Here is a 144,179-nt window from a genome sequence, read left to right on the forward strand (position 1 = left end):
GCACTGGGACCCAATCAGAGACGAGGGTCCCAGAGCCTGGGCTCCAACCTGAGCCCAAACATCTACACAGCAATTTTTAGCCCCACAGCCTTGAGCTCTATGAGCCACTGAGGAACTTTTATTCCAGTGTAGAAGTACCCTAAATGTACCTACAAAACTTGAAACAAACCCTGTTTTACTGATTGTTAAAGCATCAGACAGCTGAGGCTCTCTGTTAGTTAAAAATCCAAGTCATAATGATATGTGACATCACTATCATCTCCAAGGCAACCAATGGTGAGATCATAGACAGCATGAGAAATCAGGGACAAATGAACTAGATTCTTTTTTTAATGTAAAGGCTGTAGTAATAAGGGAAGGGAAAATAAATATAAGATATGGTATAAAAACAGAATTGCTTCTAATTTCATTTTTTAAAAGTTCAGCTGTCCCATAGGGATCATTTGCTTCTTAAAGGTAAACTTGCATTTTTATATATATTAAATACGTTTTTAAATTCCCAAGCCCTTAGTAGAATACACATATGCTTACAAATCAATCCCTTGTAAAGGTTAACTGGAAGACATTTCATGGTACTCAGAGTTCAGCATTTCATTGACAAGTATTGGTGCTGATCACAACAAACATCATGTAAAAAATGCAGCTTTCTGCAAGGTTTAGGTTCCTATAGTGTCAACTTCTACATGAGAAACAAAGGACTCCAATCTCAGGACTGAACAGGTAAAAAGCTTTTCAATTCACTTTGAAACTATAGGTTTTCTTGTCATTGTTAATCTACCTATGATCTATTAATAGTTTGAGATTTCCAACTGCTGTGATACTTTATGAAAAAGCATTTAATTTCTCCTTTAAATATGTGCGTGATTTGGGAGGAGGTGGGGGGGGGGGAGACACCTTCCCTCAGAGGAACACTCAGAAGGGTATCATGTTTACTAGCTGTCAGACTCTATTCACTTCTCGGAAGCTCTCATTTCTAACAAAGAACCCACTGTACTGTTTGACTTGAAATGTTTTAAAGGAAAAAAAATCTATATTATTTGCATTTCAGCTGAAACATGTTATTCAAACTGTATTAAACTGAAGTATTCTGCAATTTTGGGAGCTCGATGGACAGGAGGCAATTACCCTTTTCATAAAAGTGCATTTGTGTTGAAATAAAAACACTGATATTTTTCTGGCACCTTGCTGCCAGGCAGAATTTTAGTGTAAGACTACTGTGTAAAGGTGCTGCTCTTTAGAGGGACAGCAGAGTAGGAAGCATTTTAATAAATAAGCGATAAAATTTTCCTACAGATTATAAATTTCTCTTACCCTAAATGTAATTATACAGGCACACTTTTTAAAGGTAAACTACCAGCATATGCCTGGAAGCAGCATGAAATATAGCACAAAGTCAACATATCATACATTCCAGTTGTTCCTTATCCTTCCTCTCCCCTGAAAATTAGTATATACATTAACTTGGGATTTTTTTTTTTTAAATTTCATTATAAAATAAGAGAAAAATTCTGTTCAGGAATAGGTCTATGTGCTGAAGAATTTTATTTTCTTTAACACATTTGAAGTCTGAAGAGCGGCATCAAGATGTATAGTGCATAAGTTTCAGTATCCAAGAGATAACTTACCGTGTTTACCATGCATCCCTGAGCTTGATCTCGTAAGATGCTGAAATATAGGATTAGGTTGCTTTCGAGTCATTGTAATATACACCCTGTTTAGTTACTTTTTAACAGAATGTTTTTATACTTACTTTTCAGATCAGCAAAAATATTCCCAAGTTTGATGCCGTTTGAGGTCTGATCTGAAGCCCACTAAAATCAGTAGAAAGATTCTCACTGACTTCAATGGGCTTTGGATCAGGCCTTAAGAGCTGCATGACCTTGCATGACAAAGAAATACTATCCAGTTGCTATGAATGAGATAATGAATAGGAAAGTTTACACAGAAAGTACATTTCATACTACTTTGCTTCATTCAAGTGAGAGAGTGCCATATACTGCTAGGCTATGTCTACACTACACACTACTTTTGGCTCTGGAAGGGAGCACTGGCTCTCCAAAGTGTTTAACCACATAGCTTCCATGCCGTCAGATGCAGCGATTGCAGATCGGGGTGGAGAAGCTGCCCTCCGTCCTGCATAATGAGGTTCCAGCAGGAGTTCACGGCCCTGTAAGGGCAGGGTTATCGGGGCCTCCACCGACAGCTCCAGGAGCATGGTGAACCAGAGCTGGCAGGCCCAGACCGGAGTGATGAGAATGATCGACGCCCTGTCCCTGCGCACCTTGAGCAGTACCTTGTGCACCAGGGGAATCGGGGGAAAGGCATATTTCAATTCCTTTCCCCACGGGATCGCAAATGCGTCGGCTATTGAGCCCGGGCTGTGACCCTGGAACGAGCAGAATTGTGGGCACTGAGCGTTGCCCTCAGTAGCAAACAGGTCCTCCTGGGGAAACCCCCACTTTCGGAAGAGCGAAAGCACAACGTCTGCTCTGAGCGTCCACTCGTGCATGCAGTAAGACCTGCTGAGGTGGTCCGCCAGCCTGTTTTGCTCCCCTGGGAGATACACCGCCTGTATCCAGGACCGCCCCTATGAACTCCACTCTCTGCATTAGCATGAGAGTGGACTTGGGAATGTTGACCAGGAGCCCGAGCTTGTGGAATAGACTCAGGGCTGTCTGCACGTGGGACCAAACCTCTTCTTTGGACCAACCCGCCAGGAGCCAGTTGTCGAGGTACAGATGAACTCGAATCCTCTGCCTCCGCAAGAATGCCACCACTACCGCCATGCATTTTGTGAATACCCGTGGAGCCGCAGCTAGGTCAAATGGTAAAACCACGAACTGTAATGTTCTTGGTTCATGAAGCACAGAAATCGGCGATGTGCTGGGTGGATGGCAATATGAAAATGTGTCCTTCATGTCGAGGGCAGCATACCAGTCTCCTGGATCCAGAGAAGGGATGATGGTGCCCAGAGAGACCATGCAGAACTGGGCCTTGACTAGGAACTTGTTGAGCCTGCACAGGTCTAGAATGGGATGAAGGCCCCCTTTGGCCTTGGGGATGAGGAAATAGTGGGAGTAGAACCCTTTCCCCCTTAGGTCTAAGGGCACTCGCTGTTCCGCCCCCGCCTCTAGGAGTGAGTGAACCTCCTTTTCTAGGAGATGCTCATGAGAAGGGTCCCTGAAGAGGGATGGGGAAGGGGGTGGGCGGTAGGCAGAGAGGAAAACTGTAGCGTGTACCCGCTTCACACCGTGCGTAACACCCAACGGTCTGATGTAATGCTGGACCACGCACGGGAGAAGTGGGACAGGCGACTGAGGAAACAAGGGAATGGATCCGGTAACTGATCTGGTATGCTGTCCTCGACCGCACCTTCAAAAGTCTGGCTTAGAGCCCGGCTGAGATTTAAGTTGGCCTTGGCTCTGGCCTGGCCTATTGGAGTTGTTGTTGTTGCACTGTCTCCTGTTGTCTCAGCCCTGTCTGTGGTAAGGAGGTTTTCGCTATGGCCTTGCCTTCCTCCACCAGGGCTGTGAACTCCTGCTGGGAGCCCTGTGGGAGGTTGTCCCTACACTTCCCCACTGCCGCCCAGGAGTTGAAGTTATGCCTGTTGAGGACGGCCTGCTGGTTAGCAATCCTCAACTGAAGGCCCCCTGACGAATACACTTTCCTGCCAAAAGTCTAGGTCTAGGTGTTTGGTCTCCTTGGCCTTGGGGGCCAGGGCCTGTTGCCTATGGCGCTCTCTCATTTACCGCCAAGACTACCGGGGAACATGGGCTTGGGTGGCAGAACAAGAAGTCATATCCTTTTGATGGGGCAAAGTACTTGCGCTCCACACCCTTGGCTGTTGGTGTGCTGGATGCCGGGTTCTGCCATATAGTCGTGTAATTAGACTGAATGGTCTTAATGAGTGGGAGCGCTATTCTGGATGGACCTTCTGGGCTCAGAATGTCCACCATGGGGTCCTCCTGCTCAACCACCTCCTCGGCTTGCAACCCCAAGTTATGGGCCACCTTACGCAGCAGCTCTTGGTGGGCTTTATGTTCTATTGGCAGAGGTCCTGTTACCACTGTGCCTGCTACCGCTTTATCCGGGGATGACGAGGAAGTTAGCAGTTGCTCAGCTTTCTCCGGCTGGTCACCCTTGTCCCCCTCCCTCAAGGGAAGGGGTTCTGGCTTGGGCTGGGGCTGGTGGCCATGGAGCAGCACCGGGCACGGTGCCGGTCTCTCCGATCTCTCGCTCAGCGAGGCTGCAGGTGGCTTGGACACCGTAGCTTCCCTTACGGAAGAACGTCAGTGCAGGGACCGGGACCGCTGTACCGAGTAGCTGGCCCTGGAGGGAGTACCTTAATGCTGGTGGTAGGCCCAAAGGGTCCAGAAGGGCCATTGCCCTGGTGGTCCCCATTGTGGTTGCCACACAGTTTGTTGATCCTTGCTGTCCAGAGCCCGGTGCGGGTAGCTGTATCGGCCCGAGTCGGTGCTGGACTCCAGCGACACTGAGCACGAGGGCTACGGCGGTGCTGTCGATCTGTGTCGGTGGGAGGCTGACGATCGGCTTCTTGATGATTGGGAGCGGGACCGGTACCACTGCTCTCTGGACCAGGACCAATGATCCCGAGACTGGGACTGGTGCTTTCTGAGAGCCCTCGGTGACTCCCGGCTTATCTCCTCCTGGTGCCAGTCCTGGGGGGGCGCCGGGGAGTGCCGTGTGTCCCGCACTAACCCCGCGCGTTGACTCGCCTCCAGCACTGAGACTTCCCTCGGAGTCAAGGGTAACTGGGAGTCTACCGACTCTGAGCTCGACCGGGACCAACGCCGGGAGCGGTGCCGGGACGGTGACCTCGAGGGGCGCACCGTTGCCGGCTTTCCCTTCGACAGCACCCTGGGTCTGGGTGCCGGAGGCTTCTCCCTGGCCAGGAGGGGGCTCACCTTCGACAATTCGATAATGTCTTTTGCTGCCTCAAAGGTGTCAGGCGTGGAGGGCTGATCTATTACGTCCTTGAGCCCTTCGTCTGCACTGAGTTCACTTCTGGCTGGACTCGGTGAGACTTGTGGTGCCGGTGCCACCAGTGCCAAAGTCGGTGCAGTATCCATCCCGCTCTTCCCGGTACCTGGGGCCTGATATGGCACTGGTCTCCTTTGCGGAGAGCGTCCACGCCCCTCCTTTGATTTTGCCTTGGGCCACATCAGGGAAGATGAGTGGTGCTGGGACTGCTATGGTGTCCCAAGGCCGACGGCTTATGGTGCTTGGCCAGTACCAGGTCTCTTAATGACTCTGAGACACTCCGCACCGAGGAGGCTGGGGCCAGTGTTGGGCTTTCCGGGCCCAATGGCTGCAGCGCGGCCTCCATCAACAACTGCTTTAAGCGAAAGTTGCTCTCTTTCTTTCTTTGTTCTAGGCTTAAAGGCCTTGCAGATCTTACACTTCTCTGCATGGTGAGCTTCCCCCAGGCAACGTAGACAGGAGACATAGGGGTCACTAACCAGCATAGGCTTGCGGCACATGGCGTAAGCCTTAAATCCTTGGGCCTGCAGCATGCCCCGAGGCGGGTGCTGGAATCCTCCAAGCACCTAATCTATTAGTGTCCAACAACAATGAAATGCTAACTAACTGGTAACAGCTATGAAATTCTAAGGCTAAGGGACTGCTTCTCCTACGAGAGCAAGAGGTTGTTCCAATGCCACCACGGACAGTAAGAAGGAACTGGAGAGGGTCGGGCCAGTGGGGGTATATATACACGGCGCAGTGGTGCCACTCTGGCGGGGGCCCCGCCGGGAGCCGCGAAGGGGAAAAGTTTCCAACGCTCTTGCACACTGCACGTGCACACCTAATGTGGAATGGACGTGAAAAAGCACTCAAAGAAGAACCAGTGGATATAGTGTACTTAGATTTTCAGAAAGCCTTTGACAAGGTCCCTCACCAAAGGCTCTTAGGCAAAGTAAGCTGTCATGGGATAAGAGACAAGATCCTCTCATAGATCGGTAACTGGTTAAAAGATAAGAAACAAAGGGTAGGAATAAATGGTCAGTTTTCAGAATGGAGAGAGGTAAATCATGATGTCCCCCAGAGGTCAGTACTGGGACCAGCACTGTTCAATATAATAATAAACAATCTGGAAAAAGGGGTGTGATAAGTGAAGGGGGGGTAACTCCATTTTATGGACATTCAGCCAGCCAGTTAGTAGCTGTTCCTCTTAGTAGCTGTTCGCTACTTGCTTTACCTGTAAATGGTTAACTAGCCCATAGCTAAAAAGAAAGGAGTGGGCACCTATCCAAAAGAGCCAATGGGAGTGCTAGAACTTTTTAAAATTGGGAAATAACTTCCCTTTGTCTGTGTTTTGTGGTTCTCCAGGGAAGAGGGGAACAGGGCAGCAGTTATGCTGTGAGAAGCTTTAAGCCAGGTATGAAAACCCATCAGATCATACCTAGAGATTGCTTATCTGAAACCCCAGATAAGTAAGTAAATTAGGGAATGTCTAGGAAGACATGATAAGGTTTATTTCTGTTTATTTCTTAGTGGCTTGTGGACTCCTCTGTGCTAACCCCAGATACTTTTATTTTGCTTGTAACCTTTAAGCTGAACCTCAAGAGAGCTATCTCGATGCTTAATTTTTGTAACTGTTTCTTTTAACATCTAGCAAAAAGCCTAAGTTCCAGATGTATTTTCTTTTTTGTTTTTAATAAAATTTACCTTTTTAAAGAACAGGATTGGATTTTTGGTGTCCTAAGAGGTTTGTGCATATGTTTAATTAGCTGGAGCAACAGCTAATTTCCTTTGTTTTCTTTCTCAACTCTTCCCCGGAGGGCTTGAGGGTACCCCACAGGAAGGAATTCCCAAGTGCGCCTTCCTGGGTCCTAAGGGGTTTTGCATTTGCGTAGTGGCAGCATTCCAAGCCAAGGTCAGAGAGAAGCTGTAATCTTGGGAGTTTAATACAAGCCTGGAGTGGCCAGCGAAATGCCTTGACAGGGGTAAACAGTGAGGTGGCAGAATTTGCAAATGATACAAAACTACTCAAGATAGTTAAGTCCACAGCAGACTGAAGAGTTAAAAATGGATCTGAGTGACTGGGCAACAAAATGGCAGATGAAATTCAATGTTGATAAGTGCAAAGTAATGTACATTGGAAAACATAATCGCAATTACACATATACAATGATGGGGTCTAAATTAACTATTACCACTCAAGAAAGAGATCTTGAAGTCATTGTGGATAGTTCTCTGAAAACATCCACTCAGGGCTTGTCTACATTACCTGCAGCGCAGGTGGAGTCGATGGGAGAGCGTCAGCCGTCGGCTTACCGCAGTGAAGGCACCACGATAAGTAGATCGAAGTACGTTGACTTCAGCTACATTATTCACGTAGCTGAAGTTGTGTAATTTAGATCAACCCCCTCCCCCCGCCCCCTTCCAGTGTAGACCAGTCAGTCAAAGCTAACAGAATGTTGGGAATCATTAAAGGGATAGATAACGAGACAGAAAATATCATATTGCCCCTATATAAATCCATGGTACGCCCACATCTTGAATACTGCATGCAAATGTGGTCACCCCAATTCAAAAAAGATAAATTGGAATTGGAAAAGGTTCAGAAAAGTGCAACAAATTATTAGGGTTATTGAACAGCTTCTATATGAGGAGAGATTAATAAGATTTTTCAGCTTGGGAAAGAGACGACTAAAGGGGGCATATGATAGAGGTCTATAAAATCACAACTGGTGTGGAGAAAGTAAATAAGGAAGTGTTATTTACTCTGTCTCATAACACAAACTAGGGGTCACCAAATGAAATTAATAGACAACAGGTTTAAAACAAAGAAAAGGAAGTATTTATTCACACAGTGCACAGTCAACCTGTGGAACTCTTTGCCAGAGGATGTTGTGAAAGCCAAGACTATAAAAGGGTTAAAAAAGAACTAGATAAGTTCATGGAGGATAGGTCCATCAATGGCTATTAGCCAGGATGGGCAGGGATAGTGTCCCTAGCCTCTGTTTGCCAGAAGCTGGGAATGGGTGACAGGGGATGGATCATTTGATGATTACCTGTTCTGTTCATTCCTTCTGAAACACCTGGCATTGGCCACTGTTGGAAGACAAGATTCCGGGGTGAATGGACCATTGGTCTGACCCAGTATGGTCATTCTTATGAGTGCATAAATTCCACACATCTATTAGTTTAGCCCATGTCTACACTACCACTTATGTCGGCAAAACGTATGTTGTTCAAGGGTGTGGAAAAAACCCAGCCCTTAGCGACAAATGTTTAACCAGCATATCTGGTAGTGTGCACAGCGCTATGCTGGCAGAAGGTGGAGAGTGTGCGGGGTGTTATTAGCATGATTATGACAAGGGAGCATGGTGAAACATGTGCTAATGTTAAAAATCCCTGTCAGGAGAAACGCTGATAGTAGAAAGAAACCACAAAAATGCTGGGAGAGGAAAGAATTACAGCCTGAAATGGAATTCATAAAGTATTGTCTTTTATCTGGTTTTAAACTGTAGAAAAAAAACACCCTAGTTAATATTTTAGAATTTCACAAGATGGTGTGATAGGGTTTTGTAACCCAAAGCATCCTTGTATTCACACCCTACACACCATTGTAATAATCTTTGTTCAAAATATGCCTTGTGCGGTATCATTTGAAAACTATTAACTCACTGGTCAATAATATGGTGAAAGTATATAGCAACATTATATCTAAAGTTATGAATTCCCCCCGTGTGATATTACTTGTTCAAAACCAGACAGCCTTGCCTAGGCAAAAGTTGTTAAACAGGCCTCTCCTAAACAAAGGAATGAGTGTTTACCTCAGTTTGTACATAAGTAGTAAAGAGCATCCTCAAAATAGCAGAGGGAGGAGATGGCAGGAAAACAGAACAATTGGCATTTCAGCAAACACAAGTGGGGAAAGAAAGAGCATTGAGTCTCCTTCTCCACCAGACTCCATGTCACCTTCCTCACTTCTTGAATGAACTTTACTTTGAGGGGTAAACTTCAGAAGAATCCACTTCCAAGGTTCACTGGACCACAAAAGAAAGTGGCAGAAAACTCCAAGTTACCCTTTTCACCTAAGAAGACAAAGGCACCTGCACCTTTGGGCTTCTGGGAGAAATCCTGACTGAGGAGCGGATCAGTCACTGTCTTGGTGGAAGACTGTGGTTGAGAGAGAGCATCTGGAACAAAGCGTTGAACCAAAATTTGTGCGATTAAGTTTTATACTTTTAGATGCTTTTTCACTTTTATTTGCTTATAACAATTTCTAACTTTCTCTCTCAGACTTGAGCTCATTTAAAATTCTATTTTCTTGTTTTGTTTTAATCTAAACCAACAGTGCTGTGGTCATACTAAAGCAAATGTCAATTCCAGTTAATCTGTCAAACTGCTGTGTTTTGTCTCCTTAAAGGAGCAAGTGAACACGTTATTTCTCTGAACTGTCCAGGAGAGGGCTGGACATTGCAGAGCACACAGTTTTGGGAAAATTCAGGACTGGGAGTGTGTTGGAGTCACCCTGCAAGCCATAACCAAGGCTGGTGGAAGCCAGAGTGCAGCTGTCGACAGGCTGCTGGGGTCAGAGCTGCTGACCCAGCACTGGCTAACACACAGACATTGAGGGTGTGGACCTGCATACTGGTTCTAAGCAGCCCAAGTTGAGCACTACAACAGCAAATCATTGTGAGGCACCCAAGGTAACAGGGTGGATGGCCACACAACCCCTCACTGGTTTGGGTTGCAACCCAGAATGTGATAGTTTTGTAATAATGTTATCAGGAGAGACCCTTAGACTATCATGTAAACAAGCTCAAAAGAAACAAGAAAGAGATAGCTGAAAAGGAAAATGCTCTAGCATCAACAGCTTACTAGGTTGAACTCCAGTAAATACATTTAAATGATTTGTTTTGTCATTTAACAGATTTTGTTTTCAAGCAAATACATAGGCATGTGTGCATTTTAGTAAGAAAGATGTTATATCCTTGGGGGCAGCCGGTTTAGGAAGAAATCACTTGAGGCCAGGCAGCAGACAGCTAACAAAACTACCATTTTATTTACAGACACAGAGCTCACCCAACTGGCCGAAGCTGGCTAGGCTATCCCCTAATAATCTAACTCAGCTGTCATAGGAACAAAAACCATGACAACCAAATACACAACGTATTCCCCCCCCCATAAGAAATCCCCTAAATAAAACACACACTAGACTAGAGAAGGAGGGTAGACTGCCTCCATTCCTGGCTAAACCCTGGGGATTATTTTGCCCCATAACCGTGGGTTCGCCCTAGCTAAAGATCCAGCCGATGAGGAGGCCTTCTGTCTCTAGGTGGATTACGGCGAACTTCTGGTGTTGTTGCACCCGAAAGTACCATGGGCTCAGGGTCCGCAGCACGAACAGGTGAGGAGGTGGTATCAGCTCGTGCTGGGCAAAGGGGTATCTCAGCCGCCGACAGTAATGGAAGAGAACAGTCAGGAACAGGTGATTCGTGATTCGATGTCTCACCAGAAGAGGTGAAGTCAGACCACTCAACTGCAGATGTGTCCTGAGGACTGGCATGACCTGGCAACAGCTGATCTACATGTCGCTGCCAGGTAAGATTCTCTGCAGTCCGGACTGTGTAGGAAACAGGCCTGTTTGAGTGATGATTGTGGCAGGGACCCATTTAGCTCTGGAAGTATAATTTCCGAGCCAAAACTGGCTGTCCCGGGCTAAAGGTTCGGTCTTTTGCTCTGAGTGCCCGTCTGATGACTTGATATTGCTGCTGATGTTGCACAATTTGTTGGGGTTCAGAAGGTTTCAGCAGATCAAAGCAAGTGCGCAGCTATCGTCCCATCATTACAAAGGCCGGGGATGCCTGGGTCGTAGCATAAGGTGTGTTTCTGTAGGTAAGTAAGAAGGTATCCAGACGCTTTTGAATGGAGTGTTGTCCCCTTGCTGATTTCAAAGCGTGTTTCATTGTCTGCACAAATCTTTCAGCTAATCCGTTGGTGGATGGATGATATGGTGCTGACGTGATGTGGTGTATCCCATTTGCCTTCATAAAATTTTAAAACTCCTGAGAGACGAACTGCGGTCCATTGTTGCTCACAAGTTGTTCTGGCAGACCAAAACGACTAAAGAGTCCTCATAGTTTTTGGATAGTACTCTCTGCAGTAGTGGACTGCATTATAGAGACTTCTGGCCATTTAGAATGGGCATCTACTCCCACCAAGAACATGCTTCCTTCAAGGGGGCCAGAGAAGTCAATGTGAATACGTTGCCACAGGTTTTCAGGCCAGTCACATGGGTGTAGGGGTGCCCACTGGGGTGCATTCCTCACACCCTGACCTGACATACAAGCTTTTGCCTTCTCTTCAATAGCACTGTCCAATCCAGGCCACCAAAAATAGCTTTGTGCAATTTCCTTCATGCGCACTATTCCACAGTGACTGGAATGTAGCTGTTCTAACATCTGTGATCTCAGTGGTGGTGGAATAATGACACGTCTCCCCCACAACAACCAACCACATTGGACCGATAACTCTGTCCTCTTGGACATGTAGGTAACAAGGTCGGGTGAGACCGGAGAGGTTTGTCGAGATTTTCCATGCATCGCCAGGTCCATAACTTGGGACAATACTGGGTCAACGTGAGTTGCCTTCTTTATCTGAGTAGCAGTGATGGGTGTATTCTCTACCTGTTCAAAGTAGAAGATTTCCTTTTGGGCACTATCTTGATGTTTGACCGGCAAAGGCAACCTTGAGAGGCCATCTGCATTGCCATGCAGAGTGGATTTCCGATATTTGATTTCATATGTGTGTGCTGAAAGTAACAATGCCCAACGTTGCATACGACTAGCAGCTAATGGGGGAATGCCTGTGTAGGGTCCAAAAATTGACATCAGAGGTCGATGGTCTGTGAGAAGAGTAAACTTTCGCCCAAACAGGTACTGATGAAACTTCCGAATTCCAAAAACAATTCCTAATGCCTCACGTTCGATTTGGGCGTAGTTAGTTTCTGCTTTGCTTAGAGTGCGTGAAGCAAAAGCAATAGGTCTCTCTTCTCCCGAAGGCATAATGTGTGACACGACTGCTCCCACTCCATAAGGGGAGGCATCGCAGGCCAACTGTAGGGGTAAGGATGGATCAAAGTGTGTTAGAACTTCAGAATTTAGCAATGCATCCTTAGCTTTGTTAAATACAACATCACAGGCTTCAGTCCACTTCCAGGCCTTGTTCTGCCCAAGGAGCTCATGAAGTGGTTTTAGCAGTGTGGCTAACTGTGAGATGAACTTTCCATAATAGTTCAGTAGTCCTAGAAACGAGCGCAGCTGGCTTACATTTCGAGGTGGGGGAGCCTCCACAATAGCTTTAACTTTTGCAGGGGCCTTATGAAGACCTGCAGAATCAATGATGTGTCCCAAATATTCAACAGAGGGCTTGAAGAATCCACACTTGTCTTTGCGAACTCGTAGGCCATACTCTTCCAGTCTTTGTAGGGTAGCCTCTAAATTCTTTAAGTGATCCTCTTCATTTCTTCCAGTGACCAGGATGTCATCCAGATAGCACTGAACTCCTGAGAAGCCATACAAGATCTGGTCCATAGCCCTCTGGAACAGGGCGGCAGCAGACGTTATTCCGAAGAGTAGGCGACAGTATCGATAAAGCCCCTTATGAGTCACAATAGTCAACAGCTCTTGGGACTTTTCATTGACGTGCATCTGTAAATACGCTTGACTCAGATCAATCTTACTGAACTTTTGTCCCCCAGCCAGGCCTGCGAAGAGGTCATCGATGCGGGGAAGCGGGTATTGCTCTGCACACAACACTGGGTTGACAGTGACTTTAAAATCACCGCAAATCCGGAGAGAGCCATCTTTCTACACTATTGGAATGATAGGAGTGGCCCATGAGCTATGGGTAACTGGTATTAGGACTCCATTGGCGACCAGGCGCTCCAGGTCTGCTTCAACTTTTGGCCTGATGGCATATGGCACAGTTCGGGCTTTCAGATATTTTGGTGGACTGTCAGGTTTAACGTTCAATGTCACAGTGATTCCCTTCATACTTCCCAAATCATCTCCAAAAACAGCAGCATGTTTCCTTAGTATAGGGGTTAGACTGGTTTCTTCTTTAGTCATCCGGTGCACTTCTGCCCAGTTCAGTTGAATCTTCCCAAGCCAAGACCTACCCATTAAGGCTGGGTAGTTACCCCTCACCACAAACAGTGGCAGTTTAGTAGCCTGTCCATTGAGCTCCACCTTAATATCAATAGTGCCCAACATGGGCACAGCTTCTCCCGTATACATCTTCAGAACAGTTTTTGTTGCCTTAAGTGGAAGATGCTGTAGCTTTTCTTTATACACCGTCTCGGAGACCAGCGAGACGGCTGCACCGGTGTCCAGTTCCATGCGTATAGGTTTGCCATCCAACAACGGGGTTACCCAGTATTCATGTGAGCCCACTGCCAAAGACAAAACATGCAGTGGCACTTCCTCTTGTGATGAGGTGTCACCTTGATCATCCTGGATCTGCTCTAGGGTATGCAGGGTTCCTCTTTTTGTTGGTCAGACCACAGGCCTCTTTTTCTTTTGTTTACAGACACACTCAATGTGTCCCTTTTTGCCACAGTGTTGACACACCAAGCCCTTACACCAGCATTCTGATGCCTGGTGACCCGGCTTACCACAGCGGTAACATTCTCGACTATTCACAGTTTTGTGGGTCGGTTCTTGTGACACTTTTTTCACCCTAGGGGATGCACCAATGTATTGCGCCTCCCTTGTAGCCAGTTCCATGGAGACAGCAATATCAACAGCCTTCTGTAATGTAAGATGAGCCTCTGTCAGTAGGCGCTTCCGTATAGCTTCACTGTAGAGGCCACACACTAACCTGTCACGCAGGACATCATTTAACATCTCTTTAAATTCACCGTGTTCTGCTAGCTTTTTTGAAATTGCTACAAATTGTACAACTGTTTCATCTTCCTTTTGGTCTCTTTTTGTGGAACCTATATCTTTCAGCAATTACCAGTGGTTTTGGGGAAAAATGGGACCCCAGGATTTCCACAATGTCACTGTAAGATTTAGTCTCAGGCTTAACAGGGTGTAGTAAGCTGCGTAGCAGGGAGTAGGTTTTAGCCCCTACAACACTTAAGAATATTGGCACCTTCTTCGCTTCTGTAATGTCATTTGCAATAACAAAACGCTCAGTATACACATGCCACTGCTCTATATTCTCATCAAAAGGTTCCAGTGGCCTGGTCAGAGTAGCCATGATTTTTGTTGTGGAAAAACAACATCGCTTGCCTCACAACCTAAGTCGTGCAGAACGCAATGCCATCCACAGCCTCAGAAACCACCCTGACATTATAATCAAAGAGGCTGATAAAGGAGGTGCTGTTGTCATCATGAACAGGTCTGACTACCAAAAGGAGGCCGCCAGACAACTCTCCAATACCAAATTTTACAGGCTACTTCCCTCAGATCCCACTGAGGAATACACTAAGAAACTGCACCATCTACTCAGGACACTCCCTACACTAACACCGGAACAAATCAACATACCCTTAGAACCCCGACCAGGGTAAGATCCACAAACCCGGAAATCCTGGACGCCCCATCATCTCTGGCATTGGAACTCTCACTGAAGGACTGTCTGGATATGTGGACTCTCTACTCAGACCCTATGTTACCAGCACTCCCAGCTATCTCCGTGACACCACTGATTTCCTGAGGAAACTACAATGCATTGGTGACCTTCCAGAAAACACCATCCTAGCCACCATGGATGTAGAGGCTCTCTACATAAACATCCCACACACTGATGGAATACAAGCTGTCAGGAACAGTATCCCTGATGATGCCACAGCACAACTGGTTGCTGAGCTCTGTGCCTTTATCCTCACACACAACTATTTCAAATGTAATGACAATATATATCTCCAGATCAGTGGCACCGCTATGGGCACCCGCATGGCCCCACAATATGCCAATATTTTTATGGCCGACCTGGAACAACGCTTCCTCAGCTCCCGTCCACTCACGCCCCTTCTCTACCTACGCTACATTGATGACATCTTCATCATCTGGACCCATGGGAAGGAGACTCTGAAAAAATTCCACCATGATTTCAACAGCTTCCACCCCTCCAGCAACCTCAGCCTGGACCTATCTACACGGGAGGTCCACTTCCTAGACACCACGGTGCAAATAAGTGGTGGTCACATTAACACCACCCTATACCGAAAACCTACCGACCGCTATGCCTACCTTCATGCCTCCAGCTTCCATCCTGGGCACACCACAAGATCCATTGTCTACAGCCAAGCACTGAGGTACAACCGTATCTGCTCTAACCCCGCAGACAGAGACCAACACCTAGAAAATCTCCACCAAGCATTCTCAAGACTACAGTACCCACACGAGGAAATAAGGAAACAGATCAGCAGAGCCAGATGTGTACCCAGAAGCCTCCTACTGCAAGACAAACCCAAGAAAGAAACCAACAGGACTCCACTGGCCATCACATACAGTCCCCAGCTCAAACCCCTCCAACGCATCATCAGGGATCTACAACCCATCCTGGACAATGATCCCACACTTTCACAGGCCTTGGGTGGCAGGCCAGTCCTCACCCACAGACAACCTGCCAACCTGAAGCATATTCTCACCAGCAACTGCACACCGCACCATAGCAACTCTAGCTCAGGAACCAACCCATGCAACAAACCTCGATGCCAACTCTGCCCACATATCTACACCAGCAACACCATCACAGGACCTAACCAGATCAGCCACACCATCACCGGTTCATTCACCTGCACATCCACCAATGTAATATATGCCATCATATGCCAGCAATGCCCCTCTGCTATGTACATCGGCCAAACTGGACAGTCTCTAAGGAAAAGGATAAATGGACACAAATCAGACATTAGGAATGGCAATATACAAAAACCTGTAGGAGAACACTTCAACCTCCCTGGCCACACAATAGCAGATTTTAAGATGGCCATCCTACAGCAAAAAAACTTTAGGACCAGACTTCAAAGAGAAACTGCTGAGCTTCAGTTCATCTGCAAATTTAACACCATCAGCTCAGGACTAAACAAAGACTGTGAATGGCTTGCCAATTACAGAACCAGTTTCTCCTCCCTTGGTTTTCACACCTCAGCTGCTGGAACAGGGCCTCATCCTCCCTAATTGATCTAACCTCGTTATCTCTAGCTTGCTTCTTGCTTGCTTATATATACACCTGCCCCTGGAAATTTCCACTGCTTGCATCCGAAGAAGTGGGTATTCACCCACGAAAGCTCATGCTGCAAAATGTCTGTTAGTCTATAAGGTGCCACAGGATTCTTTGCTGCTTCTACATTATTTTTAGTTTCACTTTCACAGTCAGTGCAAACAAGCAGTTTTTTGTTTGTTTGTTTGTTCTTTACCTTGACTTCTACTTCCTTCTGTTACTGGAGCAGCACCGGAATCCCATCCCTCATCGCCAGTGTTATATCCTTGGGGGCAGCCAGTTTAGGAAGAAATCACTTGAGGCCAGACAGCAGACAGCTAACAAAACTACCATTTTATTTACAGACACAGAGCTCACCCAACCGGCCGAAGCTGGCTGGGCTATCCCCTAATAATCTAACTCAGTTGCCATAGGAACAAAAACTATGACAATCAAATACAGAACAAAAGAGAAATTATAACAACAATGCCACCACGAAGCAGCAGAAGAGCACAGGCAAAGCATCAAGACAGTCAATGCTCAGATACATCAAGCTAAAAGACAAAACAAAAAACAGTGATAACAAGCAACAATGCAAACAAACCTCCAGTTCCTCAGTGGTCAACACCCCACTAAGCCCTGAGAAAACTGAGTGAACACACAAAGATTCACAAACCCAGAGAATGTGCTTTAGAGATTGTGGATAAAAAAAACAGACTGAAAGTTTACACTACAAAAATGTTTTCATGTGAAATGTTTGAGACTGTTGGTGAAATCTGGTCTTTCTTTAGAAACAGTGACAGATTTGTTAAAGCTCTTTGTGGATATTATCATTCTTTGAAGAGAGGGGTGATAGATGGTTTTGTCTTGGTAGTTGCAACACCGGATCTCCAGAGGACAAAAGGCATACATAAAACATTAAAAATATGTGTAAGTTTTTCAAGGGTTAACCTGTAGCCTAAACAAATATGACTAGGCATGGGTAGCAAGATTGCACAGACAAAGGGGTGTAAAAGGGGAATGTGCAGGGTTTGAGAGAGGGTTATGTTGGGGTAAGAACAGGGTTGCACAACAGTTGCTAGGGAAACAAAAGGAAGTTAACATTTGTGGAATAAACAGATTGCTGACAAAAAGTTATGGGCCAGGGTCATTGTAAAAAATGTTTTAAAAGGCTAAAAAGGTGATGGGGAGGGAAGAGGCTCTCAGACTGACATGTCTGAGAATGAGGATGGGGGATCTGGCCCTGGAGTGGAGTACTAAGGGTGGTGACTCTTACACAGTATGATTTAGAAAATTCCCTAGAAGGTTCTGTAGAGAGGCTCTCAGCCACTCCTGATGTGTCATGTGATAGTGATGGCCCGTTGGAGGATGACTTTTGATGATTCTGTAGAGGAACCCCCAAATAACCCTGAAAATGCAGATGTAAACCCCCAAACATCTATGTATAGGAAGTGAGTGAGAAGTTGGCATTGAGAATCACCTAGATTTAGGGGATTGTTGTATTGTGAAGAATTTTTGTTTTGTTAATCTGGAGCAAATAATTTCAAGCCAGCGGGTTGTAGAACCCATACACAGGGGGGGTCAAGCTAGTTCTTGATGACATTAATGATAGGCTATCCCCAGATGATTTTATTCAGTTACATTCAGGAACATGCCATTTAAACAACCCTTTGTTTTCAGTAGGAAGAAGAGGAAGTTACTCACCTTGTGGAGTAACAATGGTTCTTCGAGATGTGCCTCTCTATGGGTGCATCACCGTAAGTGTGTTTTGCATCTCTGCGCCTCTAATCGGAGATTTTTGGTAGCAGTGTCCGTTGAGCCCACACATGCGCTTTCCCTCCCTCATGGTCTGACTCAGTGCTACTAGCACTGCGTGGTGAACTCCCCCCCTCTCTCCTCCCTGCTCAGTTCCTTCTCTACCGCAGAGACCTATGGAGAATTCCAAAGCAGAGGGGAGAAGGGCAGGTTGTGGAGCACCCATGGGGGGACACATCTCGAAGAATCATCATTACTGCACAAGGTGAGTAACTTCTTCTTCTTCTTTGAGTAGTGTCCCTACGGGTGCTCCACTGTAGGTGACTCCCGAGCAGTATCCACCACCAGAGGCTGGGACTTCAGAGTGGAGTCTGTTACTATAGAGAATACTGTGGAGCCAAAGATGGCGTCGGAGGGCGAATCTCCAGTAATTGCATAATGTTCTGTAAAAGTGCGGGCAGAGGCCCAAGTTGCTCCTCTACAGATTTCTGAAATCCCTATCTCAGGAGTGTGACCGAGGTAGAAATTTACCTCATGGAGTGCATATGGACTCTGAAGGGAGGCAGCAGGTTGTGCCCTTGATAACAGAGATTAATGCAACCAGAGATCCATTTGGATAGTCTTTGAGCCAATATCACAGAGCCTTTGGATCTTTCTGTGAAAGAAAGGAAGATCTTAGGGGATTTCTTAGTCTTAGTCCTGTCCAAGTAGAATCATAGAATCATAGAATCTCAGGGTTGGAAGGGACCTCAGGAGGTCATCTAGTCCAACCCCCTGCTCAAAGCAGGACCAAACCCAACTAAATCATCCCAGCCAGGGCTTTGTCAAGCCTGACCTTAAAAACCACTAGAATGCTAGTGTCTTATTATCTATTATATGCAGAATCGTCTCCCAGTTGTCACAATGTGATTTTGGGGAAAAAACAAGGAAATGGATCTGTTGATTCATATGGAAAGTGCAGAGAAAATAAGGAAAAAAACTTAGGATATGGCCTTAGAGTTACCTTGTCTTTTAAAAAGACCATGAATGCTGGGTGTGCCATCAGGGCTGCTATTTCTCCTATGAGCCTAGCTGAAGTGATGGCAATTAGAAATGCTGCCTTCATGGACAGATGTAAGAGAAAGCAAGTTGCCATGGATACGCCTTTATGTCATCATCTGCCGTCATCTTTGGCAGACAACCGGTGTCCCTCAGGGTTCGCGTCCCATTGGACCCCCAGGCCTGGGTGGTGAGGATCTTCAGCTGGTCCACAACCTCACACAGGAGGGCTCGATCTTGGGTCGCCTGGCTCATTAATAATTGGTTGGTTTCCTGCTGTAACCTCATGGACTCCTGTTGTGCCATCGCCTGAGCCCGGGATGCCTCCTGCTGGGCCGCTGTGTAATTAACCTGTAAAGAGTCAGGTGAGGCCATTCAGTTAATGTGACCACCTGACTCTAATTAAGGCCCTGCTGATACTATAAAAAGGGCTCACTCCAGTCAGGCAGGGGAGTCAGGGAGCCAGAGGAGAGGAGAGGAAGTGTGGCTGAAGGGCTGGTTACTGAAGACACCCTCAAACCATCATTAAAGGAGCCCTAAGGTAAGGGTGAAGAAGGGAGAAGCAGGAGAGCTGTGGGGAAGTGGCCCATGGAAATGTAGCAACTCTGGCAGTGAAAGGTTGGCTGCCAACAACAGCTACCATTAGGGTCCCTGGGCTGGAACCCGGAGTAGAGGGCGGGCTCGGGTTCCCCCCAACCCACCACTAGAGGAACATCTCCTGGAAGGGGAAGTCAGGTCCCTATCAGGAGAGGAGGCTGAACAGAGACTGTGGGAGTTCTCTCACCAACCTCCTTGCAGGCCTATGATGAAAAGGGCTCAGTAGACTGTAACCCTGGCCCTAGAGAGAGAAGGGCTACATGGAGGGTCACAGTGAGCCACTGAGGCTAGCATAAACCGCCTAGAAGCGCAGGACCCACGGGAGCAAGATCAGAGCTCTGCCACACAGAGTTTATGTTATACTGTGGGCTCACTTGGTACCGCAGAGGAGTGTCATACGTTGTCAATACCGATGGTTAAGAAGGTGCAGAGCACTCCCTAGATGGGAGTTTTGCCACACCTGGTACCAAACGTTTTCTCTGTGCTGTTCTTTTAGAGATGGTACGGTAATTGTCTTTCTCCTTAGGGGGTGGTACTGTTGCCTCAGAGCCTGAGCCCCTGGCTTCCCTAGGTGGTGCGGCAGAGATTTTGGCGGAGGCTCCCTTCTGGGTACCATGCTTCAGGGCTGCTGGCGCAGTCAGTACTGAGCAATGGGGAACCCCTCTGGCTGGCCAATGACTAGGAGCCCTTTTTTTTACAAACAGGGGGAGTCTGCTGGTTTTTTTTCACAAGTTTATCCCCTTTGAAGTTAAAGGCTCCAGGGATGATCCGGGGTCAGCCCTGGAGTCCCCTGGAGACTGAAGTGCCTTCTCCATAAGGAGGAGTTTTAACTTCAGCTCCCAGTTTCTGCAAGACTGTCGCTTTAGCTGTGACAGAGGAAGCACTTCTATGGGACTCTCCCAGGCACCAGACACAATGAGAGTGTCTGGCCCTAACAAGACTTGACTCCTTGCAGGAGAGACACCTCTTGGAGCGGGGCATGCCACTGGGCGGGGGCTATCATCCTCTAGCTGTGAGGAACACAGAAGAAAGGTCTTCTTTCCTCATCTTCTTTTCCTCTTTTTTTAAAATTGAAAATACTTTGTGTCTTCTAAATGTTGGGGTTGGGAGGCAGGAAATGTAAACTGAAGTTTGTTCGTTCATTCTTTCTTTCTTTAATATGGACAGAGTAAAAAGGAAACACTAACTATTAAGAAGAAAAAAAGAAACAAAAAACACTATTATTAGCGGTAAATATGCCCAATGGTCTGTGATGGGATGTTAGATGGGGTGGGATCTGAGTTACTACAGAGAATTCTTTCCTGGGTGCTGGCTGGTGAGTGTTGCCCACATGCTCAGGGTTTAACTGAATGTCATATTTGGGGTCGAGAAGGAATTTTCCTCCAGGGCAGATTGGCAGAGGCCCTGGCGGTTTTTTGCCTTCCTCTGCAGCGTGGGGCATGGGTCACTTGCTGGAGGATTCTCTGCACCTTGAGGTCTTTAAACCACAATTTGAGGACTTCAATAACTCAGACAGAGGTTAGGGGTTTGTTACAGGAGTGGGTGGGTGAGATTCTGTGGCCTGCACTGTGCAGGAGGTCAGACTAGATGATCATAATGGTCCCTTCTGACCTTAAAGTCTATGATTCTAACTACTACTTATGCTAATGATGCAGCTAGGGAAGGGAGGACTGCTTGCTCCCTTGGAGGTCAAAGGCCTGTTGAGGAGGAACTGAATGAGGGTTCGCCCACACTGTAGTAGCCTCAAGGCAGACCATGAGGGAGGGAGAGTGCACTCTGAAGTCCCAGCCTCCGGTGGTGGATACTGCTCAGGAGTCACCTACAGTGGAGCACCCGTAGGGTGCTCAAAGAAGAAGAAGTTACTCACTTTGTGCAGTAATGATGATTCTTCGAGATGTGTCCCCCCGTAGGTGCTCCACAACCTGCCCTTCTCCCCTCTACTTTGGAATTCTCCATAGGGCTCTGCGGTAGAGAAGGAACTGAGCGGGGAGGAGAGAGGAGGAGTTCTCCAACACAGTGCTAGTAGCACTGAGGCAGACCACGAGGAAGGGAGAGTACACTTGTGGGCTCAACCAACACTGCTCCCAAACATCTCTGATTAGAGGCATAGGGGTGCACATAGAACTATAGTAACTCCTCGCTGCAATGATGATTGTGGAGCTTGGTTAAGGTGGTGGAAGAGGGTGGGATATTTCCCAGGGAATGCCTTACTGCTAAATGATGAACTAGCACTCAGCTGACACATTGCTCAAGGGTTAACATATTGCTGTTAATGTAGCCTCACACTCTACAAGGCAGCATGAATGGAGAAAGGAGACACAGCATGGCAGAGAGAGACACAGACACACACTGTGTGCATGTGTGTGAGTGAGAGAGAGACAGACAAAGAGAGGGAGAGACAGACACATACACCATGTGTGTGAAATGCGCATTGCCCCTTTAAGTACATTGACTCCACTCTAAGTACACTGACTTTTTAAATAGATCAGCAAGCTGAGACAGCAGCTTCTGCCAGCAAGCTCCCTCCAGCCTGAGACCTGTCGTGTCCCGTTCCCCCTGACCCCCACTCTTTGGAGATGGAATACAGGAGAAGGGGGACACCCTGACATTAGCACCCCTGTTCTCCCCTGCTCTGCACAGCAAGCAGGAGGCTCCTGAGAGCAGCGTCAAGGCAGATGGCAGGAGCAGCACAAAACAGTGTGGGGAGGGACAGCTGAACTGCCCACCAAGGAACTTAGGGGAGCTGATGGGGGGGGGGCTGCCAGTCCACCATAGTTCCAAGCCCCCACCAGCTAGCTCCAATGGGCTGCTCTTTCTGCAAGAAGTGGACAAAGCAGGCGGCTGCCAAACAACATTGAGGGGGCTCTTACCCTTCTTCATTCCCCGATCCTTCCTACCAGCCAAAAGTCTTTCCCCAGAGATGGAGGAGGCAGAGGTCATAGTGGCAGCGGAGTCCCTGGAGTCCCTACCTGTGCCTGTCACAGCTGGGGCCTCAATGGCAGAGATGGTGGGTGACCTGGCAGCGGTGGTCGAGACAGCCATCATAGAGGTGGATGGGGGACAGGCTGGGGGAGGACAACAGGAGGACCCAGGGAGGTCCCACCCTCAAAAACACCTGCCATGCAGGAGGAGGGACAGGAACAACCACTGGGGAGATGATGTGGAAAAAGCTGAAGTACTCAAATGATTTTTTTGCCTCTGTCTTCACAGACGAGGTCAGCTCCCAGACTGCTGCACTAGGCAACACACTATGGGGAGGAGGTGGGCAACCCTCAGTGGTAAAAGAACAGGTTAAGGACTATTTAGAAAAGCTGGACATACACAAGTCCATGAGTCCAGATCTAATGTATCCAAGGGTGCTGAGGGAATTGGCTGATGTGATTGCAGAGCCATTATCTTTGAAAATTCATGGCGATCGCGGGTGGTCCCAGACAATTGCAAAAAGGCAAATATAGTGCCCATATTTAAAAAAGGGAAGAAAGAGAACCTGAGGAACCACAGACCGGTCAGCCTCACTTCAGTCCCTGGCAAAATCATGAAGCAGGTCCTCAAGAAATCCATTTTGAAGCACCTGGAGGAGAGGGAGTTGATCAGGAATAGTCAACATGGATTCACCAAGGGCAAGTCATGCCTGACCAACCTGATTGCCTTCCATGATGAGATAACTGGCTCTGTGGATATGGGGAAAGCCGTGGATGTGATATATCCCGACTTTAGCAAAGCTTTTGATACGGTCTCCTACTGTATTCTTGCCAGCAAGTTAAAGAAGTATGGAGTGGATGAATGGACTATAAGGTGGAAAGAAAGCTGGCTAGATTGTCAGGCTCAATGGGTAGTGATCAACGGCTTGATGTCTAGTTGACAGCTGGTATCAAGCAGAGTGCCCCAGGGGTCGGTCCTGGTGCCAGTTTTGTTCAACATCTTCATTAATGATCTGGATGATGGGATGAATTGCACCCTCAGCAAGTTCGCAGATGACACTAAGCTGGTGGAGAGAGAGATACGCTGGAGGGTAGGGATAGGGTCCAGAGTGACCTAGACAAATTAGAGGATTGGGCCAAAAGAAACCTGATGAGGTTCAACAAGGACAAGTGCAGAGTCCTGCACTTAGGACGGAAGAATCCCATGCACTGCTACAGGGTGGGGACCGACTGGCTAAGCAGCAGTTCTGCAGAAAACGACCTGGGGATTACAGTGGATGAGAAACTGGATATGAGTCAACTGTGTGTGCTTGTTGCCAAGAAGGCTAACAGCATATTGGGCTGTATTAGTAGGAGCATTGCCAGCAGATGGAGGGAAGTGATTATTCCCCTCTATTCGGCACTGGTGAGGCCACACCTGGATTACTGTGTTCAGTTTTGGTCCCCCCCACTACTGAAGGGCTGTGGACAAATTGGAGAGAGTCCAGCAGAGGGCAATGAAAATGATTAGGGGTTGGGGCACATGACTTACTAGGAGAGGCTGAGGTAACTGGGCTTATTTAGTCTGCAGAAGAGAAGAGTGAGGGGGGATTTGGTAGCAGCCTGCAACTACCTGAGGGGGGTTCCAAAGATGATGGAGCTCAGCTATTCTCAGTGGTGGCAAATGACAGAACAAGAAGCAATGGTCTCAAGCTGCAGTGGGGGAGGTCTAGGTTGGATATTAGGAAAAACTATTTCACTAGGAGGGTGGTGAAGCACTGGAATGGGTTACCTAGGGAGGTGGTGGAATCTCCTTCCTTAGAGGTTTTTAAGGCCTGGCTTGAGAAAGCCCTGGCTGGGATAATTTAGTTGGTGTTGGTCCTGCTTTGAGCAGGGGTTGGACTAGATGACCTCCTGAGGTCTCTTCCATCTAATATTCTGATTCTATGAAACAAAAGGGGAGAGGGGAAAGGGAAAGGAGGCCACTTCTCCTCCCCACTAGGCTGGAAACAGAAGTGGGGTGGGGCAACAGAGAAGTACACAGGAAACCAAGGGACACAACCTCCAGCACAAAATAGTAGAACTGGCTCCTCTGGTTGCACTGGGGGTGAAAAGCAGTGAGGGAGACAACTAAAGGGGAAGGGAATCACAAGCTCTAGAGAAAGGGGCACAGGTGGACTAGCAAACAGGGCCAAAAGGGTGGGGCGAACAGCAGGGATAGGAAAGAAGGGAGGGGTGGGGTAAGCACAGGCTGGGGCATCAATAACAGGGAGGGCTCAAAGAAAACCAAACTATGAGACTAGGGGTGGAGCTAGCAACAAAACTAGCGCCTTGAGATTAGGGCAGGGCAAACAAACTAACAAAGGAACTACAAAGAAAGAAGCCCCTAGGGAACCAGGCCGGGCAAAAGGGAACAAACAGAGCAGCCAAAAGGGAGTGGACGGGGCAGGCAGCATGGGGAAAGGAGGCAAACTGCTGCAAAGGGGGGGCCGGTGGGCGAGACGAGGAAGGAAGCCCACCAACCAAATGCAGCCGGGGAGGGAGGACAAAACTAAGAGTAGGAAGAAGAAAAGTGCGCCCACGAGTGCTCAGACAGCAAACATTGCTTGCTGCTGCAAAACCCCAGGTGATTAGAGGGAGGAGGCAAGCAGCTGGGCCACAGAGTGGAAAATGGCCTCTAGCAATGTTTGTGGTGGGGGAGGGGGCAGCAACAGTAGTGGTAGCTAAAGGAGGGAGAGATGGACTGGGGGGGAAAGGCTCTGCACCAGTCCCCCGCCTCCTCCACACCACCACCAACAGCTACCACCTGCAACCCAAACACTGCTCGAGTACAGGTTGTGACCCAGTACTGGGTCACAGAATGTGAGGCACTGGGTCGCCTTGCTGATTCAAATTACAATGATCGTTGCCACGCGCAGCAGGGAACTGGAGAGGAGAGAGGTAGGGTGTGGGTGGGAACTGGGGAGGGGAGCAAGTTGGGGCTTCTAGGGCTGCTGCAGGCCTCTCCCCTGGCCCCAGAGCTTGTTGCTGCCGGCAGGGAGAAAGAGACCCTTCCCCTGGAACTCTGTGCTCCCTGTTGGCAGGGGGAGAGAGGGCACCTTCCCCCGGAACTAGCAGGGATAGGGCTGGGAGAATGCTCGGGCCAGCCCTGGGGCACCCTGCCTGCACCCCAAACTCCTCATCCCTGGCCCCACCCCAGAGCCCACATCCCCAGCCAGAGCCCTCACCCCCCCGCATCCCAACCCTCTGCCCCAGCCCTGAGTTCCCTCCTGCACCCTGAACCCCTCATTCCCAGTTCCACCTTAGAGCCCTCACCCCCAGCCAGAGCTCTCACCCTTGCACCCCACCCTCTGCCCTACCCTGGGACATCTCCCACACTCCGAACTCCTCAGCCCCACCCCATTAATTTTATGTGCACCAATACGGAGGTGATTTGTCACACATCACCTCCATATTGGTGTAAATAAGATTAATTCCACACATGAGTGGGGAAAATTAGAGGGAACACTGATTACAACACCATTAGAATAACATTACAATTATACATGCATAACAGTGTGTTTCCGGTATTTGCACAGAGTTGCATCTTACAGTTACTATGTGTTACACACTACACATGTGGACAATGCAGTTTGAATATAATCCCCTAAATTGCTTTTCCGATCCACCCACTGCTGTGTGGAGACTAAGATTTTTGCATGATTTCTGATAACCCCCCCAAAAGCTGGAAAACATGAATCATTTTGTAATAAGAAAAAGAAGTTCGGAAACACAGCCCTCAAATCCATCAACATCTGTGAAGGAAAGTGTAAGTACGCTATGCACAACAGAAAATTCTAGCAGTAAAAACGAACAGGCTGCTTCCAACTCATCTGAACAGCCAACTAAAAAGAAAAAAATCATGGTCGAGGCAGTACAGTGTTGAGTTCTTGAAATATGGCTTATTCAATTGTGCTATAGCAAACCAAGAACCAAAGCCCCAATATGTTATTTGCACTGAACTGCTTGCAAACAAGAGTTTAAAGCCATTAAAGTTGAGGAGACATTTAGAAACAAAACATACAGAACTTGTGGATAAACCGTTGGTCTATTTTCAAAGGAAGCAATGGGAGGTCATGTTCTCAGCTGGTCAACCACCTTGAATGATAAAGCACAACTGGCATCGTATTTGAATATCATGTGGCAAAAGCAAAAATGACCCATACAGTTGCTGAAAAAGTTATTCTTCCAGCATCTGTGGATATGGGGTGGACAGTTTTGGATGAGAAAGTCCTCTGAAAAATTGAAAAGTATTCCTCTCAGTGATAACAAAGTAGCTCGGCGAATACTGCAGAGAATTTGGAAGCTCAAATTGTAGTGCGCTTACAGTCAGTCAGGGATTTTGCTATAGAACTTGATGAAAGTACTGATATTTCAGATTGCGCAATGCTGCTAGTTTATGGTACATATGGCAAGATGATTTTAAGGACGATTTGCTGTATTGTTTGACTCTCCCAACGAATACAGCAGGGGCACAGATATTTGCTGCACTGAATGACTGCGTAGTTGGAAAATACAAACTGGAATGGAATAACAAGTGACGATGCAGTAAATCTGACCATAAAGAACAGTGTAGTTGTGAAAAAAATCTGAGGGGCAGCTGGCAATGACATTGTTTGGAACCACTGTTCCATTCACCGCAAACCTTTGGCGTCCAGGGATATTCCTCCTGATTTTATGGCAGTACTGAAGGAAGCAGTCAAAAGCGTAAACTTCATTAAAGGGCACTTAACAGTAGGCTTTTTGAAGCACTATGCTTAGACATGGGAGCAGAACGCATGTATTTACCGTTTCACATTGAAGTAAAGTGTCTGAGTGCTTACCAGGGTATATTAACTCAGGAACGAGACTCGTGGTTTTTTGGTGGTGAAACGGTCTAGCTTGGCAACTTTGTTTGATGATGACAGTTAATAAAGTTGTCATAGCTTGCTGACATTTTCTCGATTTTAAATGAACTAAACATGAAGTTAGGAGGACGATCCAATGATTTGTTTCAACATTATGAAGAGATACAAGTAATTCAAAAGTCACTGGCCCTGTGGCAAGCAGGTCTGAACAGTAATTGACCCAGCTACTACATATTCCCAACACTGTTACAACAGATTGAGGAGAAAAACACCAGTGAGAAAAAAGTGAATGAAATGAAAACTATCATAGAGTTACATCTCGCTGCTCTTTCTGACACTTTTAGTTGCTATTTCAATAAACAAGTTTGAATATTTGAATGAAAAACACTGGGTGAAAGATCTTTTTGCTTTTGAAAACCCTGAGGCAACAATGGAGCTAAATCTGATGCCTGAATAAAAGAATGAACTGCTGCATCTCACCTGTGATAACACTCTGAAAACACGGCACAAGTCAATAAACTTGTCATCATTTTGGATCAGTGTTTCCAAAGAATATCCACTGCTACGTAAAATAAGTGTGCTCTTGATACTGCCATTCACAACAACCTACATGTGTGAAGTGGGATTTTCAACTATGACATAATTAAAAACCAAAGAAAGAAACCAACTGAACAATGGACCTGATATGCGGGTAGCCCTTTCATCCTGTGATCCTGACTGGAATGAGATCATGAGGAACAAACAGGCTCACCAGTCACATTAAGTGAAACTCAACCTGATCACTTTTATAGTGTTTTGTTTAAAAACAATGGCTTTCTATAGTGTTAGTTCTGTAAAGTGGGTTAAGCTGGAATGTATTGCAATATTATGATTTTATGAAAACTCTAGTCAAAAGATATAATTATGTTGGATCACGGGCATCAACAATTTTCTCCAACTGGGTCACGAGAAAAAAAGTTTGAAAACCACTGATCTAAGACATTCCCAGCTATAGAACAGATAAGTGGGGCATTCTTTGCAACAGCCAACAGAGGCGGTACCTCAATTTATATGCTTTTCTTAATGCTGGTCTATGTGGGGGCTATTTGAAACAAGTTTAGTTTGAATTTGATACACTATTCAGATCCACAGTGAACAAAAGCCATGTTGATTAAAAAGCCATGTTAATTATCAGGTGGATAGTGTTTTCTCTTTCTCCCAGGTTTCCTCTTGGTCTTTCACTTATGGCTGGCCCTGCATGTCAAAGCCCTTCTTTTTAAAGAGTTTTGGGCACCCTGTGCATCACACCTCTTTCCCTTGAATCTCCTTTTAATATACATTAGATCTTGCCCATCCTGTAAGGCCAGGTGGGTAACCACCTGCCTTATCCAGAGACGCTCAGGAGACGTGGCCTACTACATTTTTGGCTATGTTTTGTGTGTGTTTTTATGTGGGGTTTAATCATAGAATCATAGAATTCAAGGTCAGAAGGGACCATTATGATCATCTAGTCTGACCTCCTGCTAGATGCAGGCCACATAAGCCGATCCACCCACTCCTTTAGCAAGCGACCCCTGCCCCATGCTTCGGAGGAAGGCGAAAAACCTCCAGGGCCACTGCCAATCTTCCCTGGAGGAAAATTCCTTCCCGACCCCAAATATGGCGGTCAGCTGAACCCCGAGCATGCGGGCAAGACTCTCCAGCCATACCCTCTGGAAACAGGTTATATCATATCGTTGACTCATTGTACTATTTACCAGTGTGGCACTTAATTGACCTATTGACTAAGCCCGTTATCCTATCATACCATCTCCTCCATAAACTTATCTAGCTTAATCTTAGTCATGGAGGTCCTTCGCCCCCACTGTTTCCTTCGGCAGGCTGTTCCAGAATTGCACTCCTCTGATGGTTAGAAACCTTCGTCTAATTTCAAGCCTGAATTTCCTGACTGACAATTTATATCCGTTTGTCCTCGTGTCCACATTAGCACTGAGCTGAAATAATTCCTTTCCTTCCCTGGTATTTATCCCTCTGATATATTTAAAGAGTGCAATCATATCTCCTCTTATCCTTCTTTTGGTTAAGGAAAACAAACCGAGCTCCTCAAGTCTCCTTTCATACGACAGGCCTTCCATTCCTCGGATCATTCTAGTGGCCCTTCTTTGTACCCGTTCCAGTTTGAATTCATCCTTCTTAAACATGGGAGACCAAAACTGCACACAATACTCCAAATGAGGTCTCACCAACGCCTTATATAACGGGACTAGCACCTCCTTATCCCTACTAGAAATACCTCGCCTAATGCATCCCAAGACCGCATTAGCTTTTTAACGCCACATCACATTGCCTACTCATAGTCATCCTACGATCAACCAGGACTCCTAGGTCCTTCTCCTCCTCCGTTACTTCCAACTGGTGCGTCCCCAGCTTATAACTAAAATTCTTGTTAGTCATCCCTAAATGCATAACCTTACACTTCTCACTATTGAATTTCATCCTGTTACTAATACTCCAGTTTACAAGGTCATCCAAATCTCCCTGGAGGATATCCCGATCCTTTTCCGAATTGGCAATACCCCCCAACTTGGTGTCATCCGCAAACTTTATCAGCCCACTCCTACTCTTGGTTCCCAGGTCAGCAATAAATAGATTAAATAAAATCGGACCCAAAACCGAACCTTGAGGAACTCCACTGGTAACCCCCCTCCAACCTGACAGTTCCCCCTTCAATACTACCCTCTGAAGTCTCCCCTTTAACCAGCTCCTTATCCACCTCTGGATTTTCATTTCGATCCCCATCTTTTCCAATTTAACCAGTAATTCTTCATGCGGTACCGTATCAAACGCCTTACTGAAATCCAGATATATTAGATCCACCGCATTTCCCTTGTCTAAAAAATCTGTTACTTTCTCAAAGAAGGAGATCAGGTTGGTTTGGCACGATCTACCTTTTGTAAATCCATGCTGTAATCTATCCCAGTTGCCATCGGCCTCATTGAACCACTCTCTCTTTTAAGATTTTTTCCATGACTTTGCATACTACAGATGTTAAACTAACAGGCCTGTAGTTACCCGGGTCACTTTTTTTCCCCTTCTTGAATATAGGAACTACATTAGCTAATCTCCAGTCAAACGGTACAACCCCCGAATTTAGAGACTTATTAAAAATTATCGCTAACGGGCTAGCAATATCACTCGCCAATTCCCTTAATATTCTAGGATGAAGATTATCCGGGCCCCCCGATTTACTTCCGTTAAGTTGTTCAAGTTTGGCTTCTACCTCAGATACCGTAATGTCTACGGTAATGTCATATCTTCATTCCCATCGGTCCCTCTATCACTATTCCTTAGCCCTTCATTAGCCTCATTAAAGACCGAGGCAAAATATTCGTTCAGATATTGTGCCATTCCAAGATTATCCCTAATCTCCACTCCATTTAAATTTTTAAGCGGTCCCACTTCTTCTTTCTTGGTTTTCTTCCTATTTATATGGCTAAAAAACCGTTTGCTATTGGTTTTAATCCCCTTCGCTAGGTCCATCTCCACCCGTCGCTTTGCCTTTCTCACTGCTTCCCTACACCCTCTGACCTCAATAAGGTAGGTTTCTTTGCTGATCCCTCCCATTTTCCACTCCTGGTACGCTTTCTGTTTTTTCTTAATGACCCCTCTAAGACGCTTGCTCATCCAGCTCGGTCTAAAACTGCTACCTACGAGCCGTTTTCCCCTTCTCGGGATACATGCCTCTGACAACTCCTGCAACTTCAACCTGAAGTAACCCCAGGCGTCATCTGCCTTTAGATCCCTAAATATGTTAGTCCAGTCCACTTCCCTAACTAGTCGCCTTAATTTAGTAAAGTTAGCCCTTTTGAAATCGTAAACCCTAGTCTCAGATGCACTATTGATTATCCTCCCATTTATTTTGAAACGAATTAGCTCATGATCACTCGAGCCAAGGTTGTCCCCTACAACAATTTCCTCAACAAGGTCCTCGTTACTCACCAAAATCAAATCTAAAATGGCATCCCCCCTCGTCGGTTCAGCAACCACTTGATGAAGGAATTCATTAGCTATCACATCTAGGAAAAGCTGAGCCCTATTATTATTACTAGCATTTGTTTCCCAATCTATATCCGGGAAGTTAAAGTCCCCCATGATCAAGCAGTTCCTATTAGTATTTACCTCCTTAAAAACATTAAAGAGCTCTCTATCTGTCTCCAAGCTAGATCCCGCGGTCTATAGCACACCCCAATCACTATCCCGGGTGAGGCTCTGGTAGTTTTTTTCCCCAATGTGACCATTGCCCAGACAGACTCTGTATTATCCATTGCATTGCTAGTTATCTCATTACATTTCACCTCATTATTGATATACAATGCTACTCCCCCACCTTTACCTTTGCATCGGTCTTTCCTAAACAGCACATACCCTTCCATACCTGTACTCCAGTCATGGCTACCGTTCCACCATGTTTCGGTTATTCCTACGATATCCGGTTTCAATTCTCGGACCAGGAGCTCCAGTTCCTCCATTTTGTTACCTAAGCTTCTTGCATTGGTGAACAAACATCCTAATTTTTCCTGTTGGGCTCCTCTCACTCTTTTCACCCAACTCGGTAGGGACACAGTACTTCCAGTATGACTTGTAGATCTAGTATCCGTCCCCCCCCCCTCTTCCTTACACCTAACCGTCCCCCTCTGGCTATATCTGTTATCTTGTTGTTCTCACTCCCAATGTATACATTTGGCGTGGAGAGCACCAGGACCTCTCCCAACCGTCTCCCCCCAGTGTCTAGTTTAAAGCTCTTTTAATCAGATGAGCCAGCCTCCCTCCTAGAAGTCTACTTCCTTCCTTACTCAGGTGGAGCCCATCCCGTGAGAACAGTTGTCTGTCCCCAAAAGCCTCCCAGTGCCCATACATCCCAAAGCCCTCCTTGTAACACCACTCCCTCAGCCAACTATTAATCATCACGATCCTGTCACCCCTTTGGCGCCCTTCCCTAGGGACAGGTAGGATCCCACTGAAGATCACCTGAGCCTCAATTTCCTTGAGCGTCTTACCCAACCTAACATAGTCTCCCTTGATCCTTTCTAGCGAGAATCTAGCAGTGTCATTCGTTCCCACATGAAGGATGACCAAAGGGTTCTTACCTGCTCCTCTTAGGATCCTTTTCAATCTCAGGTCCACATCTTTTGCTGCCTCCTTCTTAAATGAGTTACAGAACATTCCCTCCATGATATCCAGGAAGGGCCTATCCAGCCCAGGCTTTGTGAAGTTTCTGTAGATGGTTGGGTCCCTGTAATTTTTCAGGTCCACATAGCATTTTGTTTTTTAAAAACTCTTCTCTCTCCAGGAGTAGGTGCAGCTTGATGATCACTTTGCCAAAAGCATAATGAGATGTCTGTTCAGGTCTGTCTTTATTTCAATGGTGATAGTATTGATGTGATGTTTACTGGCTGTGATATAATGCTGTTTATCATACATGGTGGTGACAAACTCTCTGATCCTTCCTCAGATGAGGACGCAGCGTAACAAAGTCCCTCATAAACTGGTGATCTACACTGTCTGTGTATAGATACAAGAAGTTGAAACTCCCTATAATCTCTCTTGAGAAGGGGCTTTTTTTTGACACTGCAGTTGGGGGCCAAATCCAATATATTAGCTAGCTCCCTGCCTATAGAAAAGCATAAGCAACATTAGAGGATTTAAGCCTAACTTTTGTACCCGCAGGGTCATACTTTATGACCACCTCTGGTAGTTCCCCTGGATGATTAGCCACAGTATTATTCATATAATCCAGTAATTTGGGTATAGACAAGTAATAGCCTCATCACAGGTTGAAACTCCATTTTTTCTCTCCAAAGGCAATTTCAGAAGGGGTAGCTTCATTGACACTGCTCCAGCTGTGGGGGTATTGTATTTCCATTATCCTCTGAAGCTTCTACATGATCCAAGGGCTTAACTTGATGTACTGCAAAGTTCAAGCTACTGTTTTGAAGAAAAATCTCAGAGCTGGAATTGCTACACAAAGCAATTCATTTTTTCTTCTCTTTACAGAAATAATTGTTTTCTTTTACAACTAAATGTCAGAGTTGAAAATGTGTTCCACCCAACAAATTTATCAGGCCACTCCAACCATTTCACCAGTAGCCACTTCTGTCCTCACCCTTTCTTTCTCTGCTAGGACTTTTTCAATTCTGTGAATCCTATCCTGTTGGGGGTTAACTTTTTGTAATTCTTCAGCGTAAAAAAAATCCAGTAACTGTCTCACCTCCATAATCTTTTAATTGGCATACAGTTCACTGGCCCTTGGTTAAGACTTCATCCACTACGAATATTTCAGTGATAAATGTTTGTTCATAGCCTTTTTCAAAAGCTCCTTTTGTTTTTAAATACAGTGGCCTTCTCTAAACGAGGAAGGAAACTGATTTATTTTAAAACCTTCTCCATAAACCATTGTCCATACTTTCAGATAAAGGTCTGATACAATCAAAGTTTTCAAAGAACTATATATGACTCTTTATAAACTCTGGTAACACATCATCAATGTAGTGAAAGGTATTGTTGGTTGTAATATATATCCCAGTCTTAGATTTTAAAGTTTTGTTAAACCACTCCACAACCCCTACTTTGACTTCATTAGTAACAAACTGGTGGACATGTTACTTTAACAATTTGCTTAAAGGTTTGTTTAAAAATTCAAGGTACACAATTGTCCCTGAAAATAGTTATAAAGACCTTGGATATTTCACCACCCATCCTGTCTTTTAGGCTCAAGCATATTTACATAGAATGTATATCGCTGTTAAGATGTACTTCACAGCACTGTTGTGTTTGGAGAGCTGCTACATATCCACTTAAAACCACTGCCTGCAATTATGCATCACATCTGAAGTAACAGTCTTAATTCTTTAAAAACATACTTGTACTGGTTTGTGTAATGTGTAAGCATCTTGCTCTGAAATCCAACCTGTTATCTGTCTTCTATTCAAAGAATTACTATGTTTGTTGGCTGCTTGAAAAAGAAGATTCATGCCTCTGAAGCTGCCGACTTCCCTGGAGATGTAATATTTTCTTTAACAGAGTCTCCTGTGTACACATGGCTGTTGGTTGCAAAGTCTTTTACTAACACTAGTATGGAGGGGTCACAATCAAATTTAAACAAAAATCTTTTAATCACATGATTTAACACATTTTTACAGCCACCGCTGTGGAAAATGGACATTGTGAACCCACCCCATCCAAGGGTCCAAGCTGGCTCATTCTTCCATTTTGTTCTTATCCAGGGTCGCCTCTTGATCTCTTTCGGAGGCATAAAACAAACAAACAAAAACGCCACCACACACATAGCCAATGCAAGATAATATGCCAACTGAGAGTGAATCTGTTCCAGACTGTCCTAGGGGCTTCTCAAAGGCCTCTAGAAAGGTGATGGCAAACTGTTCACAGATTTTTTCAAAAAAGAAATAGCTTTAAGTCCTATTTTAGATTTACAAAAACCTGGGTCATTTCCTACCCCATTACAACCCCCCCAACTTCCACTTGTATAGTTATTTACCAGAGCAACATCATCTTCATTCATTTGTCCAATGGTGACTCCAAGGAGGCTTGGTTGCTTTCCTCCACAGGTTCAGATGGTGGGCGGGCATCACACTCAGTCTGACTCTCAATAGCATGGGTCTCGCTTGTCAGGTTCCAGTGTACCCAGCCAACAGTGGCCACTCCCTTCTCCTCAAAACTGTTGCTAATGTAGCACTTTTTAGCTCTAAGGGTGCTAAATAGCTCACAACTAATCTCCTAGTTTTCACAGGGGTGATAAAGGCTGCCATGTTTCTTCTCAGCATTTCCATGATTTCTGAATACACACCCTTGAAACAAGATAGCTCCTTGCTGCGTGGAACAGGCTTCCAGGGGTAATGCTGCTGACCAGCCAATTATTAAACTCCAGAGAGCGGAGTATCTGGCCTAGCTACTTGTGTGATACCTATTCTGATTGGTTCACATTTCCCTTCCAGAATGTCCTATGGGGCTGGAATCTGCTTGGATTGGTATAGAGCGGTGGGAGGAGTTCTTAGAGGGAGCACACCACTTCTAGACAGATCATCCCACCCTGAAACTTGCCCTGACAGACCTCTTCAAAACCAGGAGTGACCATACAGGGCTGGAACAGACACCAATTTGTAGAGGGTAGCAAGTGGGGGGAGGGGAGGGATTGGCAGTCTTAGTGGAGTCATATACCACCCCTTCCTTCCCGCCACGTGCCAATCTCTGCCCCAGAAGCAATACCCCAAGGGAGAGGGTCTTATGAAATGAGGAGGAAGGGGCAATTTACATTATTACTGACAAGCCCTAATAGAGGAGCTCCTATCCAGCAGGCAGGACACATCTGCATAAGCATTCAAATACAGAGGGGGAAAAAAAAAAAAAGTCTTGCAATATGTAAACTTACTATAAAGGAGAGGTGCTTCTCCTTTACAGTTATGTCAAAGCAAGCTTCCTATAACTTTGGCTTGGAAAATTGGTTTGGTGTGAAAATTACCAGATTTACTCTTTGGGCAAAAAGGAGAAAGTTTTCACAAAGACTGCAGAGTATCTGAAAATCAGATAAAAATCAGTGTTTTGTATAAATTGCTTTATTTATAACAAAAATTTGAATTAAAACTTTTAATTTAAAAAGTAATCCTTTTACAGGTAAATTTGAATTTATGGCAAGCTGGGGTTAAGCCCTAAACACAGTATAATCTATTCATTTAAATAAATACAAAGAGATACTGAATCAATGAGACCTCTTCACAAACTTTAAGTAATGAGTTAAAAATGGGATTTTTATACACAAATCCGGGGAAAAACAGCTAACTTAAGGTCAAGCTTTATTAATATGGTATATTTTGTCATGTACTGCACAAAATACATACATCATTTTCACTCTTTACAATGGAGTTAATGCTAATATTCTGTTTCAAATGTCAGTACTTTCAGCTCTGATGTACAGAAACACTTTGTTTCATCTGTTGTATGTATCCAGTACATTTTTTTTAGTTAATAAAACTTTTAAAATGCCGTCTGTTCAATTTAATTGAATTTCAGTTTCCATCCAAATGCAGCTTGATACAAATCACAAGTAAAAAGTTAATTATCTAGTAAATTTAACAATAAAAATGAAGAAATCAAGAATCTGAACAAATGTATGTTAAATGTATAGTTAATGTATCCTCCTGGTTAACAAAAGTGGTGTCAAATCTAGTGTAAAAACTGCATTTAGTTTTAAATTAAATCAGCAATGAAAAACGCTTAGGAAAATAACTACAAAATACAAATGGAAAACATGATTAAAACTGATTTATATCAAGATTTTCTACTTGCTGATTTTAACTGATAATTAAACCAATCCATCCATCCACCCTGGTTGGAGGCGATTATAAAAAGAAAAAAAACACACACACACACACAACAAAAACAAATAAAACAAAACACGCTTCTCTATAGTTCAAAACATATTGACCTCCCAGCTTGTAACTTCAAACAAAAACTCCTTGCTTTCAAAGTTGTGATGATATATGCATTTCTGTACTTTAACTCATTTGTGTGGGCAGCTTAATTGTTCATTTCCTTACATGCAAAAATTTAAGCAGGCCTGTTTTTCAAATTAAGTGTTGTTTTTTTGAAATTAGAGACTAGTTGCTCACCATGCTAACCAATAAAACTGGCTACACTGTATGCTAAGCAAGAGTACTTTGAACATGGAAACAAAGCCAGAAGACTTAGACTACTTATTATCACTTATAGATGCCTGTTCCAGCATTGATGTTTTGTTTTGGGGTTTGGTTTTTTTTGTTTGGGGGAGGGGAGGACGTGATTTTCATTTGAAATGCACAAAGACAAATGTTGCTGAAGCATTATTGCATTCAACTAAAGTTTACATGGAAAAGGACAGGTAGAGTCAGAAAAGAATAAACTTTTACTCTTATCTGAATAAGCTCAAAAGCATTAAAAAAAGTTAACTCAGAACACACAGAATATAAAATTTTCAGAAAGAATTACCAAACAATGACTTGAAAAATAAAGCACCACATCCTGATGGGTGTAATGTAATTTCTTCTAAAATCTGTATGCTTGTTTATTTTGGAAGAAACAACCTGCCCAATGCATGGAGGATTTCCACTATTTGATCCTGAAGGAAGGAGTGGACAAAATAAATCATGCCTTTCACAGACCAATATCATGAAATCTTTGAAAGTATAAAAGTTGTACAAGATTTTAACATTAAAGGTGTCTAAAAATGTAGGCTAGCCTGTCTCCCTCAAACAGCAATATTTTATATTTTGATTAAAAAGCTTGTTTTATTTTTCCAATGTATTCTGCCTTAGGCAAAACAGGTTTCTTGGTAGAATTCATAGTATGAACACTGCCAAACAACCCTCCCCTTCTGCCACGGCTGAAAGACAAGTCAATGGCTAGAATTCAAGATGTACTTTATTTACTTTTAAATCATTTTTCAGATTTACTCTTGTAAGCCTTGGAGGTATGAACCAAAGTAGGCTTAGCCTTGGCAGAATAGCAACACACCAGGTATTAGCTAACCAAGTAAGCACATTTCTGACCAGTGAGGATGGTACTAGAAAACCTAGACCTCTCCAGTAACTAGGTAAACAAACACTTGAGATGTTACAGAGACACAGACCCCTGTTTTGTTCAAACTAGGGGGTATAAGGCTGGTAACTAACATCATCTAGGCCCGGTCTACACAGGGGGGTGGGGAAGGGAGAGAAATCAATCTAAATTACGCAACTTCAGCTACGTGAATATTATAGCTGAAGTCGACGTACTTAGATCAACTTACCGTGGTGTCTTCACTACGGTGAGTCGAATGCTGCCGCTCCCCCGTCAACTCTGCCTGCGCCTCTCGCCGAGCTGGAGTACAGGAGTCGACGGGAGAGCGCTCAGGGATCAATTTATCGCATCTAGACTAGACGCGATAATTGATCCCCGCTGGATTGATTGCTGCCCGCTGATCCGGCCGGTAGCAAAGACATACCCCTAGAGTGTAATAGGTGTAATAGGTGACTTGTTTGTATCAATGTATAACAGAAGTCATAGGAAGGACCACTTTGTACTGGCCTAGGGAACAGCATCATGCTATGCTGATTGAGCTGGTACCTTGTTACAGGCATACATGTGTCAGCATACCTGTAACCATTGAGCTGGGGTACTAGGACTGTGCTTTGTCAACAATAAACCTAGCCAAGCACCTTCGCCACCAAACCAAGCTGGTGGTCTTTCTTTATGAACATTGAGGTCTGCTGAATCAGCAAGATGTACTCCCTACTGGTGCCAATACACAGGAGCTCCTGAGACCAGCAGCAACAATACCCACACTTCTCACCCTGTCAATTATTTCACTAAACTCATAAGTAACCAATAACAAATGAAAAAAAATAGGAAGTATCAGAAAATTTGCCTTTATGCAAAAGATGTGTATTTCAAACACTTCATAATCAATCCCTGAATTATTCAACGCCATAAAAGAATGTGGTTCAATTTTTGGCATGAATAAAAATTGATGAAAAAGGAGTTTGGGTAAAAGTAGGACAAAATGCCAGACTGAAGATTCTCATCTGAAGATAATCACAGCAACTAATTTAATAAAAAGATCATAAATGGGATATTTGGCTCCTATCATTACTAGGCAGTAACAAAGTGAATACTCTCAAAAGATACTACAGGTTGAACCTCTCTAGTCCAGCACCCACGGGACCTGACTGGTGCAGAATCAGAGAATTTGCTGAACCACAGGAAGTCAATGCAGAGTGCCAGCAGGTCTCCATAAACAAGGGAAATAGGAGTGCGGGGAGGAGATGCGGCAGCACCCGCAGGCTTGGTGCCCAGTGTGGCTCCCCGCCCAGAGGCTCCAATGCCGGCCCTAGGTCCCAGCCACTGGCCCCTCACCCGGGGGCTCCGATGCTGGCCCCAGGTCCTCCCACACCCTCCTGGAGCTTGAACACCACGAATCAGCTGTTCGCAGTGCTCTGGAAGCACTGGGAGGGAGGAGCGGTTGGTAAGCGTGGGGCCGAGGGGGGTGTTTGGTGCCTGTGGATGCTCCGCACTCACTAATTTTTCCCCGTGAGTGCTCCAGCCCCAGAACACCCACAGAGTCAGCGCCTATGCCGAACCATGGATGTTGCCAGACCAGGGACTGCCAAATGAGAGGGTCAACCTGTATTTTGGTACCAGTTCTTTCCATTATTAATCCCCAAGAAATAGGCAGAATCAACTGAATCAATGTTAAGATTTACATGAAACTGAGACACAAGTCATTACAGCTCAGAGGAAAATGAAGGCCCAGCCTTGCTAAGGTTACGGTTATAGTACTTTTAAGTCTATCGTAATTTTTAAAAAATTACATTAAAAGACGACTAAGGTTGCAAGGTCAACCACTCAAAAACTTAGAAAATGCCAGAATAAGATTTCCTGTGCCATTCCCCTTCTGCATATGCATCATGATTCAGCTTTTAATTACAGGATTTCTACAGGACCTCTTCCTCATTCAGTGTACAGGATGGATGTAGGCCAGTTAATAACTATTCAATATTTTGTTTTACCCTCACTGTTCAATATGCAGCCTTATTTACCACAAATCATCCAAACCCTGCACCAAATAAAAAATTATGTATTTGCTTATAAGCTTTTCTCTAGAGCTCACTGTCAACATCTGAATGCTTCACAAACATTAATTTACCTTAACCACACCTGTGAGTTGGTATAATTATTCCCAGCTGTAAAATGGGGAAGTGATGTACAGAGATTTAGGTCAAAATTATCAAGTTCACTTTTTTGGGGTGCCCAGTTTGGGATGCCTTGGGCTGTTCAAAGAATGACTTACACTGAGTTCAGTTACAGTGCTCAGCACTTTTGCAAATCAGGTCTTAAATATCTCAAAATTGGACACTCAGAAAGTGAGGAATGCATAGAAGCTACCTGTGAAGGTTTGTGACTTTCCCAGTATTACATGAGGACTCTTGGCAAAGGCAGGGATTGAATCCTATTCTCCCAGGGCACACTTGACTGTCTTAATTACAAGACATGCATCCAATGAAGTGGGTATTCACCCACGAAAGCTCATGCTCCAATACGTCTGTTAATCTATAAGGTGCCACAGGACTCTCTGCTTAATTACAAGATCTTTTCACTAGCTGCCTCTTAATTACACAGCTTCCAACTCATTTACTACATTCTTGATTCATTCCTTTCCACCATCCAAACTGTGCACTGAATGAGGCCTGATCCCAAAGAAAAATCACATGTAATCATGACTACCATAATGCAGACATTATGAGTTTCACAGCTATTTGTTGTTAGCAGAAAAGTGTAGGGACTCAAGAATACTGGACTCCAGAATACAGAGGGTAGTGTTACAAACTATTTCTGCTCCTCTTCTGTTCTTGTCCCTTCTGCTCCTGTTCTACTCAAGTGTGCAAATGGCAGTTTTCAGAGGTTTATAATTTGGCAGCATATGGATAGATTTTCACAGGGACAGGAAAAGGCATTTCTGACCACAAGATGACCTACTTAGGAGCCCCTGTCACGGAGTAGGACCCTACTGTACTAGGCAATATACAAATATATCCCAAAGATGGTCTCTGCCCCAAAGATATTATCCAAATCCCTACTCAAGCATAAAATTGCTTAAAAAACATTGGCAAAGACAGCTCAATCTTAAATAATCTTCTCTGTCCTCCTTATCAGAAATAACTTAACATTCAAAATAAAATGTAGCCTGTGGCAAACACCCAGCATGGAAAATTTCAGCACAATTGGTTAAAGTTATAAGCAACTGAAAACAGGGTCTTATAATGGAAAGTGTTAGATAACTAAGCATAGACAGCACTGCCAGCTCCACCTAGAATTAGATTGCTGGATTGGATCAAATGGTTATCAACTGAAAAATGTTGACCATGGCAATCCGCCATCATTATGCAATCTTGAACAATAACTGATTATCTAACAAATCAAAAATATTAATAGGAAATGGCCGGATTTCCAGTGTGCTGGAATTATAGAAAGGTATGAAATAAATCAGTAATTATGAGGGATATTTTTTAAAAAGTGACCACCTCATTCAATTTTAACAAATGATCAATTGAAAGAAGGGTATGAACATATTTAATACGAAAAAGTGAGCTAACATTCTTCACACAATTACAAGAAAAATGAAACTTAAGCCATCTCATTTTCTTACTTTTATAGTTAATATCGCTTACAAAAATCATAAGAAATGAGAGCTATACCTTGACTTTAGCAAAGCTTTTGATACTGTCTCCCACAGTATTCTTGCCAGCAAGTTAAAAAAAAAAAGGATTGGCTATAAGGTGGACAGAAAGTTGGCTAGATTGTCGGGCTCAACAGCTAGTGATCAACGGCTCGAATGTCTGGTTGGCTGTCGGTATCAAGTGGAATGGCTGAGGGGTCAATCCTGGGCCGGTTTTGTTCAACATCTTCATTAATGATCTGGATGATGGGATGGACTGCACCCTCAGCAAGTTCATGGATGACACTAAGTTGGGTGGGAGAGGTAGATATGCTGGAGGGTAGGGATAGGGTCCAGAGTGACCTAGACAAATTGGAGGATTGTCCCAAAAGAAATCTGAATAGGTTCAACAAATATAAAATCATGAGTGATGTGGAGAAAGTGGATAAGGAAAAGTTATTTACTTATTCCCATAATACAACTAGGAGTCACCAAATGAAATTAATAGGCAGCAGGTTTAAAACAAATACAAGGAAGTTCTTCTTCACACAGCGCACAGTCAACTTGTGGAACTCCTTACCTGAGGAGGTTGTGAAGGCTAGGACTATAACAGCGTTTTAAAGAGAACTGGATAAATTCATGGTGGTTAAGTCCATTAATGGCTATTAGCCAGGATGGGTAAGGAATGGTGTCCCTAGCCTCTGTCCGTCAGAGGATGGAGATGGATGGCAGGAGAGAGATCACTTGATCATTGCCTGTTAGGTCCACTCCCTCTGGGGCACCTGGCATTGGCCACTGTCGGTAGACAGGATACTGGGCTAGATGGACCTTTGGTCTGACCCAGTACAGCCATTCTTATGTTCTAACAATGAAAAGTGCAGAGTCCTGCACTTAGGACAGAAGAATCCCATGCACTGCTACAGGCAGGGGACCAAGTGGCTAAGCAGCAGTTCTGCAGAAAAGGACCTGGGGATTACAGTGGATGAGAAGTTGGATACGAGTCAACAGTGTGCGCTTGTTGCCAAGAAGGCTAACAGCATATTGGGCTGCATTAGTAGGAGCACTGCTAGCAGATCAAGGGAAGTGATTATTCCCCTCTATTCAGCACTGGTGAGGCCACACCTGGAGTATTGTGTTCAGTTTTGGTACCCCCACTACTAAAGGGATGTGGACAAATTGGAGAGAGTCCAGCAGAGGGCAACGAAAATGATTAGGGGGCTGGGCACATGACTCACTAGGAGAGGCTGAGGTAACTGGGCTTATTGAGTCTGCAGAAGAGAAGAGTGAGGGGGGGATCTGATAGCAGCCTTCAACTACCTGAAGGGGGGTTCCAAAGAGGATGGAGTTAGGCTGTTCTCAGTGGCGGCAGATGACAGAACAAGGAGCAATGGTCTCAAATTGCAATGGGGGAGGTCTACGTTGGATATAAGGAAAAACCTATTTCATTAGGAGGGTAGTGAAGCACTGGAATGGGTTACCCAGGGAGGTGGTGGAATCTCCATCCTTAGAGGTTTTTAAGGCCCAGCTTGACAAAGCCCTGGCTGGGATGATTTAGGTTGGTCCTGCTTTGAGCAGGGGGTTGAACTAGATGACCTCCTGAGGCTCCTTCCAACCCTAGTCTTTTATGATTGTATATATAGAACTAGATTTTGGCCCCAATAGGGAACATCATGAGTAAGTGACAAAATAAATAGTCGGATCAATGGTTAGCTAGAGATACACCATAATCACATTTTTCTCTTACAGGACATTTTTAAACCATGTGAGGCAAGAATAAGAAAACAATTAAACAAGTCTTTTCCAGAGGACTGGGAGAATATACTGCTTGTCTCTATGAACAACAACAACAACAACAACAAAGTGTCCCTTGGAGGTAAGTGGAAGATTTTGTGTTTATATTCTATATTATTTTATGTTTATATTCTTTACCACAGAGTTTTATAAACCAAAATAGATTCAAAATTCAAGAGGTAATGACACAGAGTTGGATTCATTGCATCTTTGAGAACAGTTTCAAACTGAAAGATTTCAGTTCTGATTTAAAAACTGGATTCAGGTGTAATTTCAAAATGACGACATTCCCTACATGTCTATTATTAGTTTTATGTAAACTTGTAAGTTGACTGAAATTAAACAAAGTAGATATGTTTAAAATTTATAATTATAAATAAGATAGTCTAACTATAGTGAGAAAGCAAAGACTCATCATTGTGGTTGATTAGAAAAGAATTCGGGAAGGGAACTTATTTGTTTCAGATTAATAATAGAACCATTTGAGGAAGGATAAACCAAGAAAGATAATCTGGCTAAAAATAAATGAATGTAATTTAAGAGTATGTATACTTATTGCAATCTGGAATTTATACTGCCTTAACTCACCTGTATTTCTACCATCTCTTTTGTTAATTAAGAAAACTTGTACCGCCAACATTGCTGTTTCTAGTTTTATTAAATATAAACAGGAGCTAGAACAGTTGCAGATGCTGCATGTGCAAGTGCGGCATTCATGAGTTATATAAGTGACTTGAAACAAATGCAAACATAACATTTGTATTCTCTATTTATGCTGTTGGTAAGTGAGCTACTTTACAGTAACAAGCGTGATCAAATAATAGAGCAAGATTTTAAACAAACTGAAATTAAATCTCAATATTCAGACCAACATCAGTGAAATGTTAAGTATTAGAACAAGAGGCATATCTGCTACTATTGGAACGCCTCCCTAACACGGGAAAAGTAGGGATATTTTCAGCCTTTTCCACTGTGAAGCTAGCCTTTCACTATGTACAGTACAGCACTGCATGGTGATCCTGTTAAACTAAACTTTCTTGCAAGAAGGAGCACCTATAACAAAAAGTAGCTGTGAACATATAACTACATGACCTATTAATCTCAAAATGAAATTAGTTTCAAAACCTAGTTGGAACCACTTAAAACGCATACCACTGTAATCAAGAAAGTTGCCTACCATGAGAGCATTTTAAATTTTTTTATTAAAAACAAAGATTATCCCAAGTAACAAGTTATTTTCAGGTATAATTCAGTCTAATTAATCTATGACTTCTCAAAAGACTTAAATATGCTAACATGATTTCTATTATTCTGAGCCTTGTGCTAATTTGTACAAGCTTTCTCTATTATTTTCTTGAAAAATATATTGGGATGGTATGGAACAAAAACATACTAGAAGAACTAGCTACAAAATTCACTTCAAAGTGTTTATTATATATTTTGCCCAAAGAAAACGCAATACACTTAATAAAAGATTTGTTCTGCATCAAATGCTGTACAAAATATAAAGCACTGCTGGGAGGCCATCCTTGAAAATTCAATTTTTCCCATCCTCAGCCACCTGTCCTTCCATTCACAGTACTGAAGGGGGGGTTTTGGTTGTGGTTGATAAAGTTACATGGAAGTACAGCACCTGGCAATGGATTTCCATTTCAGCAGAAATTTCGTAAAAAGAGAAGAGTCCTGTCCAGTCATGCTTTTATAAACTGTCAGGAACAGCTAGTTAATAGCAGTCAATTCTTACTTCCCCCATGAGATAGGCTGTAGCCTATTTTAATAATCAAGTATAAGTAGCTTCCAAAAGAAGTGTATTTATCCACAGTCTGGCACTTGATCATTCGAGATATCTATATCTATATATAGATATCTATCTCTCTATAGATATAGATATTCTTTCATACTAGAAGTGTACTTTGTAGGAAATGATGCATAATAGCTTGCAAGTCACATTTATGCCCCAAACAACTTTTGTGGAAAGAACACATTAGCAAATGCAATCTTTAGACACACAAAAGTCTGTAGGAAAACATTATGGCTTCCAAAATAAAAAAATAAATAAATTAAAAAGAAACAACAACAACAACAGTGAGTTGTAATCAGGCTCCCTCACAGCCCAAAACTATGACATACATGAACACACCAAGTAGGAAGACCTAAGTTCTTCCTCGGTCCAGTGAGCTCAACATTTTCACAACAGGAGATTATCAGTTCCATGAAAATATTAGGCATCTTAGAACATACCAAAGGCAGTCTTAAGGAGGAGGTTCTTCTCCTCGAATAGCTTTGTACTTGGCCATGTCCTCTGGGAAGACTTTAGTCAGCTCTTGAATCAATAGGCTTTTAAATTTCTAGAATGAAAAAAGATGATTTTAGAACATAAAAAAAATAAAAAATAAATTGGCCATTTATTGGAGCCAGTCAAACAGAATAAGTTATTCACTGAAATATTTGCAAATAAATAGTCAACCAGGTCTACCATTCCTTGACCCCACTGAATGGTATTCAAGTCAGAAAGACAAGTCCTACAAGACCCTTATTCATAGTAACTGCCTGAAATCTATTTGCTGAGGCAAACTCAAGTATTTTGTATTTTCTATAAACTAAACTAGCAATCAAATTCATTCAAGAAACGTAAGGAAACTGGACTCTTGATAAGCTCTGGCGCAGTGGTGTCCAATTTGTGGCCCTCAAGTCTATCATTTTAAAGAAGAAAACTGGAACTTACTTATTAATTGAAAATGTGCTGAACCATGTCCTGAAGCTTGTAAACTAAGGGCTTGTCTACATTTAGGCCTGGTCTACACTACACGTTTAAACCGGTTTTAGGAGCATAAAACCGATTTAACGCTGCACCCGTCCACACCAAGAGGCCCTTTATATCGATATAAAGGGCTCTTGAAACCGGTTTCTGTACTCCTCCCTAACGAGAGGAGTAGCGCTAGTATCAGAATTGCCATATCGGATTAGGGTTAGTGTGGCCGCAAATCGACGGTATTGGCCTCCAGGAGCTATCCCACAGTGCACCACTGACCGCTCTGGACCGCAATCTGAACTCGGATGCAGTGGCCAGGTAGACAGGAAAAGCCCCGCGAACTTTTGAATATTTCCTGTTTGCCCAGCGTGGAGCTCCGATCAGCACGGGTGGCGATGCATTCCGAAATCAAAATAAAAAAAGAGCTCCAGCATGGACCATGCGGATGTGATCGCAGTAAGGGCAGGCAAATCCATTCTATCAGCGCTCCGTTATAGAAGACGAAATTCAGAATCATTTTTAAAAATTCTCCAGACAGATGCCATAGCAGGGACTCAGCGCACTGCAGCGTGACAAGCGTAACGGAAAGCCAAAGAATCAAATGGACGCTCATGGACTGGAGGACTCAAGCTATCCCACAGTTCCTGCAGTCTCCGAAAAGCATTTGCATTCTTGGAGCTCCAAGTGCCTCTAGGGTCAAACAAACAGTGTCCATGGTGGTTCAGAGCATAGCTCGGCAATGTACACCCCCCCCCCCACCCCAGAAGTAAAAGGAAAAAAATCCTCTCGTGACTATTTAACATGTCACCCTATCTTTACTGAATGCTGCAGATAGACGCAATGCTGCAGCAGTCAACACCAACATCCTTGCTCCCACCTCCCCCGCTATGGGTGGCTGATGGTGAAATATGACTGGTATCCGTCCTCATCATCATGAGCTTTTTGGCACGTGGTGCAGTGCAAAAGGACTGGTAACCATGCCGACTAGCATCTGTCAGGTCCCCCAATGTCATGTGCACCTAATTTTTCATGGTAGATGGTGCAGTATGGTTGATAACTGTCTTCATCATAGCAACAGGGGGCTGAGCTTCATCAGCCCCCACCCTTCATGTGTAAAGAAAAGATTCAATTGCCCCTGGACTAGTAGCAGGATGCTGGGCTCCTCTCCTCCACACTCCTTAATGTCCTGTCTGGACTATCATAGCAGCTGGAGGCTGCCTTCCACTCATTTCTCACTGTGTCTTATTCCTGCATTCTTTATTACTTCATCACACAAGTGGGGGGACACTGCTATGGTAGCCCAGGAAGGCTGTGGGAAGAATGGAATCAACAGGTGGGGTTGTTGCAGGAGCACCCCCTGTGAATAGCATACAGCTCATCATTCCTGCAGGATCTGACACAGAGCAGCTGTGCTCTCTGGTTCTATGATACAGTGGTTCTCTAGTACACTTGCCCATATTCTAGGCAGGACTGATTCTGTTTTTTGATACCATAAAGGAGGGATTGACTCAGGGAGTCATTCCCAATTTTGGCTTTTGCGCCCCTGGCTAAGAGCAGCCAGGGGCACTTATGACAGCAACAGATGGCACAGTGCAAAAGGACTGGTAACCATGATCATCTTTTTACCAATTTATGGATTGGTAGATGGTACAGTATGGTTGGTAACCATCTCTGCTGTCATGCAAAAGCAAAAGCATGTTGCTGTGTAGCGCTGCTGAATCGCCTCTGTCAGCGGCATCTAGCACACATACAGTGACAGTCACAAAAGGCAAAACAGGCTCCATGATTGCCATGCTATGGCATCTGCCAGGGCAATCCAGGGAAAAAAGCCGCAAAATGCTTGTCTGCCGTTGCTTTCCCGGAGGAAGGAGTGACTGACGACATTTACCCAGAACCACCCGCGACAATGATTTTTGCCCCATCAGGCACTGGGATCTCAACCCGGAAATAAGGCTGCGGGATAGCTAGGGAATAGCTACCCACAGTGCAACGCTCCAGAAATCGACGCTAGCCTCGGACCGCGGACGCACACCACCGAATTAATGTGCCTAGTGTGGCCGCGCGCACTCGATTTTATAAAATCTGTTTTACAAAACCGGTTTATGCAAATTCGGAATAGTCCCGTAGTGTAGACGTACCTTTACATTTTATAGCACTCTAACTTGCTGGCTCAAGCGGGTGAAAAATCACCCACCCGAGCCAGCAAGTCTGAGCGCTTTAAAGCGCTAGTGTAGACAAGCTCCAAGCGCTGGGAGCCAAGCTCCAAGGGCTCGGAGGTAATCCACCTCCACAACCACACTTGCACTTGCACTTCAAAGCACTACCGCAGGAACGTTCCCGCAGCAGCGCTTTGAAGTTTCCAGTGTAGACATACTGTAAGAGGCCTGAATCGGCCCCCTTTCCACTATTTTCCCTAATGCTACCTAGCTCTTCTCTTCAAGCCCCAAGAGCAACTCTGATGTGAGCCAAGTTCCTCTGACCAACTGCTGTCCCTTCCCTGATGCAGCAGCTCAGCAACTCATCCAGTAGTTGCTTGCTACACCACAAGAGAAAGAGAAAATAGGTCTGACTTCCCCGCCAGGCTGTGGGAGCTGCAGGGAGAAAAGGATAGAAGTTTGATTGATACTGCTTGAGACCAGGGAAGCACCTGGCAAAGCATGGCTGGTTTTCTTCCCTCACACAATCACTAGGACAAAGGTAGGGAATCTTTAGTAAGGGAGGGAAAGATGCTGAGACCCAACCAATTATGGCTTCCTGAATCTTTACCCCAGCCCTGAAACCAGACAGAGCAGCCTAGGAGCTTCTCTAATTTGTGCTGTGGTGTCCAATAACTGGATATAGCCAGCGTACAGCTTGCTCCAGTCACACCCTCTCCATCAGAAATACGACTTGTATAGTTAAACATAAAAATATTATGCTAGATCACAATAGGTTCACCAAGTCTGATATTCTACCCAAAAGGAGCATCTTACACCCAGCACTTCAGAAGGAATAAAAAGAATTCACTTAGACAAGTATGTAAGGCTACATATCATGAGGATGAAGACAGACCACTGAAACCTGGAAATCAATTTGTGTCTTGTAGCATGCATGTTGCTGTCTTCTGTGCCTCTTTAAATCTAGCTATTCTTCAGCTGATGATTTTTTCCTGAATCTTGCTAAACTGTCTCAATATCTTTCAGTAGTGAATTCCTAAGGCTGATTATGTAACAGGATGCCCATGCTCTTACTGAAAAGAAACTGCTAATTCAAGAACTGTAAGTCAAACACTTTTTTAAAAACAAACATCTGCTACTCTGTGCCTCATCTCCCACTGAGGATAGTAAAATACATCTTTTATTAATTTTGTTGTTAGGTAAAACAATTTTTCGTTATACATCTATAATTTATCTACACACCAGTGTTCCAAATGCAATGAGGCCAAACAAGATTTTGAAAACATAACAATGCTTCTATTAAAGGGGAATAAGTGCAGACTGCTGTTACTGCTAAAACTTAATTGTCCTCCACTCATGGGTTTAAGAGTGGTTTGGGTTTTTTTAAGTTTGATTTAATCCCTTTAGAATCACACAAGGGGAAAATACTGTTATGGGTTGGGATATACCTTGTTGAAACTGATGTGGTTAAAGCTGCCCTTCACTCAGGAAAAGTGGAAGAAATATGCAACTCCTTTACAAAACCAGAAAGGTGGAATAGCAGCCTACAGCCAAAACACGGACACATGTAAGGCACATGTGGGTGGAGAGGCTTCGCTAAGTATTGCTTTAGCAGCGGTGTATGAGACAGGGAAGCAGTAAGAACACACAACAAAATCAGCGAAAGAGCAGAAAGTCAAGGACAAAGGCTTGCCTGGGAGCATGATAAAAGCCTAGAGAGATTTTTGGGCTGAGTACTGGTTGAAAGAGGCTTGGAACTGTGAGCAAAGAAACTCTCTCCTGTTTGATTCCTGCTATGTTCGGGGAAACATGACTCTCTAAATTCTTTGTAAATAAAGAGGCCTGCATTGAAGATACCAAGCTCCATCATCAGTTTCTTCTTCTGGCCAATACAACCCACAGAACCCTGAATTTTTGTGAACTATTTGGGTCATACAAGGGTAAAGCATCATACTTTATTAGAAAGAGATAATTAGAGAGTATCTTTCATGTTTTTCTATTCCTAGAACTGTTTAATGGTGAATGTGCACGCCATAGTCATACTTAGGAAATTACACGTATTCAGTGTCTATGGAATAGCAGTAGTAACAAAACCAACTAGCTCTTACACAGCACACTTTCCATCATTATATATCAAAGCACTTTACAAGAGGTGGCAGCTCTATGAACAGACTGTACAAAGAAGATTAGATTAGATGTGTGTTATGGCTAAAGAAATGAAAGTTTTATTTTGTATTTAACCTTACTGTAGAATTAGAGACCATAACTACAAGACAGGCTGCAGCATTATCAGTTAAAACAAATAGATTGGAGATAAGACTCAGTGCAACCCATTTAAGAAAATCTGAAAATCACTCAAATTTAAAAAAAAATAAAAAAATTTGATGACAAGGCTTACAAATACTTAACAAATATGGTTCCTATTCTTATTATAAAGAACACAATTATACTTTTAATACATTATACTCATCTTACCTTCATTGTGTCAATTTTGCCTTTTACTTGTTCATTTTTAGCCAAAGCCCTTTCCAAACACTCTTTAGTGTAAAGCTGGGGATTACGGCCTTGATCTATGTATCTGGAAATATGAAAGATGCCATGTAAGTGTATCATGTAGGCTAAGATATTCCTCATCTTCACTAAATACAGCAATGAGAAGCTCAATTACACTGAGTAAAAGTAATATACAAGCATGCTTTGTATTCCGCCATCTGAAGCATGCATTCTAATATGTGGATTAGGCCAGCAGCTCCTAAACTGTGATCCAAGGAGCACCTGCCTGGTTTTCAATGACCAGCTGCTTCTAAGTGTCCAGACTTTTCCTTGTGGAGAGTCTAGAGGGTTGTAGAATGTGACTAGCTAACTCTCTCCAGACCACCAGTAAGTACATGAAAGCTGGAGAAGAAACAGGACTCACCATCAGCAAATGGACCAGCAGTGAGAGTAAAGCAAAAGGATGTGACAACCATAGCAAAGTGGTATACAGGGAGAAAAGAATAAAGCAGAAGATCAAGAGGAACTGAGTAGACCAAACTAGGGAGATTGGGGGGGGGGGGGAATATATATTGACTTCTTTTAAAAAGGTCACACTTACTTTATTAGAAAGTGCTAAAAAGGCATAAATATTTTCTTAATTTTACTATGCCATAGAAACAGTTACTGTAGTTGCCACAAGGATGTTGTGTGATTGAAAAATAAATTGAAAGATATTGTCTCAAACTATTAAAATGTGGACTGAACTATAAGAAAGTTTTGAGACCACCTGGTTTATCCATCTACAATTAGCAATACTATACACATCTCTCAGCTTGTCATATTTGAGGTAATTTAGAATTCATGAAATTGGATGACTAATGTGCTAACTCAATGAACAATACAAGATGACTCACATAGCTCTGCCATTCACCTGTTATACTCTCACTGATCTAGTTTGGGCCAATTAGCTGACAGCCAATTATGTAAATATATGCAGTGATTATGGTGTACAAAAACAGGGGGCTCTGATAAAAAACAAACTAAATTTCACTTGTAAGCTAAAGCAAGATTTGAATCCTGAATAAAGAACGAGAGAGAGATGGAAAGCTATGTATAGTACCAAGTCACTGAATTAGATAAGCCTTGGGTTATGCAATTTTATGCAAACATAGATGACAAAATAAACAGATGTGAAAATAGATGGATAATTCATAATTTGTATCATTCCAAAAGAATTTGAAGGAAAGAGTATTTTTAAAGTCAAATTTACAAAACATAAAAACTGCAGTGGAAATGTCTAACACTACGAAATTAACTGTCCCTTCAATTTGATGATGCGTGGAGGTTGATCTCTAGATGTAAAGTTACTTACTCAAAAACCTCTAAAGGTACGCTTATATCGTGAAGTTGCTGTCGGCACTTGTCAATATCTTGCAAGCCTGTAACCATAAAATTCCTGGGAAGAGAAAAATCACGTGGCTATAAAACCAGACCCAAATTAGTTAGACATCCTTCTGTATTTTCACAGCTACAATGTATAACTGATCTCACTGTTATTGGGTTGCTGCCTACAAGAGGCTGCAGAATAAACAAGGGAATGAAGAGGTTCTCATGGCACTTTCTCCATGTGTAACTCTGGCTTCCTAATGCACTTCTAAATCAAGGTCTTGGGTACATAACACATCATACCGAGTATACGAGTCCCTTCCAAACAGGTAAATTAGAATCATTAATCCCACCAGGGCAGTCACAAAACAGATTATTGTTGCAATCACATGTCCCAGATTTGAACATACTACAAACAAATTTGGAAATCAGTATATTTTCCTGTGGGGCTGCACACTTGGCACCACTGCATCCTGTTGAATCACTACTAATATGCATCCGAAGAAGTGAGCTTTAGCTCACGAAAGCTCATGCTTAAATAAATTTTGCAGAGAAGAGAAGTGAGCTTAGCTCAAAAGCTCATGCTAAAAAATAAATTAGTTTTAAGGTGCCACAAAGTTTTTTTTTTTTACTAATATACTATTCTTCAAAGTTAGTTTACAGTTTATTTAGACGTAAGTATTGCTCTTCACACAACAATGCAACTGCATGTTAGAGATCGGCTCTCTGCACATGACAGGTGTTCCTTGACATTTGCGCACTGGTCCATCACGGACAGACCCCTCCCACCCCCCCCCCTACTCCTCGGCGAGCCAGCGCCCGCAGGCTGGGGGGCACCGCGGGCTGTTACAGGCCAGCGCTGCTCCGGGAAGCGCCCCCGCACCCGCTTCCCACACGGCCCCGGGGCGCCTGCAAGGGGCTGGCGCTGCTCCGACCCAGCCGCGCGGGGGGAGCGGGGGCGGGTCTCACAGCTTCTGGTTGAGCCCGGCCTGGCTGCTGGGCTGGAAGTCGCTGACGATGATGCCGAGCTGCCGGATGTTCTCCACGAACTTCTCCAGCTGCTCCTCCAGCGAGTCGAACTTCTCCGCCATCGCCCTGCGCCGCCACTTCCGGGTCAGCCGCCACTTCCGGTCGCGCGCGCGAGAGCGGCGGGGGCGGGGTTCCCGCGCCCGGGGACTCGCCCCGTGGCACGCGGGGCGGGGCGGGGCTCGGCTGGGCTGCCCCCGGGACAGAAGGAGGCCGAGCCCGGCCTCAGGGGAAAGCGCCCCGGGGGCGGGGGCTGCTGGCGGGTCACGCTCGGCCCTGGAGCTGGAGCCGGACGAGCTCAGTGGGAGTTGCCGGGTGTGGGCGCAGCTGCGGTCCCGTCAACCTCCCCAACCCCTTATGTGCCGCGGGGAACCCAGCTGCCTGAGGGCGTGGCGCCGTGGTTGCCATGCTGGAGATGATGCGGTGGGAGTGTGGACACTGCGTGGTCTGTGTCGAGTACTAGGCCTCCTGCAGCTGTCCCGTGGCATCCTGTGCCGGTGCAGCGCTGCCAGTTCTTAGGAATCACAGAGACAGGCAGAACATAAAAGCAGCCATAGCAGGTCAGACCAAAGGGCCATGTAGCCCAGTATCATCTTCAGACAGTGGCCAATGCCAGATGCCCCAGAGGGATGAACAGAACAAGTGATCCATCCCCTGTCGCCTAGTCTCAGCTTCTGGCAAACAGCAGGACACCATCATTACCCATTCTGGCTAATAGCCATTGATCTGCCCTGAGTTTATCTAGTTCTTTTTTATCTTATACCCCGTTATACTCTTGGCCTTCATAACATCCTCTGGCAAGGAGTTCCACAGGTTTACTGCGCGTTGGGTGAAAAATACTTCCTTTTCTTTGTTTTAAACCTGCTGCCTATTAATTTCATTTAGTGACCCCCTAGTTCTTGTGTTATGAGAAGGAGTAAATAACACTTCCTTATTTACTTTCTCCACACCAGTCATGATTTTATAGACCTCTGCCATATTCCCCCTTTAGTTGTCTCTTTTCCAAGCTGAAAAGTCCCAGTCTTATTAATCTTGCCTCATTCTTATTAATCTTGCCTCATACGGCAGCTGTTCCATACCCCTAATCATTTTTGTTGCCCTTTTCTGAACTTTTTCCAATTCCAGTATATCTTTTTTGAGATGGGGCAACCACATCGGCATGTAGTATTCAAGATGTGGGCATACCATGGATTTATATAGAGGCAATATGGTATTTTCTGTCTTCTTATCTATCCCTTTCTTAATGATTCCCAACATTCTGTTCCCTTTTTTGACTGCCGCTGCACTTTGAATGCATGTTTTCAGAGAACTATCCACAATGACTCCAGGATCACTTTCTTGAGTGGTAACTGCTAATTTAGACCCCACCATTTTATATATATAGTTGGGATTATCTTTTCCAATGTGCATTACTTTGCATTGATCAACACTGAAATTCATCTGCTATTACCGTAGGGCAGGTAATCATATATGCTGCATTGGGTGCAATAAACTGGATAGCCCTTACTCTTGCTGGATTTCTGCCTACATTATCTTTTTACTACTGAAGCTTGTTCCTTTGTTGTTGTTTTGTTTTTATCAGGGAGTGTGTTTGGCTTTAAGTTTAAAGAATGGTAAGTGTATCTAGCCCCCCTCACAGTCCCCCTGTAAACTCCTTTGCAAAACTCCCCAGTTAGCCGCTCCTGTTCCCTAAGCTCCTCTGGTAGCTTAGGAGCGGGCTTTTTAAATCCCTTGTCTTCCTGAGTAGCTCCACCCCCTGGTTAAGGGTTGATGGGTGCTAAAAGGCTTAGTGATCAAAGCCTTGTTAAGAAGCTGTCAGCCTTGCCTAGCAGGCAACAAGGCTTAGCACATACACAATCAGCACATGGCCCCCCAAACAAACAGACCACATGGTATATTTCAGTCAAGCAGCAAGCAATACCACAAAAACAAACACACACTAAAGACAACAAAGTAACCCAAGGGTCATGTAATTACTCCTCCTTCACATGGAAAACTCCCTTGGAGAACTCCCGTTCGCCTCTCCTGTTCCCTAGCTTTTTTTTTTGCTTTTTTTTTTTTTTACTTAAATGGGCATAAATGTTGACTTGCTTGCTAATTTAAAATTTTCACTCTGATAAATTATAGTAAAATGTTGTATGGATTGCCTGAGGTGGGGCTTTTTGCACATCGATTTTCTGCACTGGCTTTCTCACTCAAAGTACTATTTTTGGAGAATCAAATTATCTTTATTAGTTCTCAACAAATATTTCAGAATGAATGGTGGTAGTCAAAGCAAACAGTACTTGTAAACATAGGCGGCAGGTTTGTATAATTTTTGGTGGGGCCCAAAATGGTGGTGCCCCCCCGCTCCCGCCCTGTAAGCCGATATAAAATGAAGCTATAACGCGTCAGTGCCACAAGATTACAAGGGTCAATTAAAAGTGGAAAGTCAGAAGCAGCACTTGCCTACTTCAATATACAGTATTATATTTTGTTGCACTTGTTGTGATGAAGTGGGAATGTTAATATTTTCTCTGAATACTGTGTGGGTGCCTCAGTTTCCCCTGCAAGATGCCAACTGAAGGTGTTGGGGACAAAGAGATCAGGTGGCCTCCTTGTCCGGAAGAGACACAGAGGCCAGAGGAGGGAGTGTCAGTTTGGAGCTGGCTGGGGAAATGGGGAGAGACCCAGAACTTGGTTCTGGGCTCCCCACCCCCTAAGATAGACCTGACAGAGGGGTTCTGTTTTCTGTACCAACAAGCTCTGTTTAAACTGTGTTCCCGTCATCTCATAGACTCATAGACTTTAAGGTCAGAAGGGACCATTATGATAATCTAGTCTGACCTCCTGCACAATACAGCCTACAGAATCTCACCCACCCACTCCTGTAACAAACCTCTAACCTATGTCTTAGTTATTGAAGTCCTCAAATCGTGGTTTAAAGACCTCAAGGTGCAGAGAATCCTCCAGCAAGTGACCAGTGCCCCATGCTGCAGAGGAAGGCAACAAACCTCCAGGACCTCTGCCAATCTGCCCTGGAAGAAAATTCCTTCCCGACCCCAAATATGGTGATCAGTTAAACCCTGAGCATGTGGGCAAGACTCACCAGCCAGCACCCAAGAAAGAATTCTCTGTAGTAACTCAGATCTCATCCCAGACCATTGGGCATATTTACCTGCAAAGCTTCTGTTTTACTGTCTGGCTGAGAGTCACATCTGACTGCGGAGTTGGGGTGCAGGGACCTCTGGTTGCCCCAGGACCTGCCTGGGCAGACTCGCTGTGGAAAGTGCATGATGTGGAAGGGCAAGCTGAATGCTCTGAGGTCAGACCCAGGAAGGTGTAAGCTTCTTGCCCTGGAGACAGTATGCTCCGAGAGAGGAGGCTCCCCCAGAGTCCTGACTGGCTTTGTATGGAGTTGTTCCAAAGCATCACAGCATCCCCTTCCACACCATGCACTTCCCAGAAGTCCGCACAGGCACTGACACTCCCTCCTCTGGCCTTTGTCTCTTTTCCAGGCATTAGGAGGCCACCCGATCTCTCTGTTTTCCAACACCTTCAGTTGGCACCTTGCAGGGGAAACTGATTTGGGAGAAATGAAGTAAAAGCTGCCCAAACGGAGCTTGAGCACTCCTGAATTTTGAGGTGTTCAAATCTGGAAGGCAGGTGCTGGGGGTGGAAGAGGGCTGTGGGCTCCATGGGGGAGCATGGCAGCAAGTCTCTGGAGCTGCACGGAGCCAGACATGCTGGTCTGAGTGGCATAGTAAGCGGTTTGGGGGTTGGAGAAGGGGTAGGAGGTTCTGGGAGGCAGTCAAGGGACAAGGAGCAGGGGGGGTTGGATGGGGCAGAGGTTCGGAGGGGCAGTCAGGGGACAGGCAGCAATTGGATAGGCATGGGAGTCCAGGAGGTTTATCAGGGGACAGGTAGGGGTGGGGTTCTGGGGGGAAGTTGGGTGGAGTCTCAGGAGGGGGCTGTTGGGGACAAGGGAAGGGAGGCATAGATAGGGGCGGGGGGCCTCGGGGGCAGGTTGGGGCAGGGGTCTCGGGAGGGTAATCGGGGACAAGGACCAGTGGTGCTTAGATAGGGGTGAGGGTCCTGAGGGGCAATTGGGGCAGGGGTCTGGGAGGGGCAATCAGCGGCCAGGGCTGGGATTCAAAGGGCTCTGGGCTGCTGGCAGCCGCGGGGAGCCCTGAGTCCTTTAAATCCCAGCTGCGGCCGGGAGTCAGGGCTCTGCGCTGCCCGCAGGCTTTGCGGCGCCGGCTGGGATTTAAAGGGCTCAGGGCTCCCCACGGCTGCCAGCAGCCCAGAGCCCTTTGAATCCCAGCCCCTGGCCGCTGATTGCCCCCTCCCAGACCCCTGCCCCAATTGCCCTCAGGACCCCACCCCTATCTAAGCACCACTGGTCCTTGTCCCCGATTACCCCCTCCCAAGACAACTGCCCTTGGAACCCCAGCCCCTATCTAAGCCTCCCTTCCCTTGTCCCCAACTGCCCCTCCTGAGACCCCACCCAACTTCCCCCAGGACCCCACCCCTACCTGTCCCCTGATAAGCCCCCTGGACTCCCATGCCTATCCAATTGCTGCCTGTCCCCTGACTGCCCCTCTGAACCTCTGCCCCATCCAACCCCCCCTGCTCCTTGTCCCTTGACTGCCCCCCAGAACCTCCTACCCCTTCTCCAACCCCCAAACCGCTTACTATGCCACTCAGACCAGCATGTCTGGCTCCGTGCAGCTCCAGAGACTTGCTGCCATGCTCCCCCATGGAGCCCACAGCCCTCTTCCACCCCCAGCACCTGCCTTCCAGATTTGAACACCTCAAAATTCAGGAGTGCTCAAGCTCCGTTTGGGCAGCTTTTACTTCATTTCTCCCAAATCAAATATACTGATCCACTGTAACTTGCTGTAGAAAAAGTAGGATAAAATTGAGCAAGAAATGCTTATTAGCACTGGAATTGCTACTTTCAACAGCCATTGCCTTTTTGTTTGTTTGAAAGGAAGACAGTGAGATTGCATTGGCAAATTCCCCATAGAAAGAAAGAGTGGAACAAAAGAATAATAAAGGCTCCTCAACTTTTCCTCATTTATGGAGGACAGTCTTATAATATGCATCCAGATATCCTCCAATCACACAAGCTGAAAATTGTTCCACTTTACTGCAGCTCTGTAACCATATGGGAACCAATCCTGTCTGTGTTTTGTGCACATCCAAAATTCCGGCTGAACGACCCACCCTGGGAGCGAGTTACCAGTGACCCAGGGCTGGGGCGGAAGGAGGTGTGGGGGGGCACTGGTGTGGGGAGCCCAGGGCTAGGGCAGCAGCAGGGTGGAGGGAGGGCACTGGTGGGGAGGAAAGGGGGAAGCCCAGCGCTGGGGTGACAGGGGGTGTGTGTGGGTGGGGGGAGAGCCCAGGACTGGGGCAGCAGGAGGGTACGGGGGGAGCCCAGGGCTGGGAAGGGGGACAGCAAAAAACCTAGAGCTGGCCCTGCCCACAACCCCCAGCTGTGTCCTTGTGTGTGTCTGTCTCCATCATCCCTGGCTGTGTCTGTCTGTCCCACAACCCCCTGGCTGTGTCTGTGTGTGTGTCTGTCCCACAGCCCCCCTCCCCCCCAAGCTGTGTCTGTGTGTCTGGCTGCCCCCAGAGCTCACCGGCTGTGTCTGTCTGACAGTGACAGACCCTGCTGCTGCTCTGCCCAGCGCTGAGAGCCGCTGCCTGTGGCTCCCTCCCCCTCCCTGCTGTGGAGGCGTGGCCAGGCAGCTCCGGCACCGCCCCCGGCAGCTCCCATTGGCTGGGGTTCCCAGCCAATGGGCTGTGAGCCAAGTCAGCCCTGGAGAGGCTCCGGGGCTGGGGAGAGCTGCTGCTGAGGTAAGAGCGCCCACATTGCTGGCGCGGGGACCCCCGGAGCACAGGGCCTGGGGCCCAAACATTGGTGGAGCTGGGCCCACCCTCGGGATTATTGGTGGGGCCTGGGCTCCACGGGCCCATAGAACTCGCCGCCTATGCTTGTAAATGCACATCAAGCACCACGAATTCATAGCTTCAGGAAAATACCCACTTATATTTATAAATATACAGCAAGATCGTACTGCAGCTTCTGGGAGCCGTATGGTGCGGCCCACAACCCAGTGCCCTGGCCGGAGCGGGGCCGAGCTGCATGGTGCAGCCCGTGACCCAGCGTACTGGCTGGAGCACCAGAGTGGCCCCTGACCCAGCACCCCGGCTGGAGTGCCGAAGCGGGGCCAAGCCACATGGTGCTGCCCCGACCCTGCACCCCAGTCAGAGCGTTGGAATGGGGCTGAGCCACTTGGTCTGGACTCCGACCCAGCGCCCTGGCTGGTGTGCCAGAGCAGGTTGAGCCGTGTGGTGCAGCCCCTGACCCAGCACCCCAGCCAGAGCGGCACCAAGCCATGTGGTGCAGCCTCCGACCCCGCTCCCCAGTGGGAGTTTACGGGCCAGATTAAAACGGCTCATGGGCTGGATCCGGCCCTGTGGGCAGTTGTTTGCCCACCCCTGTCAGCAGCACCAAAACCTCCAGGCCAGGATAGCACTCCAGCATAGAACACTATTATGACTGACCATTAAAATACTTCAAATCCTTCCTTAACCACATAGATCCATATTGAGCTCTTGTAATAGTCCTTGTGTCTGGCTGCTCAAAGTCAGCAGATAGCCACTTCACCTCCACCCTGGCGGCAGCTTTTCCCCTTTTGCCTCACAGATATTATGCAAAACACAATGGACAGCTAAAACCATTGGGTTATTTTTCTCATTGAGATCCCATTCTGTAAGTAAATACTGCTAGTGTCCCTTCAATCTACCAAAAGCATATTCATCTGTCATTCTGCACCTGCTGACCAAGTAGTTGAATCTTTTCTTGATGTTCTTGAGGTGGCCAATGTGTGGCTTCATGAGCAAGGAATGGACTGGATGCCCCAGAATCACTATTGGCATTTCAATATTGCCAACGACAATCTGCCACTTGGGAAAGAATGTCCCTCCTTGTACCTTTATGAACAGTGTTGTGTTCCTAAAGATGCAAGCATTATGCACTTTCACTGAGCTGGCCACATTGATATAAGCAAAGCATTTCGGTGATCCACCAATGCTTGCATAACCATGCAAAAGTAAAAGTATTTATGTACTCTGTGCAGGGGCCGTCTCCAGGGGTTTTGCTGCCCCAAGCAGCCAAAAAAAACCGCGATCGCGATCTGTGGCAATTCAGTCAGAGGTCCTTTGCTCCGCACGGAAGAGAGGGACCCTCTGTCGAATAGCTGGACGTGCCGCCCCTCTCCGGAGTGGCCACCCCAAGCAGCTGCTTGCTAAGCTGGTGCCTAGAGCCGGCCCTGACTCTCTGGCAAAGTGGACTGGTGCAAAAATAGGAATATGCTTGCCATCTATCAACCTACTGCAGTTCAGCAACCCTATTGCTGCAAATCCATCCACTATTTTCTTCACATTTCCATGAATCACAGTCTTGCATAACAGGAGACAATGAATGGCCCTATACTCTTGCATGGCAGTGGCCTCGCTGTGGATTTTCCAACTCCAAAATGATTGCCACTGACTGGTAACACACTAGCATTACAAGCTTCTGAAGTGCAGTCATTACTTTTTTCTCTACTGTCAATACAGCTCTCATTCCGGTGTCCATGTTCTAGAGTGCTGGTAAAAACTCAGCCACTCAGATCCAGGAATGTGAACTTTTGCATCCAAAAGTTCTGCAGCCACTGCTTGTCATCCCAAACCTGCATTACAATGTGATCCCACCAGTCCGTGCTTGTTTCTCAGGCCCGGAAGTGGCACTGAACTGTCTGCAGCTGCTCCATGAACACCACCAACAACCTTGAATTGGTTTTTGCTATGTCCGTTAGCAAAATAAAGTCCTTCTCATGTCCATGGGTGTTGCAGTAGACCTATGAGTCTGTAAATCCAGGAGAAGTGTGTGCTCTGTATTTGCAACATTCATAAAAATAGTGTGGAATTCTGTAGACTCAGTGCTTCTGTCAGAGATGGCAGACACTGAGAAGCGCCATGTGGGATTGTGGGATTTTTTTTTTAAAAAGTGAAAATTATGAGATAAGGATGGCATTATGGGATGGAGAAGGTTGCATGCTGGGAACCTGACCTTACCTCCCAGACAGCCCTGGGTGAGCCATTACTATCCCACAATGCATTGCAGAAGTGTCCCAAAAGGCATTGCACTGAACAGCAGAACATGACACCCTGGGATCCCTACCCTTGGACCTTACATCAACACAAGTGTAATGCCCGACCTGTACTGGAGGCTGTTGGATCATAAAAGAAATGGAACAGCACAGATTGGCTGCTCAAAAGCAGCCTCGTGGTGTTAAGATTTTTTTTAAAGGGGGGAGCCCAGAACAGCTGCTCTGGAGTGGGGGAGTGGTCCAGAGAACTCCAAGGATATCAGGGCAGTTGAAATAGGGTGAGTTCGAACCCAGGACAGGTGTTTTTTATTCGGGGGGGGGGAGAGAGGGAAACGAGGAAGAACAGCTGGCAGCTTCCTCCTCAGCCTCCAGAGTGCTGCTGTGAACATACCAAACAGGAAGCTGGTGAAGTCTGGAGAGAGGCTGTGCAGCATTGGAGGAGACAGAGAAGGTGCAGTAGAGAGCTAGGCAGCAAGCAGCACCAGAGAAGAAAGGATGCAGTAAGTGAGGAGCCAATGGATAGGGGCCCCGGGGCAAGTTGCGTTGTCAGAGCTGAAAGAGAGAAAGTCCAGTTCAGGAGGGACAGCAAAGACAGTTAGTAGAAAAAGTAGGGATAGCCTCATCCTTGAAAGAGGAAAGACAGTGGTATAAAGGGAAAAGAGGAAAAATTTAAAGGAAGAACAATACAGTTAAACAAGAGGAAAAACAACTTGAGTCTCTAAGTAAGCTAAGAAATTATTAGAAAATCAGAAAATGGTAAGAAAAGTAAAGCAAGAAAGAAATAAACCGTAATAAAATATAAACTGTAATTAAAGAGAAACAGACTTAAGAAAGAAGAAGTAAGCTGTAGCGAAAGTAAGAAAATAATTAGGACTGTAAAACAAAATTTCTGGACAGCATATTAAGGTATATGAGAAGTGACAGGAATATAGAAATTGTCAGAGAACAAAGAGGCTGTAAGCCAGAAAGGAGTGAAGGAATAATTGTTCAATCAAGAAACCAACACACAAGGAATATGTCTTTATTGATGCTGGAACTCAAAAGAGTAAACAAATATTGGACAAAAGGATAGCTGAAGATATAACAAAACATCCTAAGAACCTTTCCTCCGGACTCTGGGGTGACAGCTGCTGAAAACTGAAAAGTGAACATATAGCAGCGGGGTTTATATTCTAGTGCATTGTATTTTCTAATTCAAAATTCTGTTTTTATACATGTAAATTGTTACCTATAAAGTGAGTTTAATTAAGATAATAATTAATATACAGTAGATAACAGTAATAGTTCTAATAGTTTACAGCATAAGTCTAAGTGGGAATTCCTGCTAAAACAACTAACTCTGATTTACTTCTGATTATTCTCCACTTAACTGATTTCAACTTTACCCCAGCTGATTGAGATAAAACATAATTTGGCCTCTAGATTGCCTCTGTCTCTCCTTATTGCTCTGATTTAGAACACCCCTCCATTGGGCTCATTGCATAAGCACTCTTGGTGAATATGTGCAGCTCCAATGCAAGCTGGTAAGTATACACCATTCAAGCGGCATACAAACTTTGGCAGCTGTACGCTGATGTAACTCACTTCCACCACAGTTTCTAGTGTAGACCACAGCCTCAGTCTCTGCTTTCTCTCTCCCCTATCCTCATCCATAGCCCCTTTCATAGCCCCTAACTTCCAGAAATGTCGCATGGGCCTCCCCATCATGTCCACTCTCTCCTCTCTGTAAGTCAGATTGATGAACCATCTAGATTTGTGAGACTGAGACCCTAGATTGTACCTCAGCTGGGACAGCTGCCAGAGAAGCAGTGGGAACTATGCTCCTCTCAGCTCCACCTTCTTATCTTCCCCCTCAAAACAGCACAGTGACCATGGAGGGAGCAGTGGGAGCTGTTACTGCAGGAGAGTTACTGTCAATTTGAGTTTTTATCAATTGAGTTCAATCTCACAAATGTTAAGAAATGTGCTGTGACTCTCTTGTGACAGGAACAGTGAGGGTATGAAGGGCAAAGCTATGTGGTTGAAGAACTTGATCTATGAGCCATGTAATATCTCTGGGGCACCATGAAGCCAAAGGACATAGTATTAAAATGATAGAGGCCAAACAACATGGCAAAGGCAGGTTTCTTTTGTGATTCTGATGTGAATGGGATCTGCCATATTGCTTGGTTAGGTCTAACATGGTGATATATCAGGCCTCACTTAGCCGGTCTAGTAGTTCTTCCACGAATATGGAAGGGGCATGAGTGAACATTGAATTTGGAGATGGCTTGACTTTTCTAAAGTCTATGCAAATACTGGATAGTGCCATCTGGCTTACAACCAGACTTCACCATTTGTTGCAGGATTCTTCAATGGCCTCTGTTTCCAACATCACATGGACCTGGGAGACAAACACTGTTGAGAAGACTTTTACAAGGCTTCTCACTTAGGCCTTCTGTTCTGTAGAGGTGTTTCCTCATCTGTATAGTGTCTGGGTCCAATGAAGTGGACACTTGGGGACTGGGTCTGACTCAGGGGGATAAGGAGCAATAAATAACCTCTCATGCTCCTTCCATGGCTTCAGAAGGTTAACATGGTAGACCTAGGTTAATTTCCTCTTATTGGGCTGCCTGATTTTGTAGTTTACTGACCCAACTTGAGGTACTACTTTGTATGGGCTTGCCATTTAGGGCAAGTAACTTAGACTATATACTTAGAAATAGAAGAAGAACCGATTGCCCAGCTTAAACATGCACCTATACACAGTGATGAGCTGCCAAAATATTAACAACTGGTTCCCTCCTCCTCACCCCATGAGGGGGTCATGCCGCTCCTGAGAATCCTGCCCCATCCAAACCTCCACGTTCCTTGACAGCGCCCCCCCGGACCCCTGCCCCATCCACCCCCCTTCCCTGTCCCCTGACTGCCCCCTGCTGCCCCATCCAACCCCTGCTCCTTCCTGACTGTCCCCCCAGGACCCTTGCCCCCATTCAATCCCCCTGTTCCCTGCCTTCTGACCGCCCCAACACTAATCCACCCCCCCAACTCCCCTGCCCTCTATCCAACATCCCCTCCATGCTCCCTGCCCCCTTACCGCACTGCCTGGAGATGGGGGCCGGGCCGGGCCGGGGCCGGGCTAGGCCACTCGGCCGGGGTTGGGACCGGAGCCGGGACACTCAGCCGGGGCCGGAGTTGGGGCGCCCAGCTGGCCGGGGCCGGGCCGGAGCCACACCACACTGCCAGCCGAGGTCGGGACCAGGCCGGAGCCGTGCTGCCCGGGGATGGGGTCGGGGGCTAGGCTGGAGCCGTGCAGCGCCTGGAGCCCTCCTTGCATCCCCGCCCCTCTGCCTCAGCTCTCCCAGGCTTCCCGCGTGAACAGCTGATTCGCAGGAAGCCGGGTAGGGGGGAGGAGAAGCCTCGGGAGCGTTCGGGGAGGAGGCAGAGGCGGAGTGAGCTGAGCTGGGGCCGGGGGAAGGGCAGGGAGCTGCTGGGGCTTTTGTTAAATTTAGAAGCCCTTTTCGAACCGGTTGTCCCTCACGGGACAACCGGTTCGAAAAAGGCTTCTAAATTTAACAACCGGTTCCCGCGAACCGGTGGGAACCGGCTCCAGCTCACCACTGCCTAAACACCCTTTTGTTATAGGTTTGCTCCTAAGACCTTAGGTTGTGCACTAAGGAGGTTTTCTGTGGCAAAGGACCATAGGATTTTGAGCATCTCCAAAAGTTTCAGAATATACTTTACCACATTCTTCGTCCTAGGAGATTGTTCCTCCCACATCTCTTGGACCAGGTCAAGAATTTCCTGGCATTGTCTCTCATGTAAGAGTTCAAACGGGGAGAATCCAGTAGATTACTGGGGAATTTCTCAAATAACAGAAGAAGGATCAGCTGATCCCAATGTCAGGGATCCTGAGCAATAATTTTTTTTAACATTCTTTTCAGGGTCTGGTTGAATTGTCCAGCCAGACCATCCATTTGTGGGTGATAGACAGACGGACATAAAGACTTTATTGTTAATAGAGTGTATATTTCTTTCAGCCCCTAAGATGTAAGGATGGTGCTGTAGCCCATAAGGCCAGTTTACTAGCTTGCTATATTGCACAATGTTTTCTTTTGCTTTGATTCATATTATTTTGTTATCATATCTTATTATTAGTGAATCATAGTATTTTCTTGGGTTTTGTTTATGTTGAATGCTAGTTTATGTTGTTCATAAGATTTATCTATAATAGTTGGCTGTAATGCAAGTAACCTACAGGCCTGTATCCTGTATGATTAGCTAGAGGAAGTTAGTCTAAGTCAGGGGTTGGCAACCTTTCAGAATTGGTGTGCCAAGTCTTCATTTATTCACTCTAATTTAAGGTTTTGCGTGCTAGTAATAAATTTTAACCTTTTTAGAAGGTCTCTTTCTGTAAGTCTATAATATATAACTAAACTATTGTTGTATGTAAAGTAAATAAGGTTTCAAAATGTTTAAGAAGCTTCATTTAAAATTAAATTAAAATGCAGAGCCGCTGGACCGGTGGCCAGGACCCATGCCGCCTTCGGCACCCATGTCATAGGTTGCCTACCCCTGGTCTAAGTGTTTGCAACCTTTGGCATAGATAAATGGTCTACCGGTCACCCCCTTTTACTTTGGGGAACTGAATGGGGAACTGAACAAAGAACTGAATCTGTTTACCTTAGGTCTGGGCACACCGCAGGACATGGAAGTCATGAGTTAGGCCACGGGTAATGGTTTTGGGAATGAGATGATCGATACTGATATGTATGAGTATATGTCATAATATGTTAACCTATAGAGTAAGTGTACCTGAAGATTTATGTGGGTGAGGAAATAAGATTTGGGCATGGTAGGTTGGGCCTAGATTCTGGCAGTGGGCAGCACTTGGACCCTATAAGAGGGCAAACAACTATGCAGGGTGGTCGCTTTTTCCTATCTTCTATCAAGCTATCAGCTCAGCTTCTCAACACAGCCTAGCTACTCAACACTCGAACCTAATCCCTACCAATTTGGGAAGCCTGGACCATCAGTTCCTCAGGCATGCCAGAGATGAGGCTGGTCCTCTGTATCCTACTACCAGGTCTTCAGGGAAGAGTGTGAGTATGCTAGATTAAATAGTCTTTTAGAATAGATATTTACCACCAGAGGTCATAGAGTTGTAATACTTCTTTGTGATTCTGTGTTTTGTAACATTTATTGTTCTTTCATTCATTTTAATAAAGACCTTAACAAGTGTCCTTGCAATACATCCCGAGAGTCCTCTCATGACATTGTACTCTCTGTGTTCTCTATCTCTGTAGCCTGAATTGGGACAAGAACCTTAAATATCTTCTGATCAGATAAGTGGTGTGCCATAATAAACTAGCCCATAAATTCAGGTCAACAGTGCCTTGATCAATGAGGATCTTCTTAGGTACTCCTACTTTGAGAAAGTCTTTTAGCAGTTCCACTACAATAGTCTTTTAATTGGGTTTGCACAATGGGATTGCCTCAGGATAGCGGTTAGTGAAAAATCAACTATAACAAATACGTGCTTTTACCTAGCTGCACTTTTTTCTAAGGGCCCAATAATGTCCATCCTGACCCTTTCAAATGGGATGCTGACAAAGAGAGTGGGACAAGAGTGACTTTTCTCATTCCTTTAGGTCCTATTAGCTGGCATTGGGGTAGGATTTGCAAAAGTCTTTAATTTTTTGTGGAATCCTGGGCCAAAAGAAGTAATTCAGAATCCTGGCCAGGGTTCTATCTGTTTTCCCAGTCCCACTTCCGACCTCCTCTGTGGGACCCTTTAACACAAATATGGAAGAGGCAGGTCTACCATCACCCACCAGACCCAGTGGGATACTGGATCCCCAGGAGCGGGTCATGCAACATCAAACTGAGAACCATCTGCTGCAGTCCCAAGTGGTGCAGCTCCTAGTGGAAAATCAGACACTCCATGAGCAGCTACTATGGTCCCAGGAGGAAATTTCTGTATTTCAGAACTGGGTTAAGCCACTTCCCTCTGAACTGAGCCCTGCAGTACTGAACATTTTGATGGGGACCTCTATGATTTAGTTGGGTTTGGTCCTGCTTTGAGCAGGGGGTTGGACTAGATGACCTCATGAGGTCCCTTCCAACCCTGAGATTCTATGATTCTATGATTTCAGGGAGTTCCTGAACCAATGCTGTCTCCTTTTCCAGCTCTTTCCTCGAATGTATCCCAGGGTAGGACTAGTGATCAGTTTGCTTACTGGAGAAGCTCTGGATTGGGCCTCCCTCTGTTGGAATAAGGCAGTCTAAATAGCTTCTTTTGGCCTGAGTGCACCAGAAAGTTAAAAAGTTTTGCAGTTCCTGCCCTGAATGCCAACTAGTAGGACCAATGCAGGGGACTGGAGGGGAGGAGGGAAGAACCCCTCTCATCCCCTTCCCCATTGTCAACATCCCCTTTGAAAGGATTGGAATAGACCTCATTGGCCCCTTGGAAAGAAGTGCAGAGGGGTACAAACACATATTTGTAATAGTCGATTATGCTGCCTTCTATCCCGAAGCAATCCCACTGTGCAACACCAATGTAAAGATGATTTCTGAAAAACTGCTGAAAGTCTTTGCTTGAGTAGAGATACCAAAAGAGATCCTCATGGATCAAGGCTGCTGAAACAGGTCTGTGATCTTCTAAAAATAAAGAATGTATGCACATTGGTCTATCACCCACAGACTGATGGTCTGGTTGAATCATTCAACTAGACCCTGAAGGAGATGTTAAAAACATTTTATGCCTTTGGACCTCTGTCATTGGAATCAGCTAATCCCCTCCCCTCTATTTGGGAAGTCCTCCAGTTGTCTATTAGGTTCACCCCATTTGAACTCTTGTATGGGAGACAACCCCGGGGAATTCTCGATCTGGTCTGAGAGATGCATGAAGGGCAGGCTCCTTGGACTGAGAATATTCTACAGTATGTGCTGAAGCTCTGGGAAAGGCTTGAAACCCTGGGAGCCTTTGCCAAAGAAAAACTCCTCAATGCTCAGCAGACCCAGGAGTGAGCCCACAACAAAGGGGCATGTGTGCATGTACTTAAACCAAGTGATTTGGTACTCCTTATGCTCCCAAGTCTGGAGTGCAAGTTACTTGAGAAATGGCAACAACCCTATGAAGTGGTTCACCAAGTTGTGCCAGTTAACTATGAGATTAGGCAGCCCGATAAGAGGAAACCCCCACAGATATATCAGGCTCACCTTCTAAAAATCATTGAAGGAGCAAGAAGGCTTATTTCTTTCCCCTTTACCCACTAAGCCAGAACTGGGGCCTCATGTGCCCACCACAATGGCCTCAGACTCTGTACAGATGGGGGAACAGTTCTGCGCAGAACAGAGGGCCCAGATGAGAAACCTCGTAAGAGCCTTCTCAACAGTGTTCTCCTCCTGGCTGGGGCAGACCCATCTAATGCACCATCACATTCAAATGGAACGCAGGCAGTTTGTCCGTGAAAACCCCCCAGCCACTCTCCAAAACAATGTGAGAGGCCATGAAGCAAGAAGTCCAGGCAATGTTGGAGCTGGGCATCCCTGAAGAATCTCACATTGATAAAGCCTGGTCGTATTAGTCCCAAAGCTGGATGGCACCATCCAGTTTTGCATAGACTTCACAAATATCAATGTGATCTCCAAATTTGATGCCTACCCCATGCCCTGAGTAGACAAGCTATTAGATTGGCTGGGTGAGACCTGGTATATCACCACATTAGAACTAACAAAGGGGTACTGGCAGATCACACACACACCAGAATCACATGAGAAAACTGCCTTTTCCACACCATTTGCCCTCTATCAGTTTCTGACTATGCCCTTTGGTCTCCACGGTGCCCCAGCAACATTTCAACAGCTCATAGATCGAGTTCTGCAACCACATGGCTCATATGCATTTGCCTGTTAGATGATGTGGTCATCTACAGTCGAGAGTTGGAGGAACATCTCACACATGTTGCTGCCATCTTATGGTCCCTATGGCAGGCTAGGCTCATAACAAACCCCACAAAGTACAAGATTAGGAGGGAAGAAATCACCTACCTGGGATATACTTAGGGAAAGGCTAAGTTCAACCCCTCATGTATAAATTCCAGAATCTCAAAGCATTTCTATGCCCTATCATGAATAAGTAAGTCAAAAGGTTTGGGGGGCTCGCAGGCTACTACCTGTGATTTGTGCCAAGGTTTTCAATGATCACAGCACCTCTCACAGACCTAGTTAAGCATAGTACCCTCAAGAAAGTATACTCGTCCAAGGCCTGCAAAAAGGTCTTTCAGAAAGTAAAAGAATTCCCGTGTAAAGAGTCTGTCCTGTTCAGTCCCAACTTCAGAAAATAATTAATTTTATAGACTGACACTTCAGAAGTGGGGCTAGGTGCCGACTTGTCCCAGGAAATAAATGGAGAGGAATTCCCAGTACTCTGCTTGAGCCTCAAGCTGTTTCCCTGGGAACAGGCATATTCTGTAATAGAAAAGGAAGGTCTCACTGTTAAATGGGCTGTGGACTCTCTCCAATGTTATTCATTCAGGCTTGTTACCGATCATGCCCCCTTGAGGTGGTTAAATGCCATGAAGGACACAAACGCTCAGCTTATGTGTTGGTACCTGTCACTCCAGCCCTATGCTTTCTGAATTCAGTATTACTTGGCATATGTAATCTGGTCAAGCCAAGCCACAATGTTCTTATCAACAATATTCAAGGCACGAAGATCTCCAGGAAGTTGAGTCATTTTTCAGTCCTCAACAATATGTATCAGGGTTTCTGGCTGCCCACATTGACATAGAGGACTGTCTCTAAAACACCACTGAAATTCCAGTGTAGCACAAATTCCATGTCCGGTACGAAACTGGTTCAGAAGGTTCCATTGCCTTTGCAGTAAATCAAACCTGGGCTGATGGTGAGAGGGATCCAAGACAAGATAATTATTTGTCACTTTCTCTGTGGATCATGCAGCTCACCACGCATCCTCTATCATAAATCTCTCACCTGGTAAACTTATCCACAATGGGTGCCATGAGGACAGATGATCATGTGGTGGATTAAACAAGTCTTTAATTAACAGTAAATGGGGCATATCATGCAATTTTTTCATGAGCTTTCCAACGCTTTCCTCTCTGCAAACATTGGGCGGAATAATATTGCAGAGAACTGGTACCCATGGTAGATGAATAGATTTAAATGTGCCTGAAATAATATACATGGTGGAATGAAGCTGTACATAGATCATTTTTGTGTGAGAGGAACGAGACTATACTGGAGCACAGTACTCCACCACTGAGTAACAGAGTGCCAAGGCTGAAGTGATGAAGTTGTTACAGCCAGTTTTCCAAGCAGGATGTTGCGTGCTTTGACCTTAGTCACTGTCTTTGTAAGATGGTCACTGTGATGGGTTGGATCAGAGAAAACCCCTTGGGAACTGCCAACTGACGTGCCAAGACTACTACCCCTGCTTTCCTTGCCAGCTTGGGACGTCAGCACCCTGTCTTGCTGAGCCAGACACATCAGTCTGCTCCAACACAGACCCAGGGTCTGAACCATGTGCCCCAAAGCTGCAGACTTAACTGAAGGCAGCTTACAGAAGTGTTCCTGTCTTAACACTCAGATGCCCAACTCCCAATGGGGTCTAAAACCCAAATAAATCCATTTTACCCTGTATAAAGGTTATACATAGTAAACTCATAAATTGTTCGCCCTCTATAACACTGATAGAGAGATATGCACAGCTGTTTGTGCCTCCCCCCGCCGTATTAATACATACTCTAGGTTAATAAGTAAAAAGTGATTTTATTAAATACAGGAAGTAGGATTTAAGTGGTTCCAAGTAGTGACAGACAGAACAAAGTGAATTACCAAGTAAAATAAAATAAAACACACAAGTCTGAGTCTAACACAGTAAGACAACTGAGTACAGATAAAAACCTCACCCTTAGAAGAATCCAGTAAGTTTCCTTTTACAGGCTAGTCTTCTTCTAGTCTGGGTCCAACAATCACTCACACCCCCTGTAGTTACTGTCCTTTGTTCCAGTTTCTTTCAGGCATCCTTGGGGGTGGAGAGGCTCTCTCTTTTAACCAGCTGAAGACAAAATTGAGGGGTCTCCCAGGGGTTTAAGTAGACTTTCTCTTATGGGAGGAGACCCCCTCCTCTCTTCTATGTGCAGTCCAGCTCCAAGATGGAGTTTTGGAGTCACATGGGCAAGTCACATGTCCATGCATGACTGAGTTTCTTACCAGCCAAGCCACATTCCTGGGAAAACTGCGATGTGGATTGGCGTCTTTGAGTTCATTGTTGGCTTAAGTGGTTCTTGACTGGGCACTTAATTTTCACATTCCTTTCTCAAGAAGCTGACCAAATGCTTTACTAAGGTTATCAAGCAAGTATACAGCCAATATTCCTAACTTCAAGTACAAAAATGATACATGCATACAAATAAGAGGAATGTATTCAGTGGATGATAACCTTTACATAGATATGTTACATGGCATATGTAGCATAAAACATATTCCAGTTATATCATATATACATTCATAAGCATATTCCTATGAAGTCTTATGTGGTACACCAGCACAGTCACAATATGTGAGAGTTCTATCCAACGTGACGCCTAAATAGACTGAGTGTGAATCGTGCTTTATACACTGATAGTTGAGAACCATATTCAGCTTTCCACCCACTTGTGCATGATGTAAGTGGAGGACACTTCACACAGTTTTACTTCCACTTTGTATCAGGTGCCACAGACAACAATAATCAGCCATAGCCACCATACTGCATTCAGAACTCTATCAAGTACTTCAAAGGAGTGTGACTGAGTGCCAAGGCATATGTCATGTGCATAAACAAACTTGTGAGACCCAGTATATAGTAGGTCATTCGAATATAAGTTGAATAATGTTGGAGATAATATGATCTTTGCAGGAGGCCATTCTTCTGGTGCCTCCAAGCATTTGTTCTACCACCAATATGTGCACGGAAATGGTGATTTCTCAAAAACAGAGCCATTGCACATACTAACCAACTTGGCATAGTTCTAGACAATTTCATCAAAAGACCGGTATGCCAAACCATATTATATGCTGCAGTCAGGTCAAGGAAAACTGAACCAGTTTTCAGCTTATGTTAGAATCCATTTTCAATTAAAGTTGTAAGTGCCAGTACTTGATCACATGTACTACGACCACAGCAAAAGCCAGCTTCCTCTGGTGCCAGCATGCCTTCCACAGATGATGAAATGGAGGACAATGGATCGGTGTGGGGGACAATGGACCAGCGTTTATGACATGTCCTCCATAAGTACCCAGCTGCAGCTTCTCTGCAGTCTGGAGAAATGGACGATCCAACTAGCAGATGGAATTCAAGGATGATCATGAATATCACTCAACTGGTCAAACAGGTTTCAGATGATGATTTTCCAAATTCAGTATAGAGCCAGAAAAATTCACCAAAATGCTGATGTTTTCTCCCAGGAGTGGGGGAACATCCCGATGGATGGAGATGAGGGAGAGAACTGCCATGCCCAGCTGTAAAGAGGTGCCAAGCACTGAGCTGATCACCTTCATGTTTTTCTTTTCAAACTGCGAATTTTTGACAATAGTGGGGTGGTAGAAAGTGTCTCAGGGAGGGCAGCCGCAGGTGTTCCTGTATGTCAGACCCTTTTGTTGCCCTCACAGGGCCCTGGGCTGTGCTGGACTCTGATGGAATGGGAAGGCCTGGACTCCCTTACCAAAACCGCCCTCAGTATGTCAAAGGGCCTAAGCCCCTGACTAAGAGGCAACACTCCTTGCAATCGAAAACCATCACAGAAGGATGTCTGTAATTGAGTATAATAAAATAGAACTCCTTGGAACAGAGGTAAATGCAAAATAAATGTAAACAAATACTATGCTAATAAAGGTGCGGCATTGCATAAACTTTAAACAGAAAAACAAAACAAAAAACCCAAACCCCTTAACTGGTACTTTCCAGCAAAAAGCAATTCATGGGTTCTAGCCTTTGTTAAGTGTTGCCAAGTTGTTATGAAATCAGTCCTTAGTGGTCAGTCCAGTTGCTGACTGCTCCTCTGTAAAAGTAGGCAGAATGCCATTTGAACAAGACTGTTTACAAGTTTACATAATGATATAATTTCTAAACTACTTCTCATACTGAATAGATGAGGGATGTTAGTTGTTGAGAGGGAAGACAAAATAAACATTTTCTGTTTTTTTAAGAGATTATGAATTTTAAACTGTATGTTGAGTTAAGGGGTACAATTGTGTTGAATCTCACAATAAACTAACCATAGATAAATGCGAATATAGTGAAAAGATGGGAACATTTTCAAGTTTTGCCTTTTCAAAAGCACAGCTATAATATATTCATATACTGGATCAGATTCATTTCAGCTGGTACAAAAAGGTGGAAATCACCCAGGATAGAACAGGTTGTGGTACTTCACCTATCCTATCCCCAAAATTTCTGCTACAGGGAGGTAAACTCTAAAACTTCTATACACCATTTCAGTACATCCCCAATCTGGCCTGGCCTTAGATCCTCACAGCCAGTCACACTCACTGTGTGGATGGTGCTGGCCTGCTCTATGTCCTAAAGTGGCGCTGGAGACAGCTTACACAGTTACACATCCACTTCTGCAGACTTTCTACTTCTGGCGGCTGATTTCTTCTAGCTTCTAGGCAATGAGTGAATTTGGCCCAGAGCCTTTGCCAAATCTAGATCAATTAAAGCATCTGTCAGCAAGAGATTTAATAGAAGCTGAATGTCAAATGTGGAAATATGGTTTGTACAAGGTCTTAACTACTAAATTAATGAATTTAATTTAATTAGATTATTGTTTGTACAATGCTTTGAAGATTAAAAGTGGCATGAATGCATTGCTAGATATTGTTACTAAAAAGCATTAATAATAAGTTGGAGGGTCTAAACTTGTCCTATTCCTATTTAAGAAAAAAATTGTTTGTCAATGAAAGATTTAAATAGATAATTGAATGGTTCAAGAGGTTAGTATCTGTAATTGCCTCCTGGCATGATGTCTGAGAAGATGACAAGCTAGAGCAGTGTTACAAACTATCAATATAAAACTAAAGCTTAAAAGACTGAGTAAGGAGAGGCAATAGGCTTGTGAGAAAATCTCACCCTGCTTCTCTAGTACAGGGACTGGGAAGCAAAACTCCCTGTCTCATTCAGCAGAGGTGACATTTGGGATCCTCAATAGTCACTGTTTAGAACTGATCCCTGCAAAATTCATCTGAGGGGCAAAAGCCCTCCAAAACTCAGTAATCATAAACAGAGGCCACATCTATACTGGTAATTTAGGATCCATAACTGATCACCACTACAACTTCAGTGGCAGGAACAATGGCATAGGCTGTATTGTAAACAGGACTCCAGATTAGACAACATGATGGTAAAAATGCCTCAGTCCTGTCTACATTACAGCCTCCACCATTACTATTATCAGTGGAGCTGCAACACTGGGGGATTATGGGTCCTAATTTTCTAGTGTAGACAGGACCTCACAGAGCAGCTGTTTCCTTTACCCCTCAGCAGGGAATGATTTGTAACTGCATGAAGAGGAAAGACTTGAAGACCATTGTGAAAGCCATTACCATCCCCATGGATCTCAGAGCATCTGCAAGGAGAGCTAATACTTCCATGCCCCAGTTCACCAGGGTATGGTGACCTAAGCCCAGAGGTAAGTGAGGAAGTGGGATACCAGGAGGAAGCCTCCTGATTCATACTGAGAAAGTAGGGCAATCGGCTAGTTATCTTAGGTGCATGTACATGAACGCAAGAAGCTTGGGAAACGAGTAGGAAGAATTGGAAGTCCTGGCACAATCAAGGAACTATGATGTGATTGGAATAACAGAAACTTGGTGGGGCAGTTCACATGACTGGAGCACTGTCATGGATGGGTATAAACTGTTCAGGAAGGACAGGTACAGGAGGAAAGGTGGAGGAGTTGCATTGTATGTAAGAGAGTGGTATAACTGCTCAGAGCTCCAGTATGAAACTGGAGAAAAGCCTGTTGAGAGTCTTTGGGTTAAGTTTAGAGGCGAGAGCAACAAGGGCCACCCGGTGACCACCGGATCAGAAGGATGAGGTAGACAAGGCTTTCTTCAGACAACTAACTGAAGTTTCCAGATCACAGACCCTGGTTCTAATGGGGGACTTCAATCACCCTGACATCTGCTGGGAGAGCAATACAGCAATGCACAGACAATCCAGGAAGTTTTTGGAGACAACTTCCTGGTACAAGTGCTGGAGGAACCAACTAGGGGCCGTGCTCCCCTTGACCTGCTGCTTACAAACAAGGAAGTAGAAGTGGGTGGCAACCTAGGCAGCAGTGACCATGAGATGATTGAGTTCAGGATCCTGTCAAAAGGAAGAAAGGAGAGTAGCAAAATACGGACCCTGGACTTCAGAAAAGCAGACTTTGACTCCCTTAGGGAACTGATGGGCAGGATCTCCTGGGAGGCTAATATAAGGGGGAAAGGAGTCCTGGAGAGCTGACTGTATTTTAAAGAAGCCTTATTGAGGGCACAGGAACAAACCATCCCTATGTGCAGAAAGAATAGCAAATATTGCAGGCAACCAGCTTGGCTTAACAATGAAATCTTTGGTGAGCTTAAACTCAGAAAGGAAGCTTAAAAGAAGTGAAAATTTGGACTGATGACTAGTGAGGAGTATAAAAATATTGCTAGAGCATGCAGGGGTGTAATCAGGAAGGCTAAGGCACAATTGGAGTTGCAACTAGGAAGGTATGTGAAGGGTAATAAGAAGGGTTTCTACAGGCATGTTAGCAACAAGAAGAAGGTCAGGGAAAGTGTGGGACCCTTACTGAATGGGGGAGGCAACAGACAGATTGCTGACAGATGATGTGGAAGAAGCTGAAGTACTCAATGCTTTTTTTGCCTCGGTCTTCACAGACAAGGTCAGCTCCCAGACTGCTGTGCTGGGCAGCACAGTATGGGGAGGAGATGAACAGCCCTCAGTGGTGAAAGATCAGGTTAAGGGCTATTTAGAAAAGCTGGACATGCACAAGTCCATGGGGCCAGATCTAATGCATCCAAGGGTGCTGAGGGAGTTGGCTGATGTGATTGCAGAGCCATTGGCCATTATCTTTGAAAATTCGTGGTGATCAGGGGAGGTCCCAGACGGTTGGAAAAAGGCAAATATTGTGCCCATATTTAAAAAAGGCAAGAAAGAGAACATGGAGAACTAAAGAATGGAGCCTCACTTCAGTCCCCAGCAAACTCATGCAGCAGGTCCTCAAGGAATCCATTTTGAAGCACCTGGGGGAGAGGGAGGTGATCAGGAACAGTCAACATGGACAACCTAGACAAATTGGAGGATTGTCCCAAAAGAAGGGCAAGTCATGCCTGACCAACCTGATTGCCTTCCATGATGAAATAACTGGTTCTGTGGATATGGGGAAAGCGGTGGATGTGATACATCCTGACTTTAGCAAAGCTCTTGATACGGTCTCCTACAGTATTCTTGCCAGCAAGCTAAAGAAGTATGGATTGGATGAATGGACTATAAGGTGGATAGAAAGCTGGCTAGATTGTTGGGCTCAATGGATAGTGATCAATGGCTCAATGTCTAGTTGGCAGCCGGTATTAAGCGGAGTGCCCCAGGGGTTGGTCTGGGTCCAATTTTGTTCAAAATCTTTATTAATGATCTGGATGATGGGATGAATAGCACCCTCAGCAAGTTCACAGGTGACACTAAGATGAGGAGAGAGGTAGATACGCTGGAGGGTAGCGATAGGATCCAGAGTAACCTAGACAAATTGGAGGATTGTCCCAAAAGAAATCTGATGAGGTTCAACAAGGACAAGAGAGAGTCCAGCACTTAGGACGGAAGAATCCCATGCACTGCTACAGGGTGGGGATCGACTGGCTAAGCAGCAGTTCTGCAGAAAAGGACCTGGGGATTACAATGGATGAGAAGCTGAATATGAGTCAGCAGTGTGCCCTTGTTGCCAAGAAGGCCAACAGCATATTGGCCTGTATTAGTAGGAGCATTGCCAGGAGATCAAGGGAAGTGATTATTCCCCTCTATTCGGCACTGGTGAGGCCACACCTGGAGTATTGTGTTTAGTTTTGGTCCCCCACTACAGAAGGGATGTGGACAAATTGAAGAGAGTCCAGTGGAGGGCAACAAAAATGATTAGGGGTCTGGGGCACATGACTTACGAGGAGAAGCTGAAGGAACTGGGCTTATTTAGTCTGCAGAAGAGAAGAGTGCGGGGGGGCAGATTTGATAGCAGCCTTCAACTACCTGAAGGCGGGTTCCAAAGAGGATGGAGCTTAGCTGTTCTCAGTGGTGGCAGATGACAGAACAAGAAGCAATGGTCTCAAGTTGAGGTGGTGGAGGTCTAGGTTGGATATTAGGAAACACTATTTCACTAGGAGGGTGGTGAAGCAGTGGAATGGGTTACCTAGGGAGGTGGTGGAATCTCCATCCTTAGAGGTTTTTAATGGCCTGGCTTGACAAAGCCCTGGTTGGGATGATTTAGTTGGTGTTGGTCCTGCTTTGAGCAGGAGATTGAACTAGATGACCTCCTGAGGTCTTTTCCAACCCTAATATTCTATGATTCTATGCTACTCCAGTCTTTCCCTCTCTTAACGGCATGGATCCTTAAGAGTCCCTTACTGCAGGTTCAGACTGGGGTGTTGTATGAGAGAAATAGAAGCTGTGTGGTGAGCTATTACTGCAAGGGAAAGCATTAAGTAAAAATTAGCATGGGCTGATCACACACAAAAAAGAGAGAGAAAGTATACACAACAAAAAAGGGAAAGTAAACAAGGATCAAATAATGACTTTAGAACGAAAAAGAAAAATAGGCAACCAAACTAATAAATACAATTTTTAAAAAGAGAAAATGAGTAAGCCTCAAAAGAGCACCAAAAATCAATGAGTCAAGGATTAAAATTAACAGCACATGCTGAAAGTAGGCAAGGAAGCCATAGCAATTGGGTCCATCTCTAATTAAATAATGTACTTTTGCAATAAAGGTTTATGAATAGAGGATCCCATTTGGACTTGAGGTTTACTATTAACACTAAGAATTCACTCTAGCTTCAGTTTTATGGATTATAACATCACCTGAACCCATACTTGCTGGAACTAGGGATGCTGGGGGTGCTGCAGCACCCCTTAGATTGAAGTGGTTGCCATTATATACAAGGTTTACAGTTTGGTTCAGTGGCTCTCAGCACCCCCACTATACAAATTATTCCAGCACCCCTGCCGAAACCCCCCCAGGATGGAATTACAACCTTAGACCCCCAGCTCCACAATTATATTCATTAGTATAGAGCTTTACACTTCTTGAAAGCTACAGTGGAACTGGGCTTATTTAGTCTGCAGAAGAGAAGAGTGCGGGGGGGCAGATTTGATAGCAGCCTTCAACTGTATAGAGTATAGAGTATAGAGCTTTACACTTCTTGAAAGCTACAGTGGAACTTGAAACAGGAACAGGTATCTATCCTAGCAGATCTGACTGCAGGATCATGGCCTTATAAATCATAGTTCAGGGGCAGAATTACCAAAAGGCAGCCCTCCATCATCCTTACCTAACATTTAAATTAGAGGCTCTAATTTACAGCACCTCAGACATGCTTAAATGCATTTCCCCTTCCTATGTCTTACTTTCAAAAGTAACTTAGGTATTTAAGGTTAGACATTCCATGCTTTTTAAGCAACTAAAGATGTAGATAGGTTGGCTAGGATCCTAACTCCCACTGATTTCAAAATGTGCTGAGCACATGGACACTTTTGGAAATCCCACTAGGAGCCTATCTGCATTTTAGGCACCTCAATAACTTTAAAAATATGGCCCTAGGAAACTTTTGAAAATGGGACTTAGGCTCCTACATTAGGTAGGAGCTTTGGAAATGTTACCATATATCTTTAAATTAAGACCATTGTGAGGGAGGGGGACAAAACAATAAATCAAATACAAAATAAATGTCAGTAGAAAGAAAGCAAATAATCAGAGGCAAAACATGAACAGTCAAAATATGTTGTAGAGTTAATTCAGAATGGGCACTGATTCAGATGATACCAGTCTCTATCTGAAGAATGCACTAGCAATAACATTCATCTTCTTTCTTTTTTCACATTGGCTACTTGGTAAATTAGCCTGTTATTTTAACTGAGCAACTATAGCAACAATATAGACTATATTTACTTATCCAATATGCAAAGTACAAACTGATACAAAAAATGTTAATATTATACTGGTATTTGATATAGACTTACCAGTTACAAGCTTTTACAGCCTTCTACTTTACCGCATGATGCCAGGTTCTATAATTATACAATGTATTATTCTAGAACATGTCATAATTACATTTAGAGTTGTCAGTTTTACAAGGGAGTTCTTTCTGAAGATAAAACAAATAAAAATACATTGAAAAGGTCATTGGATTATGTCAGTGTGACGCTCTCCTCAGGGCACCCAGAGCCTTACGTCACTGTGTTACTTCTGTGCCTCAGCAAAAATCAGTTTTGCTGGGGCTTCAACTGTGTGTCAGCTCTTGCCACACCAGTCTGTCTGCCTCACCAGCAAACTCCTCAGGACTCTGCCAGTCTTAACTTTGACTTGCAGGTAACAATCCGTGAACTCCCATTCCCATGTACCCCAGAGACATTGCTCTGCAATGTCCAGTCTCTCTCACTGGACTCTCACAGAAGCTATTAAATTTGCTGCCTCCAAAAAGCCAGAACACACACCAGCCTGTTAGTGTACCTCAGAACTCCTACTTTACTTCAGTATAACAGCACTGATATGGTTTATAGTAAAACTGAGAATAAGCTTATTGATAAAGAACATAGATTTAAGTGATACTAAGCAAGAGAAAAGAGACAGGTCTGGTTACATAAAAAACAATATAAATCATGCTTCCAGTGTTCAAGCCTTAACTTCAGCAAGCCACAATCTGTGCCTAAATAGCTTTTTCACTTACATTAAGCTACCAGCATCTCCAGGAGGATCCAACATTCACACAATATTCACTTTGTCACATAAGTGATGGATAACTAAGGGGTTGTCTCCCCTTTATTTTATAGTCCAGTAAATCTTTGAAATGTATTATTCCAAAGTGTATCCCCAGATAAAGTTCTTGACACTGTTTTTGTCTCTTCCTCTTGACTTCCTGTGCTCCTTTACAATTTTTGTGAATTATATGCTTTTTGTTTGTTTGGTTTTGGAGTTTGGGTGTTTTTAGGGTTCAAGTGACATATACAGACTGTTCAAATTTTGTTCTTATGACATAAGTATCCCAAGGCTGCCTAAATTGTGCCCAGGGCATAACTGGGTCCCTGCAACTGCCCATCATTGGCCGGGCACAAAGTTAGTGCATCCCAACCCTTGGACTGTACCTTCTGTGTTGTGCCACCTAGAAGCATAGCACAGGATATTAGCCTCGAGGGTATGTCTACTCTACAAGGTAGGGTTGTGATTCCCCTACTGCTCATGTACACGTTCTTGCACCAGCTCTCATTGAGCTAGCACAAGTATAAAGAGCTGTGTAGCCGTAGTAGCACTGGTCACGGCAGTGGAGGCACAGCTGAGCCATGCTGCATACATACCGGTTTTAGGCAGGTTTGTACTTGGCATGGCTCAGCTGTGCCTCCACTGCTGCTACCAGCGCTACCATGGCTGCACTGCTAATTGTATTCATGCTAATTTGATGAGAGCTAGTAGGAGTATGTATACACAAACAGCAAGGGAATCACACCCCTAGCTCATAGCCCTAGGGTATGTCTGCACTGTAATCTGAGGTATGAATGCAGCATGTCCTAGCTTTACCTGCTCTAGCACAGCTAAAAATAGCAGTGTAGATACAGTAGCATGGACTTCAGTGCAGGCTGTAGAAGCCCACTGGGGACTTTGAATAGTACATACAGGTCTGTCGCATCTTACGCGGATTTAACATGCACAAATTCAGCTTTACGTGATTGGCAAAAACAAAAAAAGAGAAAAATAACAATTTAAATACTGTTCCTGTAGTGCGGGAGATTCTGCCCGCCATTACACTCAATGTAATTTTGACTATATGCGGTTTTCATTTTATGTGCTGACCGCGGAACGTAACCCCAGCGTAAGATGAGACAGACCTGTACTCACATAAATAGCCTGTGCTGAAACTTGTGATGTTATGTCGATACTGCTGTTCTTAGTCATGCTAGCACAGATAAAGCTAGTGTGGATATATGTACCTGTCCTTTAATCACACCTCATATTTCAGTGTACACATACCCTTAGTGTATACTGTGCAGAAGAAGAAGTATCGGAGGAACAGCCCTGGAGGGGCTTGAAGAAGCAGATAAGAATCAAATCAAGACCAGCTTGGCTCTGTGAAACCAAGGGTCCAGATCTATTTCTTTACAGAGAAGAGTGGATTTACGACCTGATCCTGTAAGGTGCTAATCAGCTCCTCAGAAGTAGTTAATGCCTTCCATTACTATTAACTTCAATGGGCACTCTAAGGGCACTCTGCACCTCCAGGATTTGATCACATCTTTTAAGATTGAGCCCTTAAAGTCAGCTTTATATGTCTCTAGACAGTTTGTGTGTGGTTGTGTGTGTGAGAGAGAGCGATAAGGTCCTTAAGCCTCTTATATGCTACTCTTGTTGATGGAGAGGTCATGTGAATGCAGGTTGTGTAAGCTGAATATCAAAGAAGGGCTAATTAAGTGCAGGCACTGGGCAGGTTGCATGGTTGTTTGTGACAATGTGGGTTGGTGAAAGGAAGGTTTGTGACTGTAGATGTTAGTTTTAAAGTGATTTGTAAAATAAAATACAATTTACTGTACCCCAGTGGTATGCACTGGGGAATTTCCACATATATGTGGCACAAATCAGTGTTTAAAATGAAATAATTAACATGCTGGCATGTTCTCCTTTCTCCTCAGGGCTCCAAACTGCCTGAAGATTCTCTAGCCACTTGGTCAGCTCTGAAGTCAGGATTGGTTATTTCCTCCCTTCCAGCTCTCCTTTTCTGCCTGAGATACCCAATACAGTGAAGGAACCTAAATGAGTTAAATAAAACTTTTAAACATGTATTTATTATTTTTGCTTTTGAAATATATGTATTACTTTTGCTGCCCTCACCCCATCTTTTTCCATTTCTTTCTTTCTTTTCCTCTTTCAGGAACTTGCAGAGGGGAAGTCATGCCCTGATTGGCCACAAGGAGGCACTACCTAAACAATTCATTTACAAATTTGCTGGTGAATACAGGCATCAGCCTAGCCCCTGTGGAAGGGAGCAGGTCAGGATTTTAAAAAAAATATCGCCTCCCCGGCAGTATGGACATGGAGCAACTGTTGAAATGGATGATGCAGCAGAAGGTCCAACTCAGCAGCAGCAGCTACAGCAACTCCTCCAGCAGATGATCACCCAGCACCAGCAGCTGATCCAAGATTTAGTTGTTCAGCAGCAACAGCAACAGCAGCTGGTGCAGCAGGTGGTGACCATATTGCAGCCTCCCACAATAGTCGGTCTTCCGGCACAGATCTGACAGAGGCCCCAGTACCAGTCAGACTAACAAAAATGGGACCTGCAGATGATCCAGAGGCCTTTCTCAGAAGGTTTGAATGAGTGGCAGTGGCAACATGGTGGCCACATGAGCAATGGGCAATCTTACTATCACCATACTTGACTGGAATTGCACAAAAGGCCTGTTGTGGGTTAGACTCAGTAATATCACAGGATTATGCATGAGTCAAACTGGCCATTTTAGATTCATTGGCTATCTCAGAGGAAACATTCAGACAGTAATTTTGGGAGGAGCAATATCCTTTGAGTGCCCAGCCCCACATGATGGCATTGAAACTGGAAGAATGGTGTTGGCAGTGGCACAGACCCAAGACAATGGTAGGGGTTCAAGTAGTGGAAATGATTCTGCTCAAACAGTTTACACAGGTATTCCCAGCCAGGGAAGGAGACTGGGTGTTACACCACTGGCTTGAGACAATAACTGAAGCAATCCAGCTAATGGAGATCTCTATGGTGGCTAGGACAGCAATACCCAGAAAGGGACCCTCTTGGGCCAAGGGATAAGCTCTGGTGAACAAGAAACCTGGCCAAGGGGATCTGTGTCCTGAAGGACTCTACCTACCCAGGGCCTCCCTAGCCAGGATTTAGGAAGCCCAGGAAGTTGTGCAAGTCGTGAACAACTCAAACTAAGGAACTGGAATAGTCTAGCTGAGGGTCAGCTCAAGAATCCTCCAACTCTCCCCAGTCTCAAAAAAGGGAAATCCTGGGGTCAGGCACAGGGAAGGCCCATGCAAAAGAGATTACTGAGAAATGAGTGGGACACCCCCATACCAGCAAGCAGGTCCAGGATGTTTATTTTATGTGTGGCCTCCCCTGGCACTGGTACCAAGACTGCCTGTTTATGGAATGCAGTTGTGGCAAGTCTGGACTGCATAGGGCCAAACAGGTTGGCCAGGGCCAGCTAAACTAACCATCCTGGTTAAACTGGATAGAAGTAATAGGCCTTGTGGTCTCAGGGACACAGAGGGGCCAGACCCTCATGAAAGAATCATCAGTACCAACTCCAAGATTGCCAGACAGCACCATCTACTTACAGTGTTTGCATGAGGATGTAAAGCCATATCCCCACACTCAATTTCTGCTATCCACGGGGGAGCGTACAAGACCCCTAATGGCCAGCCTCATGACATCACTCAGTTACCTAGTCATTATTGACTGAGACTGGGACAATTTTGGGGACCTCCTGATGGCATTCTTGGGATCACCCCAGAACACAGAGGCCTCACCACTGGCATCCCCTCAGTTGACTTGGGGCCCAATAGGCCTCACTCATATAGCATATAGCCAGGCCAGAGGGCAAGAGTTCCAAGCAGCTAGTTGCTGCCTTAGGATCCCTGTCATTCCTGCAGCTTATGGTTACCCCCTTATCCAAATCTGAGATCCTGATTAGGTTCTACAAAGTTATTGAAGAACAAAGAGGAGATGAGACTTTAAGCTGATCCTATGTACTAGTGGTTATTTTTAATGGGGAGATAGTGGACCTCCTGCTATCTGAAGTATTCCTCCATTTTGAAATTCAGGGTGAGTGGTTGTACCACCTAGAGAGAGATCAGCAGAGGAAGTTCAAACCCAATTCCTGGTGCCCCAGATGCCCCAGTTTTTCTGGCCCAGGATATATAAGAATGTTCCAGACTTCTATACCTCTTGCCCAGAATGTCAACTAACTGTACCCCAGAGAATGACGAAGGCTATACTGGTCCATCTCCCCTTGGTTGACATACCATTTGTGAGGACTGGGATGGACATGGTTGGGCCACTCAAGAAAAATGTGGGCTGGGTATTGCTAAATCTTCATAATCATGAATTATGCTACCCAATATCCTGAGGCCTTACCATTGTGCTCCACAAACACCAAAGCCACTGCAGCTGAATTGATGAAGATCTTTGCCCAAGTAGGGGTGTCTCAGGAGATTCTTACACATTAGGGAACTAAATTTACATCTCAGGTATGAAAAAAACAAAGCTGACTACTGAAGATCAAGTACCTCCTAACCTTCAACTACCCTCCCCAAATGATGGGTGGTAGAAGGTTTAATCAGACACTAAAAAAAATAATTTGTCACAGATACTTGTCACTGGGACCTGCTGCTTCCCCACCATCACAATCCTGTTTGTGGTACGACAGGTACCACAATCATGCACAGCATTCTCCCCATTTGAATTGTTGTATGGGAGGCAACCATGGGGGATTCTGGACTTAGTACAAGAAATGTGGGAGGAACTAAGTCCCCAAGGTGACAATGTTGTATAAAACATCCTCACTGTTTGCATAAGGCTAAGAGGCCTTAGGCACCATCACACAGGATAATATCCTAAATTCATAGAGCACCCAAGAAACAACCTATAATAAAGGGGCCCACCTCTGAGTGTTCCAACAGGGAGGAGCTTGTTGCTTCCTAAATCTGATTTCTAGTTCTAAGTCAAAACTACTGGCCTGCTGGCAGGGTCCTTACAAAATTATTTGCCAGGTAGGGCCAGTGAATTTTGAAATCAGGCAGTCAGTCAAGAGGAGGACCAAACAAATTTACCATGTCAATATCCTAAAGCTGGGAAAAGCCAGGGAGGGCATATGTATAGCTTGCTACCCTCTGGAATTAGAGTTTGGGCTGCAGACAGACAGCATCTCAGACTTCCGAAGACAGGGGACAATCTCACCAGAGCAGAAGGTCCAAGCCCAACAGCTGATTGCTGCCTTCCCAATGGTATTTTCTGCCCAGCCTGGGTGAACCCACCTCACCACCCATCACATAGCCTGGACACTGTGTCAGGGAAAACTCGCAGCCTTTTCCCCAGAAGCTGAGAGAGATCATGGAACAAGAACTCCAATCTATGTTGGACCTTGGGGTAACTGAGGAATCCTGTAGTGACTGGGGGAGTCCAATAATATTGGTCCCTAAGCTGGATGTAACCAACCAATTTTACATTGACTTTAGAAAAGCCAATGCCATATCAAAGTTACCCCCTGCCATGTGTTGAAAAGCTATTACATCAGCTGGGTGAAGCCAAATATATCCCCACCCTGGATCTTAACCCAAAAGATACTCACAAATTCCATTCACACCAGAATCTCAAAACCCCCCCAACATCCTTTGCCTCCCCCTTCAGCCTGTATCAGTTCCAGACCATGCTGTGGGCCTTACACAGCGCACCAGCAACATTCCAACAGCTAATGGACCACGTCCTGCGGTCCATAACCATTATGCCACTGCTTACCTCAACAATGTTGTGATCTATAGCCAGAGCTGGGAAGGCCACCTAAAGCAAGTAGCTTCTGTACTTTGGTCCATTGAAGAAGATGGACTAACAGCAAACCCTGCACAATACTGCATAGGCAAAGACAAGGTGGCTTACCTCATGTATACATTGGGGAAAGGTCAGGTGCAATCACTTGTGGACAAGGTCCAGGCCTTAAGGGCTTTCCCCACTCTGACTACAAAGAAGCAGATGTTCAGGTTTCTGGGTTTCGTAGGTTACTACCACCAGTTTGTACTGGGGTTCTCATCTATTGTGGCCCTCTCACTATTAAGCTTAAAGAGAGTAGCCCCCAAAAAGATCCACTGGACAGAAGTCTATGAGGCAGTCTTTCAGACCCTAAAAATCTCACCTTTGCAGAATCTTATACACCCTAGATTTCACCAAGGAATTTCTCCTACAAACTGATGCCTCTGAAATTTGAGGTATTGTCTATGGTGGTTGATGGTGAGGAACACTCATCCTCTACCTAAGCTGAAAATTGTTCCCAAGAGAAAAGGCCCACTCCATGATAGAAGAAGAGGACTTATTTGTGAAATGGGCTATGGAGGCACTCAGATGTTACCTCCTTGACAATAAGTTTACCCTAGTCATGAATCATGCCCTGCTACAATGGCTTCATGCCATGGAAGACACCAGCCCCTGAAGCATGTGGTAAGACCTATCCCTCCTAGTTCTGGATACAGCATTGGCCTGCAGGTGCTCACCAAAATGCAGATTTTTTTTCTCTCAGGATAGAGGGAAGCTGGTTGGGGAGAGCCATAACTCAAGCAATATCCTGAAGGAGATGGAATGTGATGAGGTAGATAGGCCCCATACTAGCAATGAGGGGGTTAAAGATCCCTCATCCTGCTAAACCTGCAGCCAATCTCAAATGTGGAGATGGGAGTTAAAAGGAGAAGACCTAGCCCAGTTCAGATCAACCAGGAAGGAGAGCAGAGCTCTGCTACTTCCTTGGCCAGGGAAGCCTGGTTCCAGCCAATAGCCTAAGACAACTTGCTACTTAGATGAGGCATTTGGTACATTTGGGTGGGATGGTTAGGCCCAGGAAAAAGGAAAAGAAGGGACTAGTGCAAAGAGAAAATCATGAAGCAGAATAGCGCAGTCCATCCAACACATCCTCAGATGCCCCTGATTTATTGTTTTCCTTTTTGTTTGGACTCTAACACCCCAGAAGGGATAGACTTCCTAGTGTGCCTTGGTTGGAGGGCTAAGGCACTACAACACTGGATCTGTGAGGGGCAACACCCAACCATCAGGGACCCACAGTGGAGAAGTCAGGGCCTTCCAGGCCACAAGGGGGTGCCACCCAGACAACCCAGTTACAAGGAACATTTTGATCTGTCAGTAAACATATCATAAAAAAATTAAAGCATATTGCATAAAAGATAAAGCAATCACCTTTGTCCAGCTTGTCCTCGTCTGTCTCTCCACGAACGGAAGTTGACGCCACATCATTCCATTTTGTTGTGAGCATGTTCTTTCCATTTCTGGCCAAAGAGTTTTATCATGGGATCGGCCCAGCACATTTTTGGTCTGCCCAACAGTTGCTTGTGGTCTACGGGGCTCCAGTCACTGATGCAGGTTGTCCACCTATCGTCTTGCCTGTGGTCTACATGACCCGCCCATCTCCTCTTTGTGTTGTAAATTGCCTGCCCTACATCGGTCACCTCTGTACGCCTTCTGATCTCATTTGGTATGTGATCATGGAGTGATATCTTACACATTTGCATTTCCATTGCTCTCTGGGTGACCGTGAATTTTTCTTCCTCCATTTTTGTTGTTGACCAGCTTTCCGCTCCATATATCATTACTGGCAGAACAGTGCAATTAAACAGTTCTTTCCTTTTCTTTATGGGCAGTTCACCATCCACTAGAGACATCTTTATTTTGTTGAAACTTGCCTACCCTGCTTTTCTCCTCCTACTGCTTTCCCCTTTGAATGAAGTGTGTCTGTTCAGCTGCTGACCCGGATAAATATATTTGTTGACCTCCTCAATTAATTTCCCATTTATAGTGATGATTCCTGCTGCACAATGCTCATTCTGCATCCACTTCGTCTTCGACATGTTCACTTCCAACCCGATATCATGCGGAAGTGTTTGTAGTTACTGCAATTTGTTCTCCAGTTCTGCTGTGCCCTTTGCCGATATTACACAATCATCAGTGAAGAGAAGATGTGTTAACTGTTCTCCATCAATTCTGATTCCTTTTCTCCATTCAATTTCTTGAACAGTGATTCCAGTATTGCTAAAAACAGATTCGGTGAGATTGTGTCGACTTGTCTGACTCCTCTATGTATAATAATAATGCAGGGGACATTGAATAATGTTATCTCTGTCAAACAATTGCAGTTCATTTCTTTCAACAGGTCAATTTACCTTGGGTCAATTCAGATTTCGTTGAGTGAGTTGAGTACAGCATTAGTCTCCACTGAGTCAAATGCCTTTTGGTAGTCGACAAATGCAATACACAATGGTACTTTATATTCCTTGCATTTTACGATGAGCTGCTGAACTGAGTGAATGTGATCAATTGTTGAATTCCCTGAGAGGAAACCAGCTTGTTCTCTGCTTTCATGAATTTCAAGATCCTTCTTAATCTGATTGAGTATGACATGGGTGAAGACCTTATACACTGGTGAGAGGAGTGTGATCGGATGGTAGTTGCTCAATTCTTCTGAATTGCCTTTCTTCATCAATAGTATTGTTTTCAAATTCTTCCATGCATCTGGAACATGCTTGTTATTGATGGAGATGGTGAACCATTGCACCAACGATTTGAAGAGAGTATCTTCCCCTGCTTTGAGATATTCTGGCCAAATATCATCCACACCCGGGCTCTTTCCTCTCTTTATGTTATGAACTGCATATTCAATTTCTTCCCACATAACGTCAGGAACTTCTTCTGTTGCCTGCTGCAGCGGTGTATGCTGAACATTGACATACGAGGAATAGAGATCATTGTAGAATTTTGTACATATTCCCTTCATTTTGCTCCTTTCTGATGTCCTTTCACCATTTTAATCTTTCAGCACAGTGGGATAACCTGTTTCAGCCTAACATCTCTTTCTACCTTCTTCAGACACTTGTTCTTTTTGGCCGCCTCTCTCAATTTCTTCTTTCTAAAGTCTTTGAGGTCTTCTTTGATCTCCATTTGAATTTCTTTGCACAGTGTTCTGTATTCTTCTCCCATTTTTCCTTCTAATTTCATGTGCACCCTCCTTGCCATCAGATTCAGTTTTCTCACCGATCCTCTGCTTGCGTCCCAGCATTTTCAATGCCTTTGCCTTCTTAGCTGGTGAGATTATCTGAGAGATAAACTCTTCATAGTCCTCATTAATGTGCTTGTTGACCTTATACTCAAGGTCCATTTCACTCACTTCCTGTGCAAATGCCTCTTTGTTGAAGTGCCATTTGGTTTTGGTTTCTGGCTTCTCTTGACTCGGTTTTTGCAGGCATTGTCAATGCATAGTTCTGAGTGCACCATCCGATGGTCTGAGCCTGTACAAATAATTTGTTCTCCTATTGTTGCTACATCGTTGAAGATTCATCTGGTATCCATCAATACATAATCAATCTGATTTAGTGTGACTCCATCCAGGCTTTTCCATGTCCACTGCCGTTGTTCTTTTTGAAATACTGTGTTCATTATGTGGAGATGGTTTGCCTCTGTGAATGCAAGCAGATGTGCTCCGCAATCATTTCTTACACCTTTACTGAATTTTCCCATATATTTTTCATTCTCACTCTCCTTTTCACCTATTATTGCATTGAAGTCCCCTTGAATGATTGTATAGGTGGACTGTTTCTGCATTGCCTCCACTAGCTCTTTGTAGGAATGTTCCATTTCTTTGTCTTCCGCTTCCTGCGCAGAAGCATACACCTGAATAATTTTAATCATTCTCCTTCTTTTTATGTGAACCATGGGAACTGCAGTATCACACAATAAATAGACATTATTTATTAAAGAGACCAGAAATTACCAAGTGCCCAGATTCAGAGGGATATATAGTACAAGTATATTTTTCATACTGTTTGGTTGTTTACCAATTTGTTCATGCAATGATTAGAACTAAGCAATCCCTGACTGCAATTTGACAGGGTGGTATATTCATGTGCCAGGGCCTGATCTCACTCCCATTGAAATCAATGGAAATGTTGCCATTGACTTCAATAGCAGCATAGCCAGGATCCCATCCTTTACTCAGACAAGTACTGTTGTTCTTATGTAAGAAGTTCCTGGGCTAAATTCTCAGGTGCTGAGCCAAAGCTCACTGAAATCATATATTCATGGATTCCAAGGCCAGAAGGGACCATTATGATCACTTAGTCTGACCTCCTTTATAACGCAGGCCATAGACTTTCACCCTGCATCAAGCCCAATAATTGGTGGTAAGATAGAGTATCTCTTAGGATGGTGATGAGAAGATCTTAGAGGAGTTGGAAAAGACATCTTTGTCCATAACAGGGGTTGTGATTAACCTTTATTGTGACTGTGTGGAGGAAATACAGGAACTCAAGAAGATGGAGTTTGCATTCAGTGTGAACTAGGGTGTGGAGATTGGCAGGAGTCAAGGTGGCCAACTGGGATGTGGTTGGCAATTGGCAAGAATCAATGTTGGCATTTGTTGGCAAAATGTTGGCATTTGGCATCTGCCATTACTTACAGGATAATAGAGTGCTCTGTGTACTCCACAAACTCTTTATCGAATTGTGGACTCATTTCATTGTATTGGTTATGATATTTGAACTCCTCATTACGCTGGATCCCAGCTATTTTCAGGCTTGCTTACACTAGGGAAATTTGACAAAAATTCCTAACACTAGTGTCAGCTACACCAGCAACTTTGAGAGCCTTGAAGTAGACAGGACATAGGCTGCAGCCAATGTTTTAAGTATCAAAAGTAAATTACATCTTTGTTTTGAGCAGTGTGAGTGGATGCAGTGCTTAAAATGCTGGCAGCTGCCAAAAAACTATCTAAACTAGCAGCTGGATTCTCCTACCCACTCTCCCATGGCCCTGCCTGCCACCCCCGTGCACCTTCCCTGAGCGTCCTTGCCTGCACCCTGGGCCACCGGGGGCTGCCACCTGCAGCTCCGCACTGTGCTGCGCTCTGCTGGCTCCCAGCATCAACTGCCACTGCAGGGTCCTAGCGCCCCCAAGCACTAGGGCCGGGGCAGGCTGACCCCGACCCTGCTCTTCCGCCTCAAATGGATGGACCCTTCCCTTTCCTGGCGTCACCTTCCACCAGCACAGCCCCCGCACCCTGCCTGCTCCTGCCCCATGCTGGGCAAGGGGAAGCCTCAATCCCCACCCCCAATGAGGCTACAACGGGGGTCAGCAACCTATGGCACGCGTGCCACCTTTGGCATGTGAGCCAATTTTGCCTGGCACACAGCTGCCAGCTGGGGTCACGGCCGGCTGAGTGAATGGAACCCCAGGCCAGCAGAGGCTGAGCGGGGCCGGCAGCCGGGATGCCAGACTGGCAGCAGGCGTGCCCCCTGGCTCCCCCCTCACCACGCTCAGGTTCTGCGGCTCCCAGGAGTGTGAGCCGCCGGGGCACAGGGCCCTGAGCCTGCTGCGGGAGGGGCAATGGTGGCGGCTCACACTCCCGGGAGCGCAGAGGCTGAGCATGGTGAGGGGGGAGCTGAGAGGCGCACGGGGACCACTGCCCGCATGCATCCGCTGCAGGAGCCCTCCCCCTGGGGAGGGGCACCAGGCTGCAGCCTGGGCAGGCATGCCCCCGGCTCCCCCTTCACCGCACTCAGGTTCTGCGGCTCCCAGAAGTGTGATCCGCCACTGCTGCTGCCCCTCCCGCAGCTCCTCCCCTCCCACTGCCTCCGCACTCCACGTGGAGTTTTGCCTCCACATGAAGCCAGCATCTGACTGGCATGGGCATGGTAAGGGGAGACCCGGGGGGCAGTCAGGGAGCAGGGGGAGGGTTGGATGGGTTGAGAGTTCTGGGGGTCCTGTTGGTGGAGGAGTGGTTGGATGGGGCATGAGAGTCCCTGGGGGTGTGTCTGGGGGTGGGGGGGTGGATAAGGGTTGGGGCAGTCAGGGGAGAGGTAGGGGGTAGGGTCCTAGGAGGGCATTTAGGGTGGGGGGGATCTCAGGAGGGGGCAGTCAGGGGACAAGGAGCAGGGAGGCTTAGGTAGGGGGTGGGATTCTGGGGGGCAGTTAGGGGGTCCCAGGAGGGGGCAGTCAGGGGACAAGGAGCAGGGGGGGATTGGGAGTTCTGACTGGGGCAATCGAGGTGGGAAGTGGGAGGGAGTGGATGGGGGTGGGGCTAGGGCAGGGCTCTCCCCTCTTTTTTGATTGTTGAAATATGGTAACCCTAGGCAAGGGGGGAGCCAGGGGGCACATGGGGGCTGGTGCCTGCCTACATTCACTACAGCCTGCAGGAGCCCCCGGGAGGCGGGGGCGGGCTGCAGCTTGGGCAGGAGGGGTGGGGAGGCGCAGCTGCTCCCCACTAGTGGCACCGCTGCCTTTGCAGGGCTGCTGCTTCCCTGCACCGTGCCGGCTCCTCCATGGCTGGGGCTCGCTGCTGCCACAAGCAGGACACTGTGGCTCTCCGGTGCCTCCGGAAGGCGACTCCTCCCTGCCGAGCTGCTGCAGCGGCCCAAGCCTGGCAAAGCCAGTGAGTGGACTTGGGGGGGGCACCTGGGTGGGGTGGAGAGGGCTCACGGGGGGGCTGTGCTCCCTCCAGGGGAGTTCAGGGGGCGGGGATGGGGGAACCTCGTCTGGGGAACAGTTCCTGGGCATAGCTGGCCCCTGGGGTCTATAAAGGCTCGTTGGGATTTGCCCCTCAATGAACCAACGTCCGGGGGTGAGGGGCACAAGGTGGAAGTTTTGCCTAGGGCGCAAAATATCCTTGCACTGGCCCTGCCCCAGGGGGTGCATGCACCCCAAGTTAAGAACCACTGCACTAAACTGATAAGATCTGCATTTTAATTTAATTTTAAATGACGCTTCTTAAACATTTTAAAAAACTGGTTTACTTTACATACAAAATAGTTTAAAGACTTATAGAGAGAGACCTTCTAAAACATTAAAATGTATTACCAGCATGCAAAACCTTAAATTAGAGTGAATAAATGAAGACTCGGCACACCACATCTAAAAGATTGCCGACCGCTGGGCTACGAGGGGCAGCAGCAGGGAAGTAGGCACACACGTGATGGCAGCCCCACTCCACCCACCACAGAGGAGGTGAGGGGGCTTCCTGGAGAGGAGCATGTGCAGTGACAGTGGTGCGAGGTGAGTGTGCTGCCAGTGGGGAGAGAGCTGGTGGGAATCCTCTCTGGCCCCAGACGGGGGGCAGCCTGCCTGCATCCCAAACTCATCCCTGGCCCTGCCCCACCCCAGAGCCCGCATGCCCAGCCAGAGCCCTCACCCCCCCTGCACCCCAACCCTGTGCCCGAGCCCCTTCCAAACCCCTCAGCCCCAGCCCAGAGCCTTCAAATTTTTACATTATTTAAATATATATATATCAGCTTCCAAGGCAGGTTGAGTGGGGAGCAGGACTTGGACCTGTTCTGGGCACCACCAAAAATTATACAAACCTGCTGCCCCTGTGCACCCCTACTTCCCGTGCCTATGGAGACCCGCTGGCACTCTGCATTGACCTCCCGTGGTTCAGAAAATTCTCTGATTCAGCACTGGTCAGGTCCCAAGGGTGCCAGACTAGAGAGGTTCAACCTGTATAATGCTATCTGTCAATTATTTTTAGGATCTTGATTTCTAAAAGCTCTTTAAAATTATGGCAAATCAAACTGATGTCATTAATTTGTTTCTTCTGTTTGTATTAAATTAATCTGTATTTTACACCATATAACTTGAAAAAATGGTTATTGCAACCGGTTGTAACATTCTAAATTGTCACATGCATTATTGCCTGACAAAACGAGTGACCTGTTAAGTTAATAGCAAGGAGAAAAAAATAGGGATGAAAAGTAAAGGGCATCTCCAAAATTCCTCAGAGTTGTGTCAAAAAGCAGTTACCCAGATCAAAAAATATGGTTGCTGCCTATAACATACTATGATTTGCACATATTAAAGAAGCCTGCTAAGTTTCCTTCATAGTGTTTCCAAAATGGCTTAAAGGAGTTTACAAATCCCTTCCCAATACAGGCAGCTCTTCCAAACCACAGTAGAGGCCTCCCCAGGGCACACAAAGGGACAGAGGACATGTAATTCTGTAACAGATTTATTCCTTTATCAGATACTGACTTGACATCGATTTTATAGAATATAATAACAACAGGGACACACACACAAACACACTGGCCATTACTATGTGTTCACTGATGAATAGCTGTATTTATTCTTCAGCCTTTGCCTTCTTCCTCCCCAGGGGAAAGTGTTTCTCTCTTCCCTTTTCAGTCTTTGAAGGGGAAAGCGGTTGTATGGATCCAGCACCCAGCGATCACGTTTCTGATACTTTCAGTGCAGTCACAAGCCCATGAGGCCACATTAGCCTGGGCGTTTGGGGGGAGCAGGTGGGCTGAGAAATCTGTAATGGGCCGAAAAACCTGTTCATGTTGAGGGGATGAAGAGGCGGCCGTCCCCAACCAACCCCCCACCATTATTAAAGGAACATTTTAATTCTCCTCCAGCCAGTGGCTCCTGCCCCCGTGCGAGCAACAGCCTGGCCACTCCCCAGTGTCCCGCCTCCTCCTCCGCCTGCAGAGCAACAGACTGAGCGGCCTCCGCAATGTCAGCTCCGCAGCAGCGGGGAACCTGCAGAGACAAGGCAGGGCGGGCGTAGTGCGGGGGCAGCGTCCCCCCGCGCCGCCCCGGTGCCAGGACAAGGTAAACGGAGGGAAGGGGGAAGGACGCCTTGGGCTGCGATCGGGGATTCCCTACCCCCCTCACCCGCCTTCTCGCTGTATGACTCCGTCAGCCCCAACCAGCCCCGTCGGCACACGCAGCGCCCCGAGCCTGGCTGGAGCGGATTCCACAACAAAGAGCCGGGGCCAGGAGCTGCCCGGCTGCCGCCGCTGAGAGGGAAACGGGGAGGCCGAGGGGGCTACTCGGGAGTCGAACAGACCCCACCGCTCGCAGGGGAAACCTGCAGCCGACAGACTCGAGAGCGACGTTCACGCACCAGCTGGAGGAGGAGAGAAATCTGGTACCTCAGCAGGTCCAAGGCTAGCGAGGGAAGGGAAGGGAGGGGGCGCGGGGAAGAGGCAGCGAAGGGTAAATCCCGCGGGCAGAGCTCGTGGCGTGGCTCGATATTGACTGCAGGTTAGTCGGGGAGCAGCCGGCCATCTGCAGGAGAAGCACCTCTCCGGGGTGTGTGGAGGGGGTGGCCCCGCTGTCGAGGGGGGTTATGGCCACAGCAGTGGAGCTCTGGTGACTCCGGGAGCAGCGCTAGTGCTGCAATGCTGCCAGCAGCAGCCCCGGTGAAAGGAGGCGTCTGAGCAGAAGCAGCATCGCCTGGCCCCATCGTCTTTCTGTCTCTCCCGCCCTCCCCGCTCCCGGCTCAGACGTTTCTGTCGCCCTCGCTCACGCCGAGGAGCGCCCTGCTCTCTGCAGAGGGGCCACGCCGGGGCTCGCCAGGCAGCGGCTACAACCGAACCCGCCAAACACAACATGGCCACTCTGCTCCGGAAAATCGGGCTCATCCGGCTGCACAACAGGGACACGGAGGATCCCAAGCACCATCACCACCACCGCAGCAGCAGTAGCAGCCAGCAGGGCTCCTCGCTCCGAGCCAAGGGCAGCCAGAAGAACAGCAGCAACAAGCAGCAGGGCAGCGCCGGCTGCAGCAGCAGCAGCAGCAGCAGCCCCAGCAAGGAGGGCAGCCCAGCGGGCAACAAGGCCAAGAAAGTGCTGGAGCTCTCCAAGCAGCCGCCGCAGCAGCCTGGTTCGGGGGGTCCCAAGGAGAAGCCCCCGCCCCACAGCGCCAGGGAGCCCGGTGCGGGTAAGGAGCCCAAGTCGCAGCTGCTGCCGGGGGGAAGCAGCAGCGGCCGGGCCGGCTCTGCCCAGCTGGTGCCGCCCCCGTCGGGCTCTGCCCCGTTGGCGCCCCTGGGCAGGCAGCAGCACTGCACGCAGGTGCGGAGCCGGCGGCTGATGAAGGAGCTGCAGGATATCGCCCGGCTGAGCGACCGCTTCATCTCGGTGGAGCTGGTGGACGAGAGCCTGTTCGACTGGAATGTGAAGCTGCACCAGGTGGACAAGGACTCGGTGCTGTGGCAGGACATGAAGGAGACCAACACCGAGTTCATCCTGCTCAACCTCACCTTCCCCGACAACTTCCCCTTCTCGCCGCCCTTCATGAGGGTGCTCAGCCCCCGCCTGGAGAACGGCTACGTGCTGGACGGCGGGGCTATCTGCATGGAGCTGCTCACCCCTCGCGGCTGGTCCAGCGCCTACACCGTGGAGGCGGTCATGAGGCAGTTCGCAGCCAGCCTGGTGAAGGGTCAGGTAAGGGCTGGGGCACCCCGGGTTCTGTGCGGTGTCAGCTGTTTCCTTACTTGCAGGGGTTTAAGCCCCCATTCCCGCACAGCCTGCTCCCTGGCGCTGACCTCCTGGGCCAATGGCTCCCGTATGACCTTGGCCAGGTCACAATACCAAGGTGGAGGGTCACCCGCTCTCCCTGGTCCTCAGTGAAATGGGGATAATAACACTTCCCTACTGCACAAGGGCGAGAGCGTCAGTCATGTGCTTGGAGAGCCTCTCCTTTCAGTTCTATACAATGGTAACAGGGAGATCTGAAAGGAATGGCTTCATCCCCCCTTTTCTATACTTTGTCCTGTAGCTGACATTATAATTTCCCAAATATATAATGAAAACTGCTGGAGGAGCCATCCCCAGTAGACAACCCCTTTGTGTTGAGCAAATTATCTTCCAGATTTCAGGTAACATTTGTTCTGTCTTGAATTAAAACCTCCTTCCACTAGTCAGCCTAGACTGGCTGGCCTCCTGCTTTAGACAAGTATCACTGTATAAAGATATACACTGCCTTGAACTGCATCTTCCAGACTTTTGTCTGGCATCTTCCTGCCCTCTCAAGAATTGCACAGATAAAATACTGGATGGGATAGTGAGCAATTATTGGGACTCCCTCAGCACCTAGTTTTTGATAGCTCTAAACAAGTTTGTCTCCTTGACATTAGTTACACTCAGGCTACAATTCTTGCCTAGTGCTGAGCTACCAACATTGCTGTGCAGCTTAAAAATCTTGTTGTCTAAAAAACTAATCAAGTAATTGTTTACTATACATTAGGTTCATAATGGCTAGCCCTGGAAAAGATCTTTTGGCTCCTCCAGCCAGAACAGAATATGTAATTCCTCAATAGAGGATGTATTAGATATCAAATGATATCTAATTTATTCTTGCACTGTCATTTCTAGTCTACGGAAAGGGCCTACTCTTTCAAACCCTTATTTAAATAATAATGATTTGGCTCTTAGCCAAGAAGAAATACTACTGTTGTATTCCGTTTTCTCTCTCTCCCTTATAACACCATTGAAAATGAGATTTTCATGAAATATTTATAATGAATGAATATTTTTTGTGAGATCTCTAGCCCGTCCTCCTTTATGTTCATTACAATGTGCAAGTTGCCTGTGTCTATGTAAGGTGGTTTTCCGATCATGTAGTGTGTCCTTGAAATGTTGTCTTTCCACTTAGCCCACACACACAGGTTCATGTCCTCTAGCAATAGTAGACAATGCAAAATGGTGTTCTTTCTTTGAACAAAGGTAAATAAATTCACTGGATATCTTTTGGGTGGGTCATTTGTTTAATAAATAATTACATTATTGTTACAGATTTACTCACATTCACTAATGGGACTGCTTGTGTGAGTAACTGCTCATCAGTAGCTTCACAGACTGGCCCATAAAGGAGGTGTTTCATAGAATATCAGGGTTGGAAGGGACCTCAGGAGATCATCTAGTCCAACCCCCTGCTCAAAGCAGGACAAATTCCCAGACAGATTTTTGCCCCATATCCCTAAGTGGCCCCCTTAAGGATTGAATTTACAACCCTGGGTTTAGTAGGCCAATGCTCAAACCACTGAGCTATCCCTCCCCCCTTGAACCTTGTCTGACCCTTTTGGGAAAGACATTTCCACAGTCCTCTCCTCCTTCAGTCTGGCTCTAGGTCTGCTACTCATTTATTCAGTTAGTTCATACTGTATGCCTTGGTTTCACTTGAAGATGTCAATTTCCATAGGTCACCTTGGAATTCAAAGAAAATCTACCCATAAAAAAGAGGCTTACTTAATTTAAAATAGATCCATAGTATATTAAACCTCAGTAGTATTTGTTTTGTTATGTCCCATTACTTGTTATTCACTCTTTTTACAGTGATCATGTTTCTCATTGTGTTTGAATAAGGATTGAGAAGTATTATGTTAAAATCTTTCAAACCAGTTCTTAAACTATTGTAATATTTTTCTGTGGTTTGTTTCTACCCCTAAATTGAAAAGGGTCAAAGGAAGTTTTAATGGTATAATTTTGTTTAAATGTTTTGTTTATTCATATCATGGCTCAATATGAAAAATGTTAAATAAAATACTTAGATTACTAATCAATTAAACATTAGTCTTGAACACACTGTAAAATTTCACAATCTTCTCCTTTTAATCACCAAAAGGATTTCTGAAATAAAATTCTGTTTTCGGTTGCAAAGAAAGGATGGTTTCTTCAAAGCAAAGCTTTTCTTTTTTGTTGAACTAAATCTGTTCAAGCCAAAATTTATTAGAGTACTGCCAGCAGTTTGATCTTAGGTATTTAATATGAAAAAGTCATGTATGTATATTGATGTGTATTTGTGAGATAAAGTAAAAATGCTCAGTTAAAATTACTGCCAATAATTTAATAGGCAAGTAGCCATAAAAGGGAAATTTGAGAGCTATGCACTGTGCAATGCAAGTTAATATATATATTAACAGTAATATAATATATACTTGTCAGTTATAGCCTGATAATCTGTGATAGATTACTATCCTGTAATAGAACCCATGCATTGTGTAATGAGAGCCATGTTTTTTGTAATCAGACTCATGTTATATAATCTTGATTCTATTGCATAAGTGCAAGAGCTGAAAGTGCAGACACTTTAGAATCCTAATACCATTTTCATATTTTAAACATTATCTTCTCTTGACTATTAGTTTAATGGGAACATATATCTTAAAGTCATACGAATATAAATGTTGAAAATATGTAACCACTGATCCTGCAAAAATGGACATGGTTAATTCTTATCATGCTGCAAGTAGTCACATTGACTTCAGTGTAACTAACTGCACAAATAAGGATAATTCATGTCAGATTAATTAACTAATATCTGTACAATGGTTTAGCATATAAAACATTGTGAAAATGCTAAATATCATTATTATTTAAATAAGGGTTTGAAAGAGTAGGCCCTTTCCGTAGACTAGAAATGACAGTGCAAGAATAAATGATAATTACTAGCATACAATTCCACTGAAGGATTATGAAGCTATCATAAAACATGCCAGAATAATGCAGCATCAAAATTCCTCATTTGAATTCCAGCTTGGTAGTCACCACTAGCCTGTGCATTAACCCTTATATTGGGCGTTATCTTCAAGGGAATGCCATGCATGGAGCTCTTGTAGGATCTGGCCCAATATGAGCTCAATTCTGCTCCCACAGAATTCAGTGGGTGTCTTTGACTTTAATGAGAGGCAGATCTGGCCCACAGAACAGTTACAGAATCAGGATCAAAAGTAGCACTTCCATTGTTAAAAGAAGACTTAAGATAATATATATTAAACATTCTAACTATTAAGAATGTAGAGTATTTCACATGAAAGAATTCTAAATATATATGCCCCAGTCCTGTAAGCAATTAGGCAAGAATGTATCTTTAATAAGACTTCTTTTGTGAGCAAAATTACTCAAGTGTGTCAATGCACCATTTGAGATGTTTGCCTACTTTTTTCACTTTCACCAGTTTGAACAATATAACTAGGCTGGTTAGTTTCATTTTTTGTTTCTAGTCAAGCCCACTTTTTGATATTTATGTACTATAATGCTGTTCTGTGTTAGTTTCCAACACTGTAGAGGGAATGCTTACATTTTGTGTTGAAAATAAAAATGCCTTTCAATATATTTCTCATATTAGGGTTTTGTCAAAAACAAAAACTAAGCAAGTGAACCCTAACTGTTAAGCCAAACCTATCATGCTTGATAGAGTCCAAATAACACTCATTCACCAATTCCAGGAGTATATCTTGCTCTAAAAATTTGCCATGGGTTAGAGTTTGCCATACAACATCTCACTGGGAAACATACTTTTGTTTATTTTTACTATCTTCGTGTAAGTTGTTTCAGCCATTTATATATTTTAGATGTGCCAAAAACAAAAAGGTTGTGTGTGTATAGGCCCTGATCCTGCACAGTGAGAATTTTACCGTTAACTTCAGTGGGCACAGGATCAAGCCCTTGCTTTCAAAGACTCTGGTCCTGCCTAAATGTAAGCACCTGAGTAGTCCCTTTGAAGGATTGGAACCTTCAGTTCTAACACTGCTTTGGGATTTTGTTTTGTTTTTTCTTTTTCTTTTGGAAAAAAAAAAAGATTTTGCAGGCCACAAAACTAACTAACTAAATAAAATTAAACAAGACAAGTAATTATTTTACTCGACTAGTTAGGAAAAAGAAATAGACAAATTTTGTATAGGAGGTATAATCCATATCTCAGAGAACACACATGTAAAAATAACTTACTGAGTCAACAAGATTACTACTGTTACTAAATAAAAAAGGTCATGATATTGATATTTATAAATCTATCTTTGAAAGCCTTTTTAGTTTGCATATTTAAGACATGCTCTAAGTTCCATTAGATTACTGCATATGTACTATAGAGTATTTAGATTATATAATGTTGATTTTTTTAGTATGCAAACTAATATTAACACAAGAGAAGAGTTATTAAAATGAATCGTGTAATTGAGCTAAAATTGATCAGAGTAGATCTTTGTTTATACAAAACATTTGTTGCAAATTAATATTAATAGCCTGACTGAATTTCTTTCATTGTGGAATTTACAGTTTTAGATTTATGGACTCCCAACTTTTTACATTGAGTGATAATAGCATATCTGATATGTAAAAGTAATAGGACCTAGTCTTTCCCCCATTGATGTAAATGGTAAAACTTCCATTAACTTCAGAAGGAGCAGAATTGAGCCCTTCCTTAACCACAGTGGTGTGAGTTAATGGCATGAGACCAGTTCCATTGGGAGTTGATGCTGCTTAGCACCTTGCAGGAGGTTCTCAATACCTCAAAGGGCTGGTCCCATATTTTCTGCCTTAACTCTGGATCTCTTTTTAAAAGATTATTGGGCCATGAGCTGTACATTAAGAAGGGTTATTATTATTATATATTTATTATTACTGCTATGTAACTGGTTCCTGGTGTACTCATTGCTGACAGTTTGGTGAGCAAAACCTAATGACTTGTCTACACTGTAGTGCTTCAGTGAAGATGTTACCTACGTTGACAGAAGGGGTTTTTCCATTTGTATAGGTAACCACCTCCCTGATAAGCAGTAGATACGACAGGAGGATTCTCCCATCAACCTAGTGTTGTCTACACTGCGGGGCTTAGGTCAGTTTAACTGCATCGCTTCGGGTGTGGATCAACCTGATTTCCTAGTGTAGACTAGGCCTAACTGCCTGCACTAGAGTTCAAATCCTGATCCCACTGAAATAAATGACAAAACTCCCATTGACTTTAGTGGGGCTGGGATTTCACCTGAAGAGTTAAGATAGCTTTAGAAGAATACATTTGAATATCATCATCTGACACTGCATTAGGTCCTGGACAGAATATTGTTTGTCATCTTGGAGCACTCTTGACCCAGTAGAACCTTTTACATCTATGTGGCTAGCCTTAGAGAACTGCACATGTAACTTGTAGCAGATGAAGTGAAGTCCTTTTATTTTTCTTAACAATTTGGTCTTCAGAAATTTGTAAATCATTCTAGAATAGTAAGTATTGTCCTTACAATATTAAATGCTATTATTCACTGAATAAAGGAAATGGGAGTAGTGCCAGTCATATAACTGTAATAAAAAAGCAGAGAGTCTGCTGTAGCTCACATTTATTTAATAATATGATGCATGACTGAGATCAGTGCATATCCCTTCAAACCCTGATGCTATCTTGTTACTTGCAAACAAGCATTCTTCAAAATGTATCCCAAAGCAGTTACTATTGCTATAAAAGTAATTGAACCATTTTATTTGCAGTTTTGCAAACTGTGTAAACACTGTAGATGATAATCAGATAAAATAAAGAACATCCCTAAGGCTCAACAAGAAAAATTTAAGTCCTTAAATCAACTAAACCAAAACACCCCCATTTTATACTTTGCAGGAAAAAATCATAACTTGTTTTCTTTAGTGAACTAAAATAGTTTCAAGAGAATTTTTTTCCTATTTGCTACATGTTAAAAAATTTTCTGTTTCAACTGTCAAATGAAGCCATGCTGCTTCACTATATAATGCTTGAATCTGTTTTATTAAAATGATGAAAGAAGTATGGCTGTCAATGTGGAAATAAGAAATCACAAACCACCCATTTTATTTAAAAATTGCTGAAGTAGCAGGAAAGCATTACCTAATTGTTTCAGGACCCTGGATTGGATTAGTAATACTGGTGGGCTGTCCTGCCTTTAGTCACTGTGTTTCATGTGTTCTCTATCTGGGTGAGGGGACAAAATAGTTTAAGATAATTACTAGCTAAATGATGACTCTGCAGGTTGTGGCATTTGTAAAGCTTCCCTGTTGTAAAGAATATATGCTGCTTGTTTTTGTATCAAGTAGGACAAGTATGAGAATGCAGACAGGACCTAATGTCCTAAAAATAGGAAAAAACTAGCTGGGAGTGTTCTCACATGTTTAAGTGTCTAGAGCTTGATTTAAGCTGATCAATCCAGGTTTTTGTTTTCTTTTTTTAATATGTAACATTTTATAATTCAGGTTATAATGTAAAGTGTACATTCAGGCATCTTCAAAAATAATTTGTTTCAACCATCTATGGAATGTATACAAGAGTGTATACTTTACAAATAGAGTGTATGCTATAGAAATTAATTTGTTGCTAATTTATTTTTCCATTTTTAAAAGTGCATCCGTCACAGTTGACTCTGCATGTATGAAACTTAAAAACACCACAACATTAGTTAATATCATTTTATTAAAATGAGATTCAGTCACAGAATTCATCTGTTAAACATAACCTAAGTATCTCCCACCTTTACCCCCTGAAGCAAAAACCTGAGCAAACAGATGGACTTTTTGATAGACTCCACCTCTTTCCAATGTGAACAGTGGAAATGAATTCCAAATCCATGAGCCTTCACTACCCTCCAGACATTCAATTTAAGGATTGTTAACATGGACCCATCAGCGAATTTCCACTGCTGCAGTTATCCCTAGGAAACTTGGTAGTCAGAGGCTTGGTGTACACTACAGTTAGGTCAATGTAAGGCAGTTTACATTGAACTAACTCTGTAAGTGTCTACACTACAATGTTGCTCCTGCCAGTGTAAGTCGCCCACTACACAGACCTAATAAATGCTTAGGTTGTTGTAGTTAGGGTGACGCAGTGTCTCTGTAGACGCTGCATTACTTACATGGCCTGCTGGCTATCAGCTCTGCGTGGGGCTCACAGCTTGGGCTGTCAGTGTCCCACAGTGGTGAGGATGCGCACCACCGCACAGGAGGCAAAGTGTAGACATGAATCACCACAGTAATTACTGTGGAGGATGTACGTCAACCTAATTTAGGTTGACTTAATTTTGTAGTGTAGACAAGGCCTAAGATAACCAGAACCCAAGCCACACAGAGCTTTATGTGTGTGTATCACTATACATTTAGTATGTGATTGTTTTCTGTTAATTGGTTATGCCTCCTGGGCTTACCCCAGGTGAATGACTTCAGGCATGGGTGGTGAGGACAAGTGTTTAGAACCATGATTGAGAGCCACATTTAGTAGTATGCAAGACTATAAGAAATGACAAAGGTAATGATCATTAAGTAGCAGGCATGTCACTTGAAAAGATGTGAACTTTAAGCAGAAAAAATAAGGAATAAGGGCTTGTCTTCGCTACCAGGGTAAGTCGACCTAAGTTACGCTACTCCAGCTATGTGAATAACGTAGCTGAAATTGATGTCACTTAGGTTGACTTACTGCAGTGTCTTTACAGTGCTGCATTGACGGGATACACTCTCCAGTCGACTTCCCTTATTCTTCTCGGAGAGCTAGAGTACCGGGGTCGTCCAGAGAGCACTCTGATGTTGATTTAGCGGGTCTTCACTAGACCTGCTAAATCAATCCCGCTGCATTGATTGCAGCAGCGTTGATCTCCCCATAGTGAAGACAAGCCCTTAGATACATGAAGAAAATCAGGTATGTCGTTAGCAATCTGAGAGCTATTTTAGACTATAATTTACGAAGCTCGGATTTTAAACTTCAACTTTTATTTGCACCATTGAGATGCTGGAAAGTGATGTATGATCTGAAAAAACAACATCGTTCATGTACATTGTGCTGCTGTCCTAACTATAGAGTGTATTATTATGCAAATTTATTCTCTGGAGTGGGAGTGGAAACACAGGAATTCCAACTCACTGAGATAGGAAGATGTCTTAATTCTTTTAAACAGAAGGGAGAAAATAATCTTCACTTTATCCCTTCAAAGTATACACAGCAAAAGAATTCTAAAGATTTTTAAAATATTCTAAAGTAGTACCATATTGTTAAAAATAATGATCAAATTAGTGAAATAATTAAAAATGAGAAAAATTACTGTTTTTAAAACATACTTTCTTGGCACATAGAACTAATTCTCCCTTGCAGTACTTGGCTGATACCCTGAATAGATGATTTCTTAAGAAACACCTGCTTTTATCACAACTAATTAGATGCAATTTTGTATGAAGAGCCTGAATCACACATTTACTTTAGTGGGGCTGCTCACTTGAGTGAGTTGTGTAGGATTTGCCTTTTTTGTCAAATATTGTAAATAATCACACTTCTGAAATAAGAGTCAAATCTCGAAGGCCTTACTGAGGGCCTAATTGTCCTATCTCGCAGGAAAATATGTGGGAGTTGTCACAAGGTGCTATTCTGTAGGGCAGGGACAGTTTGGTCCACCTGGACCAGGCTATGGGGCTACCCTCAAACCCTGAAAATCCCCTAGGATTGGAACAAATCCCTAGGGATCTACACAGGGACAGGGACTTCCATGTGGAAGCTCTGTTTCTGCAGTAGTTTTGGCCTTTGCACCATTGGAATCTTATTGCCAGGGTCTTGTTTGGCTATGGCTGTCCAAGGGGCACCACTCAATTGTAGTAGTTTTCCAATCTGAGCTCCACCAGGCTGGGTGAGAGGATGCAAACCCCCACCCCCCTCCAGCCTACCCACTCTCCCATACAGATCCCAATCAGCAGGATCTGGCAAAGGGGGAACACAGCCATTAGGCAGCCGAGTCCCCTTTACATGTGGAAGGGGGAGATCCAAACAGAGGGGATCACAAAGGTACAATTCTGACTCTGTTTTTACTTAGGCAAAACATTCATTAATTTTGGTGAATATTTTGCCTGAATAAGAACCTAGTAAAGATTGGATGAAGATGTATAGTTTTGTCCAAAATGTATAATAAATGTAATGTACAAAGGATTGAATTGTCATGATTGTTTAATTGAATGCTAGGTTTTTGGTGAGCATTATGATACTGCACAGCCTGTGTCCTCTTGGGTCTGGCCTGACACAGGTTTAAGTGGTACTTAAGTATGTGAGTAAGATAATTGCACTCCATGGGCTCATTACTACAAGGCATCAAACACTTCTGTGCTGTTTTGAGCATCCTCAAGTCTCACTGAAGTTTGTGGGAGCTGTGGGCACTCCGCATCTTTCAGGATTGAGCCCCACAGTAGTATAAAAGCAAACAGGCCTGGCTCAGAAAGCAGGGAAATCTGTACCCTGTTCAGGCTTGCTTACCAGGTATCCACCCTTCTGTCATTACTACCATGACAACAGCATGAAAAAGGGCACATTCTGAGAGGAGAGGGTGCATCTTGGTGGAAATCAATTTGCACCACACCCCAGCATGCACAAAAAGCACCCATATTTTAGATAGCAAAATTACTACTGTTCTAGAGTAGGATTGAGCTCTCTACACAGTTTATACTACTCCAGATAACAACCAAGCAGTGGGGAAGAGCACACACAAACAAATTGCGCACACATACATGCATATATGCCTGCCCTCAGAAACCTTTGCACTCTCTTCCCATCTTTTCTCTCTGCTTTGAGGATTTTGTGGTGTTTATTAGAGTCAGGCTACTTTGATCAAAGAGTCCTGTTCTGTACATGTTCTCAAATATCCATGGAACCTGTACAACCAGTTGCTGATGGAATAGTAGACCAGTGACCCTCTGCAAATCTAAAGTCTAGCAGTGGGTGTGAGGGAGAGAGAGTGAACATCTCTCCTATTTTACAAGACCTCTTAAAGCCTGCACCTTTTTCATAGTCAGTTTTCATTAGCGTAGTATGTGGAGCAGAGATGTTACTAAGGCAAAACCTGTAAATAATAGTACTAAATCCCAGATATATTAAAGAGTGCAGTGTGATCAACCTCGTTTGTGGCCATTAAAATCAAAGTTTTGAATAGCCCCAGAGAAGAAAATGATATTCATCTAATCAAACAACTGCTTTATGACATTTGTAGAACCATTATATTTAAGATGTATGCCTTTTGTAAGTAGATAGGAGAGAAGGATATTTTTGTGGTTAAGAAACTAGCCTGGGATCAGATGATCTAGTTTCAGTTTCGAGCTTTGACACAGATTTTCTGTGTGATCTTTGCCAAGTCGGTTATCCTCTGTGTCTCAGTTTGCCTTCTGTAAACTGAGGATTGTATTTCCTTCCTCTGAGTGGATTTGTGAAGATAAGTCCATTAATGTTTGTTAGGTGCTCAGATACTATGGAAGTGAGGACTGTCTACATAACTGCATAGGTAGATAGATATATATGTATTTTTTTATTTTCAAAGTCAATTTTTGAGCAGCTGGATATACTCTTATGCATACAGCAAAGAAAAGGCAAGGAGAAAGAGGAAGCACATTCGTCTGTGGTCCTGATCCTGCCATCCATACATAAGAAAGTATTTTACTGTCATCGGTGGGAGATTTTCCTGTACAAGTACTGCAAGATCAAGTCCAAAATCTTAATCCCACAGGCTGTAAATCCCTGACAAGAAATAAATGTAATATACAAAAATAAACTGATGACAAAAATAATCTATTTTAACCTTGTGCAATGTGACTTCTGGTGGAACATATTTCACTTTGTTGATATCACCATTGCAGCCAGTGAGGAACAAAATACTTTTGAGGACACCTATTGGTGGTTACATTTTAAAATTAGATTATACTGGAGCCATTTAATTTGTAATTGTAATTGTTATATTTAATACAATTGTATAAACTGTGTTTAATTTAGTGCTTGTGAAAGTGAAGGACTAGTAGCACTGGCCTTGAGCAAAACATAGTGCAGGAAGATGATATGCAAACTTCCCAACAATCAGCTCTGCCAAGGTATCTCCAATGCCAACCTGCAGATGGAACAGTACTACTGTTTCTAGTAGAGGACTCTCTTTCTTTGTTTACAAAGATTGTTTATTAAAGTTTTAAAGTGATTATATATGGAACAAAGATTTTCCATAATAGGAAATGTGAGTGGGTGCCTGGGATGGGCCACACTGAGAATGCCACACACTGAGCATACTGCAAGAAACAGGGCAGACAATCCCCCCAAACTGGTGATTTATTCTATAATTAGATTCACTAAACCAGTAACAAAGGAGCAGCACCACCACACTGGTTAACCAGAAGCCAAACACAGTCCCCTTTAGGCATTCCAGCCCTTGGCTCCCATCGAGACAAACAGGTCTAATATAGTGAGAGGTTATTGAAACCCAATTCCCCATATATGAGGATCTACCAATCTGACACCCCAGGTCAATATGTATCTCAGATCTTACCTAACTATCAGACTGTCAGCCAATCCTTAGTAAACTAAAGATTTTATTAAGAAAAGAAGAAAGTTACTGAATGGTTAAGGAATCAGATACATGCAAGTGATTTTCAGTGTTCATTGATCAGGATCACAGCAGTGATGGAATAGACTGCTGGCAGTAAAAGTCTCTCTGGTAGCTTCCAAAAGACTGGAAGATCCTCAGTCCATTGTTCAAAATACTCCTTTTAGTTGTAACTCCACAGTCCAAAGAATTGGAGCAGGAATGAGGCATAATGATGTCTCAAGTGTCTTTTATATCCTCTGCCATGTGCATGGAAATTTACTGTCCAAACAAAGCCCAAAGTCCCTGTGTATGGAAAGTTACTGACAAAGATGAAATCTGAGGTTACATGTCCATATCACATTCCTTTACATGTTTTGCTGAATCACAGGGGGTGGCCATTGGTTCCTTGCTCTCTGAGGCATTCTCACAAAATGCTATCTGGAGAGCTGATTCTTCTTACTGGCCTATCAAGCTTGAATAGTTCATTCACAATGGGCTGGTGAGACTGGATGTAAACTACTTTGTCGGTCTCCCCAAGATCAATCACATCTAAGATACAAATACATAGCCAGTATTCATAATTTCAGATACAATTATGATAAATGGATTTAACAAGGATAATCATACTTGACAGACAGTATCTTTTCCATTGACACCTTAGATGATAAGATTTGTATAACAGTGGTAGCAACAATGACATAAATGGTCATCTTCAATCATACAGTGTCAAAGGAAGGAAAATAATTTATGTCAAATATTGATATTAGAAATAATGTATTTTTAGAAAACTGAACAAATGTGATATATACTATAGGTTATATGACCAGTGATTACTATAATATCCTGGGAATAATTTTAGAGTAATTTTTCCACTGGCAGTTATACATGAGAATGTAGAGACCCTATTTTCCATAAAACATCTGTGGCATTTAGCATTTCAACAATCCTGCAATTATTGCTTTCCCGAAATCTGCCATTGAAATTGGTGAGGAATGCAGGATCGAGCCCATAGGTTCTGCACCCTGCTAACGCAAATATCAGTCCTGCAATATCTTAGTATTGTAGAAGTCAATAGGATAGTCACGCTGATGACCTTCAACTATACTGAAACCCAGCTAGATAATGCCATTAGCCTAGTACTAGTGGAGGGGGTGGCATAGAATGAGGTTCAGCATTCTGTAGCTATGAAAAAGGGATTAGGGGAAATTAGGAGCTCCTGAACCACACTCAACTTTTATTGTTCTGAAATTAAGCAGGTCTTCACAGCTATTTATATTAAGAGCTACTGCATATATACTACTGACTGTTAACAATTGTCCTATTGGAACCGTGTGTCTAAAGGGGGGTAGGCAAAGAACACTCACCTCCCCAAAAAGGAATAATTCAAGGGAAATGCCACAATCTGAAATTTACTGAGTTTGTATTTGCTTCCATGGGCTATTCCCATATAGGGGAGAATGGGGCCAAAGATGCATAGAAAAATTACTGCTGAAATTATAGAGCTGCAAATAACTATTCTTAATAATATTGCTCAGAATTTGCTTGTGCTGCAGCTATTCACTTACAATATTTATACATCAGGTTTGTGATACTATTAACCATATCTCATAAGCAGATACTTTAAAGTAGATTTAAAAGCCTGCAATTGGGAGGAGGTAAACATTTGTGTACTAAAATGTGACATGAAAAACTGTGAAATTAGTTATTGCGATGATGCCATGGTCCGAAACCTAGCAGAGCACTTAAGCAAACTTTTAACTTCAGATATATAAGTATTTCTTTGAAGTTAATGGGAATATTTTACATGCTATAAGGTAAGCACATGTTTAAATGTTCTGCTGGATCAAGGTCATGGTGAACATTTCCTACAAAGACATAAGAATTTTATACCTTCATTTAATTTACCATTATTATTTAGAAAAGCCTGGGCTTCCAAAGACATTGGTCAATGCTTTCTAGCTGTACATTTGTCATTGTGACTATTTATGAGCTAGATCATCATTTTGTTGTCTTTCCCAGTGTAAGGGGCCACACATTATTGTGGTGTCCAAGGAGTAGACCAGAAGGGAGATTGTGACTCTGGGAGTCACAATGGCCTGAATGCACAAAAGGAGTCACTGGCATACCACCTAACTCTTAGGTACCTAGAGAAATCACTGTGATTCACAAAGTGTGAGTTAGATGCTTAGACTCTTATATATATTGAATGGAGAGAGAGAGGCACCTCAGAATGCGATTCCCAAAAGCCAGAACACCAGGGTATGTCTATACTATCCGCCGGATCGGCGGGCAGCGATCGATCCAGCGGGAGTCGATTTATCACGTCTGATAAATTGACCCCCGAGTGCTCTCCCGTTGACTCCAGTACTCCACCGGAGCGAGAGGCACAGGCGGAGTCAACGGGGAAGTGTCAGCAGTCGACTCACTGCAGTGAAGACGCCGTGGTGAGTAGATCTAAGTACATCAACTTCAGCTACGTTATTCATGTAGCTGAAGTTGCATAACTTAGATTGATTCCCCCCCCCCCAACCCCCCAGTGTAGACCAGGCCTAAGATAGCCAATAGGAGATGCTGATTAGTGTGTGTGTTAAGCCCTGTCACTGTCTCAAAGATAGGTGCTTAAGTCTGGGCTCTGCAGGGAGGCACCTATCACTGCCTGGGATTCCACATTCAAAATTCTGATTCATTTCAATACAAGGAAATCAGGATTGGGATGTTGGTATCAAATCCTATTACAGGCTGCAATAACCTAACATTAAAATGGAAACAAAAGCAATCCTTATAAGATAAAATTTCATGCCTTTTTTCTTAAAAGTTTATTCCAGTTGTTTGACAGAGAAACTGAGTAAGCTATCATGTTTACTTGGGTTGTCACTGCTACTATTACAGTTTTTAATGAGAGGATTTGGTTACGCAATTGTAGAATTCTGGAAGATGATCTGAGGCTCCTTTATTACTCTAGCTGAATTTTGCAACAGCATGACTACTGGGCAACACAATAAGTCTGTTGGGGGGAAATCAACATAATATTGTATAGTGGCCTAGATGCTGAAAATGTTTTCCATATGCATAATTTCATAGAGTTTAAAGCCTGAAGGGACCATTAGATCATCTAGTCTGACCTCTGGTATATCACAGGCCACTACATTTCACCCATACTCCTATAGTGAGCTCAATACCTTGAGTTAGACTAAAGCATTTCAGTCCTCAAGAGATTAAATTGTTGGGTGCCACAGGCAGAGAATAGGAGAGACGAAAGACCCACCAATGCCCAAGATATGTTCAGATGATCTTAATCCATGCCTCAGGCTCCAGTGGAACCCCTAAGATCCCTGCCATTCTGACCTGGGAGTAAATGCCTTCCAAATCCTAAATCCTGATTATGACTCTGAGCACATGAACAGGACGCACCAGCCAAGCACATACGAAAGAAGATTCTATGCACCATCCCAGAGCACTAGTGTAATGGCCAGGGCATAGGCAGCCAGCCTAGTAGCATCTACCAGGCAAGAGTCAAAGGCAGGAGTCAGGACTAGTTAGTAAGCCTAATAAAGAGAGGGGACCAAGGTCAAGCCAGGCCAGGGTCAAAGTCAGGAGCAAGCCTGGGCAAAAGACAAGGTTAGTAACAATCTGCATTTTTGCTCAGATTGCTCCTTAGACCAACTTCCTGGTGTGGACCAATCAGGCAGCTCTGTTGCTCTGGCCTCTTCAGGCATTACTTTTTGCAATGCCTAACTCTCCGGTAATTGTTGGATGCTATTCTGCATGACTTTCCAGTGGCAGTAGAGCGGTGTCAGTTCCCTAAGTAGCCTAGCGTGCTATGTTCTAGATGTGTGGATCCATACAGTTAGGCCATCTTGTCCTGCTTTTAGCTGTGGCCAATCTCTGATGTTTCAGAGAATGGTGCAAAGCAAAACCCAGACTACAGCTGTCCAGTTGTGCACTGAGGGGAAAAATGCTTTCCTGAAGCATGAGATTCTATTTCAGTCATAATGCAGAGCTGCAAGTGTTCTGAGTAAGCTGAGGACAAAATGCAGAGATTCCTGTTCTCCCCTTGGCCCAAGAAGGAAGGGGATGAACAGGGGGATTAATAGATTCACAAATCCAAGACCAGAAAGGACCCCTATTGTAACAGAGTTCTGGCTCTACTACCCCACTGTGCTCAGCCCCACACTGCTATATGCCTCTCCCCTCGCAGTGTGGGGGAAAAGTTAGAAAGCAATGTGGGGGCTGGGCTAGAGGGCCAGGCTGACAAGGGAGACTCTGCAGTTTAGGACTACAGCATTGAGTATGACCATCCAGTCCACCCCATTCCCTGCCCCTTCACACATAAGCCCATAGGTATACAATTTCTCTCAGAAGGTGGATATCAGCATATCTTTTAGAAATAGATCTAATATCATTTTAAAGACTCCAAGTGATGGCGAGTCCCCAGGTGAGCACTTCCAATATTTAATCACCCTCACTTCTAGGAATTACATCTTATTTCAAGGTTGGATTGGTCTAACTTCAATGTCTAGCCATTGGTCTTGTTAGGCCTTTGTCTGCAAAGTTGAAAAACACACTTGCACCACCACCCCTCCTCCCCGTATCAGATATATTTTCCATGTGTAGGAACCTAGACACAGAGATCAAGTTACCCTTCAGCTGCCTCTTTGCTAAGCTGAATAAGTTGAGCTCCTTAAGCCTCAAAAAATAAGGCCTGTTTTCCAGCCCATGGATCATTTTTTTGTGGCCCTCCTTAGAATTCTCTACAATATTTCCACATCTTTCTTGAAGTGTGGACTCCAGAACTGGACACAGGGTTTTAGTCACAGTCTTACCACTGCTGTATACAGAGGCAAGGTTTCTTCCCTGCTTCTACTTGATATTCCCCTTTTTATACACCTAAAGAGTGCATTAACTCTTTTTGCCACAGCATTGCTCTGAGAGCTCATGATGAGGTGTTTATCTACAATTCTTCTCTGAGTCAGTGCTTTCCAAGGCAGTCCCCCATCCTGTAGATTTAACTTACATTCTTTATTCCCAGATGCATTGCTTTGCATTTGCCTGTATTAAAACTCACTTTGTTGGATTGTAATCAGGTGATTCAGAAAACTCTGTAACAATAATGGGCTGGATTCACAAAGTGACTTGGTTACCTAACTGCCACTGTAGGTACCTAAATCTGGAATTTACAGAATCCCTCTGTTCAGCTGCTGCCAAACCTTGTAGACTCCTAAACTCACTCAGAATTTAAGATTTTGCAGTAAAAGATTTCTAGTCACTTCGCCTATAGGCATGCACACTGCTCCCTCATTCTAGGTGTCCAGGTGCCTAGAGCACCACTGTGATTCATGAAATGGAGGAAAATAGCCATTCCCCAACCTAACTCGCCTGTGAGGTCCAATCCAATAGGCATGCTCAGAGCATTCCTAATTCCACACTAGACAGCAGTGGGGAAGGGGGACCTCCCTCATAACTTTTAAACTTAATGTACATTGGAGCAGGGGGACTGGATCCTAGGTCTCCCACATATTGCATGTGTGCTATAACCACCAGGTAATAGACTCATTCTTATATGTTCTCTCTCTCTTTTTTTCACTTAATGACTCTTTAAATACTTATCTAAATTGGAAAGATTGAGGCAGTGTCACAAGTTTAACAGAATATTCCATAGTCCAGTTGTTATAGCACTCACCTGTAATGTGGCAGAGCCCTGTTTGGATGCTTTCTCTTTTTGAGGCTGTGGGGAGGCGGGGGGCGGGGGGGAGAGAAGGAGGGAGGCTTGAACCAGATGGTCTCCCACATCCCAGGTGAATACCCTAATCACTGGGCTAAAAGTTACAAGGAGATCCTCCTCTAGTGCCTAACTCTTAAGAGAGTATTCACACCTGTGAATTCCAAGCAGACATAGGCCTCCAGCCTGAATTTAGCTGCTAAACTTCCTGAGAGGACTGGGATTGAGGACACATCTCTCCCATTGGCCAGTTTAGACAGGGAGCCACCAAGCATGCTGGCTTTCATGAATCCCATTCTTGGACTCTCTTCTCCCTCCATTCATTGTATAGGGAGCTTGAGCACTTGACTCAGGCCTCGTGAATCCCAATGATTTTCTAGGCACTTAAAATTAGGCATTGTGACATTGAGCACTGCAACACCCAAGTCCCTTTGGGAATCTTGCCCAACTTGTCCTTCTCATTATTTACTACCCTACCAATCTTTGTGACATCTGAAAACTTCACCAGCAATGATTTTATAACATCATCTAGATCGTTGATAAAAATATTGAATAGTGTTGAACCAAGAACTGATCACTGATGGACCCTGCTAGAAATGGCCCTGCTCATTGATATCCCCCCCACCTTTGACAAATATGTTTTGAAATCTGATAGTGAGCCAGTTTTTAATCCATCTAATCTGTGCCCTATTAGTTCCATTTAATGTAATGTTTTAATCAAAATGTCATGGAGAAGTCTACGTATACTATATCAACACAACTGCCTTTATCAACCAAACCTATAACCCTGTCAAAAAAAACAACAGGTTTGTTTGACAAGACCTACCTTTCATGAAACCATGCTGGCTGCATTAATTATATTTTTGGCCTCTAAATCTTTGTGGATAACCGCAAATTAATTACCTGTGATCAATATCAGGTTTACCAGTCTATAGTTTCCTGGGTTGTCCCCTTTAACCTTTATAAATATTGGAATTACATTGGCAGTCCTCCCATCCTTTGGAATTTCCCATTTTCCAATATTTGTTAAAAATTAACATTAATGGTTCATAGAGCTCCTCAGGTAGCTCCTTTAAGAATCTTGGGTATAAGCTATCGAGGCCTGTTGATTTGAAAATCTTTAATTGTGTCAGATGCTTCCTCTCATTTTCTATTGTTACCGATGGTAAAGTTTCTCTTGCATCCACAAAATTATATGGGATGGATACAGACTCCCGCTTCATTCCAAATATAAAACATTAATGTCTGTTAAGCATTCCTGCATTTTCTACATCACTATTTACAGATTTACCATCTGCATCTAGCAGTGGACCTATACCTGACCTAGGTTTTTTATTGTTTGTTTGTTTTTGTTCCTAACATGTTTTTAAAATGTTTCTTATTGTCTTTACTCCTATTGGCCATTGTTATATCATTGGTTCCTTTAGATTCCATTATCAGTCACCTATATATTTAACTTATTTTATTCTTGAACTATTCCCAGTTGACATTAACACTTCCCTCTTTAAACGTATATTCTCAGTCAGTTATGCAGACAATTGCTTTACATTTTGAAAACGTGGTCCTTTTACAGTTCCAAATATATATTTTATTAGTTGGTGCCATATTCTGTTTGTACAATGTAAAGGTAGTCAGATCCTGATCACTGGTATGCAGGCAATGGCTAATTTTTAGGTTAGCAATCCATTTCTTTGTCCATTAGAATGAGACTAATATTGAGTCACCCCATGTTGGGTGCAGGATATTTTGTGTTCAATTATGTATTATTTTTAGAAATTCTGACAAAGTTTTCGTACTGGCTGCATGTGTCCAGCAAATGTGCCCCCAGTTGAAGTCACTCATAACAACCCAGTTTTTCTTTCTACACATTACAAACAGATGCTTAAGGAGCAGTTTGTCCAGTTCTCTAGTGAGATTTGGAAGTCTGTAACATATGCCCACCAGTACCCTATCTTTAGTTTTACTAGTTACAACTTTAATCCATAAAGCATTTGGGGTCCTGTGATTCTGAATTGTCTATGACTGTAACTAGTGATAGTGTCTTTGATTAAATGTACCATCCCTATCCTTATGAAACAAGTTGCAACCATCAATTTTAATGTTCCAGTCAAATGACCTGTCCCACCAAGTTTCAGTAATATCAGCTGTATCATATTTCTTCTCATTCATAAGCATTTCCAACTATTCTTTATTATCTAGGCTGCTATCATTAGTATATAGACAATTACATTTTTTTTATTCCTTACATGCCTCCTAGTGCTTGGATTTGTCATGTGCATGACATCTTGAGATTGGTCTACATATTTGGGTGTTTGTACCATGGTTGTCCCATTATTACCCTCACCCTTCATGAGTATGCCCTCCTGCTACTCTAGATAATCTACAGGGGGTCCCTGGTATATGTCTCCCCCTTGCCTGTCATTTTGCATATCCATCGCTCATCAATAGGGGTACATGTTACAATTCATGTTGGTCCTGATCCGCATTTCCGTCACTTGCAACTTACTCACTTCACATTTTGCATCGCTTTTTCGTGGGTGCTTAGCATCCACGAGTGGCACGGCTGGCCACCGATCAACTCCTCCCTCTCCCTCCCAGCGGCTCCTGCGTGCGGCAAAACAGCTGTTCAGTGGCATGCAGGAGGCACTGGGAGGGAGAGGAAGGAGTGGAGGGACAGGGCACGCTCGGAGGAAGGGGTGGAACTGGGTGGGAACTGGGACATTATTTCCTATGGGGAAAAATTCCCTGGTATCCATTGTTTTGGTATCCATTGCCCTTTTCAAGAATGCAACCCCGATGTATACCAGGGACCCCCTGTATCACTCAAGAGATTAGTAACCCTACTACTGAGCTAGAGGATATCAGAACCGTACAGCCACCTCTCTCCATAATAGGAGCCTCAATGTTCCACAAAACCAAAGTCTTTGCCCCTACACCATTTACTTAACCACGGATCCTGTGAACAAATTAGATATTTTCAAAACATGAGATAAAAGTGAAAGGCTTCGATACAAAACAAATCATTTGCCAAAGTTTTCTGTTTGACATGACAGTCTTTCATAGCCAAAGTACCAGTCAGTACTAATTTTCTCAAAGTACCCTTAGCATGACATATAAGTGAAAAATTATTCCATAAAGCTGGTAATGTGGGCTAACTTAGTAATGGTTTATGTGAAATGCTGCTAATATTTAAATATTTTTATGTAACTTTTGAATATCTTTTTTAAAGGCTTGGTCCTGCTCCCTGAAGTCAGTGAGTGTTTTGCTTTTGGTTTCAGTGGGAGCAGCACCTACATCTGATTTCTGATTTCTGGCCAGTTCCTGCTTGCCTTTTTCCTGTGTAACCACAGAGACGTCAATTGGGCTGTTCATTTGAGTAAGGCAAATAGAATTTGACTTGTGTTTAAATATACTAATTTTTTTTAAAGAAGCAGTTAGTTGTTCAAAGTTCTGCTTAGATAAATAAATGGTGATAAAAAACTGAAGTGTTGTTGTCCTCTATAGTTCTTTATTTTAACCTCAATTAGCTCATTATGAAAAGGACCTCACCAGTCCTTAAAAAAGATTCATTCATACTTTAGTAGTGCGTGGAAATAGCTGATGGCACTTTTTGGAGTTACATTTGTTTTAAATGCCTTTATGAAAAGCTTCCTTTTTTCTGTTGCTTTTAAGTTTTATAGAACATTTTGATCAAGTTCAACTCAGAATTGGTCTTTTATGAATTAGGGCCTGATACTTCAGATCTTCAGTCATGCACTTAGCACTTAGTCCTTGCCCATGGGAGCAATAACTATTCATGTGCTTTAGAGTTTACAGGATGGCACCCTTGTTTAGTTTAGTTTTACCAACCCCGAACAGGGAAGTGGCAAGAAAAAAGATGACCCTAGTTTAGGTAAACAGGGGCGGCTCCAGGCCCCAGCACGCCAAGCGCGTGCTTGGGACGGCATGCCGCGGGGGGCGCTCTGCCGGTCGCCGGGAGGGCGGCAGGCAGGGTGCCTTCGGTGGCATGCCTGCGGAGGGTCCGCTGGTCCCATGGCTCCGGTGGACCTCCCTCAGGTGTGCGGGAGGTCGACCGGAGTCGCGGGACTGGCGACCGGCAGAGTGCCCCCCGCGGCATGCCACCGTGCTTGGGCGGTGAAATGTCTAGAGCCGTCCCTGTAGGTAAAACATAGGTCTGTGCAATCAAGATACAGTCAGTGCTGTCCATTTACGATGTTCAATTGCACAAAAGGCTCCTGCAAAGGTTAGGATTGCTACATTTTCAAATAGCAGCTTTAAAATATATTATAGGTGGGGCTGGTAGCATCACCTATTAAGAAGTTGCCTGATACTTTCCATTATAAACATGTGTGAGTCATAGGCAATGCCAGCACCCCTTGGTTTGAAGTGGTTTCCATCATACACAGGGTTTACAATTTTGTTCAGTGGCTTTCAGCACCCCCACTATAAAATATGATCCAACACCTTTGGTATGAATTGCCATTTTCAAAGGCTTATAACTTGGCAAATGTGCGTGGATTTTCACAGATATAGCAAAAGGAACTCCCTGACGCTAAGGCCATGCCCCCCACCAAACAAATGTCATGTTCCTGCTCCAATGCATGGAAATGCTAGAGCATTTCAAAGAAAAGATCTCAAGAATTTTTTAACATGGGAGAAAAAAACATTGTTCCCTAGCCTCGTTCTTGGAAACAGCTCTACCAGTTAGCTGAAATTTAAAATTAAAAAAAAATAGAGCCAGATGCAGATATCTGACATAGCAAATGGAAAATTTCAGTCAGAATGCTTAAAGTTTTTCAAAGTTATAAGCAAGTGGGAAATTTGGGGCAACCGTAATAATAGTTGGTGCTACCGGCCCCTCATATAGATAGATAGATTAGATAGATAGAGCAGGGCCAGAGAGCAGCAGGAGAGTGATCTTATGGGGTGCTGGAAAGTCTCCCCCTCAGCCTGGGGAGCAGCTATTGAGCCCAGAACTCAACTACAGTCGGGAGACAACAAAGGAAAAAAACAGGAACAGGCATGAGGGTCAAAGGGCCAAAATTAGGGAATCTGAAGGGGACACCGAGCGGAGAACCCTGGACAGTGCTCAGTGCTCCTCAAAGGTATCCAAGGAGCCAGTGGATGCCACTCAGAGGAACTCTGCCCGGATGCGTGAGGGAATACAGGAATGAAAACAGGCCCCACAGTCGCAGAGCCCCCCTTCAGCCAATCTCCTCTCCCTGGTGTTATAAATGGCCATCTTGGCCATAACTAGGAGGAGGCTGATGAGGAGGTCCCTCAACTTCGTGGGGCCATGGATGGAGTGAGCATAAATGAACAGGTCCGGGGAAAAGTGCAGCCAGAATCTCAATAAGAGGTTCTGGAGGAGCCGGAAGAGGGACTGCAACCTGTACAGGAGAGTGATCCTGTTGGTATCCAGGAAGTGGGCAGGGAGAGCCCGCCCACTGCTAAAGGACCTCCCCCCAGCCTAGGAGAAGGATCCACAGGTCCGTGATACCAAATAATTGTGGGGGACAACTAATGAGATAACAGGAATGGGAGTGAGGTCACAGGATGATCAGAGCCTTATTCCCTGTGGACTAAGGAGAGGTTACTACAGGGTAATTAGAGCACCTGGAGCCATTTAAGGCCCTGCCTGAGACCTAATAAAACCAGCTGCTTCAGTCAGACATGGGAGGGGAAGGATAGTTGACTAGAGTTGGAGGCGGACTGGTGTTAACCAGAATACCAGAATACCAAGGGAAGGGAAACCCTGCCAAAGCAAAGAGACGATAAGCAGCCCGCAAAGCTGAAGAGGCTCGGACCTGGAGTAAGGGGCGGACCTTCCCTGCTCTTCTCCCTCCCCCACCGGGACACGAGCAGAGCCCACAACACCCAAGAATAGGGGCAAGGGGCAGCACCGTGACCCACCATACTAAGAAAAAGCGTGGGACCCACCACAGTAGTGTTGTCCATTTGCCACAACATATACATATATATTCCCTTGACACATTTATATCAAATCAATTTGAAATAATTTCATTTAGTATCAGAAGGGATTTCAGAATTGATATATATATATATATGTGTGTGTGTGTGTGTGTGTAGTTTTTTGTATTGCATACTGTATAGCTTGTTTGCTGTAAAGAAAAGATGGCATATGTTCTCCCCAAAAATTCTATTTCTAGGCATCTCTAGAATGGTAATAGCTGCATCTCTGGAAATTAAAGAGTGGACAAAATGTGTCAGGTTCCAAAAACTTTCAGTTGATGAGACTTTTAAAATATGCCTAACTAGATCAATTCCTGTGGGAGTTTAAGTGGACGCTGTTGGACTCATTTTCTGATATTATTTTTCCTTTTTCTAATGTATCTACGCATGTTTAGTTTAGGATAAAAAGGAGAAAATATTTAATATAAAAACAAACAAATCTAGAATGTTACCTCAGCTGAATTAACCATTCATAATGTGTTATGTTTCCATTAAATCAATCTGATTAGCATTTCTTGAAAAAAGAGGACAGTAGATTTTTCCCCCATGTGCATTTGAAAAGATGCTGAGAATCACTAAATGCATTTATATATTACTTTTCTCAAACTGAAAATGAATATTTTCTGGGCAAATGTATTTACACAAATGTATGTGTTCTTACAATTTTAAAAGGTAAACTTTAAAATTCTCAGTTATACCATAATAATTGTAACAAAAGCCCTATCATTTGAGACATTTTAAAGTAAACACTGGAAAATATACTGTATTGGGGAAAAATCCACATTGGTAGAGGAGTGAGAAAGATGACTTAATAGAGCTTTTCCATCTCTAATTTCTAAGGTTTTATTACATGAATTTAATGTTATTTTAATAGTAACTAGTTTACTAACTTCTAATAGTGATTAGTAATAGGAAACATTTCTGTACTATATTGTGATATCTTTCTAGAAAAAGAAAACCTGTCTTGACCCTTTTCAAATAACTCTCTATTTTATCCTCATTCCTTTCAGTTTACAGTCCTGACTAGTTTGTTTGTTTTCTGCCCTGGTCAGTTTATTTAATATTTTGGACATTGTGATAAAATTGAATTAAGTGAAACATCATGCACAGGCATCTGCATTTTTTTCAGCTATAGGCACAATTTGCATATGTGAAATTAGAAGTTAAATGCTAACATTATTCTCAAGTAACGTCAGAGGTCCCAGACAAAACCACACAATTCAGAAAAAGATATTTTGTCCCACACTTTTTTTAAGGGTCATTTGCACATGAAAAACATATTCACACATGCAAACATTCACAACTGAGTACAACTATAGCCTCCAGTTCTGGTGAATAGTGGGGCCCTGGTCTACAATTAGGATCTCTAAGTGATGCCACAGTAGAAATAATCAATAATCCTAATATAATAAGCCAAGCCCTCTCATGGAAATAAATGGCAAAACTCACAATGTTTTCAACTGAAGTAGGTTCAGCAGCACTGATTTGTGTCTCTTTGTCTATGATGGAGGGTTCCAATTTTTTTCATAGCATAGATCACATTTTAATAGAGATTGTCCACATGAGCATGAATTAGAGGAGAGGTGGCTCATAAGACAATCTCCCTATTTGCTATCCTATACTATCCCTGTGGAAACTACAGACATTGTTTAAATTGAAAATTAATAGTAGGAAGAGTGTTTAATGTATTTTTAGTTGCCTTTTAGTGCAATTTAGCAGCTGGAAATAAGGAAAAGGAACATGTGATCAACCAGTTTTTTGGTATCCACTAGCAAGTGCCCTGTGGACCAGCAGTTGTCAACCAATCACAATTTGAGAACATCTAGTCTGTGACTATTAAATCACCTTTAACAGTTTCTGGGGTGTAGGTCTCGGGAGGGAAGGGGTATTTGTTCCATTTTGACTTTTATACTCTTGATTTTAACTCCAAACTCAATTGCTTATTCAGTGTAATCAGTTGCATGTAATTAGAGATGGCAATTTTCAGTTCAAATTACTTAGCTATTGTTAAAAGTCAACAAGAAATGCAGACTTACCAGTAAAAGAACATTAATTCCCTGCTACCAATCTCCATTTTCCTGTCTATCAACTGAGTGTCACAGGGTTAACAGATCAGGAGCAAAATATGGGAATCAAAAATTGTGACCTATATCTGATTTTCAGCAAAGTGTAGAAGAATAGGATATATTATTTGGTTCCTTCTAAGTGTAACACTGTTGCACAAGAGCAAGCACTTATCAGGTCATTTTTGTTCTGTCTAACAAAGGCTTTCAAATCAGACTGTCAGACAATTATGATAAAGTGGTAGTTTAATAATCTAAATATATCTTTACTTATTGAATATATGCCGGGGTGGGCAAACTTTTTGGCCCCAGGACCACATCTGAGTGGGGAAATTGTATGCAGGGCCATGAATGTAGGGCTGGAGCAGGGGGTTGGGGCGCAGGAGGGAGTGCAGGGTATGGGAGGGGGTGTGGTGTGCAGGAAGGGGCTCAGGGCAAGGGGTTGGAGTGCAGGAGGGGTGTGGGATACAGGGGAGGGGGTTGGGTGTGGGGTGCAGCAGGGGGCTCAGGGACGGGGGTTGGGGGCTCAGGGTAGGGAGTTGGGGTGTGGGAAGGGGTGCGAAGTGTGGGAGGGGGCTCAGGGCAGGAGGCTCAAGGCAGGGGGTTGGGGTGCGGCAGAGGCTCCTGGGGGTGGGGTGGGGCAGAGGGCTCTGTGCGCTGCCCTCACCTGGGTACCACTCCCGAAGCGCCCATTGGCCCCGGTTCCCCGTTCCCGGACAATGGGAGCTGCGGGGGGCGGTGCCTGAAGGCGAGGGCAGCGCACGGAGCCCTCTGCCCCTACTCCCCTGCCAGGGGCTGCAGGGACGTGGCACCAGCTGCTTCTGGGAGGGGTGCCAGGCCAGGGCAGGCAGGGAGCCTGCCTTAGCCCCGCTGCACCATGGGGCTGGCAATCCCGCAGGCCAGATTGAAAACTCTGACAGGCCAGATCTGGTCTGCGGGCTGTAGTTTGCCTTCTCCTGATATATGCAATACAAATTAGCATTTTGAAGAGCAGTATTAGTGTATAGTGGAATACATTTTCAGCTATATTATTGTTTAGTGTCTGTGTAGTCTGCTGATTTCACAAATAATTTAATTCATACTCTCACCAAATGTGCAAAATTATTCTACAACTATTGTATGTGATAAGCTAACAACCTATTACTTGGGTGTCATGTCAAACATGCATTTGAAATAGTGTCCTGTCATACATTTCATACCCATATTTAATTCTGACCTAATGAAGATGCAAGGAGTTTGAATTTCTAGATTTTCATTTATCATAAAATTCATGGTATGCATGAGTCACAAAAATAGAAGTGGGCAGGTTGGTCTTTTTAATCCAATTTGGAATATTACTCTGTCTGTTCTTATATTCAAGAAAGAATACAGTTCGGTATTGGTCCATTTATTTTTTGCAGTTCAGATTATCAGAGGAAAACTATGTTGAATCAGCAGGAAAATTGTTACCATGCTATCACTGGGACAATTTACCATGTTGGCAGTTTCCTCTGGAGAATATCTTTGAGTATTTTAGTCGTGAATTATTCATGGTGGACTGGATCATTCAGAGCATTATTAATGGACAACACAAGACTTTTTTCAGAATGCACAGAAGGCATGGATTTTATGATATTCATGTTTTTTATTAGGACTGGCACTTACTACCCTGCATAAATTCCTTACTACACATGGTAATAAATCACAATATTCCAGAGAAATGCAGGATTGGGCTGTTTATTGGTAAATTGCAGATTTATATTAAAACTGAATTTATATGGAGAAGGTCTGATTAAATAAAAATTAACAGTAGATAACTGGGAATTGTGTCCTTGGTAGCATTTGGGTATAATATAGGATACACTTAGAAGCACATTCATATTGCAAGCTCCTTTTTACATTGGAAACAGCATTTAATCACTATGAAAAATAAAATTTTCCTATTTGGAGAGGAAAAGAAGGGCATTAGTAACCTCAATAAGAATATCATTCATTAATACTCCTTGATTTGTCCGTAAATCGTAATTAATGACAATAATCATGTATGGCACTATTTGAGCTTTTACACAATCCTGGGTCATTAAGAAAGCATTTTCTAACCCCTGGGGCTGACGTGCCTGAGGGGGAGGCACCAGACTAAGTTGGTGGGAAGGAACTGGGAAGGGCAAAGGAGAAGGTTAGTATCAGTGGTGGCGGGGAAAGCTGCAGAACTTGAGCTCTCTCACTTTGCAAATATGCTTTTACATCTGTATAGTGGTAGGAGATTCCCTGAAAGCCACCCACCTTCCTCCCCGTTCCCATTATTCAACAATTAGATATTATATAATAAAGGGCTACTTTTGTGTGTCTGCCTGTCTTCTAACAATGTTGAGTGTCGTTGTTCTCTGCTGGGTGGACATTCAGACCTGCTCAAGCATTTGTGATCAGACAGAGGGCATAAGGGTCTAATACTAATACAAACGGAGTGTTTTATGGCATACCATTTGTGAATGCTTATTGTTTTCACTTGTTCAGTGCTTAAATTTGAATGGACCTATGTGTTCACATGTTTAATGAATGTTTTCTCTTTCTTTGGTGCAGGGCCGTATCTGCAGAAAAGCTGGCAAATCAAAAAAGTCCTTCAGTCGTAAGGAAGCTGAAGCAACGTTTAAGAGTTTAGTGAAGACCCATGAAAAATATGGGTGGGTCACTCCTCCTGTCTCGGATGGCTGATATTTGCAACCTGCACATCAATGCTAAACAAAACAACAAAACCAAGTACTATGCCATCTCCTCAGTGCTGTACACCACCCATCCTTTTCTACTTCAGCTTCTGTTAGATACCATGAATGTCAAGGAGACATTTAAATAATTTGATCTGTTTACACAGGGAGAGAAAACAAATGCTGTTTAGGATTATGTTTTAAGACTGGCAAATGGTCATCTTTAAGTCACTTTAGAGCGGATGTTATGATTGTGTCATTTGCCCCATGCAGGCCATATTGTCTTCATTTTCTTTCCATGACAGCAGCACCAGACATCAGTACTGGAAATTCCATCCATTACTGCTCAGTTCATTTAAATGTAAATGAAGCAGTTAATATTTAATAGGGAAGCAGTGCATTGCAGGTACATGTTTGTTGTGCTGTTTATCTTTGTTTCCTAGCAGGTCAACATAACTTGAAGATGTGTCTTTATGTGGAGCTGTGGTCTGCTGTGACTACATTTAGACCTCATGTGTGCTCTATATATGACCTTTAATTCATAAAAGCAGAATTATAACAATGAAAGATTCTGGTGTTGAAAAACTGTTAAATGAAATCACCCAATTGGTCAAATTGTACTATCTATGCTGGTATTGTGGTATGCTGTTGCTCAGAGATAAGCCAGTGTGATTAGATCAGGTGATATTTCAGATACCAGATGCACCCACTATAGGGCTCAAAGTAGTTGATTGTAGAATAGTTTTTATCTTCCCAGTACAATGCAGTACTCCAACAACAGCATGGTTGCCTGTCAGCTTTTCAATGGCAATACGAAAACCAAAAAGCATAAATGAACCTTTAAAACGTATGAGTCATTTTAAAATGATGTGCCAGTAACAAAGTAAAAGTCAGATTTTTCAAAGAAAGTGGAACAATTGGTTTGTAAGATGATTTGCATGGTTGAATTTTTTATTTTTACTCAATAGGCATTGTATGTACTTTGAGCCCAGTATCTGAGAAAACCCACTGATGTATATAAATGTCCTGTTATTTAATCATTAAGATTTAATTTTTCTCTTTTGTTCAATAATTTAAAAACTTTCTAAGACGCCATGAAATTTGCAGATAATGTTTATAATAATATAATGAAAAAGCTTAAAACTGTGGAATCCAAATGGAAAATCGTATTGGACACATTCTGAATAAAATCACCAGTACCGTTTCATTGCCTCAAGAATTCAATCATTTTAGGCTACTTTTGTTTTCAAATTATTAGATGTATTACTGTGAAACACTAGAAATCTTATTGATATATTATGCCTGCTCTGGCAGCATTTTCAACTGAAAGCAGGACATTACTGATTGTAAAATGCAGTCCAGAAAAAAATATATAATGTGTTTTTAGAGAACTCTCCATTACATGCTTAACACAAGATTAGGCCACTGCTTTTAATCAAAATGGCTGAACAGTCTCCGGCTACATTTTAACAGCACTGAAGAAATCTTTTATTCTAAGTATTTATGGTGCTTTGTGGGGTTTCGGCTTGATTAAAAACTAAACAGAATAGAAAAGAACAAATGAATTAACTACAAATCAGAGTGTTGTAGGGCCAATATAGTGCAGTACTTCTGCAAGAGCATGTTTGCCTGTCATCTCTTAATTGGAGAAGCAAAAATGCATTAATCAACTTTAAAAGTATCTGACTCATTTTACAAATGAATTTCATTGTGTTCCCTTCACCCCCTCCACTGCTTCACCATTGCTGCCAGCCTCCATTGCCCCCTTGTCCAGTTCTCCCAGAAGCATCTTTGTGCTTTCTTCTGCCCCACATCTTCTGCCCCCAATTATTCCATAACGCCATTACCCTCTCCTCCAAATCTCTCTTCTGCAAGACCCACTTCTTCCAGCATCCTATGGGAAACTGACAGTTGGTAGTACCTAAGTAGATGGTCATCTATTGGTTTGATTTATTTATTTTTGTAACCTTGATCTATTTTTTTTTTGGTTTGTTTGTTTCCCTTGAGGAAAAAGAAGCTAGTATATTTTTTAGGCATCAGTGGTTACTAAGTGCTAGAAACATAGAGCACTAAAAGGAGTGAGAGAGATTTTCTTGCTAATGGTTTATTTCTTAAGAGCACTTACTTCACACAGCATATCAGAATTCTGTTAAAAGCAATGTATAATGCTGAGGTAAATCCACTGGGGAATGTTACTATCTCTGTGATTTATTCTCTGTCCTTTTTTTCCTATCAACTCATTATTTTAAACATGATAAATGGTGACCATTCTTCCTGAGAGTCATGTATTTCATGTTTAATTAAAGGGTTCTGTGAAATAAAACAGTGTAGAGGATAGGTGCCTCACACTTATTTATGTATTTTTAAAAAAAATATATACTTCAAAATGTAAATTGTAAATAGTTGGCAAAACAAGGGGCATTGCTGCTTAAAATCATACTCCCATAACTAGAAGGCAGCTATCGCCACATCAGTCAGAGCTGTAGAGCAGCAGAAGCAGTGGACCAGGCCTCTGGAGTGCTTCATACAACGCCCATACCTTGAAACGATTGGAGAGAGCAGTGCTGCTTGGCTGCAGCAGTGAAGAAGCGGGGAAGGGTTGGATGACAACATACAGAAGCGGAGACTGTGGGATGGGAAAAAAGGAAAGGTGCAGTCTCCAAACAGGGCAGGGTGAACTGGCTCCCAAACTGCAGAGAGAGGAACAGTCCTGATAGAGGAAAAGCCGAAAGAGAGAGGACACAGCAAAGGGAATAATGGGGAACTTTAGGGACAGCACTTAAGACTGAAGGGAAAGGGAGAGGACTATGGAATTAGGAAGGTAAATAAGATATACAGAAAGAGGGGATGTCTACAGTAGGAATGATGTTGTGATGCCTTAGGGGTTCACCCAGACCAGTAAAGGGTTCTGTCACTGCCTCACCTGTAACCTTGTGTTTTTTAGTCTGTGCAGCTTTGGCTCAGAGCCCTGACACCAGCAGCCTGCTCACAGCACAAAGGTTAAAAGCTATTCCATCCACCCCACCCAGTTACTCCATGTAGGGTGACCCCAACAATCCTTCTTGTCTCAAATCTCCCTAAACCATCTCTACTGCAGTGTCCAGTCCCTCTTAGGGCATGTCTACACATACAGTGGTGAAGATGCTCTATGCCAATAGGAGCTCTCCTATCGGCATAATAAAATTACCTCCATGAGCGGTAGTTGCTATTTTGGGGAGAGAAGCTCTCCCGCCAATATAGCGCAGTTCACACCAGCACTTATGTCAATGTAACTTACGTCACTCAGAGGAGGGGGGTTATTCATGCTCCTGAGCAACATAAGTTATGCCGACATAAGCTGTAGTGTAGACATAGTCTAAGTGGACATTCACAGAGGTAACACTAAGTTCACTGCCTCCAAAGAGCCAGTACACACAATGGCTTGTTAGCTCAGCTGGGGTGGTACACTCCACCTTAATACTGAGATGGTTTGTAATAAAACAAGAATAAGTTTATTAACAAAGAACAGTGATTTTAAGCACCACTGAAAGAGATATGAAATGGTTACAAATAAAAATAAACTAAACAAAAATAACACATTTTCTACTGTCTAAAACTTAATTCTAGCAAGATGCAGCTTTGCCTAAACTAGTATCTTACTCACACAAAGTTTTCAGCATTCTCCAGCATGGCTGGCTGTTCCAGCCAGGATCCTACCCTCACAGAATAATGCTGGTTTCATTGTTCCCGCAAGAGATGGATGCCCCCAATGTCTTTCAGCAGTTCCTCATAGGGTGACCAGATAGCAAATGTGAAAAACTGGGACAGGGTGGGGGGTAATAGGAACCTATATAAGAAAAAGGCCCCAAAATTGGGACTGTCCCTATAAAATTAGGACATCTTGTCATCCTAGTTCCTTATATCCCCAAAATGTATCTTTAATTTCAAAGTCAAGAAGCCCTCCTGGGGTTTCAGCTTTGCTCAGCTCTCTGTGTCCCACAAGAGACAACACCATGTTAATTTTGCAGTCTCCTGGATTTTACAACGCAAATGATCTTCCTGCAATCTCTGATGCAAGTGAGTAGCCCATTATCCTTGTTTATGATCACACCTTGCTTGGTTTACAACTGAACCAAAGAGTTTTTTGCCTTCCCCTTTGTCTGGAAAAAACTTGTTTCTTCCTTTGTCTGTTTCCAAACCATAATATCAGAGAGTATCAATAATTTTACATACAGCATTTACATAAATTTCAGTGATATTAATGAGCAGTGTATTCATTTTCAAATGATATATTACAAGACACCTTTTAAATAAATATAACAATGGTGTGTGAGGTGTATTGAACTGATCAGGCCAGCTGAGATTTACTGTTACATATCAGGGAGCCCTTTACCATATCACACTAGGGTGCTCTAGGTGACACAGGTATATCTTGATAGAAAAACATATGAGCTCTGACTACAATAACATTATGCTATTTATAGCAATATTATATGTACACTGTTGCTGAAGAACAGGTATAAATTTTCCTACTCTAGACAAGGCCAGAAGGAGAATAAAGGGGAGGAGAAAACTGGGAGAAGGAGTAGGCAAACAGAGATGGAGGAGGAACAGGAAAACTGGGAGAGAGGTAATATGAAGTGGAACCCAGAATAAAAATGGACAGCAAATGCAGAAAAAAAAGTGTATAGGGAAAAAAATGAACAAGATGGAAAAAAAGAGAGAAAATGACAAAACAGTGAGAAAATGGACAAAAAGGAGGTTAAGAAAACTTGTCTGTGCCAGACTCTGGCATGGGAGACTATCATGGGGATTGCCTAAGTGCTAATATATTACACAGAAGGGGCTCCAATAAAAACTCACAGTCCTAAAAAGTCAGTTTTCTTTGTGTCCTTCTCTTGGGAAACGAAACAAGAGACACTCCTTTGCTTTGTCCTTTTTGTGACAGCTGTGACAGCCAAAGATCTTGGTATAGGATGGGTGTTCAAAAAGTTAAAGCGATTCCATTGAAAGTGATGCAGCCTATCAGCCCCCTTTTATTTTCTCCCTACAGGCATGTATTTGTCACAGATCTTGAAGTGGTCCAAGGAGACCTCACTACTAGGATTGGCCATTTCTGCTCCTTTCTGTCTAAGTTTCAGGATATCAAAGGGATTTCTTCTGCACAATGGAGAGTTCAACACGTAGTTCCTCCATATTCTAACGTAAGAGCTCCTGGAAGCGCTTCTAAATAGGCTTGGAAGGATTAGATTTTTAATCTGTAAATGTCTACTTCACCCTACACACACAAACCAAAAAAAATATTTCTATTGACAATAATTGAAATGTACAGATAGGAAAAGTAAGAAAAATGCTGCTTTAGAATTTCTAAGAGATTGATTTACGACTATTTATTGTGTATACTTTGACATATGAAATTGACAATTTATGGTTTAATGGTTATAAAGCTTTAATTTTTTTTTACATTTCTGTCATTAAATATTTATTGTCTGACCCTCCATTGTCTGACCCCCCCTATAATTTCTCCACGTGTGAAAATTAAAAATAGAGAAAACTAAACGAGCCAAAAAATAAACATTGATATTATTCATCAAAATTATAAAAAAATAAAAATTGAATTCTTCCAAGCCTTCTTATAAATCACCAGATAATTGAACTTCCTGTAGCACCATCTGGTGAGGAGGAAGATGGAGCAGCCTGTTCAGGAATATCATTTTCCATCTATCCTTCCAAAACCAGATGGGCATTCAGAAACCATATCTCCTAAGGAAGATGGAAGTTTGAAGATGGGGTTTAGCTCTAAGCAGATTGACTCCAGGATTGAGAAGGCCACAAAACTCCATATGGACATTGGGTAAAGAGACCATAAGGTTAATGGAGAGGACTCTCAATGAAATCCTACACAACTGGAGAAACGGCAGAAGTAATAGTGGAGACACATTTCCAGAAGCCATCTTGTTCTTGTTCTCTGGGCATCTAGAAATAGATCTCAGCTACTCAGAAGCCTCACGGATTAAAGGATTCTCAGAATTTGCCTCAAGCACCACTCTAGAGGGAATGAATCTATTCAGGGAGCACCCAGATCCAAAATTTCAATTTCCACAGAGATGATCTCCTGGTGTATCTTTCTTGTAATCCAATTTAACTACAAATACTATCACACATAATGCTTACTCCCCTAGGTAGTCCCATAGAAGCCAATTGTTGTGTTTAGAACAGTGGGGGGTTCCAAAGAGGATGGAACTAGGCTGTTCTCAGTGGTGGCATAACAGAACAAGAAGCAATGGTCTCAAGTTGAGGTGGTGGAGGTCTAGGTTGGATATTAGGAAAAACTATTTCACTAGGAGGGTGGCGAAGCACTGGAATGGGTTACCTAGGGAGATGGTGGAGTCTCCATCCTTAGAGGTTTTTAAGGCCCAAGATTGACAAAGCCCTGGCTGAGATGATTTAGTTGGGGTTGGATTAGATGACCTCCTGAGGTCTCCTCCAACCCTAATCTTCTATGATTCCTGACCAGGGTTCCATTTTGCAGCATAGATGGGATAATAAATGTGTCCCTGCATTATGGGTTTTAACACAGTTTAGGGACACACCTTTGTATTCACTACAAACTGGAATGGTTTTCAAAATAGGTCAGAGGACAAATAGGTTGAAAGTAAGTCACCCACTACTATCAACACAGCTGTAGTGGAGAAGGGCTGTAGACTGGTGTAATTTATTCATCAAAGGGTGCAGAAGGGAGGTGTTGCAGCAGGAACAGTGGCCTGAAGGACTTTATAAGAAATTATAAAATAAAGAAGATATAGAATATTTAATTATCTTACACTTTCCTATTAGCATCTTCTGTATTCTATACATGACACCATGTGTAACTTGTATCTCCATATGTCACCTCTGAATTTGACCATATGAGTAATACACTAATATTCTAAAGAACCATTGTAATGTCATTTAAATTAATTTTAAAAATCCTGAATTTTCTTCTACAGCACTCAAATAATATACTGTCATGTGTCATATTCCATAGAAGCATAAATGCTTTCTCATACCACCAAGCCTCAGGCCAATCAATGATGATACAATTCACAAAGCAAAATTAGAAACAATATAGTTTGGCTATCCGGCTTGTTCTTTTTCCTGCTTGCTTTATCTTCTGATCTCCAAAACATAACACCATAATGACAGCAGCACAGTGATGACATTACCAGCAGCTGGTATCTTGATTTATTTTTAATGGTATCTTTAGTCTATGTTATTCAGAGGTGAAAGTAAGCTGGTCCGGTCTGATACGGCGTACCGGCAAGAGCCAGTACGCCGTGCTGGACCGCACTGGCTTCCACGGCGGGGATTGAAAGGGCTTTGGGCTGCCCAGGGCTGCGGGCAGCCCAGAGCCCTTTAAATCCCGGCCGCAGCTCCAGCGGCCAGGCTGGGGCCGGGATTTAAAGGGCTCAGAGCTCCCTGCGGCTGCAGACAGCCCAGAGCCCTTTGAATCCTGTCTGCGGCTGAGATTTAAAGGGCTCAGAGCTCCCCGAGGCTATGGGCAGCCCAGAGCCCTTTGAATCCCAGCCACGGCTCCGGCAGCCGGGCAGGGGCCGGGATTTAAAGGTCTCAAAGCTCCCCGCGGCTGCGGGCAGCCCAGAGCCCTTTGAATCCCTGCCAGGGCTCTGGCGGCCTGGCTGGGGCCAGGATTTAAAGGGCTCGGAGCTCCCCTTGGTGGCAGGAGCTCTGGGCCCTTTAAATCCCTGCCCCAGCCCCAGAAAGCTCGGGGTTCCCCCCGGCAGCCAGAGCCCCGGGCCCTTTAATTTGCCCCTGAGCCCTGGGGAGCTCCCAGCCACCTCTTCAGCTGGTTCCCCAGGGCCTTTAAATCTCAAGAGACCACGCCTCTTCTGGTTGAGGCCACGCCTCTTCCAGATGAGGCCACACCCCCTCAGGACTCCGGCAGTACCGGTAAGTCCTGTAAATTACTTTCACCCCTGATGTTATTACAAAAATACCATCTAAGGAATCCTATTCCTATCAGCTGAGGTGGCAAGTAAATTTTAATGTAGGAAAAAGCATATACATTGTGGATGTGTTCCACAAAGTGAGAATTCAGAATTATCTCTACACCCTATAAAAAACGTACTGGTCTAATCTCAGCGGTTGCCATTCTATTAACATTGAAATCTTATATTATCAGCTATTCTGTGTTTTTTTACTCTATGATCTTTTGTGCTTTAAATTATTTGTGGTTCGCTAAATGAAGTCTTTGAGGCATGTCACGAGTATTCTCCATAAAAATCAATGAAATGTAACTGAACCAAATCTAATTAAGTGTCTGTGTGATTTAAAAGACTTCTCCTTGAGCTGTCATTTGCATTACAAAGATTTGTAGACTTGTTTACTACAGATTCACCCTCAAAGGTTCTCAACATAGCTACAACTGTGAATTTAGCTCAAGACCCATAATATAATGTATTAGTACATTGAAAGTGAGCAACGCCTAAAGAAGTAACAATTTTTGCATATATGTTGGAATCATGTAATTCTGATACGGTGGTAACATAACAAGCTCATATTATTCCTTAATTTGGATGTAATTTCTATTGTTATTATAAAATTACTTCTTCTATAAGAGTATGTTGGGATAACTATTGTACTTTAATTATGAAAATTGTTTGTAGTAATATGTTCAGGTGTAATGAACTGGCTCATATGCAGATAGTTACACAAATTGTTTCCTTTGAAAGAATCTTTCTGCATTATTTTAAAACTTATTTTTATATATTATAATGAAATCATTAAAATAGATGAAAACTGCTTTTTCCATAACACAGTAGACATTAGTAAACTCAGGGGTTTACCGTACGACTGGAGAATTGCTAACATAGTTCCTATTTTTAAGAAACAGAAAAAAAGTAATCCGAGTAACTATAGGCCTGTTAGTTTGACATCTGTAGTATGTAAGGTCTTGGAAAAATTTTTAAAGGAGAAAGTAGTTAAGGACATTGAGGTCAATGGTAATTGGGACAAAATACAACAATGGATTTACAAAAGGTAGATCGTGCCAAACCAACCTGATCTCCTTCTTTGAGAAGGTAACAGATTTTCTAGACAAAGGAAACGCAGTGGATTTAATTTACCTTGATTTCAGTAAGGCATTTGACACGGTTCCACATGGGGAATTATTAGTTAAATTGGAAAAGATGGGGATCAATATGAAAATTGAAAGGTGGATAAGGAACTGGTTAAAGGGGAGACTACAACGGGTCATACTGAAAGATGAACTGTCAGGCTGGAAGGAGGTTACTAGTGGAGTTCCTCAGGGATCGGTTTTGGGGCCAATCTTATTTAACCTTTTCATTACTGACCTTGGCATAAAAAGCGGGAATGTGCTAATAAAATTTGCGGATGACACAAAGCTGGGAGGTATTGCTAACACTGAGAAGGACCGGGATATCTTACAGGACGATCTGGATGACCTTGTAAACTAGAGTAATAGTAATAGGATGAAATTTAATAGTGAAAAGTGCAAGGTCATGCATTTAGAGATTAATAACAAGAATTTTAGTTATAAATTGGGGACACATCAGTTGGAAGTTACAGAGGAGGAGAAGGACCTCAGAGTACTGATTGATCACAGGATGACTATGAGCCGCCAATGTGATATGGCCGTTAAAAAAGCTAATGCAGTTTTAGGATGCATCAGGCAAGATTTTTCCAGCAAAGATAAGGAGGCGTTAGTACCGTTATGCAAAGCACTGGTGAGACCTCATCTGGAATACTGTGTGCAGTTCTGGTCTCCCATGTTTAAGAAGGATGAATTCAAACTGGAACAGGTTCAGAAACGGGCTACTAGGATGATCCGAGGAATGGAAAACCTCGCTTATGAAAGGAGACTGAAAGAGCTTGGCTTGTTTAGCCTAACCAAAAGAAGGTTGAGGGGGGATATGATTGCTCTTTATAAATATATCAGAGGGATTAATATTAGGGAGGGAGAGGAATTATTTAAGCTTAGTACCAATGTAGACACAAGAACAAATGGATATAAACTGGACACTAGGAAGTTTAGACTTGAAATTAGATGAAGGTTTCTAACCATTAGAGGAGTGAAGTTCTGGAACAGCCTTCCAAGGGGAGTAGTGGGGGCAAAAGACATCTCTGGCTTTAAGACTAAGCTTGATAAGTTTATGGAGGGGATTGTATGATGGGATAGCCTAATTTTGGCAATTAATCAAAGATCAATTGCCAAATTATCGGCAGATAAGTATGCCCAGTGATCTGGGATGGGATGTTAGATGGGGTGGGATCTGAGTTTCTGCAGAGAATTCTTTCCTGGGTGCTGGCTGGTGAGTCTTGCCCACATGCTCAGGGTTTAACTGATCGCCATATTTGGGGTTGGGAAGGAATTTTCCTCCAGGGCAGATTGGCAGAGGCCCTGGAGGTTTTTCGCCTTCCTCTCCAGCATGGGGCATGGGTCACTTGCTGGAGGATTCTCTGCAGCTTGAGGTCTTCAAACCACAATTTGAGGACTTCAATAACTCAGATATAGGTTAGGGGTTTGTTATAGAAGTGGATGGGTGAGATTGTATGGCCTGCATTGTGCAGGAGGTCAGACTAGATGATCATAATGGTCCCTTCTGACCTTAAAGTCTATGAATCTATGAGTCTATTATTCTTGGGAAATAATTAAGATAATGTCACCCTTAATCAAAACCACAGCTGAGTCTAGGAGTGAACTATACCCACAAACTTTACATACACGGAAATTAAAAAGTAGTGGAAGGATGTTTTCCTCCCTTTGTGCCAAGGGAGGGGAGATAAAGCTATGGGGATTGGGAGAGGATACAGGAGGTGCAGAGTGCTGATCAGTGTTTATTTACGCTCTTCCCCCAATTTGCAAAAGCCCCTCCTGTGTATATGGTGGGGCTAGAATTATAGAGGGTGAAAAGGAGTGGAACTGGGCAGCTGCTGATGTGTGTGGTATCCTCTGCTCTATGCCCAGCACATTACCAAGTGACAATCTCTGGTGCAAGCCCCACTCTGTGTTGGTGCAGCATGTCTTCATTAGAATTTACACCAATGCACTAGCTACAGCAATACAGTTACAAATCCAAGTGCAAATCTCCTTAATGTACAGTGGGCTTGAGAAAAGTAGGATTTAATTCTAATTTCTCTTCAGAAGGTAGAGCACAATGGGCTTTCCAGACTCTACCCCTCCTCCCAATATGAGATTGAAAAGTCTTCCCCCCTCCTAGAGAGAATGGACAGAGACTGCTTGATGAACCACCTGGAGATCACATGCAGTGTTCTTCTCCAGGAGTGGGCGATTAGCTCTCTAAATGCTGAAGTACAAGCACTTTACAGATGTCACCACATATTGTGAGTGACACAAACATCATGGTCATCCCTTACAGTCAGATGCTTTCCATCTATTTAGTTACCTATGCGTTTATATGGCCTTCATCTGAGCATCTCCCAAAATTAAAACAACAAACAAAATTCCGAAATTCACAATATCCCATTTCAATTATTAAAAATTCCAGGGGTGTAACTACAATGGTGCGAGTATGCAGTCACGCCAGGGCCCAGAAGAATATTGAGGCCAAACAAGAGGGGCCTCCAGGGGAGAGTGGGGCTTGCTGGCCACCCAGGGTAGGGGTGGCTAGGATGTGGGACCTCTCTAGCTGGGGCAACTCTGGACCCTGAGTGTGAGCAGCCAGCAACAATGCAGGGAGGCAGTCAGGGGAATCACAGTACTGGGGAATGTGTGAGGATGTGGGGGTGGGGAAGAGAGCCCAGAGACGTGCCCCTCCTCTAGAGACTGAGCCCAAAGTAAAAGCAGCTGCTTTGCATGGTGCACCAGGACCCTTTGGGAACTTTTTACAGCACTAAAATACTCTACTGGAGGCACCAAGTAAAGAGTTTTCATTTGAAAGAATGTAATTAACATTAACATGTCATCAGTGCTTTGAAAGGTGTGTAAATAGACATAAATCCTCAATGTTGGCTAGAGAAATGCTTCTCTGCACAAGGGCTGTGTGAATGGTTTACAAATATTTATCAAATACCTATTCAACACATTTGACAAAATTTCTAATCAAATATATGACAAATAGTTTTTTCACCCAACTCTGCTTGCAAATATGGTCATAGTGACACTATACCCCATATTCTTCATAGAAATATTGTTATAATCTGATTATAGCATAACTATGATATGTTTTGTGCAAGATAAGGCATGTAAGATATCACTGGAAAGGTTATGATTATCCTATTTCTATGCATCAATCATTTCTGTATCTAAAGTTAGGAATACTGACTATGTATCTATTACAAGTGGGTTTACATCTGGGGAATTCCCACCAGACAGAATGAAATCAGTCCAGTAGGGAACAATAGGTCTTTGAAGATGCTAATCTCCCACCTTCCTCAGAAGTTTCCTGGGATGCTGCTTTTGATTCATAGCTACTTTGATATTGCAGGGTCATGTGATCATGTCACCTGGTACTGGACTCCATGATAGAATACCAGTATTTTTCCACTGGTGGCGGGGTGGCGGTGGGGGACCACACTGGAAAACAAAAAAAACAGGAGTACTTGTGGCACCTTAAAGACTAACAAATTTATTTAAGCATGAGCTTTCGTGAGCTCATGCTCACAAAAGGTGGAAAACAAAAGGTTCCTGCCATATGTAAAACCTATAAGGCCATGGAGAGAGCCATGGAGGCAAAAGCAGCCAGGCAAAAAGTTGCCCTGGAACAGAGAAACAAAGAAATGGAGGCCCAGAAGCTAGCCATGGAGGAGAAGGAAAAAGAGAGACAAGAGGAACTGGCCTTGATTCACACCAGGGGGCCCCACCTCTCCAAAAATCCACAAATGGGAGTGGTTGTGTCCTGCATACAGCGAGACAGAGGACATTGCTGAATATCTCACAAAACTGGGTGATGAGGCAACAAAATGACAGATAAAATTTAATGTTGATAAATGCAAAGTAATACACTTTGGGAAACATAATCCTAACTATATATATACAATGATGGGGTCTAAATCGGCTGTTACCACTCAAGAAAGAGATCTTGGAGTCATTGTGAATAGTTCTCTGAAATCATCCACTCAATGTGCAGCTGCAGTCAAAAAAGCTAACAGAATTTTGGGACTCATCAAGAAAGGGATAGATAATAAGACAGAAAATATCATATTGCCTCTATATAAATCCATCGTACGCCCACACCTTGAATACTGCTTGCCGATGTGGTTGCCCCATCTCAAAAAAGATATATTGGAATTGGAAAGGTTCAGAAAAGGGCAACAAAAATGATTAGGGGTATAGAACGGCTTCCATATGAGGAGAGATTAACAAGACTGGGACTTTTCAGCTTGGAAAAGAGGCGACTAAGGGGGGATATGATAGAGGTCTATAAAATCATGAGTGGCATAGAGAAAGTAAATAAGGAAATGTTATTTACTCCCTCATAATACAAGAACAAGGGGCCACCAAATGAAATTAATAGGTAGCAGGTTTAAAATAAACACAAGAAAGTATTTTTCACGCAACGCTCTGTCAACCTCTGGAACTCCTTGCTAGAGGATGTTGTGAAGGCCAATACTATAACAGGATTCAAAGGGAGCTAGATAGATTCATGGAAGATAGGTCTATCAATGGCTATTAGCCAGGATGGGCAGGAATAATGTCCCGAGCCTCTGTTTGCCAGAATCTGGGATTGGGTGACAGGACATGGATCACTTCGTGATAACCTGTCTGTTCATTCGCTTTGGGGCACCTGCCAATGGCCACTGTCAGAGGATAGGATACTGGGCTTGATGGACCTTTGGTCTGACCCAGTATGGCCGTTCTTATGTTCTTATTTCATCACCTTTCAGAGGCTGTGTGTGCGCCATGAGATTCCCGAGGATCAAAAGATGACCACTTCGATTACAAAGTTGTCTTGGAGAACTCTGGGTATATTCAATAAGATGCTAATGGATGATGCTTCAGATTATTGTAAATTGAAGGAAATCGTTTTAAAACAGTTTCAAATTACACCAGAAACATATAGAGTGAAAAATAGATGCCTTAAGAGAGGGGCTGGAATGAGTAATGTGGCATATGTAAACCTAATGAGAGATTTACTGGATAAGTGGGTAAAGGGAAAAAGTATTACAAACTTTGAAGAAATGTTGTTGCTCAGGAACATTTATTGAATATGTGTAGTGATGATGTGAAACGGTGTCTATGGGACAAAAAAGTGAAAACTGTTGAGCAGCTTGGTACTTTTGCAGATGAATTTGAGCAGTCTCAAGCATCCACTAGAAATAAATCACAGGCAGAGGGGTTTAAGTTTGGTGGGAAGCAGAATTCCTAGTTTACCCCTGGGAAAAAAGATGGTGTATGGGAGGCTGGACACTCACTTCCTCAAGTTCATTCCTCCAGCCCTTGTCCCAAATCTCCTGTAAAAACAGAAGAGCCCAGAAGGTGCTATCATTGCCATTCCATTGAGCACCTGAGGAATAAATGCCCTGTGCTGAGTGGGAACAGGCAACAAGCAACTCATGGAAATGCTGCTACCCAGAGCACAGAGGCACTTCAGGCGATTGCCACTTATCATACAGAGTTTGTAAAGGTAGCCACTGCACAGCCAGGGAGAAAGCACATAAAGGCTGTCAGAGTTAATGACAAAGAACTCCCTGGGTGGAGAGATACAGGGGCAGAAATTTCTGTGCTCAGGAGAGACCTTCTTCAGGAGAAAGACATACTGCCAGGACAGACGGCAGAGCTTTTGTTAGTAAGAGGTCATAAAATCCTTGTGCCTTTGGCTAAAGTGCACATGGACACTGAGGATTTGCAAGCTGAATTAACAGTTGCTGCTGTTCCCCATAACACAACCCAAATATTATTGGGAAACAAATTTTTCAGTGCGGCTCAGGCTATCCAGGGGTCTGTCAGCAGCAAAGAGAAATCTTGTGCTGAAGCCCCAGAGGGAAAGAATGAAGTCTCAGGAACTGCTGGGGGAATGGGAGAGTGTTTCTTTAATTCCTCTGCAGCAGTGGAAAACTGTCTGTTACCGGGGTGAGTGTGGTTGAGACTACCTCCTACTACCTGGTGGCTAAATGCAGCTTTTCCTCAGGGGAGGGGAATGTTTTGCCTGTCTGTGGGAAGACTGTCCAGGTTGCAGGCTGCCAACAGACTGCAGCCAAGAAAGGGGGGGACCTCACTCTAGAATGCATAGGCAGATGTGTCCTAGAGGGAATCCCAGAGGAGGGGGATGGAATCCTAGAGACCACTGTGGTGGGTGAGGGTTCCCGCACTCTGTAGCTGGAGGCAAACCCAATTAAAAGAGGGAGGAGGTTGGAAGAGACCTCAGGAGGTCATCTAGTCCAACCCCCTGTCCAAAGCAGGACCAACACCAACTAAATCATCCCAGCCAGGGCTTTGTCAAGCTGGGCCTTAAAAAACTCTAAGGATGGAGATTCCACCACCTCCCTAGGTGCAGGTTACACATTTTTAAAGGATTTACTATCAGTACCAAATTCTTTGTCATGACCAATAAGCTGTATAGTATAAGGTTCAACGGTGGGGGAAGGTGTGACACTATGCCTCATATTCTTCATAGAAATATTGATATTATATAATTATTGCATACCTATGATATATTTTGTGCAAGAGAAGGCATGCAAGATGTCACTGGAAAGGTTATGATTTACTGAATATTATTATCCTTTTTGTACACATGTATCATTTTTTAAATCTAAAGTTAGGAATATTGACTATGTATCAATTACAAGTGGGTTTATACCTGGGTGTAGCAGGGTGGACCCCTGCTCCTGCCCTTTTGGGGCTTTAAAACAGCCTTGGGAAGGGGCTTTAGGCTGGGCTGATTGGGGAAGTGGCTGCAGCTGGGGCCATGCCCCAAACTGAGCCCCAGGGCCTTATAAGAAGGCCAGGGAAGCCAGAAGCTAGTCAGTCTCTCTCTAGCTATAGAGGGAGATGGGCCTGGCTGCAGGGAGCTAGAGACTGGGTACCTGAGTGGAGCAGGGCTGGGGGAAGGCAGAGGAACTGGGGAGCTCCTGCCTGGAAAGCCCCAGGCTGCAGCCTAGCTTTAGACCACAAGGTACTGGGGGTTGCAGGGGACAACCCAGGGGTAGGCAAAGGCAGCAGGTCCAAACCCCTTTGCCTATGATGAGTGGCGGATGCTGCAGTCTGCCCTAGTGAACAGGGGCGAGATGGAGACTGGGCAGTAGCCAATTCTGAGGCAAAGTGGGGATAGTGGGGTGGGGGTTCCCCTGGGAGAGGGAGACCCAGTTAAAGGGGGACCGGGGTCCTGGGAGGGACACAGGGGCCAGTAGCTGGAAGGCGGATCACTGGCCTGCAGAGGGCATTCCGGACATGGGATTGAGCTAATTCCCAAGGACGACCAGTAGGAGGCGCCGCAGGGATGAGTCCGACCGTTACACTGGGTAATGCCCACCAGACAGAATGCAATCAGTCTGGATGGGCCATTAGGGAGAACAATAGGTCTTTGAAGATGCCAATCTCCCACTTTCCTAAAAAGTTTCCTGAGATGCTACAAACAACCTTTGACTCATGGCTGCTTTGAGACTGCAGGGTCATGTGATCATGTTACCAGGTACTGGACTCCATGATAGAATGCCAGTATTTTTCTCCGGGGGTCAGGAACCACACTGGAAGACAAAGGGTTTCCACCATATTTAAAACCTATTTACATATGTGACTTAATCAGGGTTCATTCTGCACTGAATCCCGGCCCAGGATGACTGCTGGAAACATATAAGAAACAAAGACAAAAGGGGGAGCTGAGCTCAGACTGGAAAAGGCATCCCGCCTCTGAAAGAAATGCCTAAAACAATATTTAGGGTGAGAAATGACTACTTGTAACCAGATTCTTTAGTGTATTAAGCTTAGTTTGCATGTTTGTTTTATTTGTTTGATAATCTGCTTTGATCTGTTTGCTATCCCTTATAATCACTTAACAGCTATCTTGTGTAATAAACTTGTTTCTGTTTTCTCTAAAACCAGTTTGTGGAATTCATAACGTGGGGGGGGGGGGGGAAGCTGTGCATATCTTCCTCCACATTGAGGGAGGGGGTGAATTTCATGGGCTTTCACTGTGCAGCGCAAGACAATACAATTTTGGGTTTGCACTCCAGAGGGTCTGTGCACTTGAGTGCTGGGCAATTCCCTAGCTGAGTCTTCCCATGCAGAGCTGATTTCAGTGTCTGTGTCTTTCTGCAGTTGGGTGTGTCCCTACCTGTGTGTGTACAGGACAGTGTAAGGGAGCCCGGGCTGGTGGAACAGGCAGGTTCAGTGGTACCCCAGTACATCAGGTGGCACCCCAGAGTGGGGGGGAACCCATCACATTGACATTCATTTTTTAATGCAAAAGAATATTTGTGAATTAGATTTTGTACTGTTGGCTCATCTCCTCCATTACCACTAGGTTACTGTTCACAGATTTCAGAGTAGCAGCCGTGTTAGTCTGTATCCGCAAAAAAAAAAAAAAACAGGAGTACTTGTGGCACCTTAAAGACTAACAAATTTATTTTAGCATGAGCTTTCGTGAGCTAAAGCTCACTTCTTCGGATGCATAGAATGGAACACACAGACAGGAGATATTTATACATACAGAGAACATGAAAAGGTGGAAGTATGCATACCAACAGGCAGAGTCTAATCAATTGAGATGAGCTATCGTTAGCAGGAGGAAAAAAAACTTTTTGAAGTGATAATTAAGATGGCCCATAGAAGGTGTGAGGTGAACTTAACATAGGGAAATAGATTCAATTGAATAGAATCAATAGAAGTTCACCTCACTCCTTCTATGGGCCATCTTAATTATCACTTCAAAAAGTTTTTTTTCCTCCTGCTAACGATAGCTCATCTCAATTGATTAGACTCTGCCTGTTGGTATGCATACTTCCACCTTTTCATGTTCTCTGTATGTATAAATATCTCCTGTCTGTGTGTTCCATTCTATGCATCCGAAGAAGTGAGCTTTAGCTCACGAAAGCTCATGCTAAAATAAATTTGTTAGTCTTTAAGGTGCCACAAGTACTCCTGTTTTGTTTTTTGTTCACAGATTGAGAAGGACAGAGTTCGTTCATCAGCAGAGACATAATTCCATTCCAAGGGCCATTCTATTGTAGAGTTTATAATCACTGTTTAAAAATGCTGGAATTATGAGGAATCATTTTAGTTTCATTTAAACTTGTTTAGAAAAAAGGAAGTTGCTGGCGAAAGGCTTTTTTCCCTGTCATGCAACAACAATAATCCATCTACACAAAGGACTGTATTGTTGGCTCAAGTTAGTACACTTGAGATGCTCCCCCCCATCTAGCCTAGCCACACTGCAAAGGTTAACTAAAGGCATCTTCTAGTTATTGCTTGCATGTGGTCACGGTATTGACTCAAGTGAAGGCACTTACCCTCCAGGGGACATATGCCTTGATTCTTAGCACAGCGCTATTCCAAGGTGCTCCTTCCAAACTTCCACAGTGTATTTCAGGAAAACTTTTCTGTCTGTTCTAGTCATGTGGGCAGAAGTGCTGTTTGCCCAGCAACTTATTACAGTGCACCAGTTCTGCTTGTTTAATGGCTGTAGTCCAGTGGAAAGTCACAGCTATCCTGAACAATGAGTGGGACCCTTTGCTTTTCCCTGGCTTGCAGAGGCAGCTGGTGTGAAGCCAGAGGCTCCAGCTCTGGGGAGCTTGATCCATTTTTCCCCCATCCAACTCCTAGTTCCTCTATCTGGCTTGGGCACGTGATATGTTCTATGTCAGTGCTTATACCTTCTCTGAATGTGCATTGATTGTGATAGTGAAGATGAAATAAAATTGTGTTGCTAAGTACCACCCCCCTCAATTGCAGACAAGCACTCACAGAAACAAAGGTTCTGTGTGCAACAGTGAATAGTACTAATAGTCCTGCTGCAAACAGTTAAAATCATCACAGTGAACAATACTAGCAGTCCATCTGCCCTATGCAGTTGTGATGTTCACGAGAGTGCAGCACCAGGTCACATGTACGGGAAGAGCACATGGTCAGGGTACCCATCATCTCTTGGCCATCTCTGCCTGGGGGGGTGAAGTGATGGGTAGACCTGACCATGGGTACTTCCTTCCAGGGACTGGCTAACCACCCCCATCCAGTTCAGAATATCAGGGAGAAGAATTTATGGCTACAGGATGAAGTTGGATGTTAGCCTGGACTGGGGCAGGGGCTGGGTTGCTCTGGCTCCTGCTAGCCATAATGCCCAGAAGCCATTCAAACATGGCCATTGGCTGCTGGCTGTACTCATACTGCTGCTTGTTCTCTTGCTTTCACATGGCAGGGTCATGTATCATATACTTGGCCACTGTGCACTCCACCTTCTCCAGCACCCTCCCAGCTGCAGCCTGGGCTTGCTGTTCCTGCTCCTGCATCTTCCTTTGGATCTTCTGTCAAAGTTCTGATGCATCTCCATCAGCAGATCCTCCTGTGTGTTCTTCCTTCTTCTTCTCTGGTTCTGGACCCAGGTGCTGGCAGTCAATGGCCTTCAGTGACTGGGATGTACTTGTGCTGAT

General features: G+C 44.1%; 2 protein-coding genes and 2 long non-coding RNA genes across 11 annotated transcripts; 2 read left to right on the forward strand and 2 right to left on the reverse strand.

Annotated features, from left to right (window-relative positions):
- Nucleotides 1–19,116: 19,116 nt before the first annotated feature.
- LOC120397644 lies at nt 19,117–86,314 on the forward strand. Of its 7 annotated transcripts, none has more exons than XR_005593908.1 (7): nt 19,117–19,346; nt 43,332–43,458; nt 49,311–49,385; nt 50,801–50,884; nt 74,841–74,988; nt 82,224–82,348; nt 82,463–86,314. It is a non-coding gene; the product is annotated as an uncharacterized LOC120397644 (long non-coding RNA). The 7 variants fall into 7 exon arrangements; XR_005593910.1 differs by having other exon boundaries at nt 74,844–74,988; XR_005593909.1 differs by lacking the exon at nt 50,801–50,884 and adding an exon at nt 72,971–73,151.
- Nucleotides 44,444–53,474, reverse strand: MED10 (mediator complex subunit 10). Of its 2 annotated transcripts, XM_039523863.1 has the most exons (5): nt 53,115–53,474; nt 52,132–52,215; nt 50,760–50,862; nt 45,618–45,724; nt 44,444–45,009 (listed from the first exon to the last, which is right to left on the reverse strand). In XM_039523863.1, the coding sequence occupies exons 1-4, from the start codon at nt 53,234–53,236 to the stop codon at nt 45,629–45,631; spliced, it is 405 nt and encodes a 134-aa protein (XP_039379797.1). In that variant the 5' UTR covers nt 53,237–53,474; the 3' UTR covers nt 44,444–45,009; nt 45,618–45,628. The 2 variants fall into 2 exon arrangements, with proteins under 2 accessions (XP_039379797.1, XP_039379796.1); XM_039523862.1 differs by lacking the exon at nt 44,444–45,009 and having other exon boundaries at nt 45,405–45,724; nt 53,115–53,472.
- An 8,103-nt stretch (nt 86,315–94,417) lies between the features above and the next one.
- Nucleotides 94,418–96,505, reverse strand: LOC120397645. The gene is made up of 2 exons (XR_005593913.1): nt 96,367–96,505; nt 94,418–94,634 (listed from the first exon to the last, which is right to left on the reverse strand). It is a non-coding gene; the product is annotated as an uncharacterized LOC120397645 (long non-coding RNA).
- Nucleotides 95,317–125,859, forward strand: UBE2QL1 (ubiquitin conjugating enzyme E2 Q family like 1). Its single transcript, XM_039523861.1, has 2 exons — nt 95,317–96,550; nt 124,519–125,859. Exons 1-2 carry the CDS (start codon nt 95,717–95,719, stop codon nt 124,648–124,650), a joined length of 966 nt encoding a protein of 321 aa, XP_039379795.1. The 5' UTR covers nt 95,317–95,716; the 3' UTR covers nt 124,651–125,859.
- Nucleotides 125,860–144,179: the final 18,320 nt, after the last annotated feature.

The sequence above is a fragment of the Mauremys reevesii genome, linkage group 2 (assembly GCF_016161935.1).
Source record: "Mauremys reevesii isolate NIE-2019 linkage group 2, ASM1616193v1, whole genome shotgun sequence".
Lineage (NCBI taxonomy): Eukaryota > Metazoa > Chordata > Testudines > Geoemydidae > Mauremys > Mauremys reevesii.

Bases quoted from the DNA above. Each gene is read 5' to 3' on its own strand.
- MED10 (XM_039523863.1), bottom strand. From the start codon at position 53,236: ATGGCGGAGAAGTTCGACTCGCTGGAGGAGCAGCTGGAGAAGTTCGTG. The intron at 52,216-53,114 runs GTGAGACCCGCC...TTCTCTTCCCAG, and splicing joins GCCGGGCTCAACCAGAAGCT to GAATTTTATGGTTACAGGCT. The intron at 50,863-52,131 runs GTAAGTAACTTT...TCATATTTCCAG, and splicing joins GTACCTTTAGAGGTTTTTGA to ATACATAGATCAAGGCCGTA.
- UBE2QL1 (XM_039523861.1), top strand. From the start codon at position 95,717: ATGGCCACTCTGCTCCGGAAAATCGGGCTCATCCGGCTGCACAACAGG. The intron at 96,551-124,518 runs GTAAGGGCTGGG...TCTTTGGTGCAG, and splicing joins CCAGCCTGGTGAAGGGTCAG to GGCCGTATCTGCAGAAAAGC.